Raw genomic sequence first — 115,874 nt, forward strand, 5'->3', positions numbered from 1 at the left:
CACTTTTCTTGCTGTTGTTCGTTTAAGCTGTTCTGACGGTCGGGGTGGTGGAGAAATATTAAGTAGTCACAACCTCTCACTCGCTCCCCTCCCGCCTTCCCCCCCTCTTCTCCCTTTTCTCCCTCCCCTTCCAACCGCCTCCCCGTCCCCACCACTAATTCGACCACCCTCCCCGTACACGTGCTTCCAGTACCAACATACCCAGCCCACCCCACCCAGTTACCTACCTCACTCCGTACGACAACAACGTCCTCTAACCTTAACCCCAACCCAACCCCAGGTCCCACAAGCTGAGACCCCGACCCGGTGGGTGTCTCACCCTGCAGCTGTTTCACGGAGCCGAGGGCCGGTACTGGCCGTTTACCCCGTTAACCCCCGTGGGAAGAAAGGGGGGGACAAGTCTAGACCGGACCGGGTGGTTGGGGCCGAGTGGGACCGAGTGATGGTGTGTGTCTGTCCGTCTGTCCGTCTGGTCAAAAAGTCTGGTTAAAAAGTCTCACAGTGTCAAGTAGAACCTTCCACGCGCACGGGTAGGTACCTAAGATAAATTAAAGAACATGTTGAAGCGCCGAGCATCAAGAGTACAAAATGTCACAAAGAAGTCACATCACACAAGAGCAGGAAAAAAAAAATTTCAGTGCAAATCTTTTCATATTTGTTACACTAAATAGCCCACCGGGAGGAGCTGAGAAGAAAAAAAAAGACGAGATTGAAGAAGAAAAAAAATAATCCGCCATCTCAAGACTTCGCAGCACCAGCCTTGAAGAGCACGATGTCGCCGTCCTCCATGACGTACTCCTTCCCCTTCGTCTGGAGCTTTCCAGCAGCCTTTACGGCCGCCTCGTCGCCGAGCTCCTTCAGGTCATCGTACTTGAAGATGACCGCCTGGATGAACGTCTTCTCGAAGTCTATTTCCACAGTCAGTATGCTTTTTTTTTTTAAAAAAAAACAATTTTGTAGACAAAAAAAACTCACCAGTATGAATAACCCCCGCCGCCTGCGGCGCCTTCGTCCCCTTCCTGATACTCCACTGCCTGACCTCGTCGGGTCCCGTCGTGAAGAAGGATGCCAGCCGCAGGGCGGCCCTCATGGTGACGACGATCTTGCCAATGGCAGACTTGACGCCGAGGCGCTTGCACTCCTCTGCGGCCTCGTCGTCGGTCATGCGCGTGAGGCGCTCCTCGAACGAGACCGAGAGCGGGATGATGACGTCGCCGGTGCAGTGCTCGTCGATCCAGGCCTTGATCTTGGGCAGGTTCTTGTTCTTTTGGCGGATGTAGTCCTTTTCGGAGAGGTTGATGAGGAAGATGACGGGTTTGGCGGTGAGGAGTTGGAGTTGGTTGATTATTTCGACCTGGGGAGGGGGGTGTTAGTGGGGGGGTTTTCTTTTGGTTTTTTGGGGGGAGGAAAGTGCGAGTGTGGTGGGGAGGTGTCAGACACAAAATGGTATCTCATGAGGGTCTCTGCGTTTATGTGAGGCCTTTCAACGAGCTGGGTTTGTGTTCGGGTATAATACCCTTTATCATCATTGTAGTTGGAGGGCAACATGGTATAAAAAAAACCATGGAAAAAGTGCAATTGCACACGAAAAAGAAAAAAAGAAAAAAAAAGCACAAAAAGAATTCTCACCTCCTTGTTCCCCCAGCTCTTCTTCCTCACATCCTTCTTCTCATCCACCAACCAGCTCAGCACGCTCTCCACGATAGCCTGCTCCTCCTTGAGCTTCTTCATCTCGAGACTCTGGCCGCCGCGGCCCGTCTGCTTCTTCAGGGCCTCCAAGTTCTTCTCCACAAACTCGATATCCTTGATCCGCAGCTCGTCGTTGATGATCTGGAGATCACGCACGGGGTCGACATCGCCCTCGACGTGGATGATCTCGGCGTCGTCGAAGCAGCGCACCACCTGGAAGATGGCGTCGACGGCACGGATGTGCGACAGGAACGCGTTTCCGAGACCGGCGCCGGTCGAGGCGCCGCGGGTCAGACCGGCAATGTCGTAGACCGTGAGGTTGGCGGGTACTTGTGAGCGGGGCTTGGGTGAGCTCAGCGGAGTTCAATTGGTGGAGGAAAGGAAGGGAGGGGAAGAAATGTACCTTGTAGTGGTCGCAGAGCCAGTCGTAGCGTTCGTCGGGAACAACGACGCGTGCCTCTTCGGGGTCGATGGTCGCGAAGGGGAAGTTCTAAAGAGGGGGGAAAAGTGGGTGTTAAAGAATGATCATCTTGTCAAGATGGTGGAGGAGGATCTGGCTTGGGACGTACAGCCGGGTTGCCGAGAGAGCATTTTGTGATGGCCTGGAAAAGAGTTGACTTTCCGACGTTGGCGAGTCCGACCTGTTTTGATGGTGGAGGAGAGAAGGTTGGGTCAGCCCGTGTGCCAATTTATATGTGACGATGAATCCGGGAGGGGGGGGGGGGCTAATAAACCAGTCCCACCCAGCCCACAAAGGAAAAAAAAAAAAAGAGCGGAACGGGAAGGGAAGGGAAGGGAGGGCGAAAAATTGCATCACCCAGACAACCAGAAAATGAGAAAATAAAAAATAATAGTATTTAAAAATAAAAAATAAAAATAGTGTCACAACCCTCGAGATAGACTTACAATTCCACTCTTCAAGTTGTTCCCGGGCCTCCCGAGCATAATCTTCTCCTCCTTGACGGCCTTCTTTGGCGGCATCTTGCGTTTCGCGTACGAGCGTGTGAAGACGAGTAGAAACTTCTGATTCGACTGCCCAAAGACGGACTGTGCAAACTGCTGTTGTGGTGGGGCAAAGGAGGAGGTGGTGGTGGTGGGGTTGAAGAGATGTTTTGTGCAGCGCCTGGGAAGGAGCAGCAGCGACGTTGTTGCGGATGAGGGGTAACGTGAGAAGGATATGGACCTTTCTCACTTTTTCAACTCTGGGGGGGAGGAGGAGGAGGGATTGGTTGCTGGTTTATTTCTACCGTATCACAAACTGAAAGCAACACAACCAGGTGGGGGATGCGAGGAGGCTGCTGTGCTCTGCTCTCATTTTTTTTTCCTAACCCCGCGTTGTGAGGCGTTGAGGTTGTGGCGCTGACACGACGGTCCCGCAATGCACCGCCACAGTCACACAAAACCTACATATCCGTGCGGTTGGTTCGGTTCGGTTGGTGTGACCTGTCGTGGCTCTAGATACATAAATGATGGGATGGCATTCCCCAGACTTGTCTCAGAGGCAAGCTTTCACGGGGGGGGGGGGGGGGTTGTGTGAGAGCTGTGTGGGAGGAACTGACTGAGGCTCTGTGCAGCTGCTCCGAGAGATAGAATGGGTTAGGGTGCCTACTGTCCGCGTGTTCGGTCTGGTTGGAGACTTGCTGACTTCCACTTCCATCCTGACTTGGGCTGACTGACTGGGCCGAGTTCGTTGTGTGGTGTCCGTGCCAGTGCTGGGTGAAATCTTTTGGTTTTTCTGTGGGCGTGGGCGGCTTTGGTTCCTGCAGCGGCGGTAGCAGGTCTCCATCCTCAGCTGAGCGAGAGAAGGAGCAGTCAATCAGCTGTCAACCAACCTGTCCAGGTGCTCGTGGAGCTTTGTTCTACTTCTACTTCTCTTCCTACCATTGCAGCTGTCTCCTCTACTGTCCCCTCATCATCATCAGCTGTATCCAGAGTAGATATCGATAGCTATCCCGTATAACAATTGACTCGAGTACCTACATCTACCTGTCTGTCTGTCTGTCTGTCTGCTTCACATAGCTCTCTTCTCGATCTGCATAGATAACCACCACCGCCTTACGACAACAATCACCACAACCACTGCCACAACCAACACCAATTAATAAAGGCCACCAACAGCCCATCCCATCCCCTCCCCATCCACATCCAAACCTCCAATCCTCAATCCCCCCCAATCCCCCAACCAACCACTTCACCACACCACACAGCAGCACACAACCCACCCACCACCACAATGCTGCCCTCCCGCGCCTCCCAATCCACCACCCGCTCAACACTCACAAAGACCAAGATCCTCATCAACGCCTACGACCTCCTCCGCCCGGCCGCCTCTCCACCATCGTCTGGACCCTCGGCGTCGGCCTCCTACACTCCGGCGTCGTCATCAACGACCGCGAATACGCCTTCGGCGGCCACGACCGCCGCGGCCTCACCGGCGTCTACTGGACCAAGCCGCGTACCGTCCCGCCCGGCGGCACCTTCCGCACCGAGATCCTCCACGGCTTCACATATGCCAGCGAGGACGAGATCAACGAGATCATCCGCGAGGTTCGTCCCCCGGCTTCGTACCCCCAGGGAGAGAGGGAAACGGGTAGACAGAACAGACTGGTGCTAACGGTGTGGGGAAATATAGGCATCAAACGAGTTCCTAGGCCCCAGCTACAACCTCCTCACGCGCAACTGCAACCACTTCACCTCGCACCTGTGCATGGCGCTGACCGGCCAGCCCGCGCCCGCATACCTGAACCGCGCCGCGTCCATCGGCGTTGCGCTGCCGTGCGTCGTGCCCGCGGGCTGGGTCGAGCCGCCAGAGTGCGATCTCGACGGCGACGACGACGACGACGACGAGCAGGCGCGCCTCACGAGCAATGCCGGCGGCGGCGGCAGGAACAGGAGGCATAGCATTGGCGATGAGGACGCTTGGGGCGATGGGTCCAGCAGCGACGAGGAGGGGGTGGGCGGGGTGGAGAGGCGGAGTGGTGTTGTGAGAGATGCGGGGGGGAGACAGTTGCCGGCGGCGGAGAGGGCGAGGGTGGATAGGACGGTGCGTTAGACGTGGTGGGAGGGAGGGGTTGTGTAGTGTTTTGATAGTAAGATTTTCGCTTTTCGCTTTTCGGCTGTTTGTGTCTTTTGTATTGTTTTTTTTCTTTCTTATTGGGTTTGTGGGATCTTCTTTGGGCTTTTTTGTTTGTTTAGGTTTTCTTTTCTTTTTCTTTCTCCCCTCTTCACCTCCTTACCACTCTAGCCATCCTCACCAGCCAGCCAGCCAGCCAGCTTCTTTTCGTCCACCCACCGACTTACCCACCCAGCTGTCTGGCCAGCAAGCTATATAGCTAGCACCTCTTATAACTCTATTTTCCTTCCTTCCTCCCTTTCCTTCCTTTTCAGCAGGCGCACATGTAGACATGGAATTCCACTTTTATCCACTTCACTCTTTCTCTCCCATTCTCCCATTCACCCACCTCCCCCTCCCCGTCTGTGCGAGAGAAAAAAAAAGGATCATCAGATCAACCTCCTATCCCATGCATACACACACACACACACACACACACACACATACATACATGTGCACATCCCTATAGAGTACTCTAGCGGGTGGGTGGGTGTGTACATGTAGTTAAGATACATATAAGCATCCCAAGAAAACGCCCGAGTGCGCGGTGCCTGCGTTAGTTAGTACATGTAGTTAGTAGCGCACGGGCCATGCGCTAGAGTATGTAGAGGGTATGCTTGGTACGGTAGGTACTCTGCCTAGGGTAGGGTAGGGTGGCTGGGTCTTGGGCTAGGGAGTGGAGTGCCGGGGAGTGGGGGAGAAAGCTAGGGGGGAGTAGGAATTGGGTGGGTTAGGGGTTTTATGTAGTCTGGTGGTGGTGGTAGTGAGGGTAAGGGGTGCGGTGGTGCGGTGGGATGGGTTAGGGTTGAAGTTGGGTGGATGTAGGTGTAGGTGTAGGTGTAGGTGTAGGTATAGGTGTAGGTGTAGGTGTAGATCGGTGCTGGTTTTGGTGGTGGTCTTTATAGAAGTAACCGTAATGATTAGTGTAGATAGAGGAATGGAAACCCTGAGGCAACTTCTAGTAGGTAGCTGCTTATATGTTGACATGGTCCCCCTTCACCGGTTCACCAGGAGCTTCTTCGAACCAACAACTTCTTTACGTACATGTATCTAAGTTACCACTCAAACGGAATTCTCCCAAGCACGGCCGATATGTTCAGATAAGTGTGTATAATGCCTCTCGTGTCAAAGTCGCCACAGACGAAAACTGGGGGCAATCTTGAGGGACCGAGTGACATCCCATGATTATAGAATCACACTGTAGTTACTATCCCAGCGACGAACGTGGTCATATTCAGGAACACAATATAGTACAGTCCAATCGCCCTATAAGGGTACCTCTTATAAGGGTAACCGCCTTTATAACGGTATGGGCTCTCGGGCTATAATCGCCTTCGTAGGCACAAATCCCCCCCTGTGTATCCCATGAGCCGTAGAGGCCTGAGGTTCCAGTTGGGTACTTTGCAACTCCAACCTCAATCAAAACACAAAACCGATATGATTCAGCCCTGCTCACTAATAACAAAGAGGCGGGAGGGTTTATCAAGCGATCCCAACAAGAGCTCCTAATATAGTACTCACGAAGCTGTGAATTGAAGAAAGGTCACTTTATTTCAAGTGGGACCCAATTGGGTCCTTAACTCGGTTACTACGGTTGAACGCTCAATAAGGGTACGACTTCACACCGCTTTGGTACCCTTATAGGGAGGGTGGACTGTAGTGGGATGTTGACGACTAGGGGGAGCTATTTGGCTCTCAAAAAAGCTCAGTGATTGAATCCCGCTGATGGATGAGATGAGCTTAAATTTATCATATATGTGGCGGGCCTGTAAGAGAAGACTTTCCAAGTCCTCGTCACTGACCAGTACGTGCGCTGTATCTTGAGCTAGATATCTTACAAGGGGAATAATTTCCAAATGGCTCTTGAAACCGACGGGAATGCCCCCAAAGTCCTCAGTGCTAGCTAGCCCAGGAGCTGTTCTGAGTATTGCTGTGTAGCAGATGGTGTGGTCCATGAGCCGAGCTAGCTTGAGCTTTTGGCTCATTGAGAGCAGTTCTTGTCATTCAGCGAGCCCGAGCCAGCTTGAGCCTTTTCCCTCAAGGCTCGAGGTTAGGCTCGAGCTCAAACCATGTACTTTTCGTTTAACCTGGGCTGTGGGGGCTGTGAGGAGAAGATGGGCGGGCTACAAACACCTTTTACCCTTTTGAAACGCCCATTTCAGCGATCTATCTTATCGGCCTGGCTGCTTTCCCAATGAAAACGCACATACGTGTTACGCCAATCATTGACCACCGGCTCGACCCACTTTACCACCTTCATCAAAAGCTCGAACTTATGGGTCAACTCGGCTCGAGCTGGCTCGCGGACCACACTACATCTAGTAGCAGAGGATTATGGTTGCATAGTTGCAAAAGAATATCTATAAATAAGGCTTGGAATTCCAGTGCTTTTGTAAATAGGGCACTAAATCCATACCTCATTCGTTAATGGGATACCCTATCCACGCCCGTTCTTTGGGAATACAACTAGTCCAGCGCACCGGCAGCGGTTGGGTTAGGTTCATCTGATCTAGTTAGCCCCCACTATACACATTCTGCAGTTCTCTAGGCTCCAAGATTCCACATGTCGTACTCAGTAGGGGCATATAAAGCCGGTTTACTTTACTTCCGGGTTCTCCTCCCCTATGGATGTAGAACATCTTGATGGGCAATCCGTGATTGGATCTAGCTAGGTCGTCACTGAGGGTAATCCTCTAGAGATAGTGCAATCTTTACATAGAAATAGTTCCAGATACGCGGAGTAGTTCCATCCATGTTTTGAAGAACGCACAGGCTCATTTTAGGCTCCAAGACGGACGGACTACTCTCCGAGATCTAGTACCTTTAGGCTTATTCGAGGCTTTGAAGTCGATACGTTGGTGTCCTCCAGCCGGCCGGCGATTTCCATGGCTGCTGTATATTTAACCATTTAGTTAGTGCGCACGTTATCATCATTGACAGCAAGGCATGGTGACTATCATATCGTGTTTTCCATCCAACCAGGTTGGGTTTATGACAGGACAAGAGTGGCCGGACAATTAGAAACTATCTAAGGATTAGACTGTTATTATTATCCAATGAGATATAATACAACATCGCGGAGAGTAATTGCCTTACAATATAATAGTGGGTCCGAGGGTAACCTACCAACGACGGAGCCTCAAATTTTCATATAGTCATATGCGCCTTCGAGTAGTCAGGCGAGAGCACTGCCGTTTGGTGCAAAGTATATTTGCGTGGCTGCCTAATGCCGGGTGTTTTTTGTTTCGGGCGCCGAATATAGTTTAAAAGAATAATGTGCTGGTACCATTGTCTAAGAAGTACATGGTGGTAGTGGGACGCCGAGATTGTGCATTGATGGCGGAAGTTCCACTAAAGCAGCAATTGGACACAATAGTCAGAATAGACATTGAATTTCCGACGGTATACGTACTAATAATACGGAGGGTCTCCTTTGAAACTACACGTAGTTCAAGAAACCATTAGATCAATGATTTGTAGAGTAGATCTTCTTAATCGAGCCAATCTTAGTTGCTTAGTCATCATTAGAATTAAACCCCAGTATTTTTTTCTCGTCACCGAATTCTGCAAATACCTATTCACTCACTCCTCAGTATCAATTCAGCTCCTAATACATCCCTCACATCAATGGCGCGTACTCCCACCACCTCTACCGCCAGCAGTAGCAGCATGAGTGAAACCCAGGCCGCCGCTTCCACCGCCCTCGCAGCACTTCTCGCCCGTCGCCGCGGCGTCAAGGTCAAGCCCTCAGCGGGTGTTCGAAAGGCGCGGAAGCCCAAGGCGAAGAAAGAGGTCCTCGAGATGGAGAAGAGCAAGATCGTAGCGAAGAACGTAACAGTGTTGAAAGGAGCTGGGAAGGTCAGCGAGAAGGAGAGGGAGGTCCGGATGAGGGTGGGTTTCTATCTTTGGGGGAGCTGGCTGTTGCTGTGGAGTGGTTGCTAATGGTTGCTGTGAGGGTAGATATTGGGAATGAGGGAGGAGAAGAGTGGAAAGAAGAAGGGGGGGAAGAAGGTCGTTGTAGAGGACAGCGATAGTGATTAGATTTAATGGGATGGGCGTAGTTAGGTGTACGATAGTTTTTTCTCTTTCTTTCCTGTGGGTTTAAAAGTTTTAATTAATCACAGTTATGAAGTTAATTGGAGTAAATGGTTTGGAGTTTAAATCATTCTATTATCTATCTAAATACGTATCTATCCAGACTTTAAACCTCCAGAAGTCAGTATGTAGCATCGCTGGTAAGGAAGACATCATCACAGGGCGAGCCCTAGAGTGCTCCAGCTGCGGAGCCGTGTGCTTGTTCTCGGGCAACTAGTAGAGGAGACCTCCGGTAGATAGTTAATGAAAACCATGCCGAAGGCGCCTACAATAAAAATTGCTCGTAAAATGAGTAAAGAGGAGAGAAAAAGAGGGACGAAGTCCCAGACATTTCGCGTCCATAAATAGTCAAATGCCAAGGCTTAAGCGGTCAAAAAGCTCCACTATACTAGTACCTATTCTGGCATGGCTTGGAAGAAGGTGTGGTGGCTTGGAAGCACGAGCGACAACTATTTAAGTCGACCCCACCCCCCACCCCTCTTCTTCCCCTCAGTAGAATTTTTTAACTCTGATATTGCTAGAGCCCTTCGTCGCCAGTTTTTCCAGGACGTTTAATGAGGGTGTGGACAGCAGAGGAAGAGTATTAGTCTCTTTGGAACCTCCCCTTCGCCGTTTGGAGTCATTCACCGTGCGCCTTTTTGTTAAGGTGGTCTGCGGGGAGTGATAGGGGGGTTTAGAGGACATGTCTTTTTTTATAGAAACCGATGTATTTAACAAGGGTGAAATCTTGTTGCATAGAATCTATCTCAAGTCGATCAACCAAGATTCCAATCCATTGTCTTTGATTTTGGTGAAGTGCCTTAGCGAATATCGTAGTGGCCTCGCAGGTAGCTTGATCCAGATCTCGTTAAGGGTACATACATGTATGTAACCCGGAATTTTGGCTTTTAGATGTAGGGTCCAGTATATCCTATCACAATCCCTGACTCGACATCTGTCACGATCTAGTGGAGATTTCGTATCATAGCCCGTACCTTGACTTCTACTCCAGATCTAGGAGTCGTCATCTGCCAGCAAAGTTGCATTGCTCTCGTCATTGGGTGAATTCAATTCGCACATGGCTGATGTGCCTCTCCATTCTCATTTTTTGGCTCATATTGTAGCGTGGATCAATGATCTCGTATTCTAATCTAATATGGAGGTACTTCTCTAATATGTACTGTCGTTTTCCGTACTTTTTCCCATGTCGTAACCTGCATACACGAATGAATCAGTCAATTCAATGGATCACTACTGATTTTCCTAAGGCGGTAATACCTTTATATTAGTTAAACATCGAATAAGTTGGGTGCTGCGCAATGCGCATGCGTAGTTATTCGCACAAATCTGACAATAGCACTGCAATTTATAAACTTAAGTCTATGAGTATTGTATTGTGATTTGTTTCTCGATAGCAATACCTATATTAGCGTGTGCCAGCTAACTTGACATAGTAGGTGTGCATATGTCAAAATTTAATTGGCTGAAGTAACGTTGCCGAGCTCAGTTTATGAAATCATGGGCCGGATGTACCTACTCTGCTCACCCGCAGTACAACGCAATCACTAGTTGATTCATCCGTGAGCTATCACTTGCATCACTCATTACCCATCTAGGGATAAACCTTTAATTTGCTAGTCGTGACAGCTCAAGTAAAAAGAAACCAAGCCCTAATCCCCAGCTGCTGCTATCCAGGTATATATGTACCTCACGCCTACGAGCACTTATATGAGGTTGATAAAGCTACAGTTTTTTTCTTTCTTCAAATTTCTTCAATTCATTCTCGATACAGTACACGTCGTTTATACATATAGACTACGATTCTTCAAGAATATGTCCAATGGCGGAGTTAGCTCTAGCAGCAAGCATTATTACAGTTATCCAGTTATCAGCCAACGTTGCAATTCTAGGCTATCAGTATATTGAAAAGGTAAAGCGCTCCAAGAAAGAGATCACGGCGCTAATTGAAGAACTCAATTCACTCCACGAAGTTCTCAAAATACTTCGAGATCATATCCGTGAACATCCAGACTCACTGACCAATGCTGTACAAACACTTGGTGGTGAGGATGGCCCGGTTCAAGGATGTAATCAGGATTTGAATATTTTGAGGGAGATATTGGAGCTGAAGAAAGGTCTTAAGGGGCTTATAGAGAGGTTGAAATGGCCGATTAGGGAGGGTGAAGTAGATGTGATTAAGAGGAGAATTGAGAGACATAAGAGCTTGTTTTTGCTAGCTTTAGCGGTGGATCGAATGTGGGTGTGGAATTTGATTTTGGTCGTTCAAATTATCTTGACTGACTATATTGTGATTATAAGGTCGACGTCGGCAAGAACTGATAGCGGACTCGCGCTCGGGAGACGTACAGATATACAACACAGGGACCTACAAACACAGAGAGGTACTACCTACAAAGGTCAGAAATCTTTCATACAGCTATGGGTGTTTGAGGTTCATTGAGAAGTCGGCGGCAGCGAACCAAGGAGATATTCTGAGATAAATAGCCTGAATATTACGAAGATATCGATCGAAGCACCAAGTAGAATGTTTAAGGGTCGGGTAGATGGCTGGCACTGAGAGAGCCTGAGTTGAAGGTGTGGTTAGAGGTTAGAAGAGAATGTACGTAGGGTGATCAAATTGTTTTTGAGTTGGTTGTTTTCGTTTTTAAGGCACGTAGACCAAGTATAATTGCTGATCTAAAGCCCAGTCTCTAGAGCTGATAGTAGAAGCGATCATATTCCTAATCCCGTGATTTAATTTACGAAAATGGTAATTATGGAAGCACATCCTTCAATTAAGTGTGGTTATCTATGGATAATTAACTTCGGCGATCGCGAAAGAGGGCAGCGTGAATTTTAGCTTGTCGCCAGACTAATTGAGATAGAAAACAGGTTCAAGACGAACTGAACTGACCAGAGGACCCAGCGATGACCGATATACGTGCTGAAATTGTTAGATATTATTGATGAACACACCTGCACGATGAAACTTGTTGGCATATTTACTGGTCGAAGTGGCATCGACATTCATCTCGAGATCTCATGGTTATGGAATGACTTTGCTGAGGCTTCAGTCAAAAAGAAAGAGGGGGTTAGTGTTACGCTCCACAAGATCACAGAGAATGGGCTAATGGAAACGGTTGACTTACTGTCGATAGGATAGACCGGATGACGGGGGTAAAGTTCCGTTGCGGGCGGCTTCGGAGGCCGCCCCGCTTATACAACATGCAGGCAGACGGGCCGGCGACCGAAATAGTGTGAATTCATCAATTAAGGGATACATGAGTCACTCAGTGAGGACACTCACAAAAATCCAGCATCACAGAGGATTCTTTACTGGCAACACGAAAAACGCCGTCGGTGGATGCATCACTGCCGTATGCGAGAAGGATCACTTGATTTATCCCAAGGGCATTCGATGGCTTTATCTGTGAGAAATATGTAAATTTGTACATTTCTCCTGGTACATAGTAGTGAGAGAATGTGTGTGTACGTTTCGCGGTAGTTGAGATATATATATTGGTAATATAAGGAAAGTTGCTGATTATTACACCATGTAGCGTACTTTAGGTCCGAGAGTCGGTGACATGAGTTATACACAATATACACTTATCAGATTCCCTATCCCTTAAGCTGTCGCGAAAATGCTGAACCCCCCCCCTAAAAAAGTAAATTCGGTGTGGCTTTACTAACAGATCCCGTTATCTCTCTTATCAAATAATAGATCTCACATACAAATTTAATTCCTCTGTTATAGGGGGGTCAGCATCGACAGCTTAAGGGATAGTAGTATTTAACATACTTGAAGTTACAACTAGAAAACCAGACTATATAGACTAGTCTAGATTTGTGCTGACCTTCATTGGCTGCATTTCATGGTTCCAAAATACCCGCCATAATTATAAACACTCAATTCGGGACCCTTTCTAGTCATCTAGTCACCGTACTGTCGGAACATCGGAATTTCTTTTGGCACATGGTAGTTACCTTATGATCTATGGGTCAAACGATCCGAATATTTTGCGTTTGTCAAAGTGGTAACTGTACTATTGTATGTACGCTCATGCATACAAAGGGCCGATCTGTACAGAAAGGATATATGTGGAGTACCGTACCATCGCGGGTTGGAAGTGCTGAACCATGGGTGTTGCATACATACGCTCGGGTGTCATGCGTAAGAACCAGAAAATGCAAGTGAGATTATTTGTATGGAGTGGCGCCGCTTTACCATACAAATATTAACTCTGTTGCATTTTCCGGTTCTTTCTCCCATACAAGAGTACATATCTCTCGTTAAAAATCTTCATGGGAAGAAAAAAGAGGTTTTCCAGGCAGTCATAACCATGCGAATTTCGCGAGTGATTATTGGTGACGGCTGTACCTACATGTAGTCACTTAACTAGTGAATTATAAAAATTTACTGTGTCCACAGCGCCGGTGTTGAGACCATTTTTCGACTTCGATTATGGGGGTAGCATTGACAGAGGGCAGATCATATTGCTTGATGGTTTTCGAACCATATTATTATTGGTGTTAGGCTTTAATCAATATTGGCCAATGACTTTTAATGCAGAGAAAAAATATTACCGTTTCTAGAATACCCCTCGAGGCTATCTGCGGACGCATATCTGACGTGTATTATACTGAGCGCATACCACCTACAAAACTGCTGACTGTGCCTTGCCACACACACCAGTCATGAAAGACATATAAGGCGAGTATCAATAAATTGAAAAAACTAAAATTAAACAATCTTTACATTCAATAAGGAATATCAGTGCAATGAATGATTACTTAATAACCCTGGGCCACAGCTGGAGGTTATAAAAATTGAGGTATGTAGTACAACGTTAGTACTACGACTCGTACTCAAAGTGTAGGATCAGAAAATATCTTATATGATTTGCATATACCGGCCCCTCAAGGACATCCTATTAGCACAGGGCCTCTGATCCTTACGATTTCGGGTTAAGAAATAGAGGCCTGCATACGTACTTAGCAGATTACTTTATTAAAAATCGAAGATCCTCGAGGTTTGTACTGCTTGCGTCAAAGACTGCTTACGTCGCCCCTCCCATCTCAGGTTATCTTAGATAATACGGCATACACCTCAACGTACTCTACGTAGAGTACACATTGACATCCCGACAAATAAGATGAGATCTCGGAAAACTACTGCCGAGACACATACATGCAGTGAAAAGTATCACCGAATAATAATTACATGTAGGGAGTGATGCACCTGGAATTATCCCTTGGGCCAGTGAGACATGCAGAATCCAGGACTTCCTATCTCAGTAGGGATTTCCAGTGGCAAAGTCACTGAGCCTGATGCTTAATCACTAAGCCGCGCTCTATCATTCGAGGAAACAAGACTTGGCTTTGCTTTAATAGGAAGTCCTGGATTCTGTATGTCTCACCGGCCCAAGGGATAGCGGTAACATACATATACAGTCTCTATGTGCTCTCCCGCAAAATCTCGAGGGCTTGCAATTGGTATGTACATACATGTATGTAGCTAGCTAGCTCTCTGCCCTCCAGGTCAAATTACTATGGAAAACTTCGAGAGATAATCCCTGGATAGAGATAGCTTTTTTCCTGGCGTTTGTCGGCGCGATTGTTGTTGAATACATGTACGTACCATTATGTAAACGCGGCCCATGGGCCTATTTTACGTCTTGCAAACGTCAGAAAAAGACAGTACCGCAAATTTCGCAGCAAGGATACTCTACATCAAAGCTTGTATGCATGTATGTATGGACGTCTACCTGTGGTTGGCTTATACTGGCCCTTATTGTCTCGCAACTCTACGAATAAATACCGTCTGTCGACGGGCAGAGTTGAAGGCATGCATGGCAGGGATGCGAAATCATTGTTTGTAATCAGTCATGAGTGATCAAGCACCCCTATTCGTCAACAGAGGAGATTTATCGTGATCGAGTGACATACGGTGAATATATATATGACGCGGACGTACTGTCGATTCTGTCCTCCCCATCCCCTACATATAAGCTCTCGAGCAGTGAAATGCTGACTCTCACGTAAAAAAGCGAAGGTTAGTTACCTTTCCTAACAGATTTTGTTGTTCCTTTTTATAGGTCCCCCACGATATGCTGTCAGTTGATACCCCATATTGGACCCGGATAGACGAACCATCAAATTTTCGCATCCTGCTTGGTCCGTGAACCTATAGCTAGTCCGTGTACCTAGCTAGATACTTACGTATATTTGTTGGGTGACAAAAGTTCTCGTGATTTTGCATGAGGATGGGTCATGGAAAGATATAAAGGAGATGCATGTTATGTGATAAGAGTGCTGAACACGCCTCCTAGGTATGAACCCTGATTACCGACTTTAATTTTGGATTAGTCTTTGGGCAAATTTCTAATTGCCATGCAAAAATCGCGAGAACTTGTCATCCGACAAGATGTAAATTGTTTTTGCTTTTTTCACCGGCCTGATCGATGATCTTCTTATTAGAGATGTCCTCTACCCTGCACATACCTAACTTACCGGGGTTAATTGAGGGTGCTGCATACGTACTGCAGCCTGCAACTGGGACGGATGGATTGGAGGAGCCCTGCAGTGGTTGACCTGATATACACATATTTCCTTTTGGGTAGAGTATGTACGTAACCTATCTCCACGTAGTCTCATACGTACCCAGCCCGTTCCCCTGGAAGCATGGAAGCAGACGGGTTGGGGACGAGCCTAGTCCCTACCGTAATAGTTGCAACGTAACCTGATGCATCACCTCAGTTTTTTGTCTACAATTTTTACCAAACATGAGCGGAGATCTACATCTGCTAAAAATCCTTAAAATGCTATTCAATACTGCCCGTTTTGTTGTTTTTTATATTTTTTTTTGGGAATATTATATTCGACTCCTTTGAAGTAAAAAACATATACAGGGCTGGAGCTAGTTCCCGATATTCCCCCCCCCCCCCCCCCCCCCCCACGCGCGGCGCGACGTAAGTACAGTACGAAAAAAACGGGGGCGAAATCAGTACTGTATGACTACGGGATTCAGTGAATAATACGGAATAATACAGGATTACAAAAAAAGAACACCGTATTCTTACTGCATTACTAGCACATTAACGGGAATAACGTAACGGATCCGTACCGTATTGTAGAGTACCTGGGCTATGTATATGTATGTACAGCGGTAGGTAATAAGTGATGGAACAGGGCAATACCTATTTTGGTAAAACGCCACCAACATTTGGTGTTTGTACTCGATCTCAGAGCGTTCAATCACTTATTACCTACCGCTGTACATGCAGGTTATCGAACAATACCGTTATGGAGGAATTAATGCTGTGTAGCTACGAATATATTTGAGAGTTAAATTCCATCCGGCTGTTATGTACTTAAATGCTACCAACATAGGACATGGTAAATTAACATCAATCGATCAGGTGAGCCTCGCACGCAATTAATTGCGTGCCATAGAATTAAGACATGACACTCGCAAAGTTAGCAGCTTCAATAGCATAGCTATAGGGGATAATTCGACAAGAGACACAATAGGACCAGCCATATATGCATATTCTTAGCACTTATGTATTACTTCTCGGTCGATGTATAATTATAGGAGCTCGTAGTCTAGCTATCCCTCAGACTATTAACGTGCGAAATTCCGACCCCACCCAAAAGCATATTCAGTCTAGCTCTACTAACAGATCTCCGACCTGTTATCTCTCTTATTACCATTACAGGGAGTCGCAGGATCGACAGATAGAGCATGAGGATCAACTCTGCTCTGTATAAATTCTCGTAGCCATAGCAGTAATAAACACCACATACAATCCTCCGCCACCCACTGATCGCACTACAATACATACATGTAGTAACCCCCATGCTCATCCTGTGGGGGGCGTCCAAAACACATACATAAGCACAGGCGCTCACTCGCACTTACTCGCAGAGACACAGGAAGTCACTCGTTTGGAAGGTGTGTGACCATGGAAGGGGGTGGGGGGATGTTACTAAGTGGTTATAGCACAAGGGGGGTAGTTGTGTGTAGATATATATATATATGTAGTCTTCCCACGAATGAAGAATAGCTGTTAATGGGACGTTGCTCTTTTGGATTTTTACGGGAGGATCTCTAGGTAGTACATGTACTTTTATCGTGGCTTCAGACTACACCACCGGAGCAAAGAGAGATGTCTAGGAGCAAGGAGATATCTAGAACAAAGAGCACTTCTAGGATAAGGGTATCAGAAATCTACACCCATCAGCTCATCACCAGCCCGCCTCACTATCACATTCCACCATCACAAAACACATACCCCAACCACAACCTCGCAACATCACAACTTCACATCACACAAAGTCTCATATATTTCATTACCACAGGAAGAAAGCACAGGAATCAGTTTAGATCAGAAAGAGAGAAAAAAGAAGACAAAAGAAGAAAATAAAAGAAAATGTGAAGCACTAGGAGATATAGCTAATCGTAAGGGGAAATTACAATAGACCAACACCCACCCCACCCACCCGCACCCGGCTTTAACATCTCAGATCTAAGGAGGAGTAGAGCCTGCGCCCGCGCCACGTCCGGCGCCGCCGGCACCGCCGGCACCGCCGCCCATGAAGCTTCTTGCCCTGTTGCTTGTCATTAGCACATCGTCCATATCGAAGAGAAGGAGAGAATAGTGGGGGTAGACTTACATCTCGGCAATACTAGGATCACTCATCAGGGAACCCAAATCCGGCATTCCCCCCGCGCCGCCCGCGCCGCCCGCACCACCCGCACCACCACCGCCGCCGCCAACCGACTCCATCATATCCCTCAATCTCGGGTTATTCATGAGCCCCTGCATCAGCTGCGGGTTGCTCATGAGGTTCTGGGCCATCTGTGAGAACATCGGATTGCTCATAATCGAGCTCAAATCGGGCATTCCTCCACCACCCGCCCCGCCTCCCGCACCCCCCAGCAAACTGGCCAAGCCTCCCAAATCCGGCATCCCACCGCCACCTGCACCTCTAGTAGCAGGCGCACTCTCGTCGTCAGAGTCACCCTCCTCCTCCTCGACCCGGCGCTTCGCAGTCTCGTACCCGCGGCGCATGATGTCCGAGCCGCCATTGCCCTCGGCGTCGATGCCGGCCTTGTAGGCTTCCATACTGCCACGGGCATCGCCCTTTGCGAAGCGGGCAAGACCGAGGCGTGACCAGGCCTTGGTGTACTTTGGGTCTGTGTCGACGGCTACCTGTGCATCCTCGATTGCGGCGTCGTAGTTGCCAGAGCTGGAGTATGCGGCCGCGCGGTTGCTGAGGTAGATTGGGTTCAGTGGGTTGAGGGCCAGGGCCTGAGTGTAGAGGTCGATGGCGGCCTTGTAGTCCTTCTTGCTCATTGCTGCGTTGCCTTGAGTTTTCAGGGCCTCTGCGGCGGCCTTGTCGGCGTCGCTTGGTCCGGTTGGTTTAGGAGTGGCTGCAGAGGGGGTGCTGGAGGAGGCGCCGGCGGCGGGCGTGGCTTTGGCTTTCATCTTCTCGAAGACGCCGTAGATTGTTGTGAGGGATTGGCCACCGAGGGCGTCGGCAAGGGCAGCTTTGTCGGTGGGGTCTACTTTGAAGGCATCCTGGATGCACTGGGAGGCGACTTCGAGAGATTCGTGGTCATCGGGGGAAACGGTGCCGTCTTTGGTGCAGTTTGTGAGAAAGTCTATGATTGCCAGGGCGAGGCGCTTTTTTGATTCGGTGGCCTGGGGGGGGGGGGGTAGTTAAGTTAGCCTTTGTTCTCTTTGGCAGATGGGAGCATGGTGAGGGGTAGTAACTGGGGGATTACCATTGTGATAGAGCTACGGGGAGATAAGGGAGGAGCTGGAGAGAGGTTGTGAGAGAAGCTGTGAGAGCTGTGATGGTGTTTATGTGATGGAAGGGGGGAGGACAGAGATAAAGAGGAGTAAAGGTAAATCGACTGTGGACGGTGGTGGGGTCTCGGGGCCAAGCCAAACACGCACGTGGAAGCTTCTGGTCGCAGGCGTGCACGTGAGTGGCGGCGGTGTGTTATTCAGCAGAGATATTATGCTAGCAGCAGGAGCTGATTGCAGGTTGTGTCTTTGGCGTAGAAAGCTGTGAAATGGCTCCAGAGAAACCCCGCTGTGAATGCCCCTTCAACACCGAAAAGAAAGACTCGGGGAATGTGCCCCGGCCGGGGTGGCGCTCACATGTAAGGGTTCGACGTTGGCGGGGCTGATCCGATAACGATAAGATCGTCAGGGCGCAGGGTTGCTTGCTTACGCGGCAACCCCCAACGTCAGGTCAATGATCGGCGAGTCAACATTTTGTGTGGCTCGAAGTATACACGTCTTCAGGCCGTTAGTGATCGAGATCTAATTATCTAAGGCCTAGAGGGCTCTCTTACTCCTAGTGGTCGAGTGAAGGGAAGATGAGAATGATGATGATTGGATCAAGTCGGTGCCGCAGCTTGGGTTTGTAGCATCCCGAAGCTAACGCATATGCTTACATGTAGCCAGTTACAACCACATAGTTGTTGTAACGTGTCTTGACACCTATTCTGCTAACATCTAGCCCGAGTCGGGAAGTTCTCTTAGGCTACGGAGGCAGCGGGTTATTGGTAGCACAGGAAACACACCTTCCCTCGCCATATTTGCCGCCCATGTCCGCTGACAAGCATCATTACTCGAGTGATGGTACATTGCAAAACGAGTGAAACCAACCAAACAATCCTTTCCACCACTGGGGACGGTTACACCTTAAGCAATGTAGTCTGGAATCGTAGCCTCTCACTCGGAGATTACTATTGCGGATGGCTACTAAATGTCACTACACTAGAACGCTAGACCATATCAGAATCGTTTGTTGGCTTTCATCTAGATTTAGACGTCTTTCTATCACGTTTATATTATACTTTAAAGAGATTACGGTGAAAGGTGATAGACCCAGCGTTGGATGGGATAGATACCCCCCCCCCCCCCGGGTTGTCTGGGTGCGTCTCGAGTCGTGTATAGCAACAAACAGGGATCAATGGTCAATGATCAATCCCCCTTCAACGGTCCCGTGCATATACCCACTTGTACTACCAGAGCTGCCTGCCCGCCCTCATGCAAGCAGTATCAACTCTCACCCACCCAGAGTAGACCACCTCACTCCCACGATACCCTGTCAAACTAGGCCGCAACCCAAGTCCCAGCCGACCCGTACCAGTTTCCAAGTATGTATGTACTTCCTCACGCCGTAGAAATTACCCCGCAGTCACAAAATCCCAAAGCCCTAAATAGCCCCGCACCCACAAACCCTAAGCCCACCGACAGCTCCCACAGTCTTCTTCCACCTCCCACCCCGTTCATCCTGAAAAAAAATTGTCATACTCGCACACAAGCATCACGATGCCCCCAATGCCTCACGGCAATGGTGGTTACTTGTGTTTGTTTCATCAGCCCAGCAGTCGATGGAGAGATATTTTATCACTGGCTGGCTGATTGACTCCTATCTTTGGGAGGCAATTTACAGCGGCGAAACCTAGGCTTCGTGAGCATTTAGCTCCTGGGTAAGTTAATCTTCATTTCTATCGTTCTTCTGATTTTCGTTTTGCTAACTGTTTAATAGGCTCCAGAAAACCATCCCTCTCTCTCCTGCGTGCGAGAGCAAGGGCCCAAAAGCGGAGCCTATATATCGTGGGCATCTGCTTGCGGGCGAAGCCTCGAAATAGTCAGCATTTGCCTGCTGCCGGGTCAGTTAATCTCTCTTTTCTACTTTTCCTTTATTCCGATTTCTTTTGCTAATGTGTTGGATAGGCTCCGGAGCGATATCTCTCCGCCATCTTACCTGCCGTCTGATCGAGGCAGGGGTCAACGCCATCTGGTGCTCCGGGTTTGTCTTCCTCTCTTTTTTCTCTGCAGATCTAGACTCGTACTAACATTATATTGGTAATAGCCGGTTCTCTCCCACGGCCTACTGGGGCATTAGAGGACTTGTGCCGCATCCTGGGCGGGTGCGGCGCCCGGCATAGACGTTTGTACCCCTTTTCTCTCTCACCCTCTCCGAAGATCATTGCTAATACCACTGTAATAGACAGTTCCCTCCCACGGCCTACGGGGCCAAAAGGGGACTTCTACCGCATCTGGTGCGGGTGCAACCCCTGGCACTTATGTATGTCCTCTTCACTCCTTCTGAGGGTACGGATCGTTTCTAACATCGTTATAATAGAGTAGGTTCTCTCCCACGGCCTACCGGGCCAAGAGAAAACTTCCACCGCATCAGGGACATGCGCAATGCTCGGAAAAGAGGTTTGACCCCCCCCCCCCCCCCCCACATTCCCTCTAAGATCCGTTACTAACATGATTATAATAGAGGGTTCTCTCCCACGGCCTACCGGGGCCAAAGGGGACTTCTGCCCCATCCGGGATGGGTGCAAAACCTGGAACGTAGGTTTAATCTCCTCTTCCTCCCTTCCTATTTAGATCTAAATCGTTACTAATATCGGTATAATAGGAGCGGTTCTCTCCCACGGCCTAGCGGGGCCAGAAGATCGCCCGTGATACATCTGTGTCCGCGTCTCCTCCCCTGGACCCAAAGATGCCATAATGGCTGGGAAAAATCAATCCGGATGCCTCTTCTCGCCGTTTTACGGTTCCGGAATCCCGTTCGCCTTCTACGATCTAGGTGCTTCTGCGTGCTGCGTCCTCTAGCACAGGCCTCTTCTTTCTTTCATCTTCCTCTCTAGCCGCCCCTCTTTTTTCTCTGCCTCTGCCTCTGCCTTCTTCTCTCTCTCCCCGCTTCCGCTTTCTGGTTTCTCGGCCCGGGACCGCTCCTTGATCCCCGTGCCTGCCGGCCTCTTCCTCTCATGCTCTCCGTAGGATTGCCTCTTCCTCTCTCGTGGCTCCCTCTTTTCCTCCGCCTCCGCCTCCGCCTCCGCCTCCTCCGCCTTCTTCCTCTCCGATGATCGACTCCTGATCACAGAGTGCCTCCGCCTCTGCCTTCTTCTTCCTCTCCAGTCTCGCTACTTCCGGACCAGAGCCTTCACCCTCAGATGGGCGGAATCCTTGCGGGGACCCGCCATCTCCCACGTTATCCTGGGTGGCTGCGGGTGCTACAACACACTACCGATGAAGATAACAGCACCGTGCTGCTCTTCCTTCGGTGTTCACGGCTCCGGCGGGACCGTGAACACCTATTCTTATTCTTGTGGCTCGGTTTACCCACACCTCGATAATCTTACCGTCGGTGTTAGGGGGGGAGGGGGCAGGCAGGTTTGTTCGAAGATATTCTCTGCCTTGCCCCCGCAGGCCCGGTGCATTTGCTGGTGGAGGCGGTGCGAATGTTACTGGGACGGATGGATGACTCTTCCGGTGCTTCGGCCTGGTAGATGACATTCGTGGTTCTGGCTCTGCCGCTTGGGGTGGAAATGAATCTGATCCCCTGCTTCTTCTGTGTGGTTTTCTCGGCCGCTCTTTGGCTCTTCTCGGCGGTCCCTCGGTCATGAGGAGACCGCTACATCTCCCTCCCTCACGGCCTCTCCCTTACGCCCTCTCTGCCTCTCTCGCCCCCCGTTGCCTATCAACTCGAATGCCACCGGGCATTCATTCGTCGGGGCTTCCCCCCACCGTCAATTCAACTGCCAGCACGCCAGTCACCAAACTTTCATCTCGGGGATTCTCGAGAGGAAGAAGAACTCAAGGTCACCGCCTGACCTTTACCTGGGCTCCCTCTCTCCTTTCAACCTCTGTCAATCTTCCCGGGTCCTCACGACCGATCGAGGACAGATGCCGTACTGTCCCCACGATCATTGGGGTCGGGCAGTGGCGACAAAGACGAGATGCAGGAGACGTGTATGTTGATAGAAGAGAAGTATGAGTAGCGATGAGTAAGCGGCGAGTGTGTGGCGAGCAAATGGCAGGGGGAGATAACGTCGAGAGATGGAGGACACAAGTACATGTAGTATTGGCATTAGGCCAACATGTTATTTATTAATAATTAAGAAAATGAAAATTTCTCTTCTTTTAAATAATAATTACAAAAAAGGCCTAAAATGACACAGTTTTCGGTATAATACGTGCTCCGAAATAACACATGATGCAAAAAGACACAGTTCGCTGTCACTACAAGTAAAAAAGGAGAAGGAAAAAAGGAACAAAGCATTCTATAAAACTACAAAAGGTACAAAACTACAAAAGGTACTGCAGCGACTTATTAAGACATTTGCGACTGCTACCCCCACCCCTGGTTTGAACCCAGGACCTTATGTGTGATTAGTTGTATCCTGGGTACTCTCGGTGTCGACGAGCAGTCTATCCACTAGACCACCCGCCCATAGTGGATGCTGTGCCCGAGGTGATAGTTGAGCTAGCTTAGCAGTGTGCCAAGGTGAAGATCGAACTTGAACCCGACCCTTCGATATTATCATTGCTCAGCCAATACGTATACGTATACTAATTGATGTATTTGTTTTGGATTATACCGAACTGTGTCATCTTGCATTCATGTGTTATTTTAGAGCACGTCTACCGAAGACTGTGTCATTTTAGACCTTTTCCGTAATAATTAATTAAGACAACAGTTACGATTCTATTTATTATCAAGCACTTCACGTGAGTACACGAAGAAACAGTCGGTTATTTCGAATTCCGATAGGACAAGCAAACAAAGAACAAATAACGGACAAACAACAAGGTGAGTCGTCTGTTTAATGTACACTCACCTCTCTAACTGGCTAGAGTATTGAAGACTGCCTTGCTAAATTCACGAGAAACCGTCCGACAGTCTTCATGGACTTTCTCTGGTGTGATTAAGAAGATTCTTTTTTTTTTTACTTTTTCTTTTTTCTGGCTGGTGTTTAGAGAGCCTTTAGAAGGTTTGGGCAAAACGGCGAAAGACCTTTTATCTGTAATCTAGGGCTTTTCAGCCAGTGCTAGGGAATTATAAGTTGGCCTGATTCTGCAACGTCTGCTAATTTGCCACCTCCCGTCGTCAAATATATACCACCCAAGCTATGACTAGCCAAGACCGAGTGACGGCCTATGATTCACTCAACGCATCCCCAGTGTAGTGCTAGAAGACAACTTTAGTTTGTGTTTTGTATTTTGCAATAATATCACCATGAACTTTTGAAAACAAACTCACCAATACTATATTTTCACCGCCCACTCAGTCCAGCAATCGGAAACAGACATAGTAATTGCAGTATTCAATCCCAAGCTGATCGCCGTCTAAGCTAATATATAATCCACACTATGAAGACCCACCTATCTAGCTGTAAGACGCATCATATAGAGCTGAACAACTATTCCGCCATTGAAAAAAAGCGAGAAAAAAGAAGAAGGAGGAGAAGAAGAAGAAGAAGGAGAAGAGAACAGGGAGCTAAAAGATAGTAAAGGATATTCAAACCCAGCCGCATATCCGGAAACTACACTCACCATACATAGGCTGTGCTAAATGGCGCTGTATATACACTACAAGCAAGGTAGGCAATTGACAAGATATAACAAAAAGTGTATCCCCGCAAAGAAACAAAAAAAAAAAGGCTCGGCATAAAGAAACGCTACTTTCCCACCACCACAATCGACATTAGTTTGATTACTTTTCATGTAATAACACGAATTTAGTACTTATATAAAGCCCCATTCACCAGGAATAGGCACTCCCGCCATCTCTACAACTACGACACCGTTCAAACAGTGGCAGTAGCGGTAACAGGAGCAGAAGTAGCAAGCTCCTCCTCCAACTCCCCAATGCTCTCCATCAACAACTCGACATCCTTCTGGGCAAGGGTCAACTCAGTCTTTGCCTCCCTCAAATGGGACTTCTTCCTTCCCAAGAGCTCCTCCTTCTGGGTCCTGACGACAGCGGGATTCCTTGACGGCGCGATGTCAGTTGGCGTCGCAGCCTTCCTCCTTTTCGCAGCCTCGGCCTCCTTGATGCGGTTGTCACGCTCCTTCGCGGCTAAGGCACGCTTCTCAGCAGCCGACATCGCAGCGGGTGCCTCAGGGGGTGCCTTAGGCTTGAGCCTCAAAAGCTGTAGGAAACTGAACTTCTTGGTTTTAGGCTTTTTACTAGTGCCGCTGAACCCAGTCTCACCGGGGGCAGGGCCGATGCCGCGTGGGAAGGTGGGCATTGTCCCGATTGCCGCAGACGCATCGGGAGCTTGGACAATGGGCTGTTGAACTGCGGCAGCCGGGGTAGATACGGATGCGGTTGCAGTTGCGGATTCGGATGCTGATGCTGATGCTGATGCGGGTGCAGATACAGATGCAGATGGGGATGCCGATGCGGCTGCGGCTGCGGGTCCATAGGCCGCGGTAGAAGAACTTGGGCCAAAGATGGAGGCGTGGGTGCTCTCCCTTGAAGTCTTTATAATGGGCCGAGTGTCTGCAACTGTGGAGGCGATCTCCGAGAGACCATCAGTGGCATAATCGGTGTCAGTTACCTCTTGCTGCGGCTCGTGCTCGCTCTCACCCTCGTCTTCGGAGAGGTCTAGAACACCCGGGCGCAAGGCGAATGGGGCATCGGGGGCCACGGAGCCTACGGCAACTGACCGAGAGCTATGCCCGTCATCAGAGTTCTGGGCAAGGGCTGCAGTGCCGAGCTTGCGGACGAGGGAATGGACGCGGAGCGGCTGGCTGTGGTTCAGGTCCGCCCCGGCGTTTCGCTCAAGGAAATCGGTAGAGAAGCTCGGAGAGCGGGGGTTTAGACTGATGTGGTCGTCATCAATAGGAGAGAGGGAGGTAGGGGAGGAGATAGGAACGGAGGTGTCGATGGCGGCGGTTGTTGGCTCACGGACGATGAGGTTCTCCATGGTTTCAAGTGGGTACGTGCACGGGAGAGTGGAGAGCTTTTCTGAGACCTTTTTAGGGTGATGGGACATTCGCAACAGTGAATATCAGTGTTAGGAAAAAAGAACGAATCTAACTGTGAAAGAGAGTAGTCAAGCCTTTATAACCCTTATGGTTGACGGCCTTTCCTTTTCAGTCAGCGAGGCCCACTGGTTGGAAATTTTTGAAAAAACTGGGAGAAGAGAAAGACGGGTGTATTCGTACAAGAGCTTTATAGACATGTGGGGAAGGAGGCCACTGACCTGGATAGATTTGATGATTAAGTAGACATTACGTGGTTGAGCTACGGGGCGTTTCTGCGTCCCTCCATCGATTCAAGTGGGGGTAAAAAGCGAGGAGAAATCATCGTCACCGAATAGTCCATAGAGGGAGTTCTAGTTCTAAACGACCCAAGTTGAAGCAAGTGAAGCTAGCCAACCTGCACTTTGTAGGAAGAATGTTGCCATCTTTGATGTTCTTGGCCCCTGGAGCGATCGAGCGAGGCATTAAATATTCATACTGTAAATTGCATGGTAGATGCCACGGCGTGATTATTGTCATCAACAAAAGAGAGTTATGGCAAGATGAGTATCTGATGTAACAGAAGACGTTAGAATGTTGTCGTTGTTTAGAAGTACAGTCACTGGCAGCGGAGTTGGTCTTTGGTAACGTGTGCACTACGCCAGGTGCGGATATTTATTTACTCGTTGGAGTTTGCTTGGTTCATGACGCCTCACTCGGGCTCGCTTGCAACCGGGGGGTGTTTTATTCATGTATGTACGTCACCTCCAGGTATTGCAACCAGTTAGGACTTAAGCCCGATTTATCGAGCACAAATCTCGCCAGCTTGGATGGCCGAATGAGCCAAATCTATGGGCGCAGTATCGCCCATCCATGCGGCCTATACGCTTGGATGTGAGTGTCAGGCTCCAGAAGCTGTCGTGAGAACTTAATATTTATTAGTCCCTCGTTTCACTCGTTGCTAGGCGTATGTATACATGAACACTATCTAGCAAGAGTAGGGGATAAATGAATAGAATTTGGAGCAGAAAAGCGCTCGTCACAGGACCCGGCGGCTCCGAAAAGCTAGAAGTACCGTTTGTTACCGGTATGCACCACAAGCCACTCCACCACTCCACCACTCCACCTCTCTTTCTGAAAGAAAAAAAGTGATAAAGGATGGGATGTGAGTGAAGATCGTGGGGAATATTGATACATGTAGTTTGGCGAGAACCAAATAGCTGAGCGCGAGGTAACACGATTCTATTTTGAATTAGGCTCGAGCCAGAAGTCAAAGTTTCTGAGGTGTTAAGCTTATTAGAGTGTTTTGGCCGCACACAATTTCCGAGTTTGTCCTCAAAACTTGTGACCAAAACACTCTATTAATACATTAGTGGTACTAGTGAAATACTATGCGCAACCTGTTTAGGGATGGTTAGCGTCATGTATCATCACTCGGAAAGGAAGACATCTCGGAATTTGCCTCGTGAAAGGTCAGTCTTGTTATGACTTCCAAAAATAGGCTCAAATTATCGGTGCATGCTGCTAGAGAATTTAAATGCTAGATATTGTGATTTTCCTCCAGAAGGAGAGATCTTGCTGCATCGGCCTTGCGTGCCCAACTGTAGAGGATAAGTCCAGTCCAGAACGGCTTGCAATTGGAACACCACTTCATGTTCTGAGTCTGCGATCTTTTTCACACCCATTAATGTTGTAGTTTGATTTCGCACTCTCCACAATTTTTTTGCGAGGCCATCCTTTCCTGCGCTTTCAGCATTTGTGGCGACTTGTGGCCCACTATATAAAATTCAGAGGCTAACTTGAAGCATCGGTCGGCGGTGCGAAAATGACCCACTTGTCACCCAAAATTGGCCTAAAAATAGGTGTATACTACTTATTGTTAGAGTTAGGTCTATCACCACGACGTTTCTGCGGAACAGACGACGCGATGGTGGGAGGACCTGTTACGAGTCTCGAGATCCGGAGACCCCGAGTCCCCGTTAGTAGTAGTTAGTTGGTTGAATTTGTATTTTTACCCCTCTTAATTCCCTCTACACACTTGACCATCTACCTTAAACAGCGTCAACGATCAACACCAAGCGGAAACCACCGTCATTTTACTTGTCCCCTGGATCTTTCTTTTTGATATCTCTGGGAGGACTGCCCATCCGGCCATAAATCTCAATGAATCAGAGTCAATCAACCTACACCTATTCCGTCAGTTTTTTCTTATCTTGTTAGCGAATACTTTCGACCACAGCTACACCTCGTCATAAGTACTATCCCTTACACGGTCAGTCCGAATCAAAATGACAAATTAACCTCAATTGGTATGTATGCTCTGCTAAACTCTGACACTGTTCATTCAGTCATAGACTTAGTACATCCTTTTAGCGTGTGACAATCAACTCAATGGGAGAATAAATGTTCACGGCGTTCAGCACAGCACAACTGCCTTATGCAGTTAATTTTGTCATTTCGATCCGGACTGACAGTATAAGGGATACCCGTAGCTTATGCGCGGAGTCTTCGATCTCCCCCCGCTTAAATTTGGAGACTCCCTCGATCCATGGCTTAGTAACAATATGTTCAATAGGCCCTATTTGGGAATAGTTGATGGTCGTATCATGTGTTATCACTCGAAAGACCAAGGCTTGGCGACCTCCAATTATATTAATTTCGTAGGAACTGGGTAAGTCGAGGAAGTTCTTGTATGAAATTTCTCTCTCTCTATAATAGTTTGTTTGTGTCTGTTTAACGAATATCCTTTCAGACATCTCAGGGTCTCGTTCGCTAGTGTGACAAAAGCCTCAGGGTGTGCTGTGGAGTACCGTGAGCCTTAGCGGATATACTCCTAGCCTTCCAAGCCATTAGGCGTGTACACCCGTTCATGCCTTAAAATACCAGCTTGGGGTATAACTCGAGATATGGAACTCGCACAGCCGGAATTCTGTTGGCTCGAGGACCTCAAACCCATGGTCCCAGGAGGTGTTGATGGCGGCCGGGGATCTAGTGCTCCTTTAAAGGAACCTTGCTTTACAAATAACGCATAGAACGATTCTTGTAAAGGTTAAGCAAGATTATTCCACTAGGCGACTCGAGGTACTGGCTTAGGTATCTCAGTCTGGACTTTCGGCCGGATTGCCTACATGTAGTTAATGAAGCTATTGAAATTACTTAGAGAGGCAATGGTTTGAGGATTCGCATTATGTGTTACAACGCTGCACTGAGCCTAGTATTATGAAACCTGCTGCAATCTGGGCCTGCCTGCCTGTCTTAGGCTTGCTAGATCGAGATCGTGTAGCAACCATATTGGAGGGGATACTGTAGTCTTCTCCGAGGTGTTTCTCGCGCAGTTAAAGTAGCAAGTGAAGCCATGTTCCGTCTTATCCTGCCCTGTCCTAATTGTACGAGCCTCCTGATCGGCAGTTTTCGCTGGACGATGCGTTGCCATCTGAAACTGACCAACGTGATAGGAGCGTTTATCCTGCTGCAGGCATCTTAAGCAGCCGGCCAGTCGCAGGGAGAGCTCACAAGAAGGAGAATATTTCTGAGAGTTGATGATCGCTAGTTTGAGCGTCCTTGATGGAAGCTGATGTTTTGTACTAGTTGAGGTACAGCGCCGGACAGTCAAAATCAACCCTCATGTTCTTTTCAAGCCAGAAACTAGTCCTAATCGGGTAATAATAATCATCTAATCATCCCAATAGGGTAAGAATTATCCCAATTAATGTGGCCGCCTTGGCATAAAGCTATTAAAGTTATTATTTCACACCTATGTTTTTTTCGGGCAGATTGCACCAAATGTTTGAGAGGTCATAGTGCAGCCAGTTCTTAATTATTTTAAATCCCCTTTTATGGGGATGTTTACAACCATGATTAGACCCATTTTACAAAAGAACATTATTTCTGGACAAGTGTTGCGTTGTTGAAAGTCGATGGGGTGAAGGGGAGTCGGTGGTTGCTCTGGCCGGCTGGTTTTGGCTGTCCGACACCGTACAGTCACTCACGGGGTGAAGGCGGATCCTGTCTGATGGCGGTCAGGGATTTGAGGCCAATAAAAGAGTTAGGTTTTGGACGCCAAGGGCAAATTACTGCAAACAGAACCATCAGACAAGATCCGCCGTCAGTAGGTGAGCGACTGTAGCAATAATACAGACTGCGGGGGGGTTGGTGGCTGAGGATGATCAGTGGGGCACGAAAGCTTAACCCACAGGGTTTCTTCCCCTAACCCTGACAACTAGTCGGAGCCGCAAAATTGAGGGCAGTGTTCCCCACTATGTACACTACAACCCACAAAGAGCTGGAGCGACATCTAGATTCAATCTTTTCCGTCTTTCATCCTTCGTCTCTGAGGAACGTTTTTCATCTAGCTACGCCTTGATGGATGGTCAAGGTCAAGGTGTCCACAGCCTTCTAAACCAGACGTGTAATATGGGCGAATTAAGAGCTGGCTCAAAGCATTTTCACTAACAACCATCCAGACTTGTGCTGAGTTTTCCCGCAGCAACTGGATAAAATAAGGCCGTTATTACCACTGGGACTCTGGCAACGAAGCATGACTACCGCAGGCCAGAGCCTGCCCCCTCTCCCTCTATAGTACAGCACTACCATGATTGCTATTACGGCGGTAGCTTATATGATACCCCCTACACTGCAACTGCCATCAGCCGGAAGAACACCAGCCCGTAAATCCGAATTACTGGGAGTATAACCCATAAGATCCAGGTCGAGAAATTTGAAGGCGGGTTCTTGCTTTCTGGAGCACTGCAGTGCTCTTTTGTATTATCCATGACGATAAAGATACCGATTATAGGCGCCGTACCACACACAACATAGTCAGGAGTCTTAAAGGCACGGTAGCACCCACCAGCCAACCGGCTGATGAAAGCTGCGGGGGCATTTATGTCGTGGATCAACATATATAGCTAAATGGTTCAAACTGTACTCAGATTGTTCTAGAGAGAGTTGAGGGTAATTACATCCGAGCCTGGTGTACCCATATAGTAGTGATCATCTGAGGTGTGGGTGCAGCCGAGCAGCGGATTGAAAATGTTTAAATCGATGCTCACGTACTTCTAAAGCAAGGGAGAATAACCTGCCTCAGGCAGTGTTAGCAAACCACTGACGTTCTCAAACGGGCCGAGGCTGCATATGTACCGTTCTCATTGCATGGCACGCGGAAGGGTGAATCGATCTTTTCTGCAGCATGCTTCCCGACGAGCCTGGAAACGGCAATGGGCCTCTTTAAGGTTCTTGTCCAGATAGGATTTTCATGTTATATCCCGTGGTCGGGAACCGAAACTCTTTTTATCTTGGAGTAACGAGAGAGCCTGGAGCTACATGGAGATATCGTATCCGTATTGTACGTTCCACTAGGGCTAGCCAATTGGTTCTTGAGTACTGCAGCTAGCTATCTATTATCCATAGCCGTTATACCGTCAGTTATGGTGAAACGATGGCAACCTAAGTTGATAGGTGGTAGGCATCAAACCAGGGATTGGATTATTAGAGGATTCTCACGCAGTCAAGGCCTATCAACAGAGTAGAGTAGACTCACGCACGTTATATTATTTAGATGTGGTTGCAAATCGAAGTCTTTGTCAATCAAAGCTAAATGACATCACCACCCCACCCAGTACCCCACCCACACCCACCCACACCCCCCACGTGGCGGGCTTGACCTTGGCAAGGGTTCCAGATGTCTAATCAATCATTCTTGCGACCCAATGCGGCTTCCGCCGATAACTAATGACCTACGTGCATGGATACTCTATAAAACTCTACGAGTCTGCTCTGCGCAGCAATTCTTCATAACTACCATAAAATCCCCCCACCACTCCCAGTACAGAACTTTTCTCCAACCACAACAAGAAAGGCACCCCAAAACCTACAAAAAGAACAAGAGGTACCCTAAACGCATCATAGCAATGTCCTCCGTCCGCACAAACGTCCCATATGGCTCCCACCCCCTCCAAACCCTGGATGTCTGCCACCAGAACCCCTCCCCCGCCGCGCCCTGGCTAATGTTAATTGCTCCTATTCCCTCTCTCCACAAATCTCACACTAATACTTCGCTAGCTACATCCACGGAGGTGCCTGGCGCGACCCCCTGATTACAAAATCTACAGCACACCCGCTCCTGCACCACATCCTCCTCACGCACCCTACCCTCAACGCCGCAACACTAAACTACCGCCTCTCACCGCACCCCGACCAACCTCAAGCCACTGCCCGCCACCCCGACCACCTCAACGACGTCCTCTCTGGAATCTTCTATCTGCGCGATAATTATGGGGTGGCCCCTAACCGTGCCGTTCTTGTGGGCCACAGCGCCGGCGCAACACTGGTCTTCCAAGTTCTGCCGCAGCTGGGGGCAGCGGGGCTATGGCCGGCGGCTGTTGTGGGTGTCGAGGGTATCTATGACCTTGTGGGGCTAGTCGACGAGTATCCGGGGTATGCTGGGTTTGTTGAGGGCGCGTTTGGAGAGCGGGAGAGGTGGAGTGCGGCGTCACCAGGGTGGGAGGGATGTAAGGGCTACAAAGGAAGGACAGTGCTGATGCACTCGGATGATGATGAGTTGCTGTCGTGGCGGCAGACGCTGGCATGGAGGGCACGAATTGAGGGAGCGAGGGGGAAGGGAGGGAAGGGACAGCGGGTAAGGCTTGTGAGGGCACGGGGCCTTCATGATGAGGTTCCGGAGGGGAGGGAGCTTGCGGGAGTGGTGAGTGAGCTGGTGGGGGAGATGACGGTCAAGGAGACGGAGGTTAGGCATATGTTATAGACAGGAGACTGGTATGATAGGGAAGTCAACACTGTAACAACTATTTAAATTTTTCGGTACTGCTAATAATGAATTTCATGAGCTCCCTTTGTCCAGCTTTTTCGAGTGATACCACGTGACTCACCCATTCCTCCGTTCTCCTCGAACAAAAAAAAAATTTTCCATCCCTTTCCCCCCTACTTCTGTTATCGTTTTCGTTCCTTTTCTTGTCTCTCTCTTCGGGCACAAACGGATGGTCCGTGCGAGTGAGGGGTTGTGGGCCGCTCATATCCGAGATAGCCGGCGCGCGAACGAGTGATTGTGTGTGCTCCCGCACCGAAAAACATGTGTAAAACATTGCACTACACACCTCGTTATCGGAGAGCAATAAATAAATAAAATAAAAATAAAAATCAGGAATGCGGTCACAGGCTTCGTATCTTACTTTAATTGTATGTAGAGGATCAGTCATATATGTACAGTGACATCAGCAACATATTTTTATTTTATTCACTCGTGGATTATATTAATTGCCCTGCATGGAGCGGTAACGGAGGTATGGCCAATGTGTGGTATGGGAGGGGTGCACAAGATAAGATTTCCATCTAGATCTCCCACGTGTGGTGCGTGGCCGGCGCGATGTGGATGTGAGCCCCGCCCCCGCCCGGCTATTTGTCGTGAATTTTTAATATAATGTTGACGATGAGCTTTGCCGTACGTGCCTTCAGGATGCGTTTTTTGCCGGTTTAGGCGCGTAGACGCTCGTTAAACGAGGTGGTGGTGTGTTCTTTTAAAGTACAGCGGAGCGGTGAGGGTAATTTTTATAAGGCACTTTCTTTCTGCACCGCTGCACGTAAATGGGTGATTGTATATAGCGTATTTTTAGGCATTAATATGGGTCTTCTACACGTAGGTGCATATTAGAATACCTGTCAAGCGTAAATGTTGACTGTACTCTATATCGTAATTCGATTTTAATTAGGCAGCGTGATACTGTTACATAGAGGCGCATAGTAGTATCTACATTACATGTAGTAGAGCACCTTGGTAGATACATGTATCTTCTGTCATATGTGCGTGCGATCACACCATATAAGCCCGCTGCACTATCAGTACGTCTATACCATGCGCGGGGTTCCGTTGACAGGCAAAAGTTTAAATTACCGATTGACAGAACGGGACAGGGTTGCCACGGCCGGCGTTGAAGCTTGTATGGTAAACCTTGAAAAACTTGCATGTAGTCTTCTCTCCGGCTGGTGATCCTGGCACTTCGTCAAGCAGGGGGCAGCTCTAGAAATATGTGCATATCGCCTCTTTACTGCATACCCTGAACATCATTTCTTCAAACCGAAGGTCTCGGACATAGACTCTTCGTTGTTTCTTTACTTTGGTAAAACCCTGTTCATACTGAATGTGTCTTTTGTGTCTGTCTTTTAGACAGCAGAACACGTGTTGTACGTACACTTGTTGTTGTACAATTCCCTCCTACTATAAATAAAAAACTTAATCCTCTCAAGATTCAATAGATCGATTCAAACCTATCATCGTCTTACTTCTTCTTGTTTCTTGAACTACATGTACTCGCACGCCAATTATGTATTTGCCCAACCAGCAAAACACACCAAAAATCGAGGTTTTCAACAACTCATAAAAAGTCCCACACCTAAACCAAAATATCAACGACCAAGTATAGTATAATTTTGATAAAGGAGGTCCATGCTTCAAATCCTTGGCCCAATTGAGATACTGGTAAAGGTGCCATAAAAGGACCCTTTTAGACACATTTCACCTTCAGGCTTGTTCTTTGTAGATATGGCCTAAAAGTGGCCTATAGAGTCTTTCAGGTGTCTAGATAGAAGACACATAATTTCAGGGGAGATGGGAAAGCTCTCTGGATTCTGTGTGTGTTTTGCTGGTTGCGCAAATACATACCTGATATGCGAGTACATAGTTTAACAGACTCTACCCACCGATATCTGGGCTGTGGGCATCTATCCTTCAAGCAATCTATGAGTGGAGCGCAACACTGCCGACCTATCAGAATACTACTACGCGAGATCGAGATAAACACCATTTTCTCCCAACATCTCACCTAGCGATTAACATACCTTTATCGCACAACACAAATTATACAATGACGACTTATCGGTTCTCCCCGTTATTATTACCCCCCATCTATTATCCCAATATATCCCATACATTCTGGAACTCCTTCATGTCGGACTATCTTTCTGTAAGTAAATATACCATCTAACATTGTTTCGTTTTGTATCCTCTTGCTAACCCAGTATTTTAGTTCAAGGCAAGCGAGATAAGAGGCGATATCAGACTCTCAACCTTATTCCAAACTCGGAACCGCCTCACGTCGTTCCCAAATGAGGTTCTCATCGCACATTCTAGAGCTAGGCTCCGATATCTGGACCGTGAACACCAATTCTTTCTCCGCCCCCCCCCCCCCCCCCGGGGAGATAGTTGAAGCAGCTCTGGAAACTACGGAAAAAGTATAGTATTTCGGGCCTCCTCATGATCAGCGTAATAAGATGAATACTGATATATAGAAAGCTTAATCAGTCATAGATTCCAGCGGATATACTGCTGCACTCATCAAGACGTGGCAGAGAGCACCACTCCTCCCACAGCTTCATCTTTTAAACCAGCTCAACTTCGAGCTCGATTTGGACTGAGATAGCCGGTCCATCATACTGGGGACTCGCCCACTGCTTTGGAGGGCGTGGGAAGTGGTCCGGGAAGATGGGTACACGACCCCGTTAGTACAATTCATCCGAATCGAGATAGTACAAGAGCTAATCATCCAGCAAGTGAATAGACAGATCCGCAAGCCATAGACACAACTCTCTTCGATTGCTGTGTCTGGACCTTACGCTTCACCGGACAAGCGGTAATCATGGTAGGATGTATTCTACCTGAGGCCCAATGGTTCTCTTTCGGACTTGAAATCAGCAAGAAAATTTCGATCTATTGGGGGGCATGTGGAGCAGTGGGGAAAAGCATCGACTGCTCCTCACATCAATTAGTGGGATGGTGCTGGGGGTGCAACTCGGAACATATGTATGAGCCCAAACACACCCTCTTTTCCCGCTAAGAAGAATGCTTGTACTGATAATCTCGTATAGTTTAGAATAAGCAGCTATTCTATCCCTTTGAGAATTGGGTTGGCTTTAGCCCTGGGGATGGCGCGGGTCGAGCACACATGCACATCACTGGAAGAGTACTGGTATGATACGCTTGGAGCAAGCCTAAAAGGATAGAGATTTTGGGGATGAAATGGTCGGTGCAATTGCTTCTTAGAAGAGAAATAAAATTTGAAAGTTATTCAGCGTAAGCTAGCTTTATTGTAGCAACGGGGATCTAAAACAGTACTTAGGTGGCTGACTCGTCCAATAGGGCTCTTCCCACACCTCTGCAACAGTTTTACCTCACGTTGTAGATTCCCTCTACGCAGAGCATCTCAGGCCGAGCTGGGTTTGAAGGGGTCGTAGTGATTGCTGCTTGATCGCGGTTTGCAGTGAGTTATTACCTCCTTACTCTCTTCTGTTTTTTCCTATATTGACGGCTAGCTACACTGTCATAGTGGTATATATCGATGTGGGTATAGGCCAAGTTGCATATGCACAAACCCTATTCAATAGGCGGGCGGGTTGGAGGTTGGAATAGTATGATGCTGGTGTCGCTCTCCGGCTACACCTACAAAAATAAGAAAGGCAATGAACAAGCATCGGAGGATCTCGAGGAGAAACGTATGGATGTAAATAAATGCAGCAGCTCAAATAATGAGAAAAAACATGTGGAGTTTTGAGTTAGTCCCGTGATTAAAAGATACTGTATTCGGGGAGCTTGCTTTCGCCGAGTAGTGAGTGTTATATATTGATTATGTATGTTGCGATCCTTTTTTCTTGATAGTGATATGATTCATAAAACAGCATCGCCAGGCTGAAATTTATATAACCTGAGAAAGTAGGCACATACACATATATTTCGTAGGACTAAGGTACAGGTATGTATGTATTTATAAGGAACAAAGTAGTGAAATATGGAACAAAGTAGTGAAATATGGAACAAAGTAGTGAAATGTATATAAGGAAATATTAAAGAGAGTAATAAACAAAAGAACCTAAGTAGCTATGGAAACGACTGAAACTTCAATACACCCATAAAATATACCTAAGCCATAGCCGGATCCCCTAGATCGATGAGTACTTGGTTAAACACAAAGTATGAGAGAAGGTATATCAGAGGGGAGAAACAATTCCATCGTGGATCTTTTCATCGCCATATGCTCTAGTATTCCCCACATGGAGCCCTGAAATTAGGAAAGGAAGGTAGGTATCGTAAAGAACTCGTTCTCATATACTTGCAACCCCCCCCCCCCCTTCCCAGCACGCTTGAAATAGAACGCCTCCCATTTTATATACCTATTCTGCTCATAAAAATCGGTCCTTCATAATACTTAATCCCTCAAACCACGCTTCTTCTGAATCCTTCTAGTCGTTTTAGCCTTATCCTGCGCCCTTTTTTCTTGCTCTACAACTCGACGTCCGTTCTCTCTTTCTTGCTCTCGCTCTTGACGCGCTCTCTCCCTTTCTTCTAGTTCTCTAACCAGATGTACATTCTCTCTTTCTTCCTGCTCTTGCTCTTGACGTTTTCTTTCCCTGTCTAATAGCTCTCTAACCAGACGCACGTTCTCTCTTTCTTCCTGCTCTCGCTCTTGACGTTCTCTCTCCTTTGCTTCTAGCTCCCTAACTAGACGTATGTTCTCTCTTGCTTCTTGCTCTCGCTCTTGGCGTTCTCTCTCTCTTACTTTTCGCTCTCGCTCTTGGCGTTCTCTCTCCATTGCTTCTCGTTCTCGCATTTGTGCTGCTCGATCTTGCATTTGTTGTTCCATCTCTCTTGCTTTTCGGTCTCGCTCTTGACGTTCCCTTTCCTTTGCTTCTCGCTCTCGTGCTTGACGTTCGTTTTGCCTTGCTAGTCGGTCTCGCTCTTGTTGTTCTCTCTCCCTTATTTTTCGATCTCGCTCTTGACGTTCTTTTTCTTTTTCTTTTTGCTCTCGCTCTTGACGTTCTTTTTCCTTTGCTTCTCGCTCTCGCGCTTGACGCTCTTTCTCTCTTACTTTTTGCTCTCGCTCTCGTTCTTTCTCTTTTGCTTCTCGCTCTCGCCCTTGACGTTCTCCCTCCTTTGATTCTCGAGTTTTCTCCCGCCGAGCCAGCTTTCGGCGGCTGTGAGCATCGGTGGAATCTGCACCGTTTGGTAGCTCGGCATTTTTAAGTTTCTTTATCATTTTCTGGTAAAGGCGCACTCTATGCTTCCTGAGATCTTCATCCGCGCGGTTTATGACCTCTTCGCATTCTTTCATCTGTTTGTATATGACGTCGGTGGTTACGGTGGTTTCGTCATCTTCACGCACACGATCAGCGTTGACTCTGACATGGGAGTAGGAAAACCTCGGGGAGTCGGGTATTTCGATGCCCGAGTCATGAGTTGTTTCTGTTTCACGGTCCGAGTCATCGGATGCGCCATATTCCGAATTACTATAGTATTCTTGAACACCAGGCCTGAAGATCCTATATCCTTGTGGTTGGGGGGTAATTCTCGAAGGAGTAATATCGGGGAGGCCTGTGTTATATGGGGTAGTGTTTGGGGAGCTGACATTCGAGGATGCGATATTGAGGAGAGGATATTCGAGAAGATATTCTTGCGCTGAATAGTGTATTAAACGAACGTGCTTTCTCCTAGTATCATCAACGAAAACCAGGTTGGCACAGACGTCAAGGAGTGTTCTTTCATCTAGTACTCCTATCTTCCTGAGTCTGTGATCCGCAAAAACTTCGTTTTGAAGCTCAATAATTGTCAACGGCCGCCTAGCCCTAACAATCAACGTGAGAACTTTAAGTGCTATATCTGTACGGATCTGTTCTTCTAATCGTTGAATCCTTTTCATAAATCTCTCGTAGGCAGCGTTCAAAGGCCTACTTTTAGACCATGAACGTCTCAACAAGTCTACCGCGTCTAGGATGTTTTCTGTGCTAGTCTGTTGACAAATGTATTCGACATTAAATCGGGCAAGGAGGAATCTATCGAGTTCGGTCAGAATAATTTACTGCTGTTTGTGTTATGTAATGACACTTACATTCTTTGAGAGCATTCAACTAGATCGGATATAACTTTATTTTTTACCCTCGAGACGAAGAGTCTTGACCTTAGATTCTCATTGATTTTTTGTTTGACATAACTTTCGATGTCTTCCTTCTCGGCTTTGAGCTTGATCTTGGCCACGTACTTGAACGATTCCTGGATGTTTGATGCGTGCGGTCGACTAGTCACAAATAGCTTCATTCCGTCTTGTGCCATTTTATGACATAACTGAAGTATCTCCTTTCTTTGATTTTCTTCGGCACACTCATCTATGGCATCAAAAATGAGATACACTCTAGAAAAAGCATTTTTGGCCACAAGGAGAATCCTGTAAAAGTCGTCGAAGCTTGGAGTCCTGCCTGTTGGCTCTAGTGTATTGTATAGGTGTTCAATTTCCACCGGGAGAGAATGAATTTGACTGGCGAGTTGCTTCACTAGACTTGCGAGAACAAGTATGGGTGTTTGTTGATCTTGCTCTTTAAAGTCAAAGTAAATATAGGCCAGCCCATAACGACTAGCTTTCAGTTGTGGATGTCCTTCAATGTGTTCAATTACGACAGAGCTAAATAGAAATTTTCAGGACCCTCCAAATTGTAAAGTTTATGAATCGAGTGATTTCATACCTCAGAAATGTCTTTCCCACTCCGGCTATCCCAGTAATTATTGGGTTAGTAATGGTTTACTGTGAGGAAGAATATTATACTTACGAATACCGTGGCCCCAAAGTATTTGGAAATCTGTATCCGAGAACCATTTCATAAATCCTGTATCTCTCAATATCCACATACCTGTACCAGGATGCCGGCGATCTATGATCTGGCGATGCTTCTTATAAAAATGTCTGGCGTATATCCACCCCAACACAACCCGACGTTGTTCCACTGGAGTTGGCACAGATTTAATATCCCGTCAAATTAACTTGGGTGAAATTTATGTACTTACTTCTCCTGGAGTTATTCATCCCTTTTGTGTTTAGCTCAATTCGTCGTGTCATGGAGCTACACATACAGTTAGAAAAATATAACCCGCATAAACTCTTGGTAAAGTAGGAATACATATGATCGGCGTTGAGTGCGAGACTAAAAGTATTCTTGAGCCTGTCAAGCACTTCAATTGTTTGCTGAGTATCTGCTTCATCCAAAGGCCATTTAAGTCGCCTGAAGAACCACCTCCATCCGGACTGGGGCTTTTCCAGCTTTGTAATAAGTAACTGTACATCCTCTTTACAGCTTATGAGCGAGGGCTCAAGCCCCCGGAGTGTTTGCGACGAATCTGGATCTTGACCAATATAGTCTTGTAGAGAAATAAGGACTATCTTCAGAGAATCGAGCTCGTCTGCAAGTTTCTTAATCTGCTTTGAAGCTCCTTTGACCTTTTCGCGGTAGCCATGGCCCATAAAGGCTGCTTTTCCGATGATATTAATAAGTCCGACGATAGCGGCAGCCGGCCCCACGATTTCGGCCATATTGAAGAGGGTTCTTGAGGTGTCTGGAGAAAGTCTGATGGTAGATGTATGGGGAAGTATCAGAGAGTTACAGCCCCTCCCCCAAATATCTGAGAGACTTTAAGCCTTGCCTTGGTACATTCATGTAGGTAGAAGCTGTTGCAAAATAATTGAGCGATAATTATAAGTACATGTATCCCCGATGTCGATTTCAATGTCCCGTCCCTAACATGCGGGTGAGCGACCAACCAGCCAATTGGCCGGGTATTGATTCATGTTGAATATTCTAGTACTAGCACAACTTCGCCAAGATACCAACACGATACATATTCAGCATGTCTTGATTGCTGGGCCTCATGTACTCCAACTTCATCCACCTACATACACACTAGTCTGTATAGGACAATACTTTATATATACTTACACAATTCTTTGGTTGTCTTTCGGTAAGTCACGTGCATAACCTTGGCGAATATGCGGAGTAGTACTCTACTCTAGAGTAGGTACATGCACCCCCACGATAGAGCGGTCAGCCTTCCACGGCATTAGTACTGGGTGCTATGGTGTTCAGTCGGCCACAAAGCTCAATGTCAGTTTCCTTGGGGGCATAAAATACCACGTAGCCGAGAATACCTATCATGATCATGATATCATGGCAAGAACCACGTTAAACCAGCCGAACAGGCCCTTAATTACATTGTCGTCATTAATGGGCTTTTGAGCATTCATCGGGCCGATATATCAGCGAATTAGAAAGTCGCGCGATGTTCTTTTTCTACTATGCTCAAGGCTACGTGCAAGTGCGTCAGCGCAGGGCGCACAAGGCTGAACGAACTACGTAGGTACCTACTCTACATACCTCTTCTTAACCCTGAAGCGAAACCTAAGCTTTCAAAGCCTAGGTTCTTACTGCCTTATGAAGGCGTCTTTGGAGACTCGGGGATTGGGGTTGTAATATACATATACCAGGTCCCTTATTGAATGTTACCTGTCAATCATGGATTATCATTCGGGTTGCTCTCAAACTGGGTCAGCGAGATAAAATAAAGCTTGGCTGCTTTGTCTTGAAGAAAATTTTTCAAGGTGGAGTCGTCATAGAATCGCGCATAGTCTTAAAGGTGACATGTCAGTTTTTGAAAGCTTTAACCCATGCTCGCTTTGGGCTGATTTCTGGCGTACTGCTACACCTCGCTCTAAGAAACGCCAAGGTGCAGGCAATTTTCGTTTCTTATAGCAAAACACTTCTTACAGCAAGTAAGATTTTGGTGTAGAGCTGTTAGCGTATACCCTATGGGTGTTTCTTACAGCAAGGTTTTTTTGGACGCGTGAGACATTTGGAGAATCTCTCTCATGCATTAGCGTGCCCTACCTAGGAAACGATTTACTATAATAAAGCAGCAACTTGCGAAGTTTTTGGCATCTCTGAGTATTACGAAGACCGATAAATGCAGCAAACTGCTTACCCGGACGTTTTCTCAGCCAAATTCTAGATCACATGACTGCCAATTCCCGCTAATGCATGAGAGAGATTCTCCAAATGTCTCACGCGTCCAAGGGATAGCGGGATATCGCTGTAGAGCACATTAATACCATGTCCAGCTAGCTAGACTCGTACACTAGAGTAGGCGGAGAGGCTTTACTCGGGGCAGGTAAAAAGTACCGGACAATGCAAGTTTTGTCTCTGGGCTTTTTTTGCAGTAGTTCACGCCTAGCACGCGCGCCCATTGGTGAACCAAAAACCTGCATTGTCCGGTACTTTTTACCTGCCCCGAGTACAGCTGTTAACTTTGCTGCAGAGTAAGCTGTGGCCGTCACAATCAAAAGCTTATACATATATAACAATGAAACTGTCTCAGGCATCAAGGTTGTACCTACTGTGGGTATAGCCGCACGTGCGCTTCTGGAGTAACAACGAATTTGGCTGGAGAGTCAATGGATTTGACTGCTAACGCTACCATTCTGATAGCGGGATAAAGTGGTTTTTACTTTGTGCAGTCCTTGGCACTTTCTAGTATATACAATATGTATCAATTCCAAATAGAACATTTGGAACTTACAACTTGATAGGCGCAACATTATAATCGTTTGGAGCGATATAGAAAATCCTCGTCATCATGTTTGTTCGCATATATTTCATTAACACCTTATGATGTAGTCATGCATGACTTTATAAGATTGACTTTTCTCACTCGCAGAGGCGCAAAACCGGCGCTAGCATGTTTTCAACAAAATTAATTTACACACAAGGTGTACCGGTATATATCCATTAGATCAGAGCAAAGCTTCCATAGTCAATTGATTTGATTACCACAGGCCTTCTACCGTGATAGATGTTTTGATGTCACACTGTGACGTGGTCTATGATGCAGATATCCCTAGCGTCGTACCTACCTTACACGTACAGCCATATATGCCACGCTATGGTGGAATTTAACAAAGCTATATACACCAATCTTCCTACAAAGGTCTTACATAAGGTACGGGCAGAGAAATGCGGTAACCCTGCTCGTCTTCCAAGGTTAGATAGTAATTAAACCAACTGTTTATATAAGTAGGTTTGCAACTTTGTGCAGCGCTAGCATAATGCTGGTTAGAAATAGATAACGAGTTGTTTCTAGGGTATTTAATTCACCCATCTTGGATAGGTAATTCGCGCGCTATAATTCCTAGAAACCACTTAAATACCGAAATACTCAGAAGAAATCGGTGATAAAAGTAAGTAATACTAAAATAAATTGCGTAGGCTAATTAAAGTATGTGCTAATAATATAGTTTTTTTTATATCTACAAAGGGCAAATAGGTGTTGCGAATAAAGCAAATAGCTATATGATGAATGTTGATAACATAAGTGTTAGTAAGAATATACATTATACCCAGCTACAACTAGGAGTCTTCCTCCACTGTACATACCGCCTGAAGCTATTCATTTTCTCTTTGATTTCTGACGCCCATCTCCACCCGCACCACTATCCCTTCTCCGTCTCCATCTGCACCCCAATATCTCCTATATTCCTTCCTCCTCCTCTCCCTCTCCTCCCTTCTCCTCTCCATATCTTTCCTTTGCATCATTTCTTCAAATTCTCTCACCATCCTATTCCTCCATCCCATCCACACATATGTGCTCCCGCCCAGCAGCAACAGGACAGCCACCACCGTCACCACGGTCAACAGCCCCACCGCAACTATCTCTTCTGCCCCCAGACGGCTAGCGATATTTGCCCGCATGGCATTATACACCTGCACACCCGGTCTATAAACGTCCATTGGCCTACACTCTCGCTCTGGGACGTGATCACACATATGTGTGAACCACTCGTCAACCAGCTGTCTACTATCAGCGGCCTCACCCACGCAGGTAAGAAACGTGCAGTTACGTGCTGCTGACAGGAGAGCCGATGATCGGCAGAGACGTGGAACGAACAGTTCTGTGGAGTGGTCGAAAACACAGAGATGTACACAGGATGGCAGGGCAAATGATCGGTTTTCCGGGGTCTGTTCGATGGCTAAGAGGAGCGGGGGTAGTAGCAGGAGAATGGTGAGGGATTGGAGGACGTGACTATGGTGATGATGCTGCTGCATTCTGAGATGCATGGGCCTTGTGATGTCGAGGGACCAGAGAGACGAGTGAGATCTGGCTGGGTGGTAGTCCGCTGTGTGACGCTTTGTAGCTCTGTCTGCATGCGATTGAGTGATGGCTAGTGATGGAGTAAGTTAAAGGTTGGAGCAGCTGGGATGGAGTTTTATCTGTTCTTACAGAGGAGGTTATTTGAAGAGCCAGCGGTACCGGATATTGGAAGAATCTCCAGAAACTGCTATGCTAGGTTGAGTGGTATAATTGAAGATTTTCCACCAAAGAGAGATGAGAAAAGGGGGCTGTTACGTTTGCTGTATGGAATTGGTGATAGATGGGGGGCTATAAGGTGATGCTATCAATGAAGACAGTATAGATGTTAGGATAGATGATGGTATAGATAACGGAGGGGATTGATCATCCTGAGAGAGATTTTATCTAAATATATATTATTTTCGTTTGAAGACGAATGGTTTTGAGATAGCAGAAAGTTAGGTGTAGGAGAAATAATTGGACTTCATTTAGCTTAAATAAGCTTGTGTTTATACATAATCCTTTTTGACACTGGTACTCCTTCTCTTACGGGATTTTGGCTCGCTGGTAAGAATATAGGTGGCCTAGGAGTTCTTCGAATATTGTGGCTTGAATCGGGGGACACGTCATAGATTTTGGACTGGTACACACAAAATTAAGTTCTGGTGAATAATCCAAACCGCCAGCGTAGGACTCCGCTCGTCAAGGTCAAGCTCTCTTAACATTAAGCTTTTGAGTATGGCAGGACCATTTGAAATAAATCCAAGGTCCGCATTTCCTCTCATTTATCTTCTGTTCCCATATGGGAGTAATGCCGCCATGTTGTTTGGGGTGGCTAGAAGGTGATACTAGGGATATTTACAATTACTAATTGAAAGTTGGTCGATTTTTCAAGTACGTACGAGGTTGGCCTGTGCGCCCGACTGTCTACACATATATACCCACGCCCGGTGTTATCTATAATATCTAGACAAGGGCTACTTCAAGCGTTACTCTCTAGTATTACCAATCTTTCCACATTAGCTTTACTTGTTGGTTTTGTTCTAAAGCGTAAAGAATTACGGTAAGAGGGCCGAGTGATCCTTCATGATTACTGGCACTGGACTCAGTCAAGGCCTATAAATTCGGTCAGTCAGAGTTAAGTTTGATTAGATGTTGCCGTCTATCAAATTATTCGATTCTGATGCGGTCATGCGGATTGGACACCTTTGTCTAGTCTATTATTGCTATGTGCCTAGGGCCTTCTTTATTTCTTCTCGACGAAACATGTTGGTGTCTTATATATGGCCAGGTGGATTATTTTCGAATTCTATTGACCGAGATTAATGCTTCTCCGTCCCTTCGCGATCGGGTATTTCCGGTGCAGGATCAGGACACACTATCTTGAGACAGATCTAAAGAGAATGTAGGATTTCTATATATCTCAATTACTCGGGTTTACAATCTCAGATTTCTCAGTATTAGTAGAACTATCCTGAATCGACTAAATAGTACTAACTACGTCCCGGCGGCATATTAGTATCCCAATTTTCTAAAGCGATGATAGTCTCCTTGTTTCGATAGGGAGAAGTAGAAAAACAAACTCTCAAAAGACAGACAGATCCAAGCCCACCTCACTCGGAATATCACTGTCTCTCCTGGGTCCCCTCTCTTTTACGTATTCAACTTAATATCCCCTCTCAATGCCCCACCCCACGTAATACCACCGGTATTAAGCTTGGTCTCAAGGCATGCTGTCCTCCCAAAAGTCACTATGGCTGTCGCTGGCCGCGCCTTACCCCCGCACGGGCGAATGTAGCCTTGAGAATTCCGCAGAGATATACGAGGGCTCGTTGACTCCACCGAGAACCCAACGCCGAGTAGGCCGCGGCGATAGGATGCAGAAAGGGATGGGATACGTCGAGAGGTGGTGGGGTAGATGGACTAGGGACGTATTTCGATGTGATCGAGGGTTTGTCGGAAGAGGGTGAGATGAGTGATGTGTTTGGGGTTAAAGTTCGGGGGCCATATGACTCCGTATCGCTTTTGAGGCTCATAGGATAAAGAAATGCAGGCTCCAGGCCTGAGGTCCGACTACATAGCCTATGATGCGCTGTCGCTCATTATTCAGTGATTTCATATGGATCCAGAGCAATTAATCTGAAGCACCTCATGGCACCTACCGAAAATTTCGCTTCTGAATGCATGCACTTTGCGACTCCAATATCATTGTGGCCTGTACTCCGCCGCACCAGATTTGAACAGGGTTGTCGTTACAATATTCCCGGACTATGAAAACAAAGGCCCTAGTGTAAATACAGTACCACTACCAACCCGCAATCTAAGTTATCCCGCCCCGCATCACATTCATATCACCACATCTTCCCTTCTCCACACATCCGACCTCAATCAGGCCCATCAAACTTCATCCACTTTGACCATCCTAAGATCGTACCGTACACCCCCACGGGGCTCTACATGTAGACCATCACCAAGCAGTCCATGGTACTTATTTCCCCCTTGATTAAGCGTTACAGCAGGGGGATTGAAAGAGTTCGGTGGATTTTTTGTCTTATCTACATGTACTTGTGTTTGAGGATGCTAATGTGGTAATGCTAATAGTGACAAATAGAGAGATAGATAGGCGGTAGCGAGGTCCTCCTAAATTACTGATTAATTTACTATGGTATAAGTACAGACGTACCATATTTCCGCTGCTGGAGAGTAGTATACCATAATAGGATCATAGCATTAATACAAAGCCTTGGCCGTGCACTCTTAGTACCGCTTTATAGTGCCTGGCCGACCCCCGCCACGGGGCATTCAAATGCACCACCTGGGCATGGAAAAACTACAGAGAATTATAGCAACCGACACAACACAGCACTCAGTGCAAAACAAGGTTTCACCAATCTAGGCTATCTTGGCAGATGAAATGGTTGGTTGGTTGCCACGCTACTCCCAACTAAGAAACCTACTAATCAATCATTACCCATTACTATTTATTAATCAAATCGAACCACAAAGTACTCAAGAACGCCCAACACTCAAAACTCAGAACTCAAAATTCAAAATTAGTAATTTTCTGGATCCAGGAATGTTGAAATTCGCTGAACTTAATGACCGAATATTAATTACAAAACAATCGAAGACCCAAGAGGCACTCAAAGGAGTGTAAAAAAGAAAGAAATGGTGTCAACGCGATGCTGGAGGTGCACCAGGCAGATGCAGTAGCTCAAACAACGGGAATTATAAGGCTCGCTGCCGAGAGAGACGAAGAGAAGAGTAATAAGAAACAATATTAAAAGAAATACAAAGATACAAAAAGGAAAGAAAAAGAAAAAGAAAAACAAGAAAAGAAAACCACCCAACACACAATAGTAGAAAGAGGACTCCATAGCCATCGCCGAGCTTTGTGTCGTCTTTCCCACGATTCCTGGACAGGGGAAACAGGCACAGAACATGCCCGCCGCATGGTACTTCGTCGAGACTTGGCAGTTTAGATAAACTGGTGGAGTTGCAGCTAAGAGCTGGCGAAGAGGCGAAGAGGAGGAACCCACACCAGGTGAAACAATCGAGAAGGACTTGATCCTCCCCATACGAGGATGGAGCGAGAGAGATGAAGAGACTCACATACCCATCCCTTGACTGTATCACGGAGGGGAAAGGTATGCCCATATGGGGGCTGGGTATCTCTCTCATCTACTCATCTAAATTAATGAAAATAGTTAGAAGATTATTGACAACTAAGCCAAAGCAGATAATGCTAATAAGATTCAGGTAAGAAACAGGAAGATATCTACTTACCTCAGATATGCTGTTTCCTTCTTTTTTTGATCCTCAGCCTCCCATGATTTGATCATGTGGCTTCAGCGATTGTCGGGCCGATAGGACGTCTGGCAAAGCCATGATCCGCCCAAATGGGTGGAGGTTGCGCTGCTGATTGGTTGAGGGGGGACATTGAAACGATCCATATGTATATCTCCCCTTCTCCAGTTCCGCTCCAGATAATGGAGGGAGGTATGGGAAGGACTTCATGGGAATGCGACACCCCCCTGGAAGTCCCACCCACATACCCCTCCATTATTTGTAGCGGAGCCGGGAAAGGTGACGATGTACATTTGCTCATCCTTCCAGGTAGCTCCTGTCTGTTTGAATAACTCAATACTGTTAGAAACTAATATAATAACAACTCGATCGATTAGAGCTGGAATTACTGATAAAAGAAAAAAAATAAGAAAACGGCTAGTTAGACTTACAACAGCACACCAACAAAAAAAAAAAAAAAAGATACTACAGCACATCAGGAGAAAGCCACATACTAATTCATCTTTGTTAGAAACATTCCCTGCTAAATAAGTAGAAGAAAGGAATAAAATGAAACACTTACGAGCTAGGCGCTCTTCATTGTTCACACCCGATATTGTTCCAGTCCTATCAACGACTGGAACTAATTCAATCATAGGATAATGGGTGAAGTAGCAGGCAGACTGCCCTATCCTAATCATCCATCGTTTTGGTGGGAATATGACGGATAGGGTGCCGAAGACCCCATCTTCATGTTCTTTCCCTCCCTTTCTCCTTTATCCCACCCCTCATACTCAGGCGGTGGAGAAAGGGAGACGGAGGGAAGGATGTTCACAGTATCTTCCCCATCCTCCGCCCCAGAGGGATGGTCCACTTTATGTTTGTTAGAAACGAAACTCTGATCCAAAAATACCAGAAGCAAGAATGCGAGGTAAGTGAGAAAAAAGATGGTACTTACGATTCTTTGCTAGCCACCCCGAACCCAGCCACATCTTCAAAGCATTCACCGGATGGCGAAGGATCAGATATCCCATAATAAACCCGAATGAGATCTTGGTGACGATCTTCTTGTTGGGGGCAGAGGGGGAACCAAAACAAACATTCTTGTTTGATTCTTTGAGAAAGCGAGGGAGGGTATCATTCTTGCCCCTTTCGCTCTCCCTACTAATAAAATCCACCTGTCAGAAAAGAATTCTCATGCAAAAAAAAAAAAAAAACACAAAGCAGCCAGAAGAGAAAAAGAAGAAAAAGAGAGAAATGAAAAGAAAAAAGGATGTTAACATACTGAGATTTCACCCCGAATCCCCACTACCAGAACACCCGACCCCATACTCGGCCTTGTTGTTGATGTTTACACCGGCAGAATGGACATACCCCACCCTACTGGTGTTCGCTCTCCGGCCCCGCGCACGGGAGAGCCAGCCAAGTCCTTGTTCTCGATTTCCCTTCCTCGCCGCGTGAAATGTAGGATAGAGAGAAAAGGCACGCGCAGGCAGGCAGGTCATCTAGATAGGCTTTGGTAGACCTGCTGATCATACCATCACTATTAACAATCAAGGAACCACCACAAAGCAGCGAGAAAAAGAAAAGATGAGAAAAGATGAGAAAAGGAGAAGAATCTTACATGCACAGCCCAGGGGTCATCCTTTTCTTCCAGCCTCTTGAATATCGACTCTAACGAGTCGGAATTGGCACCCGGTGTAAAGGGGGAGGAGAAAAGGCCGGGGCCAATGCTCCATTTCTATCTCGACCTTTCCGAAGGGGCAGATCGAGAGGAAAAGGAGAGTTGGAGGCAATGCTCCACCTCTATCTCGCCCCCCCCCCCCCCCCCCCGAATGAAGAAAGAAGAAAGGCAGGAAGGCAATGCCCCACCCCTTTCTCAATCTTTGCATTCTTTTAAAGGAGGCGGAGGAGCAGCAGGAGGAGGAGGAGGAGGAGGAGGAGGCAATGCTCCACTTCTTTCTCGATCTTTAAGGAAAGAAAGAGGGAGCAGGGATAAAAAAAAATGCAGTTTGTAGAAGATAGGGGAGGGAGAGAAAGAGGGAGGGAGAGATGGAGAGAGTGGTGCGAGGGCGGACCGGAGGAAGAGGGAGAGAGAAGAGAGGAAGAGGAGATATCCTCAGAAAGCAAGGAAAAACACCACAAGGGAACAATGATGTTTACAATCATGCTGCATGATTGTGTCAGTTGGCAGAGGCCTCCCCAGAATTTATTGTCTTCTTGTGGGTAGAAGAATTGCTGTTCACGGTCCAGAGACCCCTGATGTCGGAGAGGAAGAAGAAGGCAGAGGGGTAAAAGAAAGAGGGGGAGGATGAAGATGACGAAGAAACTGAAGATGAAGAGGAGGATGACTGATGGCAGAAAGAAGAGGCGAAAGGAGAGGAGAGAAGAAGGCAGAAGTTAAAGCCTCCCCTCTATAAATAAACGGCTCTGTGCATTAGCCAACGTATGCTCTCGGATGACAGGAAGAAGGAAGAAATGAGAGAGGAAGAGGAGAGAGAAGAAGAGGAGAGAGGGGGAAGGACAGAGAAGAGAAGGAGAGAGAGAACTCTAGCCTCTCTACGAACAAACGCCTCCGCACCCTCCCCCTGTAACGCAGGCCATCGTGCGTACCTGCTTTACATCTATTTACAATGATGTATCGTCCTGGTTACGCTCTACCCCCGAGAAGTGGATCGTTACACCTTACCACGAACTTCAATAGCTTGATATGTACTATTCAAGCTCTAAACGGCTTAGCACAGCTTTCCTTGAAGCAGAGAGACTGTGCCTGCTTGGAATCGAGTGACATGAGATGACGCTCTGCAGGGGCGTTACTCTCGGCAACGAGGTTATCTTTGTGGGTGGCTGCAGATTCGGGAACATGTAATTGGCAGTGATTGTGATGGAAATGGGGGGTTTCTTTCACTTATTTACTTGGTTTATATAATATCTAAATTGATAAAGAGTGATATTCCCAACCATTATAGTCGTAGCAACGAGTGACTAACTATGAAGCAGTTTAAGAACTAAAACTCTCTACATATTGAGGCTACCTCTAACAAATGAGACATTATTAATTGATCAAGATGTTAAACATAATGGTTACTTGTAAGCACCTACACCGCATACCTCTATTCATACGCGGCGACCATCCACACGGAAAACAATACCCCGCTCCCGGCTGAGCTCAATGCTACACGTACGCATCATCCCCATAGCCCGTCTATTCTACCTGCCGCAAGGCGCAGAGCGGAAACAATTAAGCGCATAAATTCTTCACTAATTTAGACAACCAAGAAGTAGTAGGATCTACCGCGTCGGCCACCGTTGCGGATCCCAGGAATGGCGCCGAGGGACCGAGTGGATCATGGTGAATCACTCGGTACATCCCGACCTCGGTATTGGTGGGAACAGGTACATGTATGCAAAAAAAAATCTACGGGCGTATTGGATATGAAATTCTGCAGAAAATCATGTCCAACATGTGGTGGGGTTTGTGGGCAAGGTGTTTGATCTGTTTGAGCACGTGACGTGTCACCAATCTGCGTGTACAAACCTGAGTCTAATTATTGTATACAAGAAATGAACTTAAATAATTTTATGTAATAATAAAAACCACACTTTGAACATAGTAGAGTGGCGTGAACATGCGCATCCATTAGTGACATTCTTAAACCCTAAGCTCGACCCTGACCCTAGCCCCGAACATGAACCTAACGATTTTCATGGTGGCAGATGGTTATGGTGGCAGTCGGAAGAGCTACATCATGTATATAGCTACATCAGGTCTTCTTTCTACCGGAATATGTTTACAGTTACGACACACACAAAAAAAAAAAAAAAAAAAAAAAGATTTAAAATAAAACACGAAAAAAACTTCAATTTCAACCCACCTCAACTAAGCTACAGCTAACTACACCTCCCGGCTGCAAAACCAACACAGACTCATGTTGTTCCCTCCCAACTAATCTTGTAGGGGGGGTACATCATAGGCACTAGCCCAGCGCCTGGTTCGGTATACGATAGGGGCACGCACTCATTTAGCTCGTGCGCTACCTGCTCGCAGTAGAGACCCCGGTCGCTGGCGGTGCGCCTGTTGCGCATGCGCATATTGTAGTGGCCTCCTCAGGCTGGTCGTGGGTGGGCTCCTTGACATGCTCCTCGATATGAGCATGCTCTTCGGAATGGGCAAGCTCTTCTGCACGGACAAGCTCTTCTGCATGGACAGGCTCTTCGACATGGTCGGTAGGTTCGAGATGCTCCTCGACATGTCCTTCAACAGGAGCTTCGACATGCTCTTCAACATGCTCTTCAACAGGAGCTTCGATGTGAACATGCTCTTCTGCATGGACAAGCTCTTCGGCATGCTCGGTAGGCTCTTCGACATGCTCCTCGACGTGGTCTTCGACATGCTCTTTGACATGAGCATGCTCCTCGATATGCTCGGTAGGCTCCTCAGCGTATTCGAGTGCCGAGGCGCACGTAGGAGATTCCTATTACTCCAGAGACATGGTGGGAGCTTCAGCGCCGACAACAAGGGTGGTGACTGGCTGCACAGTAGCAGCAACGAGGTCGTCAGGAAGCGGGCTGTTGGTGGGGGCGGACATGATGGGTGAGTTTATGGATTGGTGTTATTGTTTTACGTTGGAGGGGATGTGGGGTTGCAATTGGCGTTTATGTCATTTTGGTCTAGGTGAGGTTCTTTCTATGGGCTACAGATCTACATGTACACGCCGGAGTTATGTTTTGTTTTCAGGGTCAGGGTTTAAGTAGTTCCTCGATTATCTTATTAGCATCTTCCTTACTCGCCTCCAAATGGTACGCTATGCCCACTATTTCCGCAATTTCATGTTGCAGTTTCCCGTGGTCAATATCGGGGATCAAGACATCAAAGTCTTTCGGATCCACACCATCGATATCATGGATATCAACGTATTCGCCTCGATCTTTAGCCTCTTGCCGACGCTTGCGGGTGAAATAGGCCTGCGGATCGACGTCTGAAGAGAAGCGTCAAGCAATAGTATCGTAACTCAGAGGCCCAGAGTACAAGGCTTGCATGCTATAGACATGCCGTAATACGGTATCGTTAGAACAACAAAAACCAAATCTAAGAATACTCTTAAATGCTTGTCAGCTGAGGAGCCTGAACATATTTATTTGTCACCATGGTTGTTGCTTGCTTGCTCGACGAAACTGTCGAGTACTCTCCGGTAGAGTCGTGATGACTGATGAACAGGATGACTATGCTAAGAGCACAAGAAACATGATGGGACTGCCCAGTTCTCGTGCTAAGCTACACTTGTCCTGTCTTCCGTTGCCAGTTAATTGCTTCGTAACCCTTTTTGCTAGTGTTGACACGTGACCTGCTCCACACCGTCCACCCTATTTCTCGAGAAGCAGCGAGCAGAGCATCCAGCAACAAGCAACACCACGACTCTACCGGAGAGTGCTCGACCTTTATCAACAAGAGGAGTCAGTCACGAAGAGACGCATATTCAACAGCGGATTCAGCGTACTTCCAGGAAATGGAAATGGCTCAACCAAACTTCCAGATTCTTTCCGATGCAGCAGCTGCTTCGGCCCAACAACCCGCATTGATGTCAAACCTCCCTGCTGTGAAACTCGGGGGACAACTGTTACAGATACAGCAAACCCTCCAGCAAGTGCAACAAGCGATGCAGCAGCAAGGCCAGCAACTGCAGCAGCAAGGCCAGCAACTGGTGCAAATACAACAAGCGGTGCAGCAAATCCATCAAGAGACCTCCCGCTCGTAAGTCTACTTAATTTTTGAGGGTCCAGTGAGCGATATTGAAGGGATTCAGGGAACGCAACAATTTTGCAAGGCTGCTCAATTCTTCCGTCAATCGTTCCGACACCCGTCTTGAAGTTTTATATGGCTTGGACAATCAACCCGTTCAAGATTTCCCTGAAACAGGTGCTGATATCGGAGCACTTACTGGTAAGCACCCTACTTATGTCGCTGGAAAATCGTTTAATCTGAACACGGTGATAGGTCCCGAGCTCAGCACCCTCCTCGGCCAGCTGGGTCTGCCTGTTGATGGTAACGTCGCCGATTGTAAACGACGGTTCATCAAGTACATCGGCTTGCTTAATAGTTTGATTTGATAAGCTGCCAGTGTTGTCGATTGCTCGGTGGAGGTTAGGGCCTTCGTGTTTGGCTGGAGGTTTCGTTTTCTCGTTCGGCTCTGGTTCGAGACCAGAACGACTGGTGTTTCTTTACTTTGCATTTTCCCGGGGTTGGCATCAGGGTATGCCGCCTTTAGAATGGTTGGGCGCACCGAACGATAAATGACTTTTTTTACTTGTATACTAGAGCTCTTGACGGAGCCAGCATTAATAATTTCTTTGTAATGCATTGAATTGAATTTATTTTATTGATTCATTTTATTATTTATTGGGGGGACCCCCCGAACGGAGTGAGGAGGGGGCGTAGCCGTCAAGGAGGGACGAACGTGACGAGCCAGGGCGAGGAGAATAGCGGCGCACCGCTATTCTCGCCCCTCACGGGACTCACGTTTTGGAGCGAATCAGGAGTTCTACAGATTTTGTGATGGCAAGGAATTTCTTGGTGACTTTGGTAGTGGATTTGGTGGTGGTTAGCGTGGTGAGAACTGTGTAATACAAGAGGTCTGAGTCGGGCTGGGGTCTTGTTAATAAACTTGGCGTTAGTATGGCTCCCAATTCTTTATTAACGACGCTAGCAACGAAATCCAATTAGGACTGTTCGAGACAAATATTAGATGACAAATATCATATAAAGTGGTTGCTCGAAGCTGGTTGAATACCGTACTGTAGGTACCATGATATTTCAACATGAAGGGAGAAAATAAATAATGAAAAATAAATATTACAAATAAATTACATACATGTAGCAAGAATCAGGGTGGAATTATTACCGCAGTGCTATGGCAGCACTGCGGCATTTCAAAGAATGCCGCATTTCTAGGAGAATGCGGCCGTAAAGCGGCATTTGAAAGACTGCTCTATTCTATAAATGCCGAAGTAATGCTATCTTACACTGCGGATAGGTGATGCGGGTAAACTTTTTGGTACGTAGTCCGAACTGCATGTATTCACAGTCATATGACATAGAATTTGGGCAGTAAAGCAAGTGCCGTAGCAATGCGGCGTAGAGTTTGGGCAGTAAAGTAAGTGCCGTAGGAATACGGCATTTCTAAATACCTACCCTAGCATTCCTACAAATACGGCAGCTGTCCACCGATCATGACTCCAGCCTCATCCCCAATACCGAGCAGTTTACTTGTCTGGACTAGTTAGGATTCTTTAATAAAACAAAAGATTTGTCATTTAGGCACTCACCTTTCAATTCTTGGACTTTCTCACAGTCTCCCACTCTCCACCGAAGAACAATTTCACTCTGCTATTCACATAGTCATACCCCAGGTAGACCCCGTGTGTATCACAAAAGTCGCCACCGAGAAGATTGACATCGGGAAAGTGAGAGTTCGACGGCGACATATAAACATCCTTAGGATGCCCGCCGATAGTGACAGGAGCTGGGTGTCCTTCCCTGATACCGAAAAGTTTGCTCGTCTAGACTAGTTAGCGGGCCGGACTTCCTCCCTTCTACAAGTAGGCGCGTCATACTAGCACTCACCTGAGCTGAAAGATACGTCAACGGGGCACCGCTGTCCAACATGAAAAAAACCCAACGACCCTCGCCTTTATGACCAACAACGAATGGAACTATCGCCCTAAACTTCGATCCATGGATATAACCATCACCCACTTGAACCACCTCTTTAGCCTGAGACTCTGTCGCCTTCGGAAGGTAAGGAATGCCCAGTTCTTCGGCAATTGTCGCTTCCAATGTTTCGTGCTTGATATCCGTGATCAAGAAATCATAATCATTTGGATCTCTGCCGATGTCGTGGATGTCGACGATTCTTAGCCTCTTGCTGGCGCTTGCGGGTGAGATAGTCCTGCGGATCGACGACGTCCAAGGATAAGCGTCGAGCAATCGTATCGTAACTCGGAGGCCCAGTGTAAGGGAGTCGCATGCTATGAATCTGGCGGGATGCGGGTCTGGGAACAACCTTGAACGCTTGCCGGCTGAGGAACCTGAACATTTTTCTTGCCACGATTGTTGCTTGCTTGCTATTGATCACCTTCCTGTCTCCGGCAGAGTTGTGGTGTTGCTTGTTGCTGTGCTGTCTCCGTCTGTCAGGTCGTGAGATTGAAGGACTTCGTCCCTTCCCACTCACAGAAGGGAGGGAACCCACCCTTCTCATACTTACTCAGCTTGCGCTACTCTAATGTGCTTTGTGGCCTGCTTGGCAATGTTCTGGAACATTTTGGCACGTTCCTCACCCTACTGCGCAAAACCTGAGAGCTACGCCCACCGTTCCGCGTTCCAGCAGATTAAGACCGAATCTTACCTTTTGCTTCGTAAAGGTCTTAATCTGCTGGGAAAATCCGAGCTCAGTCCCAGGCTCGGTCCTAGGCTCGCGATCGCTCAGGTGTCCATTAACATACCTAGAAACAACAGCTTTCATTATTAAAGAGGGATTCTGGGGACCCATCTTACCCTATTTCACCATCTCAATTTACAACCAATCTAATAATTTCCAAGACTCGAGCCTAGACAACATGTAGTAGAGCTTTCTAAATCTTGGGTTCGAGCTGGCTTGGGCAGCTCGTGGGGTGTTCGAGCCTGAAGTTCGAGCTCAAAGTTTGGTTCGTGCCCAACACTAAGCCTGTAATGTAGGCCACGAGCCAGCTCAAGCTTTAGAGCTTCTACTCAGCCTTGCTCACCTGTAGCTCACTGCTTTACCATATATAGACAAACTCAGAATATATCTCAATAGTAGGAGCAGAGCCAACAAGCTACAGGAAGGTAGTCACAAAAAAAGCCAAACCCTAGGGGCCATTTTCATCCCCTCCTCGCAGCAGCCAAAAGATGATGAAAAACGGCCCTGGGAGGCAGTCGTGGGAAACCAAGGGGGGAAGGTCTCCATGTAGTTATGGGCGGGCAGACTCAATCAAATAGGTTGAGCCCTCTTACCTACGAGCTCGAGACAGCTTGAGCTTAGCTAGCTAGCTCCAGGGCTCGGACTAACTCGAGCTTTTACCCCACCTTGAACCAGCTCGAGCTTCTGGTTGGGCTTGCGTCCATCACCAAATGACATAAAACTGTAAACGGGAGCCAAAGAGCCAAAGATCCAGACCAGAGAGAGGGACCACAAGGCCGAAGGTAGGGAATCAAATTTCTTTCATCGCCCCCTCGCAGCAGCCAGGAGGAGATGAAAAAAATGATGGGATCAAGAAGGGAGCCAGAGCCAAAGAAAGAGCCAACACGAACCAGAGAGCCAAAGAGCCAACGAAACCCAACAAGAGCCAAAAGAACCCAAAAAAAAGAGCCAAATAAAACCCCCAAAAAAGCCAAACCCCAAAAAGAACCCAAAAAACCCAAAGAAAGCCAAAAGAAACCAATTTTTTCATCATTCCCTCGCAACAGCCAGGAAGACAATGAAAGAGCGAAGATGCCGAAGCACCCCTGAAAAAAAGGGCCACCCAGGGGACCACTTTATTTTCAAGAGCCCATATACCTATTTCAATACCATTTTGAGCACCAACTAATTGGAACCCCCCACCAATTCCCCCCCTGGAAGGGAAAGGAAAGGATGAAGGATCCCAACTAGCAAGGCTAGGCAGGGGATGGGCTCATAAAGAGAAAGAAAGGGAGGAGAGGGGAAAACGGTCCTTATAAAGGAATGGGATTTTTTTTTGGCCGACGCCAAGATGGAGTGTCAAGGATTGAAGGTGGGAGAGGAAGAGGGCTTAAGGTGTGGAGGTAGGCGTACGCGTACGTGTAGGTCTGCTGGCTGCGGTAGGGGGGGAGTAGGAGATACATTTACGCATAACTGTACCAACATGTAAGATGAACTTCCACAGTTTGTCGCGGATGGAAGAGGCAACGACGTGGAGTGATGCCAGTGTTCCTCCAGAGCCCTGCTGGGCATGGATCACTCGATACCTTTCATGATATCCCCTATCAAGCTACCCAACAACAACATCCCCCCCCCCCCTCTCCCTCACACCTCCATCTCTCTAATGACTTCTCAATGCCTCCTATCCCAAGTCTGCCGCTCTCGAATCCCCGACGAAGCACAACACAAAGCTTCCCGCGAGTGTAGACATAACCCCCATCACCAACCACATCTATACCACCGCTAACCACACCCACCAGTCACCAGACAGCGAACCGCTGCAGCTGATAAAGGGATATGTAGCCACAGGAAGATATACGATTGACAGATTGGGTGAAAGTACAGAACATCTATCGAGCACAGTTAGAAACACGTATTCCACCCAACCCCTCAGGCTACCGACACCAAACATCCACCTACAGAGCACAAACATTAAACTCAGTTCGTCACCGCACATATCCCACCACCGCTGTTTGGTTCCCCGCCTCCTCTCACGTGACCGAGTGATAATTCATGACCGCCTCCACTGCTCCTCCCCGCCGCATGTCGACCGATCCGACACCATGGAATCTCAACACCATCTGTCGCACCCCCTATACAAAAAGACCACTATACCTGCAGCTTTTTCAGGAAAAAGGGGACCAACACTGTTCAGGCACCCACAGGTTCGGCGTCTATTTAAGGTTCGTTCCGCGACCGTGGGACGAATTTATACTTCTGCTGATGTCTCGTGCCCAGCCTCGTCAATAAGTAAGGTTCGGACCTTTTATTCGCTGCGATGTCTCGGGCTAACTGTTGGTGATCGAGGTCTTGCTATCTGGGGCCTGAAGATGAGTGGTGATGGTTGCGTATTGGATTAAACCTTATAGGGTCTCAAAACTAACACATATCCTGCACCAATTACAACCACGTAGCCGTTGTAATGTGTCTTAACACGCACCTACTTGTACTCTACTAACCTGTTCAACAATGTGTCGGAATTTGCAGGCAATCAGAAGAAGGCAGGGGTGATATCACTCTTAGACTACATGTATGTAGCGTATTCTGAGAGTCCAGCCCTTACGGGATAGGAAAACATACCCAGGTCCCAAATATACGAGAACGAAGTTTTTGGTGGAGGGGGGCAGTAAATAACTATATCCGTACGAGACTGCAAGATATCCGAGATTATCAAGTTGTGGGGTGACTAAGGAATATGTTCAAGCCATCTTCGCACTCAGTTCTCCACTTTACTTCGCATTTCGCACTTTGCACATAATTCCCAAATCCACTTGTAAATTAAACTACCTATCCCCATCCCGCCCTCCTGCCTTTTTCCCCACCCACCCCTCTCTGCCATATATCCCAAAACCCACTAACCCCCCCCCCCCCCACCCCACTCGATCACAACACCCCGGCTATCCTCCCTATATAAAAGAAAAAGAAAAAGAAAAAGAAAAAGAAAAAAGAAAATGAAGAAAAACCGGCTACAGCCTAACGCGGCCAAGAAAGAAAGAATAATAATAATAATAAAAGAGTGTCAAGAATCGAAGTAAACAGAATGAGTGTAAGTGTATCAGAATAATATCACGAAAGAAAAAGAAAAAAGACAAAAGAATAGACAAAAAAAATGAGAAAAAGCCACAAAGCCCGCTAGCTCGCTGTCAGATAGTCAATACGATGAAGATATGAAAAGAATATAAGAGAAGTGAAAAAAGAAAGAGGCTTATCAACAGCAGAAGTGAAAAGAAAAGAGAAAAAAAAGAAGGGAGGGGGGGGTATCAGCCTATACATGTCCTCCCGTGTAGGTACATAAAGGTAAGCGGCTTCTATCAAACAACTACATAACTATACTTACATACAAGAAAGACACCCCGAAGCTATCCATACCATATCGATATCCCACAAGCAAAAAAAAGAACTAAAGCCACCCCATTTTTCATCCCAAATGCTTCTCCTACTGCCTCAGATTCAACCAGCTCAGATTATCCACATCCTGCCCCGGCTGCGGATCCCCCGCCTTATTCACTGCCAAAGCCCTAACCTGCAACCCCGGACTATCCGGATATAAGCTACTCGCGACCGGGCCCCTCCCCGCCGGCGCGGGCGGATACAACCCCGGACTATCCGGATACACACTACTCGTCACCGTCGCCCTTCCCGGCGGATACAACCCCGGACTATCCGGATAAAGACTACTGACAACCTCTCCCCGCGTATCACACCCCTGCCCGCCGACCGGGCTCCATCCGCCGGGCCCATTGCACTCATTGTCGACCAAACTCTCCGGCACGCCGCTCGAATACTCACTCGCGCCCATCGACGACACCGACTCGCCACTGGCCCTGCGCTGGCCGGAGGCCGAACTGACGCCCACGCCTGGATCCTGTAGCATTAGCCCCTTCGAGCCGGACCGCTGTAGGCTGCTGGATCCACTGGCTTCGTGGTACGACATGACGCCCGAGGACGGAGTGGCCAGGCCGCTGGTAGCCACGCCAACGCCCGGGCTGCGCAGGAACGGGTTCGAGTGGATCTGGCCCTCGCGGACGGGGGCGGCGCCCTTGAGTGTCGGGAAGGAGATTGATAAGTCAGTGTAGGTTGACGAGTGTGCCGAGTGCGCATACGAGCGCTGCGGCATGGCGAGCTCGTTGCCTGAAAAGTACTTACTCCAGCCGGAGCTGCGGGCGGGCATGTTTGGGTCACCTGACGGGAGGGCGGAGGCGTGGTTTGATGAGATGACGCCCTGGCCGCCGATGGCGGTCACGATGGGCCCGTCGCGCGAGAAGGGAGGCTTTTCAATGTCCTTGGAGGCCCAGCTGTCGATTGCGGGGCGGGGGAAGCGCGGTGGGAGAGGGGCGGAGTCGGGGTCTTCTTGCATATAGGAGGTGCCGCGGTCTTGGAAGCTCATGCGGCGGGCGCCGCCGAGTTTGGCGTTTTTCTGCTTGCGGCGGCGTTTTATGAGCACCAGTGCGATGCCGAGGGCGGCGATTACACCGAGGATGACGCCGAGGACGATGAACAGGATTTGCACGGTTGAGAGTCCAGAGGAGTCGGAGCTTGCGGCAATTGCTGCGGCCGAGGACTCGGCGGACGTGCCGGTGGGCAGCGGGGAGGTGCTTGTAGAGGATGTGCTCGGGTTGGCCGAGAACGTCGAGATGGACTTTTCGTTCTCGTCGCTGGTGACGCCAAACAGCTCCGTCGTGTTCTTCCACGAGTTTGTGCGGGCATCAAAGACAGCGAGCGGGTACGAGGAGTCGTCGGCCGGGCTGATCACCACCATATCCCCCTCATACGCCACCGACACACCGTCCATCGTCAGCGTCGGCGCCATCGTATCATTATAGCTCGGCCAATTCGACGCCGTCAGCGCTGACGCAGACGCGGCGGCCGATGACTCCTGCCTCCCCCGCACCCTTGTCGCCGCATCTGCCTCCTTCACCAGCAACTGCGTGACCGCTGTCGGCCCGGTCGTTAGGTCAAACGTATACAGCATCCTGCTCCCATCATCCCCATCCATCAGACTCACGCCCGCCTTCCCCTTCGCCGGCAGGCCCGACGCCAAGCTCATCCCCAACGCCGCCCACCCGCTCCCCGGCGTGAACGTCCGAAGTCCCCTATTATTCTCGTCACCGCCGACAATGAGCGCGGCGCTGTCACCCCATGGCAGAACGAGCGGCGCTAGCAGCGGGTCCGTGGCGGGGATGGACGTGATCTCGTGTGGCGCGGCGGTCGCGATGAGGTATGTGTTTGCTGAGGGTGTCTGTGTGTCTGGCCATGTGGTGCCCGAGAAGACGATGATCTGCTCTGTTGTTTCCAGGAATGTAGCGCCATGATTTGTCAAATTATATGTGACCGCCACAGGGAGCCCTATTGTCTCCCACTTGTTGTCGTTGAAGAGGTAGCGCTGCAGGCCCATGAAGCCGTTTGCGGGGATCGCGGAGGCATTGGAGGTTGTGCCGCCGACGATGTAGAGTGCTTCTTGCGCGGTGTTTTTATGTGCGTGGACGCACTCAGAGCCGACTGTGTTGATGTTTGTGGGGAGTGTCTGCCATTCGGCGCCACTGGTGAGGGAGATGGATTGGAAGGCGGTGGAGGAGTAGGCGTAGAGTGTGCCGTTGAAGAGTGCCGAACAGTGGGTGCCCAGTTGGGTTTCGGGCTTGGGGAGCGACATGGCCGGTCGTTATGAATTGACTGGAACTTTGCCTTGAGGTAAGCAAGCAAGCAGATATCAGAGCGACAGCAGCGCTCAGGGCCACAGATTGGAGGGAGTCCTTTGGCCCCCCTGACTGCGTATATTGTTTTTTTTTTTTTTACTTCTTGATTGTTATTGGCTTGTATATAGATGGTTGGATGGTAGTGACGGCAGGAGTATAAGTAATTATGGTTGTTGTTGTTGTTGTAGTAGCTATCAGCAGCAGTGGTAGTGAGTGCAAGCTAGAATAGAGGTGCCCGCCTCGCAATGGGTGGCATAAAAGAGTTGCACCCTCGCTCACTCGCTCACCCACGCACTTTCTCTCTCTCCTTCTCTCCCTTCTAGATCTGTCTCTGTCTCTGTCTCTGTCTCTGGCACCGCTTAGTTGCAATAGGCCTGGACAGCAGATGTGTAATTGGACGCTATGTTTCACGCTTGCCTCATTGACCTACATATGATCGAAAGAAAAAGAAAATAAAAGTAAGTCTAATGTCGATGTCGAGTAGTAGCCTAGCCGCCTTGGAGAAAAGCCTAATAAACTGAGACACTTACCTAAGTCAACCTAACCAAGATAAACCGGCTACACGCTAGACGTGAAGTAATCAAAACAATCTCACGATCAAGATCAAGATCCTACTGGAGTCAGAAAATAAAAAAAACCGTTCAGTAAAGGCGGGTGAGTAGGAGGAGGGGGGGGGTGTGGGGGGGAGAAAGGAGTTTGTAGTAGGAGAATGGCCAAGCACTAGTAGGACTAATCATTCAATCGATCGATGGAAGAGGAGGAGGGGGGGAACTGCGATCCTACAAACGAGGGACAGGAAAAAGGGAAGAAGGGGTGTATAGCGAAGGGTAAAAACATTATGGACGGGGATGTCTTCGGGGGGCACGGCAGTCGACTCGCAGTGAGCTACAACATACATATACTCGCTCCCGCCTGCGGCGAGGAGCGAGAACTAATGTACTGTACGACAAGAGGACGAGGCAGAAGGAGAAGGAAGGTAGTAAGTAAAGTAAGGAAGTAAGGAAGTAAGGGAGTGGTAGATCTTAATAGGCAGTGCAGTGTTAACTACTAACCAGTATAAAACCGATAAATGACTGAAGAGAGCTGGTGGACTGATTGCGAGATATCGCGGTGGATCAGTAAAGAAAATAAGGCCGAAGGAAAAGAAGGCTGAAATCCTTACAGTTTGTTTCTTGAGTTACGTCCGAAATGAATAAAATAAAGTTAAAAAAGAGTGACAAGTGACACCAGCACGGAGATAGAGGCGAGAACGAGAAGGACAGACAAGTAACAAGATAACAGAACGGAAATATAGAGTGATAATTCTTCCTTCTCGCGGAAAGAATGTCAGAGTGCGCAAACAGGTGTACAGAAACAGAAACAGAAAGAAAGGTTGGAAAAGAAGAGTCAAAGGGTTCACGAGACCCTTCCAGCAGCAGCAGCAGTAACCCAGCAAGCAGCAATTACCAGCATCCAGCCAAAGTAAAAGGAGAGCGAATTGATTTACCATACCCTAGAGTAACTACTCTAAAGTACTTGTCTACCACTCTCTCTCACTGGCCCACCGCTATATCACATCACGGCGCAGAGGGGCATAGTTTCGCTGGTACCTGACGCTTTCCCCCTGTCAACAGGGAAATCTGAGACATGGTAAATCCCAGTCTCCTTCCCCATCGGGCATCAATCCAAGGATGCGGCAGCTACCCTTCCTGGCCAGTACTTACACTTGTATTCAACGGATGGGTTCCGATACAACCATCATCGCTTGTTCCTGCATCTGTGAGCGTCTGGCCAAACACTGCACTCGTTCAAAGGGTCCTTGGAGGAAGCAATATAAACAACAATTCCCCACCGCCAGCGAACCAGAGCGTCTTGTTGACGCCGTATTTAATCGCATCGCCGTCTAGCTTTGCAAGCTTCAGATAACTTCTTCGTTTCTTTTTACCTTTTTTCTCTTTCTCCTTCTCTTTCTCTCTTGTTGCTTCATACATATTGTTCTATTTGCGGCGCAGTTCGGGATCTCGCTTCTGTACCTGCAGCACCGTTCGATCAGTAGCGTGGTTTTCGCCCTTTAGCTCTTTCGCCCTTCCTTCCTCCAGCACTAGCGAACCAACCAAGATATAGCCAGTAGGTGAAAAACAACAAAACGGCAGCTAAATATCCTCCCCGCCTGTTATAAAGATAGAACTGAACCAGTCCTGTCCTGTCTCTCTTTTCTAAACGTTACATCCCCATCGATCCCATGCACATCCTTTCGCAATCCATTCCCGAACCCTTTCTCAGCCCTGTAAAGTATCATAACAACCATCCGCACAACCCTACATGTAGGCATTGCAACCAATTACAACTCCGACCTACATGAGGACCCTTATTCATAACTATTATAACCTCCACCTAACTAGCCCGATCATCTAATAGGGGAAACATGATCGAAATCTTACACTTTCTAGACCTTCATGGACCATTCCCTCCACTCGTCATCTAAACGCCTTAGACGCCCATAACCCTCATTGCACCAACAGCCCGTTCCAATCTACCGTTATAAAGTTTCTTCAGCGGGCACCCTTGAAGCGGCGCTACGATGGTGCGACACGCCCGTCCCCCTCCCCCTTCTTGCCCAGCAGCTGGACTCGCATCGGATAGCCACGCGTACTGGTGGACCGTTAGTTAGTGTCTGTCTGATATATATCCCCCCTCCTCTCCTTCGACTTCTACCTTCACTTCGGCCTCATGAGCCGAGAGGTGTCAGTGCGCGCCGTTTTGTTTTGTTTTTGTTTGGGGGGAGACAGACCCAGAGGGTCGGGCAGGACGAGGGGTGGAAACCGATTCGTGGGACGTAACTACGGAGAGGTGGAAGCTGTTTTATAACTTGTATGGATGGACCACTTGGTAGGTAGGTGGGTTTTTAACACGTAACTAATTATTCGAGAACTGGTAGTTTACTCGAAGCTATGTTGTTGCAGATAAACCTCTACTCTCCTTTACTTGCGAGCAGGTATGCTGCGAAGCTGGATCCTAGTCGGCTCTCGCCAAAACCTTCTAGTTTTAAAGATCACAGATGATCACTCGTGAAACTAACTGCCTCGGCAGGCCCAAGCGCTGCCAACAAACACATGAGCAATGGCCGGCGTGTAGTCAAACAATCTTTTCCTCAGCATTTAAATTAGAGTGGCAATCATACCTGATGCTTGGGGTAAGTACCTGGCTGGGACCGTCTTTTCCAGTTGATTTTCGGCCAGATATAGGCACATCTCAATTTATATCCCCACCTTGACTTAGTTTTCGTAGTCATTGTGTGTGTAAAGTTTAAATCTGATCCCACAAGTTGATTTTCATTTACTAGAAATAGTCTGCTCATGGAGTGGCCTGGTGTATGAAAATCTATAGATCAAAATTAGATTGGAGTTTTGACATCAAGTGTTGAGTTTACGTTTGCACACCCAGCGGTACGTCGGATTCTGCCTTAAAACCGGGAATGCTATGGCGGCCCTGCTCCCGGCCCCTCCGCGGCCATCAGCCTGGGTTTGAATACCCTATCAGGTAGATTGGAATTTGATTCGAAGGGGGGATTGTCGGGACACGCCTGCAATATTTTCTACCAGACCCTACCTTCACAACTTTTAACTATATGGACAATAACCTATATATGATTTAATTTTATTATGTGTTTATATATCCTCTCCTCGCTCCGTGCTGGAGGCTTAGGATACACTTTGTTAAGTGTGCAAGATTCCCCCGCATCCTCGAGCTCTGAGGGGCTAAACAGGCAGTTAAATTGCCACAGTTTTCGTGTATAGGTTACCATGGGGTGTTTCCATCGATCTACTGTTCCTGTAACTCTCTAATGAAATTTGACTTTTCAACGCTTTCAAATCAAAGGGCACTATAAGAAAACAAAAGAGACTTACCCTCATAAAGCTCTCCTCCTCTAGCATTGTACTTCAGAGCCATGCATCTTAAACTCTCCGGCAGGCCATATTTCCCTACGAATTCAGGACCAATTCTTCGCGCCCAATAGACGCTCTGAAAGAGTTTCCCGCAATAGAAGTAGGGAATAGGTCTATGAGTAGCCCATAATAAAATCGACTGGCGTTGGCCCTAAATGACTATCTCCCATTTGCCTAAACAGCAAACGGATACTTCTAAGGATCCGGACCCATCGACTCCTATATCCTTTCAACCCTTGCAAAATGCTTTCTTGAAAAATCCACAACGGAATACATACCTTGGCACATACCTCCATCTTGAATGCCGCGCCAATTCTTATATAATGTGCAACCCCCCCCCCCCCCCGGGTCAGAAGCAATATCACATCAAAAGGAAGACTATATCTGTACAACACAAGTAACAATGACAGCACTGCGCGCCCAGCTGATTATGCTCAAAGCACAAAGGGAGCACCTACAAGCTAGCTACGACGAGGTTGCATCTGAACTTAAAAACCTCACTCCTTCTGCTGAGGACTCCCCCCACAAGGATGCAGCATGGGCTAGGCTACTTTCAGAACAGGTAAAGTTAGTGTCGGAGATGTTGAATATTCATGCTGAAATTAAGTGTGTGGAGTTTGAACTGAGAACGGGGCCAGAGCATGATGAGGATTGGTGATGTAGAAGTGCTAAGAACCCAAAAGGGTTTGTGGATGGAAAGCATGGCTTTTAGAGGTTGATAAACCAAGCTTTAGAATACTATGAGTAATAAGTAGAGAAATAGGTTAATAGTGGACAGGTAAACGAATTGCAGGCATGAAGCAGAGCATCTCTCGTCTAAAAAACAATATTCGAAAATATTCGAACAGACACGTGAGTACACTTTGTTATCGAATGATTGACGAATATATCCATGGAGTCAGCACCTTTCTATGGCTGCGAATAATAAATGAATTATCAATCACTCCAACCACTTAATTAATAGCTTGGTGTAAATCACGCACCAAGGAAAAAGCAGGAGAGAAAGGGAATGTAAAACACAAGATAAAATGACAGAGGATGGGAAGAAACCGCCGATGTCAGTTCTCTGCTTTCTCTAAGACGCTGAAAATGATAAAAATAAACAGCGTAGTTTATGGTCAAAATCATAGAACTACCTGACAAGCCCTTTATTAAACGACCTACCGGTATACTAACCCCTAGACGTATCAAAGGAAAATTGCCCATGAATACTGCGATCAAATTGCCGTTCTTAAGCCTAGGGATCTCTTAGGTATTATATTAGTCTCGTTCCCAGACTGTTTTGTCTGCCTGAATCAAGGCAAACACAGGCTGGGCACGAGACTAGTATTATATGTAACTTATTTTGAAACGATCATCTATTGTTTCTTCATGTAATCACACACTATCACTCGTACCGCATCACTAAAGATATCTCGATATACATGTACTAATGAAATTTGGGTCTTTTCAACCTTATGTGGTCCCCAACTACATGTACTATAGTACCATAGTCGTCTCTGGGTCAACGACGAAACCGGTCCGATGGCAAATAGGCCAATCGAAAACAACAAAAGCCAACAGAAGCGCGCCGACCCCTTTGCTTTGACTGAGGACCATCGGCCCAAAGAGTAGTCTTCGTTATCGAGCCAGGTTCGCCGTTGACCCGGAAACGACTGTACATTGAAAATTAAATACCGTACAATGCGGGCTAGTCAAAAGTTTACCGTTTCCGACAGTAGATATATTTCAAAACACCCTCAGCCTATAAATCAACATCAGTGGTTTAGTTTCGGAACTTATAATCCCAGATATTCTCGACTCCTATTATTGGCTCCAAAATAAAACAGATGGTTGAACACATACACATACACACACACATCCAAATCCGGTAAACAGTTGTTTACAGGGGCATCCAGCCCCCGCAAAACGCGAAAACCAGTAACTTACATGTAGTTATCATCTGGCGAGAGAGCTCGTTTGGGAAGAGCTACCGTCGCGGACAACACTCATAGTACATGGCACCAAATATCGGTAATCAAATAGATATTATTTTTTATCTCTTTATCTTCCATTCATGATCAACACAAGAAAAGAAATATGGCGCCGCATTTTCATTGTGCGAGGTGCCGAAGAGGAAATATAGCGTTTAGCCCATAGAAATCCTATTACAAGTCCCATCCTCATCAACATGAACATTCAGTCTAGCACCTGTCAGCAATAACCCTTCCTAAGGAATACACAAGAAACATCACCCTACCTCTCAGGCCTGTAATCCAGCGTCATCATGCTATCCTTCCCAAGTACCCTATGCCCACTTGGCAGATCATTCTTTGAGAATGTAGACTTCACTTAATCTCAGCTCATCACGTACACTACATAGTCGGGAGCTAGAGGCGTAAACTTACGGCTTCAGAGACGGCCCCATCAACGACCTTCTTGCCCAAGAGCTTCGCCTCCCAGTGTTCCTTCATGCTGCCCCTGTTTTGAGCGGCCTGCTCGTCCCTGAGGTTGTTAAATTCACGTTGTTGTTTGTCCGACATTTTGAAGTTGTTTGGTTGAGCTTGGTAGTTTGGTTGAGTTTGGGACGTTTGGGCTTGAGCTATGGTTAGTGGGGTTAAGTAGCTAAGCAAGAACTGTTGACGCGTACGTCATGGTGAGCCGCATTAATACATACCGGTTTGTAGGCGTGAACTAAAACATTGAATATCAATCATCTGATGGCCATACTTGGAATACACACAGTATGAGAGGAATAAACCAATCGCTAGAATCAAAAAGTTTCTCATTATTAATACTGGTAGCTATCGATCGAGTGCACAGCTAGCTAGCTAGTGTTGATGTCTGCGGTTTGACCAGTACGCAGGGTAACTTCGTGTCCAGGTACTTACATACAACCCTGGTGGTACATGGTAAATACTATCACGTGTTATATATCTGTACCTTCACTGACTGTGTCTGAAGCTGTCGGTTGAGAGCATTACTATAACTCTAATCGTGCATCTATTGAGAGTATGAAATATAAAAACTAGAAAAAAAACTAGAAAAGAAACCGATATTTACGCACCCACTATCACTCGGTTTGGCGACTCATGCATGTAGGGTTATCGGCCTATATTTGAAGCGTTATATACATGCAACCAGAACTAGTACTCCTTGTGGAAGATCGATAGCTTCTGTTTTTTACAAAAATCACCGTTGATTCATCAGTCTTCAGAGCATTCATGACATACTGACATACTAGCAGGCAGTCAGATCGACCCCATGCGTCCGTTCCCTCGAGCTCGGGTCTTTAGTTATCCACAAAGCGCTGTCTAATGGATTGAATGGTCAGTAATTATCTTCTGGAACATGCAACAGGTATTTGTGTCAAATATATACACATGCGCCCACCCGTACTCTTCATTTATTCATCTGTGTATTCGCATCCTCTCAAGCTCACTCACCCCCCTCGTTCACCACCTCCGTGTTCATTAATATATGCGTACGCCTCGATATATCTATATAGCTAACAATAAATATATACCGTTAGTCAGATATCCCTTACTTTCTGTGTGTTCCCGGATCAAGGCCCAGCTTCGAAGTCTTGCTGCCCTCGAGACCAACATTATCGCAGAGGGCTGGGTGGAAATAATGAATCATTTCGGGACATCAACCCGACCTAGGCCTAGATAAAGACCTAGTCTTACACTCTTAAGAGACCATTCTAGTACGTTTATAAACCCCCACACTCCCCCACTCCCCCCCCCGCAACTACCGAATGAACCGGAGAGGCTTATCGAGATCAGGGCTTACTCAGGCTACTGCAGTCTCTCATCTCATCTCAAATGAGCTGATACAACGCCAACTATCATATCATCCCGATCCCAGCTCATCTGAATAGGCTTGCCTTATCAATCGGACGTACGAACCCAGATCCCATGATCCGGGTGTATATACATAACCCCGCAGATGGGGTTGGCTTTAGTGCTCGGGTAATCTCAAGCCCTTATTGGCTCGGCGTATAGAGCACGCGCAGTTTAGGATACCGCCATATATGCATATATCAACTAGTCGACAACTTAAAATCCTCCATTCTACACTTATTTAACCAAGGTACATGTAGTTTCTAGCTACTCGATAAATCCACACACTCCCGGGAGACAGAAATAGAAGCTATAATGTTAAGCATGCGGTATCACTCGTGATTTCTCATACAAATAGACAAATAGGCAGATATGCGGCCACAAGCGTCCTCAAAACTGACACGTTCATAATAGACGATAAGTCACATAATAAACTAGGTTTCTCCTATCATATACTCTGGTCTAAGGATAAACGAAGGGTCGATCAACGACGAAGTATGAAACACCCACGATATTTAAGCCAAGCCTTTATTCTTATTTAATAATGATATCAATGGTAGGAGTTCACAATTTACTAGGTCGCCAGGTCAATGTGAGACAGCACGCTTTCCTCGTATCCCATCAGACAGCAGACCAGTCCAGTTGATCACCCCGTCAGCAGATATCGAGCCCTTTGAAAATGCACTTTCACATGGTACAGCAGCAAATCTACCATCTATAGTCGTTAATTCTATACAGTTAACGGGGGGAATATGAGGCCAACCAGTAAGATCGCCCGTGTCAGATAAGAATGTCTGCTTTTGTCCCATATGATATCAATTTGGCGATCTTTTGAGGGGGGGTATAGTACATTGGTCAAGGCTGACGAACAGGTGAGCATACCAGGAAGTATAGTAGAAAGGAGTTTTAAATTATCCTGGCCCTCTATAGAAAAAAATAAACCGGTTATATAAATTGGATTTCAGCCAGGCCTTAAATATAAATCCTGGGGTGGTGGGGATTTATCCATCTAGACTGATGCCGTTGCTATCCATCTCTTAAAGTTCCGCATTTCGGTATGATCCATCCAACTAGTGGATTGGCCACTGAATACCGATAGCGGTTCCGACCGATATCGGCTTAGTTTTCAATTCGCCGGATGGTACTTCTACACCCCTTGCTGCTGGCGAATCGCTACTAATATATATATAGCGACCGGCGGAGGGCACACACTAGCCATTCCTCCAGGCTGTGCTGGAACATGAATCTGATTCATGACCTGATCTTCCACGGCTGGGCTAGCCATGCGGATTGGCAACTATGGTATCAGTCAAGCGGCGAGCACATACTCTGTTTTGCACCCTGGGTACATGTAACAACATTATGTCTCTACGTCTCTGTATAGTACTGAATTCTTCTGTTTGAGCAGAACGTGTTACATTGAAAGGCAATGATACGTCCGTGCAGTAGATTTTCGAAAAGGTGTGTCTCGGTTATTGATTATGGTCTAGGTTTAAATCGCCTGAATTGCGTGTGCGCTCGGTCGGGATCCGGTTAGGTAAATCCGATTTTCCCGCCTGCTGGAACAGTGGGTTGCAGATGATTAAGGGGCACGGATATCTCGCACTCGGTAGTTTGGATGGAATCAGCAACAGAAACATTCACCCTGGGTATTCTTCCAACAGTGTAACAGTCCTTTCGGGAACACGTACTTATTCCGCTATCTTAGGCACGTCTTTCAAGTGAGAAGTTGAGGCTGGCGGGAATGAAACATGTGATTTCAGAAGTGCGACATTATTGACTTATATACACAACTCTTATTTAGTAGATGACGTGCTACTTTTTGCCTTGACTTTATTCTGATGCTCTTTTCGCCGATTGGAATTTGATGTTGACTGGCATTCAAGAATTCGTTTACTTCTGTGCCACACAGATTCATGTTTCCTGCAGGTCTGTATTCTTCCTGCAGCCTTGTTTACATAGCTAATGTTGTGTTCTTGAAGATGTTCCTCGGGCACTGTGATAGCAATTGGTGGAAGGTTGCCAGGGTATATCTAATGCGGGTCCCTTACTGTTTCCGTGAGTCCTCGACCCGAGTGATAAGCTGTGATGTTTTTATAGGTTTCACAAGCTGCGTGACATGATACGCCATGCATTTGGTAGAGGCGTTACCCGTGGGTCGTGAGGGCTGGTTAGCTAAATACCTCAAACAATGGTATTAAACGTACACACCGCGTATACATGTAACCGGCGATTCAAAGCAGTCAGCTTTTAAATGAGCTATGAGACTAATCTCCATATGGCCTTCCAGATCTTGCTTGCATGATTGTACATATGCAATGGGCAAAGTTATAATATATAGCTAACTCATCAATATCAATGATTACATCCACACCGATAATCGTGCTTCCGCTCCTCGGGATAGGGGGACCTCGGTCAAAAACTTAGCCTATCGGGCCACCCAAAGATTTTACGCCCAATTCAATGCCGGGGATTTCGACTATAAGATATAATGCCTAGGCATCTGCCGGAGAAAGGGGATCAAAATTGCCGTCTCAGTGCTAAACTTACTCTACACACCACCTCTACACCCCAGCTATATAGTCGGTCAAAAGAATTACCAACAGAAGTACAAAGAAATTCCAGGCCTTATGGCATAGCCGATGGTAAGGAGAGTTTTGAGTAGACCTCACGAATGAAAATTTAAAGACTTCAAGGGATAACTATCGGTAGACATTTCATTTATTTGATGTCAAACGCTTTCGAACTCCTATGAAAAAAAACTTGCAACTCTCGGTATTTTTTTTTCGATTTATCTACCGACGTCTTCTGCCGTTCAGAATTCGGCCCGGATTTTTGCATCGCATGCTTGATTTACTCATTCTACAGGTAGGAAGATACATCCGGCGGTACAGAAGCGATGCTGTCGATGGCGATGATTTACAATTTGCCACCGCGGAAGGTCTCGGCTTTCAGAATTCGATGTAACTTCCCCTTTTCATAACTACTACATAGTATTATATTCATAACAAATCGATCTTCGATCGTGCGCGGCACTTGAGACTTCATTGGACCATATCCTCGTGGCTTTACAAATGGCATGGTTCGGGATCTACTTCCATTAGGTGATCAAAAACGTGGTGGAGATTTGGGTTTGAAGATCTGTTTATCAGTCTAGTTATCATCTGTTGCTATACTCACCAAACCAAGTAAGGGGCCGTCACGAACCCTCACTCGGTACCAAGATCCTGCATGCAACTAACTACATGTACACACTAGCCACGAACGTGATCGAGCAGTTAGGATAGACCAAGCCAAAATATTAGATTATAGTGTATTTATGCCGATAAAAGAGGGAAATTAGAAACATGTCCACCAACGTCTTGTGAACGCAACGATTCTGAAAATGACGAAACCACTACCTTTTCAGCAGTGGTACTTGTGTAGAAATCAACCAGCGATCAAAAACTTACATTGGACTCACAGAAGATCTACACACAGAGTGTGTAGATGTAGTAGAAAATCCCCACCGTTCCATCTTCCACATTCCCGGCTTGAGCACATGCCAGATCCCGTTTCATGGGGTGCATAAAGTAGGTAGACATTTCACGTTCGACGACTCTTTCAATCAAGTTTACCGCGCTCAATTTCCCAAGCCCCTGGATATCAATTCATAGCCACATACCATTGGCCGCGCGCTGTGACCTTCATGTGTCTTTTAGGTCACGATATATGATCGCCAAATAAACAATCTTTTTGGTGGATCATTACCTTATATCTGCACGGTATATCTGTACTATGCATATCTGGTGGTAGCACGGACAGCACCGATTTGACGTGTTACGAGTACCAAATGTCTTGACTGCATATGTTTTACTTTACTCATGCGGGCCAGTTTCAATTCAAACTACCCAGACATATGTACATATCATTACCCTACATAGAAAACAACAGTTCATCTGAGAAAGGAGGAGGACGACGACGCTGCCCTGTCCGAGAAGAAGGGCCGAATGTGGCTTGCCCTGCCTTTGCTGATCTTCAACTAGAGCAGAAGCCAGCACACACACCCTGTTGAAGCAAAATTAAATGCAAAGGCAGTTTATTTCTACTCCATGCCGGTTTCGAAACCCACTACATAAGCGAAAGCATCAGCAAACTCTGCAGGAAACATATTCAATAATAATTGGGCCAAGGGAAACACAAAACGTAAGAAAAAAAAAGTAAAAAGGATGAGCAGATCAGTGCGCCTCCTCATCTCCACGCGGCTTTAACTATATGTAAGTACTCTATCTCGTCAGTTTTTTAGATCTTGTTGCTGTTTCCCCCACCTCGAGGTCCTAACACCGTCGAAGTTCAGCAACGTTTCGGAATTACTTGGAGCTTTGATCATTAAAACGGTTTTTTCGACAGCTGATGGTTGACGATCATCCACCGCCATTCCCTTTCCCCCCCTCTTATCCCTACATCCCCTACATCAACTTATTTCCCTCATACTTCGTGGGAATTTGTAAGACAAACCGGTAACTCCGACTTCACCTACCAACGCTAAGCCCCAACACCATTTCGAGTACCGCAAAAACTCACGAACTTTGCTAGCGGATCTGACTAAAAACTAACTTGTAGAGGAAATATCTGAAGCTGATCTCTGCCTTTCAGCCAATCACCAATGAAGAATTCCCTACACGGAGATAATCAAGTTGGCGAGTTTCTGCGGTATTAGTGGCATCATGATAGTAGGGTTAGGTGGGAAAGTCCATGGAAAATTTCATGCACCAGCCACATCATCCACTACCCCTCAAATTAAACTACATACACGCCCCCCTCTTATTAACTCGGTAAGCAATTGTGGCTTGCAGAAACATAGCACGAAGTGGCAAATCAAATATTCCTCACGGATTTTCCCGGCCGACCGGCCGGCCGTTTCCTAGCCTACCTAATCCGAATTCTGCACGATTGATGCATACCAAGCAGCTACTGGATATGGACAGGAGTAGCCAAGGAGTTTAGAGGTCGTGTGTATGTTTGATATCGTGGACGTTATCATTTGATTTCATTATCTGCACGTGTGTGCCAAGTCGAGACCCACAATTGGTATCTTTCTCAGCGGGACCGAGGCCTAAGGGCGGGAACTGGGTTGAAGGGCTTATCTTGGCCTGCATGAGTACTATATTTAATTATTAAAGCTTCTCTTCAGCTGATCTCTATCAGTTTCCTGGATACGTACATACATGTACAGCTTGCGGTAAGACTATTGTAGAAATATGGGAGGAGTCCTATTGGCTTACCCAGCCATAGGTAAAAGGACAAATTGCGGTAGGCCCAGACTGTGTAGATCATTTTCGAATTGGCCTTGATTTTTGAAGATCTTTCTGCATAGAGTAATGAACTGCGGAATATGCATAATAATAATGCATCTGGAGAGGTGGAAATGATCATATTTCACATTAATGTGTCATCCTGATGGTAAAGCAATGCCGCACTACGGATGCAAGCGAATTTTCAATCACTGGTGCCGTGACCAGGCCCTGCTTTGTGGTGAAGTCTTGGTTAGCCTCTTGCACTTATATCCACCACCTCCAGGAAAAGTTTAGTTAGAAACGCCGAGATCTAGCAGACATGAACGACTATTGCGATGCTTGGCAAACAGGGCAGGAAGGGTGATTTCTAAACAACATAACCTGTTTGTTTAGAAACTCACGATATCACCTGATTGACACACCACCCACCATAAGCTTAAGCTTCTTTACACAGAGAACGCTGATAGATGATAGGACACATAACCCGGGGAAGTAGCAGTCAAACGACGGAACGGACGTTTACCACGGACCAGATCCACGGTTCAGTGAAGAGAACTGGCCCCTGCGTTGTCTCATCCCCCCAAAGATCGGAATCCGCTGCTCAGATCGCAGGACCATCTCCCAGGGGAGCCCCGATCAAAAATCTTTCTCCACACTTTCTTTCGATCCTCGTTTTTAGGCCTGCAAGCAGGCAAGAACTCTAGAACACGTCCCTCCCTCTGCCATCTGGACCTCCAGTCACAATTCTCGTCTCCGGGCTTCCCGATTCCCGGACCGGGGTAACCCTTTGCGATGAAAATGGATTCCCGGGTTCAAATCCTTTCCCCGGAGTGGGAGAAGCAAAGAAAGGTGCAAACCACCTATGGAGTTGGCACAGTTGGAGAGATCGAGATCAAATCGCACCAAAAGGGAAGAAAAGACATGAGAACAGAGCCCCTTCGGTTCATACGGGTTGCGCCAGCCGACCGGAATTCCCCTTTTCTTGGGGAGACCCCCGTCTATATCACTAAGTAACAGTACTCTAGGTATGTTCACACAAAATTACGAACTGACGACGTTGAAAAAAGATTTTTTTTTCGTTTTTTTCCCCACAGGAGTTCTGGTTCGTTGTAATCCGATTTCCTAGCAACAGCACGATCCGCACCGCGGTCGGTTACTAACGATGGCTTACGGTTCTACTTGCCCTGGTTCGGGGCCCCACAGCGCTCGCTCGCTGGAATCCACGATCGATCGATGTATGTAATGGTTTTCCAATTCTAGGGGTCAGGGTGACCAGCCAATCGGAGAATTTAGCAACCAGGGTTTCCGCCTAGCGGGCACGGGAAAGGAGATATGAGACATGACGTTAGTTAGACGTCACATCAACATTAGTCTCGGCGTTGATAAACAGTGGAGAAAACTGATACGCAGCGAACCTCAACCAGGTACCACCCAAGCGACGGAAAAAGGGGCAGGCTCGCGAGAAAAGGGAGCGGTAGAGGGTGGAAAGAGGTTAAGGGTTCAGGATCACCGTAGATCGCCGCGATGAGCTTAAGCTGAAGGGTTTTTAATAGCATTTGGGGTTCACTCAGATCTGTAGATTCCAAAATGACGCTTGAAATGAGTCCACAGATACGGAAACGTCAGTGGACGCAGGGAACAGTGAAACCGTTTTCGTCTATCCTTCGGCCATATCCGGTACAGAAAGAGGGAGATCTAGAGGGAGATCTAGAGGGAAAGACATTTTGAGAAGAAAGAAATAAATTGCTGATGTCATCGGGACCCTTGATCTCAGGACTTGACCCTGTTCCAGACCCAGCATAGAGGGAAATACCGTGGGGTGGTAAGTACTTTGAGACATGAAATCCATCAATAAATACTTGAATGATGGTTAATGACTGATGACGATGATATGAATGAATGGAATCTAAGAGAAGAAGAAAAACCGTTGGCCACATGGAGTGGGTCTTGCTGCCGGAGGAGGGATTATGGGATGGGATGGAGAATGGGAGGTAAGAAAGTAGGGAGAGAGGAAGGGTTGTGATATGGAACGAGGCAAGAAAGGGTAATTTTGAGGCAGCAAGGTGGCCTGGACTCCTTCAGGGGGCGTGGCCAAGGTGCTTCTGCCTCTGCTGCCTCTGCTGCTCTTTCTGCTACTTGGGTGATGTCGAACAACAACAGCTGCTGGCTGCTTGTCGCTCGCTGACCTCCGCTACCTTGCGTTGCTCTGTGAAAACCTTAGGTAGAGGCTGACGGAGGACATATCCGTCTACTAACACACCGACGCGGACCGTGCGCACACTGCATGCACCTGTGCTGTAGGGCCTACACCAGGCTACAGCTTGTGGAACACGACACTGATTCCCCGCAACGCTGATCAGCCATGTATGTATGTAAACGTGATTTAAACCTGGGACCATCTCAATCCAAAGGTCAAAGTTAAAAAGAAGAAAGAAAAAATAGTAATAATAATATTCAAGGCAGAGCGGAAATAAGACGCCGAGGAAAGTCTCTGTCCCTAGGAACGGGACAATGCTGCGTGTACCAGTAATAATGCGCAATCAATATCAACAGCTAGCTAGCTAGCACCAGCACCAGAAACGGCAACAACAACCTGCTATATGGCCTTCTGTTAAGGGATCGATATCAAACCACACTACGAAACAATCAATTGGATAAATTGTCTCAACAGCAATCAGATCACTATGTATAGATTGACCTAATTTGCTCTCTGGTACCAACTTTTGAGGTTAAAGAAAACCAATCCTTGATACCTTTATAAAAAAAAAAAAAAAAAAAAAAAAAGGAGAGAAAAAGAAAGAAAGACCCATCCCATAACCCATATGCACACGTTCAAGAAGCAAGCAACGAGATCGAGCAGTGCAGAAAGTAGAAGTGGAAAAAAGAAATAGTGGTAGTAAACAAGAATTATTGAATAAGTGTCTTCTGATCGTATGACCCGAACTGTGAAGTCACGTTTTTGTTTTGCTCTCAGTAAACACCCCACCGTGACCCCAGTAGGAAAAATAAAAAGGAAAGACCCAGGACAGTTGAAAAATATTTTCCCGTAGTTTCAGATAATAAAGAATCGTTTCTGTATGTAGTGATCCCAGTAGTGAATAGATGGAGGAGAAGCCTTGATAACCCACCCAGGAAAAGAAACCATAGTTGTAAATGAAAAGACCAGCCCATACCAATAATTGAAAAAAACATAAAATACCGTTTTAACGCCATTAAACCCGAATATCCCAAAGGAAAGAATAAAGTAGAAGTTGAGAAAAAGAAAGGAAAGAGAAGGAAAAACGAAGCCCCCCAAATTGCAACCCCACCCAGAAAAACGAAACAAAAAAGAGCCTAACCAAAACGACCCTGGAGCAGAACCGTCCCCCAAAGAAAGACCCTTATATAAACGAGGAGAGAAAAAAAAAACCTTTGATAAATCATGTGCCAGAAGTGAAGGGTAAAAAAAGGAAAGAGGAAACAAAAATCGATGATGCAATCAATCAAGATAACCTCAAATAAAAATATTACAGAGAAGTGAAAGTGTAGTGTAACTAGCGTTTCAACCGCCGATTAAAACTACCATCGAATCTCAGACAAAGATGACAATGAATACTGTTTTTGTCCACCAGCTGCAGTAAAAGGAATGAGGGGGGAAATTTTGGCTCCCCGCGGGGCTGTTTTTTTCCTTTTTTCTCCTCTTTTTTTTTTCTTTTCTTCTTCTTTTCTCCGAAAGATAACGACCGAAAGCGTATATTTTCTCGCGCGCAGCGGTGGATAAAAAAAAAAAAACGGGCCAACTAAACAACCAGGATGAATAGAATTTCACCCTTTAAGCGTAACCCGAACTGGTCGCGCTCGCCACACTCGCCAGCGCATTCAAGCCACTCTCACCGCCGAACGAATCTGAATAGTGTGTGTACGATACCGGGTGCGTCTGCGAGTGATATGTGTGCATCCGGGGGTGCAACTCAGGTCTGGCAGCGGCGGTCTCCGCTCGCTGTTCTTGGAGCACAACATCTTCGGCCGACATTCTCCTCTTCCTCGCCGCCCGCTTGGTGGCTGACCCGCTCTGGTGGGTTCTGAAGTGCTGCATACAATTATCCTGTCTGCTGAATCTGGCCCCACAACCTTCCTCTGGGCAGACGTAGTTCTTCTCCCCAGTGTGAATTCGGGTGTGTCGCGCCAAATGACCAGAAGTTGTAAACGATTTTCCGCACTGGCATGTGTACCGCCGAGCACTCCTCTTAACGACTGGATTCGGGGCGCCGGATTTTGGAGATGGAGGCACGGAGCTGGCGGGGGTGCGGGTAAGGGTCCTTGGCGATAGCTGCTCCGGCTCGAGAGCTTGATGACTTAGGATCGAGGTAACTAAATGTGGAGACGAGTTTATAGGGGAAGATCCGGGAAACATTGGCCCAGCTTCACCGGACATGAACTTCAAGGGTGGAAGACCGATATTTGGAGGTGTACGGGGTGAATATAATGGCAAAGAAGTCGTGGAGGAGTTTGATTCAATGGAATCATGGCGGGTAGCATACGGCCTGCCAAATGCTGGGGACAATGGCGGCGTTGGTGAAGATGCTGAAGATGAGGCATACTCGTATACACTTTTAATCTCCTCGTCACAGAGAAGGGATACCCGTCGACCTGTCGAGGTACTGATGGTCCAATGGTTGTCCGGGGCAGTCTGGATTGGGGTTGTCATTGTAACAGATATTATTGAACACGCAATTATTATACCAGAGAAAACGATAAGGAAGTTATTGTTGAATAAGAAAATATGTCTTTCAATGTTGTCGAAAGAGACGGCAGGTGGTCGTTATGTGATTGTGACAGTAGTAGTAGTAGTAGTGGCGGGGGGTGTATTGAGTGACAAGGATGATGTAAGATGCAACAGTTTCTTATTTCTTTCTTTCTTTCGTTCCTTACAATCAGACGGAATAGTAGACCGATGTGTCTGTAATGGAGAGCTGGTAGGCAGGGCGCAATAGAGGTACAGAATGGGTGGGAGTAGTAAATAGATATAGGGAAGAGGAGGATGGTGATCACCCTGTAAGTTGACAAATGTAAACCAATCGGTGACGCCTTCTCCCAGGTGTGTGTGGGTGGCGCCCTTCGCTTTATGTTCCTCGCCGCGGAGAGAGATGTGCTAGTCAAATAATAGTGTGTAGGGCACGTTGTGTGCATGTGTAGTGGGTATGTAGGGTACGCAGTAGCGGATGGACTGGGTCCTGGTGGAGGTGGAGGTGCACCAGTGGTTTGTGTTAGAGAAGAGCGGAAGAGATGGAAACCACTAAACCTAACTACTCTAGTTCCTAGTGGGGGACGTGAAGGGTGAAGGGGGGGGGGGGGGGGGAAGTGATGGGAATGACCGAACAGGGAGTATGGGATTGGGGATTTAGAGATTATTTTGGAAGGGGGAGGAGCGAAAGGGGGGGGGGGGACGTTACTGTGCACTGGAAAGAAGGAACAAGAATGTGTGTACTTTTCCTCAAACAGGTAAGGTATAAGTGAGATATCTCATGGTACAATTCAGGCAACAGAGGAGAACATGGTAAAAGTAGCAGTAACATGCCCCAAATCCCACTTTCTTTGCTAACTTGCCCTCGATGGTCTAAAGAGAAAAAATATTTTCTGGTAGAGTAGTATTCTACGCAATCAAACCTTGTCATGCACCAAGTCCCGCATTCAGTAGTATCATTCAACGCAATGCTTCTTGCTTTTCCCTTCCCTTCTCTATCTTTCTCACCGTAGTAGACGCTGCACCCTTTGAACGATGGCCGCATGAGCGGTAGGTAGTAAAGTGAAAGTGGTTGTAGGCTAGCTCCCGTAAGTATGTGCACTTTGGCATGTACCCCAATTTCCAATGGCGTTTGTGGGTTTGCAGCAGCACTTGATGATGATGCATGGTGTATGTATAGAGTAAAGTACTTGGAGTATCTAGATGCAAGCATGTCTTCCGTGTGAGTGGGCGTGAGTGAGTGCGTGTGAGTGTCCTGGGGCGGTGGTGGTGTAAGTTGTGCAAGGCCAGGCGAAAATGCCAAACGCGATCAACAGCAACAGCGGAGGACGGGACTTCTCCATATCATCATCCCTGCAACACGAGCCATCCCGGGCCCCACCACCCACCCACCACTAACCCCTGCCCCGCTCGTTGAAGGGAAACAAAATTGCCCATGCCAGAAGACCCCCATTTCACAATTGACCTTTTCCCATCGCGGTCAATGTTTTTCCCACCGCAGTCAGTGAACTGCAGGTCACCCTGTCCTCATATGCGGCCCTTTGTATAACGTCAACAAGCCACAGAGGGGGGGGGTGGAGTGGGGCGAAAGCTGCTCATAGACATTTTGATGATTAGGTTTTGACGCATAACGACTTTTTTCTTTCTTCCTTGCCCTTGCTGATTAAACTGCTGTTATTACGGTCCACTCGCTCGACATTTTGATCATTGCTCCCTCACTCGCTAACGCCCCTTCTTGGCAACATACCCGCGGGTCTGCAACCAGGAAGTTAGAGACCTTAGGGGCCACACCCTTATCAACCGAGGGGTAGACAATAACCACCACCACCACCTTAAACTTCTAGAGCAAAAAGGTGATGTGTCTGTTGTAGTGTAAGTAGTAGGTCTGTAAAAGAAGGATTACCTAGATAGAGAGATAGATAGAGACGTTCGTTCGCCCATCAACGAGCCAAGTCGCACAATAACTGCTCCCCTGCACCACGACAGCCCTTCACGATCGAGGTTTTTGCCGCTCATCGACGAGGTCCGGCAATTGTCGATCGCCCAGACAGGACGCTATTCTTACGTCACTCTTCTTCTGGGTATTCTTCTTCATCTTTTTCAACTTCTTCTCTTCTTGCCCCTTCCTTACACAGAAATTAAGCCAGTCATAGTCATAATGATGGACCCTAGCGTTCTAATGTCTGGTTGGCGGCCCTGGATGGCTAGCCACACCGCACCTTAGTCCCTCGCCGGAAACAGTAGGCTTGGCAGGGACTGGAGATACGAAAATGGCTTCCTTTCTTTTCCTTAAACACCTTTTTCCTTCTATTCCCCAGCTAGGTGGAGGAAATCTCCTGGGAGAGGGAATTATCATACCCCAGCAAATGCGTCTAGTAGTGACATTACTATTACTATCAATAATTACTGCTATTAGTTACTCTTCACCCACTTTGCATGCAATGTGCTTCTCAGTCACAGCTATCACTCGACCCTGTCTCAACATCATGTGAGGTGGTGTGCAGTCTCATATGGAGTGGTCAAGTCTGTGCCTGGTCCAGGCCTGTGTCCGGGTCCGTGTTCTCTGGTATGCGGAGCAAAGGGTCTATTCTGGTGTCCGAAACCACACACACCAAGACAGACGGTTACCCGTTTTTTTCTCCCTTGCATATTAAAGGGTTCATGATCGTGAGGCAAAGCAAGGTAGCAAATTTCGTTTCGAAACAACCACACCGTCTGGCTGGGTCACTTTGCATTGTGGATAACGACGCACTTGCATGTTTGCAAGGCCGGAAATAAAGAAACAAGTTACTGTAAGTTACCCTAGGTACATGTAATTCAGTCCCCCGTTTCTACAGCGTGAGGTAAAATTATTGTAGAAGTATGGGAAGAGCCCTATTGGCTTGCCCAGCCATAGAAACCCTGTTTTTAGACCCCCTGTTTCTACAATAATTTTCCCTCTCGCTGTACAAGAAGGATACATAGGTCAGGTACAGAGTAATGAATGGCACTCCAGAGTTCTCTACTCTAGGGTATATGGCTAAGACAAGGCCCTGCTTACAGCAGGTAGATACGATCTAGTCGAGCCAAGAGTATCAGAGAGGAAAAAGAAGAGTGACCCTTCGATTCATGAGTTGACCGTTCACGGCTTTTCCCAAAAGCAAAAGCAACGAAAACAGCACACATCAACTGCTGACCCAGGTACTATTTCCAGAAGCCTTTACAGGAGGAGGAGCAGACATCCACGATGAATCCCCAGGACGGACGTGTCTTCCACCATTTTTTATCTTTGAGCGGACATAGCTTCCACCTTTTTTCGCCTCCCAGTTCCCTGCGAAATTGGGGTTGCGGCCTTAAATTAGTGATTCAATAATGAAAAAGTGAAGGATGAACTCTAGTTTTTACTGCTCTTGCTCCTGCAAGGAGCGAACGAAGAAATGAAAAAGCCTGTTTCTCGCATCGAGTGCACTATCAGTCACGATTCCCCGTGTGAACTGCAGGGTACCAGACCAGCGACGGTATCCCGTCCACCACCCTCTAAAAGAAAAACCGGGCGATCACCATTCTCCGCAGGGTCTTGATTGGACGGAATACTGATCCGGCCCACACAACGCAACCCACCTCACAACCACTTCACAACCCCTGGCGAGGGAAAGAAGGAAAGAAAACGTCCCGTTGTTGCGCCTCGGTTGACAGCAGCCGAACGAGCCACTGCCGCTGCAACGCGACCGTGGAGGGGATAGTGCGTTGCGACGTCATTATTTGTTCATGCGGGTAATTTGGTAGGGGAAGAGGGAAGCGAGTGGGCTAGTTTAGGGTGGATTGGCAGGCACATCGTGGACATAGCGCAAGTAACTGTGCGGAGGTCAATGATATGAAAATAGTCAACGTCAACCCTAAGTTCTATGGTAGGTAGGTAGGTTTTCTGTGGTCCTGCCATGCCTTGATTTCCCTGCGTCACCCCCTGCCCTCTTTGCCCCGGCCTACCCTGCTTCACCCTGCCACCTCCTCAGGGACATGCAGGACCAGAACTCTACTAATAGAGTACGCCCCACTGAACCGGCGCGAAGGAATGACACCGGTGGGGTAAAACACACTTTGTTTCTTGTCCCTGATGGGCCCGTTGGCTAATAGACGCGCCATTTGTTATGTAACGGGGACGTCCCACGACCCAATTGAAAAAGCCACGATGTCTCCCGTCATCGCTGCTGCTTCAACCTGCCAGCCTCTGTGCCCCTACGTAGGTGCTCTATAGATCTTAGATTGGGTAGATCTTGCATTACGCACAGCGCGCCCTGGCAGTGAGCAAGGTAACCAAAGCCCATTCTATAGCATATATACCATATATAAAAATAAAAAACGTGATTTATTCGATATCATATCCGCCCATTCCTCAATTTGTGTTGGGGGAGGGTCCAAGCAACCTTTCGGGCTGTTGCGCATCTTCGGTACAGATCAGATCACAGATAGAAAAACCTTAAAAAAAAAGCGCCCATCTAACCGGGAGAGAAACAGAGCTACCTTGACAGCTACTTTGACATTTCCCGCCAACGGGAGAGCGACTGGGTGATCGCGAGAGACACATCTGTCAGGAGGGTGAAGGTGGGGTTGTGTACCAGATCGACTAGAGTAATCACGACCGGCGAAGGGAATTGTGCGAATGCAGGTTACCGTGACCACGCTTGCGAGATCTGGGAATGGGGAAATGGGGAAATGGGAAATGGCGGGATGGTAAAATCGGGAAATGATCAGGGAAGCGGGCGGGTGTTGCTGCTGTGGTTTAGCGTTTGATACATCTGATAGGTTTATCGCCTGATACGCGGAAAACTAACTATTGCTGAATTATTTGGGAGGGGAAAAAAAAAAGAAAAAAAAGGAATTCTTTAATCATAGCTAGGTACATATTTGGATTCATTAGGGGTTGGTCGACTGGTTGGCTTGCTGCAGTTGGTCGAGTTGGACATCAAACGATCATTACAAAAGGAAAGATTCGCAAAACAAACAACAACAATAATAAAACCAATAAGAATATTAAGAAAACCCAATTACCCCCCCTCCAACCACTACGGTAGCCCTCTACCTGCATTAACAGCCCTCGCAACCAGGCTCGTATCCGGTCGATTCTCTGTTCACCACCACTCATCAGCGCCGGCAAACCAACTATATCAGAGCCAAACCTCAGCCATTAGGCGACTCACCAGCATACCTCTCATAGTTCTCCAAATACAGCACAGGATCACTCAGGGTATTCCCGACTGCCTCACTGCCCTCCAGCGCGTTAATCCATGCGGCCAAGCGCGTCCCAGGTTGAGCCAATGGCCATCCTTTATATGGATGAAGAACACGCGAGAGGCGCAGGAGCCACGGCGCGATGGAGACGTCGACAAAGGTTATGAATGGGCCCTGGTGAGGGTTAGGTTTTGTTTTACTTTTAGCAGTTCCTCGCCGCCAATCATAGGCGTCCGGAGTTGCCAGGAGATGAGACGAAGGACTTACGAGAAAGAAAGGCCCAACTACGTCTGCGGCATCGACGATCTTTGCGATCTGCGGTGCGGGAGGACAAGCGTGGTTAGCAGGATTCTCTATAGGGAAAAGAGTGGTGATGGTGACTTCTACATAAGGAAAGGAGTAGTAATAACGGAAAGCAAGGTATGGAAGACAGGGCTTGAATCATTGGAACCACGGTTTCCTGTTTCTTGGGAGTGGTGTCGTACGATGTAATGTGAGGGGTATCTTATATGCCGATCACACGGGCTAGGAATGGGTAGAATTGATAGTATAAAGAGGGGAGAAAGGGGGCCCTAATACCCACCTCGATCCTAAGTTCCTCTGCGAGCTCAACTTGCTTTTGTTGTTCCTGCGCCTGCAGGTACCGATAGAAGCCGGGCACGATATTACGGTTCACCTACTCACACCCACTGTAAGGCCCACGCTTTCATACCTCAATTGACGGGGGATGTTCCTTACATGATCGACCCACAGTCTTGATGTCGCCTTGACCTGCGGATGCTCGGGCAGCAATGCAGTTCCAACACCAAGATCCTCGAGATAATCGAGCAGTACGGTGCTCTCATAGCAGCCCCAGCTGCTCGCACACATCTCATATCAGCTCTGGGTTATTAATAACATATACAGCTGTGCAATATGCTTCGTGATCGAACACGGCTCTAAGGAATAGAGCTGGCTCTATTGCGCAAAATCCATACATGACCAATAGTAGGGATAATGGGAGGAGGAAAGTAATATGCATACTCGCCGTGCTTGAGCGCCGGCACTAGGCCGCGGGGGTTAATATCGAGAAGGCTTTGTGGCTTCTTGTAGGGGTCGACCTCAATATATTGGTAGTTGAGGCCCTTGACTTCGAGGGCGATCCAAACGCGCTGCACGAATGGGCTATACAACCAACTGGTTAACTCGGTGCGAAAGGAAATATGGGGGAGGTAATTTTATTAACTGACCAGAAGCAGCTACCAAACAACTTAAGCTCGTTAGGCTTGGAGTGACGCTTGACGGTCTGCAGGGCCTGGCCGGACGCTTTCTTGGGGTATGTCTTCTGCTGTCTCTGCCCGGGTGCCTTTCCCGCATGGGAGGGCAGAGGTGGGGGGATGGGTCAGACATCTCAGGATTCTTGTGGTAGGCGGAAAAGAAACGAGTTGGGGCGATGATAGAAGCAGGAGAGGTGGTAATGATAGTGGTAGTAGGAAACGCAGATAGAAGGGTCAAAAATGGAGAGATTTGAAATGGAGAAAATCGAGAACGAGACAATTGAGATGGAGAAAATAAGTGATTGCAGTTTATACGCAATTGTAAGATTCGAAAAGACATTAAGTTTCTGTACATATGTATAAAAGGACGCGCGCGCAACAAGAAAAATCAGGCTGGAAGTTCCGCAGAATAAAACAGCAACATAGGAAGTTGGAAAGGACCTAACTCCGATGACGTAATTGGACAGGAGTAGCACACATGGGATCGATGGGCGTACAGCACGTTGAGAAGTACAACCCATGCTTCTACATGTATGAAGATCACCAACCCCCAAAGAAAGCAGGACCAAGAAGAACAGGCACCACGATCATTACCCCCGGCATGGCAACAACCAAACGAAACAACAACTTAAAACAAGGAGAACAACTCACCTGCACCTTCTTCATCTCTTTCTGTCTCTTAATCCCCTCCCTCTCCACTGTGCATTTCTTAATTCGATCGCTCTCCTCGAGTGAGTGTCTATGTACTTCCCCTAGCATTCCCGGAAGTCCATACTGGTCTAACCCAGCGCCCATCACCTCCGATCCCGCCACGCCATCATCGCCTGCACCACCACTACCATCCAGCACCATACCTCCCATACCTCCCATACCCATACCGTCCAGTACATCATCACCCCCAGGATCGCCAACCCTCACCCTCCCCGCCAATCCCTCCTTCCTCACTCTTTCAATTGTAAATGTCCTCCCGGCTGGCCCACCAAACGTCTCGATTACTTTGATTTTCATATCGCAGAGGTCGCGCTCGCGCGCTGTACGTTTGCGCTTTTTTTTGTTAGGGTCCTGGTTCTGTGGGGTGCCTGGGGGACGTCCCTTCAGGCGACAGTCGTAGTAATGAGTTTGGAATGGACCCTTTTTCGATTTTTGGGTAGAGCGGTGAGACCTGAGTGTGCGTTAATGGGGCATGGTAGGGGAGGGAAGGTGCATGGGAAGAGGGGGAGGAGGGGGTGCGTACCAGATATTGTCGACGTAGGGCCAGTATGTGCTCCATCTAGTGGTAAGAGAGGTTAGTGGGTGTCTGAGGGAGAGGTGGGAATTAAGATATACTCTTCCTCAGAGAGTGTCATGACCTCCGTTACATGGAACAGTCGATTTCGCCACTCATCGAGGCTGTCTGGCGCGGCGTCCATCGTGGGGATATATGCTAGCTAGCTATTATATATATATATATATATATAGCTAACTCCCGCTCTTTCTCTTTATATGATATAACTGTAGACAGGTATATACTGTGTCTATATGGGGTAAGCTAGCTACAGGATAAAACAATATCGCCTTGTGGTGGTGGTGGTGGGTATAATAACTATAAGGCAAGTAGCAAGTGTAAGTGTAAGTGTAAGCAAGTAGCTAAACCGTTCAGTTTCGCTTTTCCCACGCCCCCAAGGGAAACGGGAATTCCACAGGCCCCGCGTGCGTGAATGATTGACAGTCGGGAAAGTTCAAGTGGGGGTTAGCGAGCAGCGAGGGTAGTTAAGGGCGGCGTCTGGGCTGGGGGAAAGAAAAGAATGAAAAAGCTCACGCCGTTTCCATGAAGCGGCAGGGGGTTTGCGAAGAGATCGGGTCGCTGCTTTGTGTGCGGAGAAGGGGCTGTGGCTGGAGGTGTGGCTAAAAATGGCTTAGACATCTTGGCGGTGGGTGTAGGGCTGACGAGCGGGATCCCTGTCTAAGACTAAGAACAAGACTAAGACTAATATTTACCCTAGAGCAGTATGGGGTGTTGCTCACCTGTGGGCCCTGGTCCTAGCCGTAGTCTTGGAGTGTCAGGATAATTGCTGTTATTGGTAAATTTAATGGAATTTTTTAATATTGGGTTTAAATATCGCTTTTTTGAAGGCGAAAACTGTTTAATTTAGAAGCTTTATGTAAGTTGTACATGCATAAAATTATATGAACAACGTCCAAATTAACTTTCAGCAACGTCATCAAAACACAGCTAGCTGCTTGGGTTGAAATATAATTTTCTTCGCCCTCGTCCTCGTCCTCATACTCGTCCTCATCCTCATCCTCATCCTTAATCACTTGAACTTCAATGCATCATCATCGCCATGTATCATGTATGTTCATGTACCTACTCTAATATTTACCATACAAGCTTTTTTTTAATTACAAGTGGCTCCCCTTGAGCTTATGAATACCAGCTAGGAACAAAGTGTAATATCCTTATCGTGGGATGGGCTATAGCACATATGCTCTGACTCGGCAATCCTCGGTTCTCGATCTGTGTGTCTTTTGTTGTAACTGCGGAGGTCGGCCTGTGGGTCAGCTAGAAGAAAGAAAAAGCATAACTAGAAATGTTTTGGACCTGGCTTTTCTGCTCCGGTGCACGTGGTCTTCTGAACCTTTTTTATCCCCGTCCTAGCACTTTTCACAAGGCAATTGCGCAATATATGATATTATTGATATTTCCGATAACTGATAAGACTTCGTGGCAGTTTGACTGTCGTTAAATCTCGAAATAAGAGCCCGGTCTCAATTCAAAATTTCAGAGCAGAGGAGTCATCGCAAACCAGTCTTCCTAATCCAGGCAAATCTGGTGCGATAGGCAATGGCAAGAGAACGTCACTATCGCAACCAATCAGGCAGAATCACTTGACAGGATATGCCCATTTCTGCACGGGTCTGGCTTGTATCTGGACTGAACTCGGGTTGTTCTTTTAATCATTAACGGTAGATCGAAGTTTCTGGCTGATCCAATTGAGAGACCGAGCGGATCTAGCGGCTTGAAGTCTAAGTGTAACTTTCATCCCATAACCGGCCGTTAAAAAACATGAAGACCCTCTGTGTGGGGGCCAAGATAGTGGCTAGTGCTAGTGCGCCTATCCTCAATCTGCTGCTAGGCGGCCCGTGGCGTTTGCCCCACAAATAATAAACATCGCCGGGCTTGTGGATAGCCAAACTTGATGTTGCCATGGGAATTTACGTGAGGCGAGACAGAGCCGCTGAGCCCACAATCGACCCTTCGGCTTTTTGCTTCCTTTACACAATGTATCATTGTCATTTCGTCTCTTCTTCCACTAACCTGCATCCTGCATATAACTACGCCGGTTCCCTGCGTCCGATCCGGTCGAAACCGCCAACCAAATACAATCTCTTTCAAACGAACAGCCAGAAACAAGCATAAAGCTAGGAAAAAGTGCAGAAATGCAGACTCAGGTTAATATCCTTGTTGGTAGATTTCTCAGAGAGTGGTGTCTCAGCGATCTCGCCGGTCGTTAGTCCAATAAACCAGATTAAATACGCTCTATCCTCTGATCCTGGCTTACTATCGGTTCACTAAGCACTGGATTGGCTTTTCATCTCACTTATCGCCTGATGTTTGCATCCTAGGGTCGGGAACATGGATGTGGAATAAAATTCTCGCTCGCTACGCGGCATAATCTCGGTTTGATAAACTTTCTTCCCGGGAAAGTAACTGGTCTTGACTTTAGAGAAGCTTTTCCAAATCCCGGAATGAAGGGAGTGGCAATTTTTTCCAGCCAATAAGAATATATATATATACACGTCTTGTAATACGTATACGTTCAGGCGAGATTATTCACATACTATCACTCGCTCCGGGTAACCACGACTGCCGAATTAAAGCTACAGCTGGACGTCAAATCAAGCCCTCATCCCCGACGCGGCAGATTGACAAAGTCACACAGAGCGTCAAAGGTCTGTCTGCTTGGTTTCACATAAAAAAGTGCCATGTGTGATGTCGGACAGACCTACCTCGAGTGCTGGATTCCATTAATGATTTAGACTGCAGATGTCGTCTAGCTCCCTATCTTGAGTTGAGATCGACAAGAGTCCGAGGAAATTTTCAAGAATACCGGGGCCTCGGCAGTTAATCCACGTGGTGTTGAACATGCATGTACGTGCCAGTTATCCAAACAATAGAATGCAATAATAGGAATATGGCTTTGTCGCTTGCTTTTGTTAATTGCACAATTATTATATTCAAATGGAGGGACGCTTTATCGGAAAGCATTTTAAAACAAGAAGGAAGAAAAGATCTTGGCATGTCATCTTGATCTGCATGCCCCACTGGTTCGTGGGGAAAGTATTGAGGGGGCTCGTGCGGGTAGATAAATCAGACAATCTCATGCAGGGCCTGTCAACAAAATGAAAGGAAAAAAAAACAGACTTCGCCTCGGAGGGCCACTTACCGGTCGATGGAACATAGGACTTGGTTTGTACTCCCTGATCTGAGATCTCGATCGATATCGGACCTCATACCGCACGCCCATCTCCCGTCCGCGGGGACGAACATCACAAACACGTTGGCACTGACTAGGAATTACAACAAAATCTGAGTTACTCTATTCAATGTCACTGGTGAACAGAATGAATAACATCCCAACGATCGGCAATTACTTTTGGATGTGGGGTTGCACCAGGCCGGTTCCCAATTTTCCTGTTTTCTCCTGTTCTTTCCCCCCTTTCTTGGACGACGAGCGTGGGGTATGTAGTGATGTAAATCACAACAAGCAAATTTTTCAAGTAATAAAGCTGACGTGGTAATAGGAATCACGATTGCAGGCGAGATGAAGGTACCTCGATGAGATGCGGGCGAGTGGAAGCGCCAACTGTGTATTCTAGGGTTGCCTCTAGTACTGCGCCGTATGTACCCGTCGACGGTCGACGGGGAACCATCAATCCCAACCCCATTCGATTCATAATTTCCAAGTGGCAATGCGGAAGGAGATTTAACGGAATATGTCGTTGATCATGGAATTGCACTAATCCTCCCTTCATTTCGGAAAATATTGAGTAGCTAATCTACGCTGAAAGAGGAGATACTCCACTATGACCATAACTTAACATACATACCTACTCTAGTTCTCACTCAGAACATGAGGTCTAGAATGTGTACTCTATACGTATGCAGGGAAAAAAAAGAATCCATTGATCTCGAATCTCGCCTATTATGTCAATCAGCAAAAAAAAATAACAGCATCAAAACAAAGACTTGAAGTTGAAATCTCGATCGCATACCTACATTACTTGTTAAGAAATCCCATCATCGGTTCTTAGGCCTTTTGATCTTGCATACGTCGGGGGGTACGCGAACCAGTTTTTTGCTTCTTTTACTTTCTTATTCGTATGGGGCAGAACGCCCTTGCAGGCAACTTCTACATAAAGAAGTGCTCCGAGGCCCTGGCCATGCCTGCTAGGTAGAGTATCCCGGTGGTGCGGACAATGGGAGCCTGCCTTCCTGACAACACAGGCAGTGATATGTCACGAGAGTGGCGGAGTGAATGAGCTACATGCATACATAATTGGAGATTTTCTTTTTATTTGAGCTGGCCATTCTGGATTGATCAGGGCTTTTCAATCCACTATCCCGTGCAGCAGCAGCGGCGGCGGCGGTGGTGGAGAATATTTGCTTCTATCCAGTGGGTCACCATATTTGTGGTACGATTGAGGTTGAATGTCCAGGACTGGAACGCCACCCAGAGTTGTTGCCCTACTGGAAAGCGATGGTTGAAATGCCTTCCTACTCTACGTGTACATCTGTGCTCTACTTTTGTTGCACATTGCCCCCCGCACCACAATTGTTAGAATGGTACGTGTACCATGTCCATCAATCTCCACCCCAGCCTTCTTTCTTCTCGGTTAAGGGTCTGTCTGGCCTGTGTGACTTGAGACCTGCGGCGAAAAGAATGTTTCAAACTTGTCTGACCTTTTGTTCCCCTTTCACTTGTTCTCAGGTTACGTGGATTGTCGCTCGTGAACAGCGCGGATAAGGTGTAAGTAGAGTAGATACATACTTACATCTAGGTGTAGAGTTATACCTACCCTACCTGCTTTGGTGCCCCGAGCTGAGTTACTGGGGCACAGCATGTACTCTATAATGTGCTCCGGATATCGGTAACGCACGCAAAAGCCCGTGGCGTGTGAGGGGATATCCGTCTATCGTGACTGTTTAGTCGACATTAATCCTGGGCGCTGTGCTTCTTTCTTGTGCTGGACCGAGTTAGAGTGGATGGTTATGGCGCCTAGGTAGCTGTGCTGCGCATGCTAGAGTACGCGGTACTCTTGTATGCAGGGTGCTTGCATTGGCTGATCATTGAGGCTTATGGAGCGCGTGAGAGTTCATGATCGTCAGTTGGTATGTGCCTGAAGAGTATTATCCCACATTCAAATGTTGGTAGTTGTTATTGGAACGGCTGGGAAATGTGACTTGTCACCACTTTGTTTGCTGGTGACTAAGCGCCCCCCCCCCGGGTCGGTTGGAATCATGGATTGTCACTCGGTTTTTGGCTCGCGGAGGGAGGTGCGATATTCCCCGAGTGGAGCCAAGATGCTAGCGGTATTGCGCTGAGGTAGGTTTTCAGGCCCGATTATATTATTGCTGCTAGAAGTGGCTTTAGGTGGACTTTTGCGGTATGAGTATTGTATAGGGCGCTCTGGAGTTAAAATAGCATCCAGTGCACTCGCACAGCAGCTGCGCAGATAGCCGCCCAAAGCTGCGGTGAAGTACCCGCTCCTAGTAAGGACATGGAGCATTGAGAGGACGTAAGTTGTGGCTTCCTTAGTCGTGGGTATCTGAACCGGCTACCGAGTAATTGGGCGGTCCTTCTACCAGATGGTGGATAAGTCTGATATCAGGTGTCTTTAGGAGCAGCGCTGCAGCGGGCGAAGAGTCAATTTCAGACCATTACCACTACCTCTCCATAAAGCAAGTATCCCTGCCTTATCTTTCTACAATGTGAGTTCCACCTCACAAATGAAATAAACGGTTGCAAACAATGGCTAAGAACTGTCAAGGGTTAGGGTTAGATTGGATATCTGACTGCGTTTTGTCTCCATAAAATCCTTGTGCATAACTCTGAGTTCCGATACCTTGGTATATTTGTACGAAGCATACAGATAACCTACCTAGCTTGGTAGTTTCCGCTTTTGTAAATCCTCGGGTCTCGGGTCCTGTGGTCACATTTGGTACCGTTTTATCGGGACCTGGCGAAAAGGGTGTGGTCTGGCGGAATGGCGGGTATGTTCGGGTGTACCGTGGCAATGGGGATAAATCAACTGACACGGGCATGCTTATGGGAGATAAGGTTTGCGAAGGGGTACATTGGCGGGAGGGCTTATGTAGATGGGGGGAGATACCGAGGAAGGAAGGAAGGACGAAATATAACCCCCACCCCCCCCCCTTATGGAGGTACCCGCAACTCTCCGGTAGGGTATATGGCCTGGTGGGTGGATACGGTGGTACCTGTCCATGCCGGTGGTAAGTGGATGCTAGGACCACTGTTGTGGGAATTTGTGTCCCTGCAGCTGGCACACATAGGCTAATCGAATCGAACCACCGGGGTGGAGATGGGTGCTGCGCTGGATTGATACGGAGGTGCAGTTCTACTCTTGGGGATCGGAACTTTATCTTGCGTCAGTGGGATCCGTTTTGGGTTAGCCTGGCCCTTGGAGTTGCGGTTTGGGGGCGTTGTTGTGTTGACTTTGGTCCTTGGTGGCATGGTCGAGCGGGTTTCTTGGATGGGATGCCTTACCTAGGCCTTGGATGGTGTACTATGTAAAGGATGCGGGCTGCATCTTGGTACTAGAAATGGCCCAATTTAACGGGTCGAGGGTCGGGGTCATTTACAGCTTCCGGTAGAAGTATTATGAAAGCGAGAGCTAAAAAGAGTACGTAGGTTTGCTGGTCTGTGCTCGTGGAAAGGATCTTTCAGGGACCAATACGACTATCGGGTCACGGAAAATCCAGGTTCGCAACAGTTCTGCCGGAAGCTGTATATTCGGCCAATATAAAACCGCATTTGAGTCTAGGCACACACAAACATATGCTCCGCTAGTGCTATCAGTTTATGGTAAAACGATCGTTTCCACCAATCACCACTACCACCCGGGCTCATATAAAGTCCAATTGCAAGCCTAGAAGCTGACAACAAGAACTAGCCTGCTTCTAGTTATATATTCTGCATACAGCTCCTCCTGCCGGATAGCCTAGCTAGCCGGTCGGCCGGCGTGAGAGCGTTACGGCTCACAGCTAGGCTTGAGGGCTAATGCTGATCGCGCGCTGCTTTGAGGGGGGACTTCGAGCTATAGTTTCTGGAAAGAGTCAGGTCTATCCTAGTATTGGCTTCGAAGTGGCGGGCAGAAAGAATATTGAATCTCTAGAAGCGTGGTCACACTCCTGGACGAGATTATTCATGGAATAGTAGTAGTTCGGGCCTGCATGAAGGCAGCTTAAAGAGGACTTTGATAATCTCACAATTGCAATCTCACGGATAGTATTTAACAACCACAAAGAAAGATATGCCCTTCAGCAATCAAATAAAAAACAAACCGAACCCTGAATCCCTCCAGTGTCTAAACCCAGCAAAAAGTGTACTTGGTGAATCACTACTCACATGCTCCAAGTAAATGGATGGACCACATAAGGAAGACTCCTTCATATTGACCCCGACGTGATTTGAACACGCAGCCTTTTGATCTGGAGTTGAATGCGCTACCGTTGTGCTACGGAGTCATGTGATAGCAGTGCTTGCGTACAGTCTTGAGAGGTTAAGTGCTTGGCAGGCAAGCAGAGCTTGCCAGTAGCGGTCCACATGCACTAGAGAGAGGTGCCTCATACTTCGAAGCTGTGGTAACTCGGCGGTTATTTCGATCTTCATCGCGGACTACATTATAGAAGTGAGAGACAGTGTTTGTTTGGTTCGATTGGGGGGGAGGTAGATTGATATCAACTGCATAGCTGTTGTTCTCGGGGCACTGGAGGGGGAGGAGAGGGGTTGGGGGGGGGGGGGGGAGAGGAGATTTGTCTTTACTTACGAGTATATACGTACCAACTATAACGGATCGATGTCACGATGTCCTTTTTCATGTGCCTCCGCCACACACGGCACTCCTATTATTGTTTCAATGGGGTGTCCCAAGCTGTACATATGTGTGACTAATTGGCTGGTTCTTTGGTGGTTGATCTTGGTGCATGATCATGAAGGGCGGGCCGCCAGCCAGAGAATATCTCGCCATCTAGCACCTACATGTACTCCTGGAGGAAGACGTTTACAAAACTGATATTCGGGCGAAAATTCAAATACGACCCTCGTTTTTTGTTGGAGCGGGTTCTAGCTAGCTCCTCTGCTGGCATGGGACGTTAATTGGGAATCATGTCTTTGGATATAAATTATGTAGGTAACTAATGCCGTGTATTTGAAGAAAATACTGTGTCCGTGTGAAACCGATAATTGGAAACAAGGGGGTGAAGGGTCCCTCTTTATGCTTTATATTAGGTGTAATTTACAAAATGGCGCTAATATATACAAAAGCACAGCTGGCCCGGCCATGAAGCCATGTAAGTACTGCTAACAATAACTGCAATAAGGTTGCACAAATAACAAGAACCACGCGCGTGCACTTTATGGCCCGCGGGGGCGAACCCAACAGACGTAAATACTTATTTTTTTTTTTTGGGGGGGGGGATTATTTTCAATCCTATTTACAAGCTAGGCGCGCAGAAGAAGGAGAAAAGTGAGCGTCTTTATGTAATTACAAGCGGAGTGCGGCCTTCGGCCGCCCAAATGTACTGAGGAAATGAGGTGCGGGCGGTACTGCGATAGTAATTTCTTAGATTATTGCTGTCATTCTGGATTATTGGGCCATCCAAACGTACAGGCATGCACCAAACCTCATCTCCATCTCTCCTTATATGTAATCTGTGATATATTAGCTCTAGTATGCACTCTAAGTCATTCAATGAATAACATTAATATGTACATGTAGTTCATGATAAAATGGTATCAGGGAAATTCGACCTTCATATATAAAAATATAGCTGTATTTATGTCAGTGTTTGTTCTTTTATATCCATCAATTGCAATAGCTACACACCTTTTAATGCCAGTTCCCTTCCGTCTCGGGAGTAGTTCTTTGTCGAATCATGATATGCAATCAATATTAGAAATACATGTAGTGCGCTGTAACCAATAGGAGACGTTCCTGGTGACGATGAGGAAGACTATATAGTTTAGACATGTATATTACTAGGAAGAATCATATCTCATCACTCGCACCGCGCGCCAATCACCACGAAAGCTGATTGATTGGTCATTGCGAGACGAATCGACCTCCCTCCCCCATAGAGAGCATATATCGATGCACGTGAACTGAAGAGCTAAAATTAGAATTGCCCGGAACACACGCCAGTCCAGCCGGGATCCAGCTAGAGAAACAAAGAAGCCCATAACCAGCCGCGGCCGCGGCCGCATGAACAGAAGCAGTAGTACAAGAGTCTTGCAGATATACGTTACAAAATTAAAAGCCCACCCACCCACCCCTGCAGCACTAGTAGAGTGACGTCCACGGAAATAAAAAAAAAAAAAAAAAAAAAAAAAAAAACTCGTGTAAACGTGACAGCTTAATCACAGGAATACAAGAGTCCGTAAAACCTCTTATAAACCAATGAACAGGCGGTGACCGGACCGCGCCTTCGTGGATCATGAGGTATCACTCGCACTGCGTTATCAACATAAATTAAATTGGTTGGTTGATTGATTGATTAATTGCATAATTAAATTGGTTGATTGATTACTTTATTTAATTGTATGCAACCCGGAGGTTATGACGGTGTAACATAATCGAATGCTAGATAGATATTATTGGCCTTATGTAAATACCTCTTTACGACTTGAGAACTGTATCATATTCACAATCTAGCAACTATAAATTTCTCTGAGTCTGCCCACGTTCCCTCAAGCCTCAATCTCTCCTTGGCAGCACCGATCTCTATAAACAGGGGAGATACATGTTCGGCGGATTGATCAATCGAGTACATGGCGGTACTGTATTACTAACTAAAATCTCTAACCTACTACTACTACTCCTACTCCTACTACTACCACTACTATTAATTACCAACTACATGCAGGACTAAAATATGCACCCCCCCCCCCCCCCACATTTCAAGGTGCTTCCCTGGATCCAGTTCACCTAACACGTTTCGCCTTCTTCGCCGGCACTTCCAAACTCTCAAAATCGCTTTCCTCCTCCTCCTTTGGTTCCGGCTCCCCCTTAACCGCCTTTGCCATAGCTCTGAGCGAGCGTCTAGCAGGTGGCGGCACGTCCCTGCCCCTGTCCCCGTCCACCTCTTCCTTCTTCACCGCCTTCACCTTCGCCCGTCTCTTCGGCGCCGGCTTCACCTCCTCCACCTCACTCCCCTCCCCCTCCCCCTCCCCCTCCCCCTCCTCCTGCTCACTCTCCTCCACCCCCTCCACCCCCTTCACCTTCCTCCCCCTCTTCCTCCCCGCCTGCTCCCCCACAATCCTCTGCAAGCTCGGCACAAACGCACTCGTCCTGCTCCCCACCTTTACAAAATCGATCCTCTCCCCGGACGGCAGCACATTCACCTTCCGCTTCTCCCCCTTCCCCCACCGATGCAGCATCAGCCAGTCCTGCGGGAACCGGCTGCTGTCCGCCTCCACCGCCACCGCCAGGCCCGTCACGTATCCCAGCGCGCCGTGCAGCCGCGCTACCATCTCGGCGGTAAGCGTGTTGGTGCCCTGCTCGGGGTGGATGCGCGCGTGGTAGAGTATCTCGTCGCCCACCCAGTTTCCGACGCCCGCGAGAACGCTCTGGTCGAGCAGCCAGGCCTTCAAGGGCACGCGCCGCGCAGAGAGCTTCGCGGAGAGCCAGTCGATGCTGACGGGGGCTTGCACGGGGTCGGGCCCGTTCTCGGAGAGCGGGCTGACGAGGCGTAGGTCGCCGGTGGGGTGGTCGATGAGGCGGATGCGTGAGAGGCGGCGTGGGTCGGTGAAGGCGAGGGAGGAGGCGTCGGGGAGGTCAAAGAGGAACTTGGCGAAGCGGGGGGGCCAGGTGGGGTTTTCTTCGGGGGTGGTGGCGCGGTAGTGGGCGGTGGAGTCGTGTTGGAAGCGGATCCAGCCGGTCATGCCTTTGGGGGGTTAGTTTGTGTGGACTGGTTGTGAGGTGAGGGAGGAGGGGGAGGAGGGGGGGGGGGGGTACCGAAGTGCATAAGGGGGTGAGGAGAGCTGTCCATCACTAGCCTGGAGATGTGTGTGTATATATATTAGCAAATGATATACACATAAAACCACTTATTCACACAGACAGATGTGGCATCTAGATACCAGAAGTACTTCCCCCACTGCCGCGCCTCAAGCACCTTCTTCCCCTCGAGGGCCTGCTTGAACGCCTCGTGCGTGGTGTCCTTGTAGACGATGGCGTCCTCGAACGGCGTGACCTTTGTGATTATCTTGCCGACCAGGTGTGTCCGCAGCCGGTTGACGATGCGGGCAACTTCTGCAATCTCGGGCATATTGCTGTGTGTGTGTATGTGTGTGTGGATATTGTATTTGTATCGAGAGACAGCACTGTCTGTACCAGACTTCAGTGTAGTGTAATGAGTCTAGCTGCTGTACTGTAAACCAGACTTCAGATGAGTGAGTGAGTGAGTGATACGCTACAGGGGGCTTCTTTCTGGCTGGGGATACGCGACGTGCAGCGCTGCCTGCAGATGCTTGGCGCCCGTCATTGGGCAAGCACACACTCTGAAGAGATCATCCCACCACCGTCTGCAGTTTGACATAAAACACTGCGAAGAAGAAGAACGGTCTTCAAACACTCCACTATACAAATACAAATACTACCACCTACTACAAAAACAAACCTGGCGTTATCAAGCATCCTGTGGTCCTCCTGTCCCTCTCCCTCTGCACCCACCACCCCCCGGCCCCCTCCACCCACAGCAGAAATGGCCACCAGCACCAGCACCGCCGCCGCCGCCGGGCACCCGCACCTCAGCCCGCAATTCTGCTTCTCCACGGGCGCGCTCAAAGGTCTGCCTCCCCCCCCCCCCCCCCCTCCCTCCCTCTCCCTTCCCCTCCACAGCACCCACTCACCCACCCCCACATCCAGAATTCCTACGCCTCTCCCGCTCCACCGACGATACCATCTCCCAATCCCTCAACACGCTCAGCACGCCCTCACGCACCCCCTTCGACCCCACCTCCACACTCAGCACACAGCGCACGCCGCGGCGCCTGCCCAGCAGCGCCTGCACGCAGTTCACGCAGCAGGTGCTGTTCCCGTCGTGGCACGCGCGGAGCTTGGTGCTCGAGTACTGCGGGCGCGTCGCGGCGGCCGACGACCCCGAGGACCCCGCGGAGGTGGTGGTGGTGGGGGAGCGGGTGGTGGATGAGAGGCTGGATCCGTATAGTGGGCGGTACTATCCGCGGGAGAGGAGGACGGAGGTGCTGGCGGGCGTGGTGAGGGGCGAGTGGGGGGTTGAGGAGATTGTGAGGGAGAGGAGCTGGAGGGTAGTGGGGGAGCGGTGTGAGGGGGTGGGCGAGGGGGTGGGGAGGGGGTGGAGGGAGGCGTTTGCGGAGTGGAGGGCGGGGGTGGTGAGGGGGTAGAAGGGGGTGGGGGTTGCTTGATTTTGCGGTTGGTAGGTGGTGTGTGTGATCTCCGCTCTAATATATATATGTGTGTGTGTGTGTACTTCGAGTGATAGGCGGTGGTTTGGTTTGGTTTGGTTTGGTTGTTGGCTTTTTATTTTTTTATTTTTTTACTGTTTCGTTTCCTTTCGTTCTAGGGTCTTAGACGGGAGTTGAGTTCTGTGTATAAACATATTAAGAGGTCCATGCATCAAGAAGAGCATTAGTTGTAGATTTTAACTACAAGTACATACATATACTACAAACTCGGGGCGCTGGCTTTGTTGGCCTTGTCCACTTCACCATATTTATGCATCGTGGTAATTATGATAATATCCAAGATGGCCGTAATACAATCAGGCTCATATAAGCCTCCGGGATTTTGACGCTTCCCTCTGTTTTGGATGTTATCTGCGTCTATATCAATGAGGTTCATAATTCACCTCGTCATGCAGACTCGCTCTAAAGCCGGTAGAATATAAATAAAATCAATCTCCTAGCTATATATATAGACAGCGTGATATATGGATAAATATATAAGTGCCACGAGCGAGGCGGAAAGTGGCCGCTTCAGTGTGTTGCCCAGAATCAAAGCCGGTGCTGTACTTATACGCTTAACTTGCTCTAAATCTGCCTTAGCTGCCCTGCATGATGGCGCGCCTGGTTTTGGAGCCAGCTGCAGTAGGCAAGTGGGTCTTTTAATCTTTTGCGGGGACTGTCTGCCTTGAGCCTGAGAGTGACTGCCGGCCGGCGGTGTGCGGTGTGCGGTTTCCCGCATTGTAGTTGTATACTATTAGAGTATGTTGGATACCGTATATAGCTTTAGGGTATTTTATATGTAGAGTACATACTGTCTGCTTGTTGAGGGGTCACCGAAGAGAATCGAAGAAGGAATAGGTTTCTTTTAATTTATACAGCTAACAAAGTCGTATCGATATCATCAAGGCAACCAAACTTGTTGTAGATTTTGACAAGTACAGTACTAATAACAGATATATATGAATAGCAAAGACTGTGGAGGCGGCACGGGGTAGCTAGGTGTGCGGTGGCCATGGTACATTGATCCCGTGCTCAGCTCTCGAGGGATGCGGGAGGGATGCGCGGGGTCAGTGGTTATGGTAGTGGGTGAGCGCGGGAGCTATACTTACATGTACATGTAGGTTAGCTATAGTCGGGAATACTGTAGAGTAGTGGCTGCGGGTATGTTGATCTGGTAATAGGATTAATTAGGCGTGAATATAAATGTACTTGTAGCTACATGTAGGCAGAGGTTAACACACATCGTTGTCGTTGTACAATTAGAGCAGATATGCCAAACAAGCTAGTATATCTTCGCAGTTGAGGAACTCTTCCTCGATCACCAACCAATTGCAAGTCATCAAGCGTGACTTTAGTTTAGCGGTAGTTTACTCTATTTTTGCCAGGATATATCTGCGGCAACATACAGGAGTCTTTCTGCCTGTCCGCATTCCTAATATCTGCCTGCAGCCCCAAGTACGCAGAAAGCTAGTCTCGTGTGCATGCTGACCTGATTTCAGGAACGACAGACAGCCCGGGAACGCTATTGTAATAAGATCCCACTAGAGTACCGTACCAGAACCTGCAAAGCTCGCCCCATGGTAACTCCAGCAGAGTATTAGCCGACGCTTACCGCTTCCGTCCTAGCCCCACCGCATACCAACCGCGCCCGCCAATCAGCACGCAGCAAGACCCTGCAGATCTCCCGATCTAATTAATCTTGATATCAATTAATTGATTACCTGCTAATTTAACCCAATTGAAGTAGTAAGGTGTAGCTACATGTATGGCATATCTTATCGAGCTATTGCGCAATGTTGCGCAGCGACGACGACAGCACAAGCTACTAATTAGCTGGCTAGCACGCAATTGGCTTTGTGGATTATGTGTGTGGTAGACGGAAATATGAGGACTTAGGAGATGGAGAGATGTGAATGGCATACATAATACTGCTAATAGATAAATAAGCCCGACTGCGCGCTGTAAAATACTGAGGAGAGTTCTGAGTTTCTTTCAATTTCTCACTCCTCGTTCTAGAGGGCCCTCTGGACGCTGTATTTCTAAACTTCTCTTCTATTTCCCCCTACTACTGTTTCTACTACTTGACTTTAATTTATCTTCAAAGCCCTCCATCCACCATGCACCCCTTCCCCCTCCGCCCCCTCACCTTCACCCTCCTCACCTTCCTTCTCCTCCTTCTCACTACCCACCTCACTTCCACCACCGCCTCCTCCAAACTCCAAACCTCCCCCTACTCTTCTCCCGAGCACCTCCTCGACCTCAGCACCATAACACGCCCCCATGCGCTCCTCGCGCTCGCCCTGCAAGACATGGACCCCACCACCCCCGCCTACGCACTAACCCCTACAAAGCGGCCTTCAACTGGCCGCACGTCATGAGCAACCTCTCTGCCCGCGCCGCCGCAGAGGACTTCCACTTCCCAAAGACAAAGTTCTACATCATTGTGTTCAGATCCCAGATTGAGCCCGGCACGAACAGACACGAGCTGGGCGCAATGGATATGGTGGCGCATCGGGAGGCGGTGGAGAGCGGGTGGTTGCTCAAGTACTGGTTTGGCGTGCCGGATGAGTTGGGGTATAATTTGGCGACGTAGGTTGCTCCGTGTGTGGGTGATTGTGGTGGTGGTGATAGGGTGTGAGTGTGCTAACGGTGGTGGGTGTACGTAGGTGTGTGTGGAGAGATATCAAAGACGCAAGGCGGGGCGGTAGGGGAAAGGTATGTTTTATACCCTAGCTAGATTAGTGCGATCAGCGAGATTGGCTAGAAATGTTTATTGACAGTGTGTGTAGGGACATCAAGCTGCAATGAAGGCCGTGAGGGGCCTGTACAAAAAATGGGAGGTGGAGAGGTTGGCGCTGGTTGTGGGCGAGGGTGTCAAGGAGTGGGACATCGTGAAGTGGGAGGAGGCAGCGAAGGAGGAGGAGGTGAATGGGGGCGGCGAGCTCTGATAGGGCCTTTGTGGCCGGTGATGTGGAAATAAACGCCTTTGGGCGAAAAGGTTTGGACTCGTGCTGCGCGCGGTTTTGATTGGTTATGGGGATTGCAATATAGAAAGGAAGCTAGATAGCTATAACGAATGATGTATTGTACTGGTATTGAGGGATATATGGTCGTGGATATATAGCGATTTGAATTGTTAGTTATATGTTTTGCTGCTCTTATTGGCCATGAGTTCGATGAGCCTTTGTGAACTCGGAGCTAGTGCTGGCCGGCGGGAAATACTGAAAACTGCACTTATGGTATCGTCATGTGGTTTATCGGGCCCTAGGAGGAGCCCTTTAGTCGTAGATATAGTACTAGCTGTTCTGTATATGTATGCAATTACTGATCTTTCCCGGCAGCCACATATTGAGTCTAGTGGCGATGCATACTTATAAGCAGGTCCTCATATACCGTATCATTGAGCTGGTTCGTCCACAGCTGAAGAACAGAGAAATTCGGATAAAATGTCGGCAGCATTAGGGTGTTTAAGTGAATCCTGCAATCCATTGTTCGACCATAGTATTTCTTCCATGCGCAATGATGTGGTGCGCGTGGCTCCTGCAGCCATAATATGGGGCCCAAAACACTCCACTGATCAAGATTGTATATCGACGGGCTTCAAAACAGTATATCAAGGCCATTGGCACCGCCGCGATATGACCCGGCCTCAACTGCTAATTCCATAGTATAGTATATAGCCAATTATCGTATCACCGATCGAGCTAGTTGATCTATAGCAGGAGAATAGAGGCCATCCCCATGGAAAAAAGTTGGCAGCATTGAATAGTGGATCCGGCTGCAATCCATTCTTCAACCATGTGTGTTCCACGTGGGGTGGCGTGACGCACGTGGTCGCCGTAGGCGATCGAGAAGAAGAAGATAAACTCTTCAGACAGTTTAGGAGCTACATGTGTCTTAGTCGATATCTGGACTTGCGCTTAGACTCGAGGGTAGCCCTCAATCATACATCGGTTTCCCAAGAACCAACCTTTGCCGCAGAGATACGGCTGAAGTATGGCCGAAATATGGGGGCCAAAGCATTCCATTGATCAAGATTGTGTATCGACGAGCCCCAAGATCAGCCTGTGGAGAATATCAAGGCCCATTGGGTGCCCTTCGACCGGCCGCGATATAATACTCAACTGCCAGTTTCCCAGCACAGCCATTCTGCCAGCGGGGTTGAAAGACGTCTGTGTGAGGGACTTGGAAATTTGGCGAAGTACAGCCGAAAATTCCTCTGGAACACAGGGTGAAACCGGAGGATATGGGTGATCAAGCTTGCTTGGTCTAATCGTGGTGAGTGCGCACATGCGCACATGCGCACGAAGAACTGTAAAAATATCATTGACCCTCAAACGTTCCACATAGGGAAAGGCGTGCGTGCCTCTGTTGCATGCAGTTGGTCCATCCAGTGGCATCCGCCCCCTCCGATGAGTGTAACATGCAACCGTCAAGATATCAATCCGGGCCGAAAAATCTGTTCGTGACATCTCTTGGGTTGTGTCTTAGGACCCCCATCGGTGCATCGTGGTGCTTGTGCGATTGATCGGCGCTAGATGAGGGGGTCCAGCAGGATTCCTTATCCAGGAGGGGCGTGCGTGGACTCTTGCGGAGAAATCTCATATAAAGGGCCTGTGGGGTTCCGCGGGCGAGGAGAGTAGATGTGATGAGTATGTAGCGGTTTGTTCGTCGAGTTGGTTGATGTGGGGTTTGTTCGCCGAGTCAATTGATGATGTGGGGTTTGTTCAACGGTTTGTTCAACAGTTGAAGGTTCTGAATGGGATCCTCATCCGTATGTAATCACCATCTCTTGACTCACCAACTGCTATTTAGGCCCGAGCGTAGTTATCTTCTCTTTAGATATCGATTACTCTACCTCACTGTCCATGCCAATACGGCAAGATCTACGGCCCGATGTTTAGGTGAATGTTTGTGGTAGGCCGGCGCTGGCCGTTCGGCACCCCACAGCCTGTCGACGCCGCACACGAACCGCTAAGCAACGCTAACGCTAACGTCGGGGACCCCTCCTCGCCAAAAAAGTGTGTTGGACAACAAACCCCTCCTTTTTCTTTTTTCTGCTCATTTAAAGTAGTCCATCACGTCCCCCACTTGTTCTCAAACCCTTTCATCATCACATCACCATTACCTCAAATTTTTCTGTAAGTTAATTGAATTGATTCCATTACCACGCTGGCTGGTGACTGTGGGCTAATCGATGGTGGGATTAGAACAAATCAGACAAGATGAGCGCTCCCGCACAGCAATTCAAGGTCGCCGATATCGTGAGTGCTCCAATTGCAATTGCTTCAAACATCTTCGATGGATAGATTGATGGAATAAATGGATAAAGGAGGATATATATACTGATATGCTGGTTTCAATCTAGTCCTTCGCGGCGTTCGGTCGTCGTGAGATCGAGTTGGCTGAGAATGTAAGTTTTTATTCCGAATGGATTATAGATCAGATATGCTAACAATGATAATAGGAAATGCCTGTATGTGTATTCGAATCCTCAAACCGAACGAATTGAGTTTCTGACTCGGAATATGATAGGGTTTGATGCAAACGCGTACCAAGTACGCTGCTGACCAGCCCCTCAAGGGTGCCCGTATGTACCCCACGCCGTGAAAATTCAATTGAGTGAAAATTTTGCTGATAAGTAATCACAGGTATTGCTGGATGTCTCCACATGAGTATGACTCACTTCCTGATAACCGGTCGATTGATTTGGTGAATTTATCTAATTTTCCCATGTAGCCATCCAGACTGCCGTCCTCATCGAGACCCTCACTGCTCTCGGTGCTGAGGTTACCTGGTCATCTTGCAACATTTTCTCCACTCAGGACCACGCCGCTGCTGCCATTGCCGCTGCCGGTGTCCCTGTGTAAGTTTTCATATTCCGGCTTTGTTTTGATATATCAATGGTTCTAACACCGTATTAGCTTCGCCTGGAAGGGTGAGACCGAGGAGGAGTACAACTGGTGTTTGGAGCAGCAGCTCCTTGCCTTCAAGGATGGCAAGAAGCTCAACTTGATCCTCGACGACGGTGGTGATCTTACTGCCCTTGTCCACAACAAGTACCCTGAACTCCTTGAGGACTGCTACGGTGTCTCTGAGGAGACCACCACTGGTGTCCACCACTTGTACAAGATGCTCAAGGATGGAAAGTTGAAGGTCCCTGCCATCAACGTCAACGACGCCGTCACCAAGTCTAAGTTCGACAACCTTTACGGATGCCGTGAGTCCCTTCTTGACGGAATCAAGCGTGCCACCGATGTCATGGTTGCCGGAAAGACCGCCGTTGTTGCCGGTTACGGAGATGTCGGAAAGGGATGTGCTGATGCCCTCCGCTCATTCGGTGCCCGTGTCATTGTCACCGAGATTGACCCCATCAACGCCCTCCAGGCCGCCGTTTCTGGTTTCCAGGTTACCACCATGGCTGAGGCTGCTCCTCAGGGTCAGATCTTCGTTACCACCACCGGTTGCACCGACATCTTGACCGCTGAGCACTTCAAGGTCATGAAGGATGATGCAATTGTTTGCAGTATGTTCCACAACCCTATGCCACTGAAACCAAGTTTTTATGAATACTAACTACCCTCAAGACATTGGTCACTTCGACTGTGAAATCGATGTTGCCTGGCTCAAGGCCAACGCCGAGAAGGTCGTTTCCATCAAGCCCCAGGTCGACCGCTACTACATGCCTTCCGGCCGCCGCATCATCCTATTGGCTGAGGGTCGTCTCGTCAACTTGGGATGTGCCACCGGTCACTCCTCATTCGTCATGTCCTGCTCTTTCACCAACCAGACTCTTGCCCAGATCTTGTTGTTCAACTCCCAGAACCAGGCATTCACCGACAAGTACCCCGAGTTCCAGAAGGCCGCTGGAAAGCTCGAAGTTGGCGTCTACACTCTTCCCAAGATTCTTGATGAGGAGGTTGCCCGTCTCCATCTCGCTCACTTGAACGTTAAGCTTGAGACTCTCTCTGCTAAGCAGTCCGAGTACTTGTCTCTCCCGGTTGAGGGACCCTTCAAGTCCGACATGTAAGCAAATTCCTTCCAACATTATTTTGTTATAAACATTTACTAACCCCCATTATAGCTACCGTTACTAGACGGTTTCATTTCGTATAAATAGAAAGAAAAACTTAGGTTTAGGTAAAAGTAATTGTCTTCAACGGCATCTTTTAAGGAATGTGGTTTTACTGTTATAAAATCTTTCCATGTGTTTCAAATGGGTTTTTTTAAAAAAGGGAAGGTTGGGGCGTACTTGGTTTTCAACAGCCAGTGGGGGTTCAATGTTTTTGTTTTTTCTACTTTCATAGTTACTATATGTAGCCAGTCTTACTACATCACTGGATAAATATAAAAAAAAAGAGGCGAAAACCTCATGTTTCGTGATCAAACTCGTCTCCAAGTATTGATGGACTTTCGTGATGTTGAGGATTATCGTAGGCCTCGAAAGTCGTTTCTCGCTTAATACCGGCGTTTGTTTGAGGTGGTTTAAAGTTTTGTGGTACGGTAGGTACAGTTAAATTTGCACTCAGCTGCTTTTATGGCTGGATTTACTTAACCGAGATGCATAAACATTTTCGTTCCAAAAGTGAGAGTTGAGATTTAAACTTTGGGGTTCACCAATCAGTTGTTGTTGTGTTTGGTCAGTGGTTTAAATATTAGTTCCGGATTTTTGGTTTTTGACTGTAATGGTCGAAAGGTTAAGGAGGTCTCCACATCCCAGTTCTGATTTCCCTTTTCATTCCAACGGCAAACGGTGTCCGGTTCGAACCCCGTGGTGGGCGTCTCACCTGTGCGAGTAATCCACAGCGCTGAGTGCCTCTAAGGGCGAGAAATATCCTTCAGGGAAGCAATTCTGCAGAGAGTTCTCCCCACGAGGTGGCGGCGCCGGACTGCACTGTGCGCCGGTATGGGAAGTTAGGACAGGGCGGTGATCAACTTTTTGATGTTTTTTTTTTTTCTTCCTTCACACGTTGCTTTTATCGTGTGTGTGTGTGTGCTTCATCTTGTTGGCGGGCTTTTGGGTGGGTGCAGTTCATTCATGGGTTACCAAGCATCATCCCACATCTATTCCTTCTTACTTTACCGTCTTGAATGCAGCTCTCATCGCACGAGAATTTTAATTCTTGTCTTCTTTCTCACCAGAATTGAGTGTGACGCCACAGTTCATTAACCCCTGCGTAGATACCTCCACAGCCAACTTCCTACCCTCGTAGTTATTTTAAACCATACCTGTATCAGACGTGCCAGGATCTTTACCCCCTCCAAACGAGGGTCCACTCGCAGTACGCAAGATACACATACATACAAGTAGCTCAGCGCATTCGTTAGACAGCTGCCTGCACTTCGTTCAAAATATTCAAAACAACGGCAACAACCCCCTTGGAAAACCTCTCACCGAGCACAGAGTACATACAAAGAACCTTACAACCTTCCGCGACGGCATCTCCATGAATGCCTTTACTCAACCCATACCTCCGTGCCTTCTTTCGCTCCACGCTTCCCGCCCAATGCACTCCGGTACAAGATTACGTACGGCCTACCGATAGACACAAGAATAAGAGAGAGAAAGGAACAGAGCTGATGATGGTTCACTAGATCCTCCTGGTACCCACAACTGAGATTCTTACAAACACTCGCGATCGGGAGTCCGGGGCGCTTTACGCCGATCTTGCGGGCGTGGATGAGTTCCTGGGGAGCCATGTGTTACGGGTTCCGAGCGGAGGCAGCTCGAGTCCCATGGTCGGGAGCAGGGAAAACAGGGGGAAAGCAAGGCAGTTTACAACATTCAATGGGCGGACTGTGGTTGTGAAGGATAGTTGGGTTTATTCGAATAAGGGTGCGTCTTTCCTTCCTTCCGCGGAGGAGGTCGGGAAAGTGGGGTTGCCAGTGGTGATCGCTGGAAAGAGGGGGGGGAAGGGAAGATCTGCGGGGCAGCGGTGATGGGGATGTGGTGTAGTGCTGGACAGGAAGAGAAAAAAAAAGGGAATTTGGGAATTGAAGGCCAGATGAACTGATGGGGGGATACAGGTTTCAGGAGCTTGAATCAGGCACAGCTACTGAACGATACGCTGTTCTATCCCGACATCAGCGACCCCCAACAGTGGCTTATCTACTTTATTTCACGCCCGCTTATCGGTAGTCTCGAGGTCGTGTCAACGATTCCTCCGCAGTTACGTGACCGCACAGCTGTGGAAACAACCGCCTCGAGGGCAACTGGGCAAGTATCATCATCGTCGTCGGGACCATCGGCAAAAAAGAAAGATGTAAAATCGTTCAATGAGCTTTTAATGCTCTTTCCCATGATTGCTCGTCAAATGCAGCCCGGGCTCGAAAAGCTATTCCAAGACTTTGAGGTCTCATTCCAGAAATTCAAACCGCTTCCCATGCCTCCGCCCTCACCAAAGAGCGTGGCATCTGGAGTTTCAAGTAGTAGGGCTTCGACACACTCAAGCGTCAGCGGCGATGTTTATAAACAGGCTGCTGATGAGGCCGAGATTCGCCGGAGTTTGGAAAATGCAATCATGACTGCAGTAGACTTATTCCAGCGGGTTGACCAGTCTCAACTCAATCTACTAGCATCGACGACGGACTTGACTGGTCCGGCATGCGATCGGTTGATTGAACGTTATGTAGCTGAGCAGCTCCATGATTCCATCTTGTTCCCGAGGCTCTGCGCCACGAAGAACATTGAGGATGAGGAGCTGGAAGGTAAGATCATGGATATGGCCAATGTGGATTTGACGCAAGTTGGGATTCCATCCCTAGATCAACAGGAGAAGAAGAGCCTAGTGAATAGACTCGGAAGAGGCATCAAGAGTTTTGCAAAGATTGGGGCTGCGAAGAGCCCACATGCCATGACAGAATACCTTCTTGAGACAGCTCAGACACTAACTCGGCTTGACGATGACCCACCTGAGTCGGAACCAAAGAATCCGGAGAAGAGCTCAGTTGTAACTATGAATGCAGATATGCTTGTCTCCTTGCTTCTTATTGTTGTTATTAGAGCTAAGGTGCCGAACCTGCATGCTTGCTTGAGTTACATGCGTAACTTTATCTTTGCGGAGGATGTCGAGCAGGGCGAAACTGGATATATCCTTAGCACTCTCGAAGCAGTGTTATTCCATATCGCTCAAGACCATGCGTTGTCTGCGGCGAGCAGGAGTAATGAGAAACTATGGAGGAGTGTAAAGGCGGGAGATTTGGAGGCTGTGAGAAGGTTACTAGAGGTTGGAGGTGATTCTAGGAGTAGGGCAAGTAGCCGTGTGAGATCTGATGATGGATTTGAATCCAAAAGTGAGAGCGGGAGTGATGTGGAGAACACAGCGGGGCGGAATGGTGAGAACGGGAATGGTGAGGGGCACAACATTGAGGGACAAAACGGTGTACCAACAGTCCAGGTATACAGCCCAGTAGCGGAACATGGGGGGGGTTTTATGGAAGAGCTGCAAAAGGTATCGGAGACAAATGGGGATAACGATGAGGAATCTGGATCAGAGGATGTCGAGGATGGAAATGTGACCAAGACGACTGAGGAAACGACTCAAGAAACGACTGGGGATGAAACCACGAATCATGAATCTACGGCCAATAGCACCGAACCAAAACATGAAGAGCCGAAAAGTACCACTGAGGATACTGCTGTTGAGGAGGCTGAATCTTCGCAGGACGCACTAAAGAACGGTGAACAAGAAATCGAAGAGGAGAAGGAGTTGCCAGCGGTCCCTACTGTGACAAAACCTTTAACAAACTCCGAAATAGTTGAAGAGGTCTTCATTGACCCCTTCGAAGCTGAACCGGTTGATGCCCCATCTGCCCCTGCCGGTAGTATCTCCACTCTGCGAATAGAGGATATAATTACCGATGGACAAGATGATAGTGCCTCTGTCTTGAGTGTTACCCTTGCCCCACCAGTACCAACAAAACCATCGCGCGGCTCTCCAAACGGACGTGCAGGAACAGCCCGATTCGAGGTTGACGAACCGGTATCTTCAAACAAGTTCCCATCCCGTAGGGAGAGATGGAGTACAGCCAGTCTTGCGACAACTCTAAATGATACAAGTAGTATGACAAGACTAAGCAGAACATACACCTCGCAGTCTCAAACGGCAGATAGTTTCTCTGTCGAGAAACTCAGCAAAACCCGGAACGCGAGTGGAGAGAGTGTGCTCATGATGGCTGTACAGGAAAGGCGGACAGAGGTATTGAAGTATCTCCTCGAGACCAAGTTCTTTGACCTCGATTTTTTGGTAGAAGACACCAATAATGAGGGGACTACACTTTTGTCTGCAGCCGTCCAAGCAGAGAGCCAGGACATCGTGGACCTAATATGCCCATACCTATTCGAGCTCGACGAAGCAGCACTCAGGAAGTACTTTACCCGCCCTGATACAGCTGGGAGAACAGTCGCTCATTATCTTTTCAATACCCCCGACCTCATCAAGCGCCTGGGCCGCTGGCTGCCATGGAAAGTTAAAGATAAGAACGGCCAAACACCTTTATTTGCACTATGCCGTAGCTACGATCACGCAAAATACAAAGAGATGGTATCATCGGCGATTAAACAAGCGCAAGCAGCACAAGGAGATGGATGCAAACTGCATCTTGACGAGCATGTGGACAATAAAGGAAACACTTTATTGCACATTGCGGGAGACCCTTCGGTGTTGAGGACCATGTTAAGATGTGACTCGGAAGTGAATGCAGTCAATGATCGAGGCTTCACGGCGCTGATGGTTGCGAGTAAGTATGGACGGGTGGAGATGGTGAGAACCTTCTTTGCGGATGGCAGGGTAGATCTGTTGGCGAAAGAATTGAGGGGTTTGACGGCGGTAGAGCTGGCGAAGGATGATGATGTGAGAAACCGCATCGATGGTATGTTTGTCCTTACAGATCTAGCTTTAGAGGGATGCTTACTGGCAATATAGACTTGGTGCTATTCCAGAATCCACATGGAGATGATGGAAGGGTTACTGCGGTTGTGAGAAGCTTCTTCGTAGAAGATGCGACGATTAGGGTGGTCGTGAAGAGTGGTGCCCCGGCGGGAGAGAGCACGTTCACCATTACAACATGTCGGCGTTCCTTGACGGATTTTCAATTCCTTCAAGAGTGGCTCCAATATGAGAACCCCGGGTCATGGTTACCAGTTTTAAACGTGCCGAGGAGTCCATACCAGATCCCGTCAAAACCATCAAGATCGGTGCTGAGAGATATACAATTGCGGGTTGATTGTTTTCTCAGAACATTGCTCGCGCACTCCACATTCTCGACGCATGAGCTTTTATGGGAATTTTTTCTTGTTCCAGATTTACAGCAGGAACTAATGATGGAAAGGAGTAAGAAAAAGGCAGAGATAAGGATGGAGAGAATTAGGGAAGAATTTACACCCATAGAAGATATTAGGGACGTAGAGAACTTCGTAAGCTATGCGAAGGATAGTGTAAGAAGTGTCAACTACGCTTGTAGGAGTGTTACAAGAAGAGCCACGGCTCTGAGGTACAACATGTTCGGTGAGTTTGGTCCGTTTTCCTCTCCTGTGGCGGAAACTGATTCCGTAAACATCAGATCTATCGGACTCGTACAAGTTCTGCTTAAAACATCTCAGTGGATTCAAGTTCCTCCAAGACACAGAACACCTGTCCGCCTTCAACCGCTTCTCTGAAGCCTTAATACCAAACGAATCAAATCCCTACACACTCTTCATCGAAGACTTCCGAAACCTGCAAGCCTCACTGAACGGGGTCATGGCCGCAATGGACCGACCCCGCCAGCTTATCAATCAGATGTCGGTCCTTCAAAAACAAGTAGACAAACATATACTCTCACTCCGCCGGTCTGACCGCTGGCCGCTCGGTCTTCTTGACGACACGCGTGCCAAGATCCACCAAGAGGCTGCGGAGAATGTGGCAAAGAGTAAAGAAGAGTACATGCAGCTTAGCAGTGAGCTGAGATGCACTCAAACCGTGGCTGCTGCTGAGTTGAGTAGCTTTCATGATCTCCATGAGAAGATGGCAAAAAGGGCGATAAGAGACTTTGCCAAGAGGTGTGTAGTGGGGGAGAGAGCAAAGTTGGAGAGTATGAAAAGGGCGATAAGGGGCATATCGAAGATGGGGTTTGAAAAGCCTCCTAAGCCTATGACGGCACCGACTGAAAATTAGGCTGGTGAGGAAAGTGCCTTTGCGGGATTTTGATTTGTGATACTAGGCTCGCTATGATAAACGTTGTGCGTATGTGGGTGCGTGTATGCGAGTATCTCATAGTATGGGGGCGGGTTACTTTGGTTTTTTCCTTTTTTCGCTTTTGGTTTTGCAAGGTTTTGGTGAAGCATGTTTTGGTTACTCTTTATTTGCTATTGCTTCCACTTCAACCTTCAATTACAGGGAGGATATTTTTTGCTTTTTCTACTTTTTCTAGCTCAGGCCAGGGGATAAAAACTAGAGATTCTTTTCACACTTTCCGTTTCATTAACTACATAATTGTTCCACACCTCTTTTCTTAGCTACATATAGAGGTCTTTCTTATCATGCGGGATACAGTTATCATATCTCGGACCAGTTTATCCAGGGGTGTTTGGGAGTTTGTTTAGCTAGCGGTTTTAAGAAGCGGGGCTGGTTAGGTACCTGGATATTTATTCCTATCTTCCGATCATGACTCTTAACTCTTGTTGTGCCGCTTGTATGCTCGTATAAAAAAAATTCCTTTGTGTAATGTATCGTGAGGTAGTACAACATAACCTCGCTCTTTGTACCACAGAATAGGTAACTTCAAACACAAGGCGTGATATGTAGGCAAGAATGCCTGTCAACGCCTACGCACTGTGACAGGCCTTGGTACTCACATACAGTTTACAGGCTGCGAGTGGGTCATGTCATTTCAGGTTCTTTGCATTGTGGTACTTTGAATAGCCCCTCTGAATTGAATTTCCTCGGACGCACGCAGGTCCCATTTCCTATCCGTCCCATCATCCTAAACTCTATGCAATAATCCGTCCAACTAGAGAGTAGCAAATAATAGATGTTTCTTTTTCCTTTTCCACTGTCGCAGTGACAGACCAGATCGAACATGAACTTGACATTCAATTCCCGTCCCTTTTCCCTTTCGTCCGACAGATACCACGCAACCAACCCATCCATACATTCCATCAAAAAAAAGGTTTACCAATAAAAAAATAGCAATGAAAACCCCCCGCCAAATGAAACTCCCCAAGCATGAGCTTCGTATGAAGAAAAGCTATAAAAAAAAAATATGAAAAACCAAAGCTGATGCAAAAGCACTAGAGAAAGAAGAGGGATATAGAAAATCAGATACTATCTAGTTATTTAACGTTTTCGTGAAGAGTATATTTATATTAATTTTTATTATTTTTTTCTTTTCATTGGATTCAGGGGCATATCCTTTTTTTCAGTACGCCATTGGATATCCTTGATCCTGCTGCTGCCTTCGCGACGATGGTTCATCAACAGGGCTGAACATCTCCTGCTCCTGTTGGTGGATCCTCCCACCATCCACTGGCAAGAACAGCTCCTGATTTGCAGGGTGCTGATGGTTTTCCTCCATAGGCATAAACATCTGGCGACTCGGAGTTCTTGGCGATGTAGGTGGAGAAGCTACTGGGGTGGATTCTCCCTGCTGTGAGAATGAAAATCCGGACGGGCCACTCTGCATCGGTGAAAGGGTGTTTTGTGGTGGGAACGATGTCTGAGTTGGTGAGAATGTAGTCTGAACTGGTAGCGGGGACGTTGCCTGTGTTGGTGCTAGCATCCCCCCCTGCTGCTGAAAGGACGATGACGGAGCTGGAGAAACAGCTCTTGGAGATCCAGCGCCCCCGAATGCACTTTTAGCCGGAGAGTATGGTGGCAGGCTGCTAGACCTTGGGCTTCCTAAAATATCCGCAGGGAACGGTCCCCTCTGTGACCCAGTTGGCGTACGCGGTGAATCCTGTCCCTGGAAAGCTTGTGGTGGATAGCGGGGGCCCAATTCCTTTTCAATCGCAGATACAGCTGCACCATTTTTATAATCTGGGGGTGGGGTTGAGGTGTGCTGGGGGACATTGAAAGAGGTGGATGTTGGTGTGCCTGGCTTCGAGGAGCTTCCAGAGACAACCGGAGCTGGCGGAGGGGCGGAACTGGCGAAGGAAGCGGTGGACTTTTTGTTTTTGAGTGAAATTTCTTCGTAAGGTTGACGGTCCGGGGCTTCATATGCTGCAAGAAGAGCTCTTCCCTGTTGACGTTTCCGGTGGCAGGCCCAGGTTGCAAGAGCAAGAAGAACAAGCGCAATGCCCCCACCGGTAGCAACGGCGATGATCATGTTGGTGTTGAAGAACCCATCCTTTTTTGAAGAGTGGGCAGCTGAGGATTTTGTTGTTGGTGAAGCAGTTACTGTGGTTGTTGAAGTTGGGGTTGCTGTCAATGTGGCTGTTACAGGCGCGCATCCGTCATTGGCAGCACAAGTCTTTATTGATGAGCTTTTACTTCTAGATGGATGGGTTGAAATACTACTTACGTGACTTGGAGGACAACAGTATGTACCACATGATACGTAAGTTTCTGCGCAGGTAAGTTCCCGTGGATCCAGGCTCAATGGAGATGCATGTGTAAAGACCGAAAGATTGAGTAGTAAAACCAATGCCGAAAGAATGGCTGGCAATGAAAATCGAAAGAGCTGCATCGAGACTGATATAGAAGTTTTGCGGTAAAAGTAGTAGTAGTAGATACCAGGAATAGACAGTTAATTAATTCTGGCCAGGAATGATTGTAGTAATATTAATAGTAGTAAAGAGTGAACTATTAATTATTGTATAAGGAATGACGAGGTCGATGATTTAGGCTTTTTTCCAATGAATGAATGTAAAGTCTGACCAAATGAATGACTGACTGACTGGCGAGAAAGAAAAAAGAGAGAGTTGTGTATACTTCCCGTCAATTACAGAAACTCCGGGAGAAGGCCGGAGTCGGGGGTTGGCTAGTATTTAAAAAAAACTTTTCAAGAATGATCAAGACATCTCGAAGATCTGGGCTGCAGCCCCACTTATGAGACTAATCCTAATTGTTGCCTGCAACATGGGTCCTTTCCTATCCCCCAGGTTCGTCCACCCACTCCACAAATCGTTCCAATTGGCTGAAGTTTCTCGTGACGATGACCATAACTGGAGCAGCGAAAGTAATACATCCTCTGTTGGGGTACAAAAGTGGATTGGCCCGAAGATCATAGCCTAGTTCCACAAAATCGAACGGGAAAAAGGGGAATTGTTTTTTGTTTTTCTCCCCTTTCTCTTCTCATTTCTCTGCAGGGGTAAAAGGAACACGACGAGGCGTAGAATCTCCATGCGAGTGATGCGACTCGTCCACGAGAAACCTCCTGTAACTGCTACTCCTTCTCTCGACAAATTCATGTTCAATTGATCGTTGCCCAC

At 47.7% G+C, this 115,874-nt stretch overlaps 26 protein-coding genes across 26 annotated transcripts; 12 read left to right on the plus strand and 14 right to left on the minus strand.

Moving 5' to 3' along the window:
• Window positions 1-738: 738 nt before the first annotated feature.
• On the minus strand, window positions 739-2,670 carry LAJ45_07304 (uncharacterized protein; the record flags this gene model as incomplete). Its single annotated transcript, XM_046116862.1, has 6 exons — window positions 739-908; window positions 976-1,354; window positions 1,630-2,031; window positions 2,093-2,179; window positions 2,259-2,330; window positions 2,596-2,670. The coding sequence occupies 6 exons, from the start codon at window positions 2,668-2,670 to the stop codon at window positions 739-741; spliced, it is 1,185 nt and encodes a 394-aa protein (XP_045969897.1).
• Window positions 2,671-3,067: 397 nt separating this feature from the next.
• Window positions 3,068-4,741, plus strand: LAJ45_07305 (uncharacterized protein; the record flags this gene model as incomplete). The annotated part of the gene is made up of 3 exons (XM_046116863.1): window positions 3,068-3,107; window positions 3,797-4,236; window positions 4,322-4,741. The coding sequence occupies 3 exons, from the start codon at window positions 3,068-3,070 to the stop codon at window positions 4,739-4,741; spliced, it is 900 nt and encodes a 299-aa protein (XP_045969898.1).
• A 3,687-nt stretch (window positions 4,742-8,428) lies between these two features.
• LAJ45_07306 (uncharacterized protein) lies at window positions 8,429-8,842 on the plus strand (the record flags this gene model as incomplete). Its single annotated transcript, XM_046116864.1, has 2 exons — window positions 8,429-8,692; window positions 8,762-8,842. The coding sequence occupies 2 exons, from the start codon at window positions 8,429-8,431 to the stop codon at window positions 8,840-8,842; spliced, it is 345 nt and encodes a 114-aa protein (XP_045969899.1).
• A 1,873-nt stretch (window positions 8,843-10,715) lies between these two features.
• On the plus strand, window positions 10,716-11,385 carry LAJ45_07307 (uncharacterized protein; the record flags this gene model as incomplete). Its single annotated transcript, XM_046116865.1, has 3 exons — window positions 10,716-11,131; window positions 11,195-11,292; window positions 11,351-11,376. The coding sequence occupies 3 exons, from the start codon at window positions 10,716-10,718 to the stop codon at window positions 11,374-11,376; spliced, it is 540 nt and encodes a 179-aa protein (XP_045969900.1).
• A 6,021-nt stretch (window positions 11,386-17,406) lies between these two features.
• Window positions 17,407-18,671, minus strand: LAJ45_07308 (uncharacterized protein; the record flags this gene model as incomplete). The annotated part of the gene is made up of 3 exons (XM_046116866.1): window positions 17,407-17,488; window positions 17,555-18,585; window positions 18,669-18,671. The coding sequence occupies 3 exons, from the start codon at window positions 18,669-18,671 to the stop codon at window positions 17,407-17,409; spliced, it is 1,116 nt and encodes a 371-aa protein (XP_045969901.1).
• A 1,561-nt stretch (window positions 18,672-20,232) lies between these two features.
• On the plus strand, window positions 20,233-21,384 carry LAJ45_07309 (uncharacterized protein; the record flags this gene model as incomplete). Its single annotated transcript, XM_046116867.1, has 8 exons — window positions 20,233-20,269; window positions 20,453-20,576; window positions 20,641-20,693; window positions 20,780-20,857; window positions 20,918-20,995; window positions 21,058-21,132; window positions 21,197-21,274; window positions 21,338-21,384. 8 exons carry the CDS (start codon window positions 20,233-20,235, stop codon window positions 21,382-21,384), a joined length of 570 nt encoding a protein of 189 aa, XP_045969902.1.
• Window positions 21,385-21,687: 303 nt separating this feature from the next.
• Window positions 21,688-22,218, minus strand: LAJ45_07310 (uncharacterized protein; the record flags this gene model as incomplete). Its single annotated transcript, XM_046116868.1, has 2 exons — window positions 21,688-21,935; window positions 22,065-22,218. The coding sequence occupies 2 exons, from the start codon at window positions 22,216-22,218 to the stop codon at window positions 21,688-21,690; spliced, it is 402 nt and encodes a 133-aa protein (XP_045969903.1).
• A 2,294-nt stretch (window positions 22,219-24,512) lies between these two features.
• On the minus strand, window positions 24,513-25,637 carry LAJ45_07311 (uncharacterized protein; the record flags this gene model as incomplete). The annotated part of the gene is made up of 1 exon (XM_046116869.1): window positions 24,513-25,637. One exon carries the CDS (start codon window positions 25,635-25,637, stop codon window positions 24,513-24,515), a length of 1,125 nt encoding a protein of 374 aa, XP_045969904.1.
• A 5,946-nt stretch (window positions 25,638-31,583) lies between these two features.
• LAJ45_07312 (uncharacterized protein) lies at window positions 31,584-32,437 on the plus strand (the record flags this gene model as incomplete). The annotated part of the gene is made up of 2 exons (XM_046116870.1): window positions 31,584-31,681; window positions 31,735-32,437. 2 exons carry the CDS (start codon window positions 31,584-31,586, stop codon window positions 32,435-32,437), a joined length of 801 nt encoding a protein of 266 aa, XP_045969905.1.
• A 4,794-nt stretch (window positions 32,438-37,231) lies between these two features.
• LAJ45_07313 (uncharacterized protein) lies at window positions 37,232-40,031 on the minus strand (the record flags this gene model as incomplete). Its single annotated transcript, XM_046116871.1, has 7 exons — window positions 37,232-37,399; window positions 37,545-38,505; window positions 38,562-39,128; window positions 39,190-39,214; window positions 39,274-39,447; window positions 39,509-39,564; window positions 39,622-40,031. The coding sequence occupies 7 exons, from the start codon at window positions 40,029-40,031 to the stop codon at window positions 37,232-37,234; spliced, it is 2,361 nt and encodes a 786-aa protein (XP_045969906.1).
• Window positions 40,032-42,930: 2,899 nt separating this feature from the next.
• On the minus strand, window positions 42,931-43,590 carry LAJ45_07314 (uncharacterized protein; the record flags this gene model as incomplete). Its single annotated transcript, XM_046116872.1, has 1 exon — window positions 42,931-43,590. The coding sequence occupies one exon, from the start codon at window positions 43,588-43,590 to the stop codon at window positions 42,931-42,933; it is 660 nt and encodes a 219-aa protein (XP_045969907.1).
• Window positions 43,591-51,435: 7,845 nt separating this feature from the next.
• LAJ45_07315 (uncharacterized protein) lies at window positions 51,436-51,990 on the minus strand (the record flags this gene model as incomplete). The annotated part of the gene is made up of 2 exons (XM_046116873.1): window positions 51,436-51,876; window positions 51,931-51,990. The coding sequence occupies 2 exons, from the start codon at window positions 51,988-51,990 to the stop codon at window positions 51,436-51,438; spliced, it is 501 nt and encodes a 166-aa protein (XP_045969908.1).
• A 918-nt stretch (window positions 51,991-52,908) lies between these two features.
• On the plus strand, window positions 52,909-53,509 carry LAJ45_07316 (uncharacterized protein; the record flags this gene model as incomplete). Its single annotated transcript, XM_046116874.1, has 3 exons — window positions 52,909-53,153; window positions 53,206-53,342; window positions 53,397-53,509. 3 exons carry the CDS (start codon window positions 52,909-52,911, stop codon window positions 53,507-53,509), a joined length of 495 nt encoding a protein of 164 aa, XP_045969909.1.
• Window positions 53,510-59,290: 5,781 nt separating this feature from the next.
• On the minus strand, window positions 59,291-61,504 carry LAJ45_07317 (uncharacterized protein; the record flags this gene model as incomplete). The annotated part of the gene is made up of 1 exon (XM_046116875.1): window positions 59,291-61,504. The coding sequence occupies one exon, from the start codon at window positions 61,502-61,504 to the stop codon at window positions 59,291-59,293; it is 2,214 nt and encodes a 737-aa protein (XP_045969910.1).
• A 4,372-nt stretch (window positions 61,505-65,876) lies between these two features.
• LAJ45_07318 (uncharacterized protein) lies at window positions 65,877-66,131 on the plus strand (the record flags this gene model as incomplete). The annotated part of the gene is made up of 1 exon (XM_046116876.1): window positions 65,877-66,131. The coding sequence occupies one exon, from the start codon at window positions 65,877-65,879 to the stop codon at window positions 66,129-66,131; it is 255 nt and encodes an 84-aa protein (XP_045969911.1).
• Window positions 66,132-67,601: 1,470 nt separating this feature from the next.
• LAJ45_07319 (uncharacterized protein) lies at window positions 67,602-69,094 on the minus strand (the record flags this gene model as incomplete). Its single annotated transcript, XM_046116877.1, has 5 exons — window positions 67,602-67,656; window positions 67,713-67,798; window positions 67,861-68,048; window positions 68,130-68,146; window positions 68,344-68,363. The coding sequence occupies 5 exons, from the start codon at window positions 68,361-68,363 to the stop codon at window positions 67,602-67,604; spliced, it is 366 nt and encodes a 121-aa protein (XP_045969912.1).
• A 1,486-nt stretch (window positions 69,095-70,580) lies between these two features.
• LAJ45_07320 (uncharacterized protein) lies at window positions 70,581-71,631 on the plus strand (the record flags this gene model as incomplete). The annotated part of the gene is made up of 7 exons (XM_046116878.1): window positions 70,581-70,642; window positions 70,706-70,723; window positions 70,788-70,946; window positions 71,006-71,025; window positions 71,210-71,226; window positions 71,280-71,355; window positions 71,588-71,631. The coding sequence occupies 7 exons, from the start codon at window positions 70,581-70,583 to the stop codon at window positions 71,629-71,631; spliced, it is 396 nt and encodes a 131-aa protein (XP_045969913.1).
• A 6,753-nt stretch (window positions 71,632-78,384) lies between these two features.
• LAJ45_07321 (uncharacterized protein) lies at window positions 78,385-79,260 on the minus strand (the record flags this gene model as incomplete). The annotated part of the gene is made up of 1 exon (XM_046116879.1): window positions 78,385-79,260. The coding sequence occupies one exon, from the start codon at window positions 79,258-79,260 to the stop codon at window positions 78,385-78,387; it is 876 nt and encodes a 291-aa protein (XP_045969914.1).
• Window positions 79,261-84,338: 5,078 nt separating this feature from the next.
• LAJ45_07322 (uncharacterized protein) lies at window positions 84,339-87,169 on the minus strand (the record flags this gene model as incomplete). The annotated part of the gene is made up of 10 exons (XM_046116880.1): window positions 84,339-84,400; window positions 84,474-84,678; window positions 84,772-84,819; window positions 85,088-85,180; window positions 85,243-85,360; window positions 85,528-85,668; window positions 85,734-85,828; window positions 86,412-86,922; window positions 86,995-87,030; window positions 87,087-87,169. 10 exons carry the CDS (start codon window positions 87,167-87,169, stop codon window positions 84,339-84,341), a joined length of 1,392 nt encoding a protein of 463 aa, XP_045969915.1.
• A 9,795-nt stretch (window positions 87,170-96,964) lies between these two features.
• On the minus strand, window positions 96,965-98,310 carry LAJ45_07323 (uncharacterized protein; the record flags this gene model as incomplete). Its single annotated transcript, XM_046116881.1, has 3 exons — window positions 96,965-97,926; window positions 97,998-98,038; window positions 98,123-98,310. The coding sequence occupies 3 exons, from the start codon at window positions 98,308-98,310 to the stop codon at window positions 96,965-96,967; spliced, it is 1,191 nt and encodes a 396-aa protein (XP_045969916.1).
• A 435-nt stretch (window positions 98,311-98,745) lies between these two features.
• On the plus strand, window positions 98,746-99,406 carry LAJ45_07324 (uncharacterized protein; the record flags this gene model as incomplete). The annotated part of the gene is made up of 2 exons (XM_046116882.1): window positions 98,746-98,830; window positions 98,910-99,406. 2 exons carry the CDS (start codon window positions 98,746-98,748, stop codon window positions 99,404-99,406), a joined length of 582 nt encoding a protein of 193 aa, XP_045969917.1.
• A 2,434-nt stretch (window positions 99,407-101,840) lies between these two features.
• On the plus strand, window positions 101,841-102,414 carry LAJ45_07325 (uncharacterized protein; the record flags this gene model as incomplete). The annotated part of the gene is made up of 3 exons (XM_046116883.1): window positions 101,841-102,055; window positions 102,133-102,181; window positions 102,256-102,414. 3 exons carry the CDS (start codon window positions 101,841-101,843, stop codon window positions 102,412-102,414), a joined length of 423 nt encoding a protein of 140 aa, XP_045969918.1.
• A 765-nt stretch (window positions 102,415-103,179) lies between these two features.
• LAJ45_07326 (uncharacterized protein) lies at window positions 103,180-103,494 on the minus strand (the record flags this gene model as incomplete). The annotated part of the gene is made up of 2 exons (XM_046116884.1): window positions 103,180-103,352; window positions 103,416-103,494. The coding sequence occupies 2 exons, from the start codon at window positions 103,492-103,494 to the stop codon at window positions 103,180-103,182; spliced, it is 252 nt and encodes an 83-aa protein (XP_045969919.1).
• Window positions 103,495-104,374: 880 nt separating this feature from the next.
• Window positions 104,375-106,563, plus strand: LAJ45_07327 (uncharacterized protein; the record flags this gene model as incomplete). The annotated part of the gene is made up of 11 exons (XM_046116885.1): window positions 104,375-104,487; window positions 104,541-104,607; window positions 104,677-104,730; window positions 104,835-104,879; window positions 104,934-104,942; window positions 105,002-105,056; window positions 105,118-105,141; window positions 105,206-105,332; window positions 105,391-105,992; window positions 106,054-106,492; window positions 106,551-106,563. 11 exons carry the CDS (start codon window positions 104,375-104,377, stop codon window positions 106,561-106,563), a joined length of 1,548 nt encoding a protein of 515 aa, XP_045969920.1.
• Window positions 106,564-107,917: 1,354 nt separating this feature from the next.
• Window positions 107,918-112,620, plus strand: LAJ45_07328 (uncharacterized protein; the record flags this gene model as incomplete). The annotated part of the gene is made up of 5 exons (XM_046116886.1): window positions 107,918-107,995; window positions 108,062-108,302; window positions 108,494-111,337; window positions 111,391-111,972; window positions 112,028-112,620. The coding sequence occupies 5 exons, from the start codon at window positions 107,918-107,920 to the stop codon at window positions 112,618-112,620; spliced, it is 4,338 nt and encodes a 1,445-aa protein (XP_045969921.1).
• Window positions 112,621-113,863: 1,243 nt separating this feature from the next.
• Window positions 113,864-115,129, minus strand: LAJ45_07329 (uncharacterized protein; the record flags this gene model as incomplete). Its single annotated transcript, XM_046116887.1, has 2 exons — window positions 113,864-114,913; window positions 114,965-115,129. The coding sequence occupies 2 exons, from the start codon at window positions 115,127-115,129 to the stop codon at window positions 113,864-113,866; spliced, it is 1,215 nt and encodes a 404-aa protein (XP_045969922.1).
• Window positions 115,130-115,874: the final 745 nt, after the last annotated feature.

Source organism: Morchella importuna (genome assembly GCF_003444635.1).
Source record: "Morchella importuna strain M04M26 chromosome Unknown Morimp01GS023, whole genome shotgun sequence".
In the NCBI taxonomy this organism is placed as follows: Eukaryota; Fungi; Ascomycota; class Pezizomycetes; order Pezizales; family Morchellaceae; genus Morchella; species Morchella importuna.